Below are 137,248 nucleotides of genomic sequence, written 5' to 3'. Positions count from 1 at the left end.
ATACCGTTGACTCTGCTCTCCGGTCGCCTTCCGGACCTTCCCCATCACTTTAAATCAATGCTGAAGGGCGGCGTCTGCCCGGACCTTCACCCTCCAAGTGGAGGGAGCTGCGACCCACGTGATGCTGTCCCCGGGCTGGGTGTCCCTCTGGGCGGAAGGGGGGTGCTGAGCCGGCTCCTGCAAGGCCCTCAGAGGTCACAGGAGGGCAGCGCTGGAGGACAGGACTCCCCACAGCCTGGTGGCACCCACGTCCTACCCCAGGGGCCACGTGGCCAACTCTCCTGCACACCCCAGTGCTCTCTGGTTTGCTCCCAGACCCCTAGGCCCAGTGGGTCACCACGAAACCCATGTGCACGCTGCCAATGCTCCCAGCTCTGCAGGCTCAGCCCCGTCACACTACCTGCCAATTGGGGAACAGCACCGGGGCCCACGGGGCACCCACCACACGGGCCCGCAGTGCAAATAGGGCTGCTGAATGTACACATTGCAGGCTCCCAGATACCGTCTCCTTCCCAAGTGTCCACCCCAGGGAGCCGATGACCACTGACCACACCAACTTGTCCTCAAGCCTTCAGGCCAGTGATCCTTCCCACCCCCCCCACTTCGTCCTCTGTTTCCGGCATCTCCCACCCTCTGTGCACTGCTTCGTGCTGGGTTGGCATCTGCTAAACACGCTTCCTCTGGGTCCGCCCATGGACACCTCCCCACTCGAGAGCCACCAGTGCTGCCACCCTAGACCCTCAGCAGGACGGGCTCCCTGCCCGTGGTGCTCGCCCCACCCCACCTCACAACCTGTCTGACACAACCTTCCCCACCAAGACCTTCGCCGTAGGCTCACGGGGCCAGAAATGGGTCACATGGTTACAGTCCCCACAGGCCCTGCTCCGTGCCTGCGGCCAGGTGCCGTGTGTGCCGTGTGCCATGGGGCACAGCCCTGCACAGGGACATGTGGGACAGAGGACACGGAGCCTGTGGCCTTGCTCCACACGCAGGACTTTATTTGGACTGGGGCCGTCACAGGCCGAACCAGTCGGGGACGCCACCGCGCCGGGGATCGCGGGTCTGCCTCCGCCGCTGGTCCTCCAGGAGCTGGTCCCGGATGTCATCGTCACCAGGGCTGCCGTCAGGGCTCTTTTTCTCAGGAAACAGATCCGGGAACGTGAAGGTCTGTCCGTGCGCCTATGGAGCAAAGGCAAGCAGGGCAGCTCTGAGTCCAGGAGCCTTCTCACAGGGGGCGGGGGGGGAAGGGACCCTCCTGCCCAAGGCCCGGGACGGACACGCGGCCAGCATGTCCAGAGCGATGTCCCTGCCTGGAAAACAAACATGTCGTCCGGCCGCTGGCTTTTATCTCACAGCGGGAAACCATTACTCTGGACAATGCCCCTTTTCATCGACATTATCTCTTTATGGAGTGGCGTCTGCACCGGCGGGAGCCTCATTAAAAGCAGCCCAGCAAAGCGCCCATTCACGGGCGCGGGGGCAGCGCGGGCGGACCGGGGGGCAGGAGCGAGGCACGGGAAAACACGGCACAAATGATGTCTGGTGCCACACTGAAACTTTTTCCATCCAAAATACCTAAAGGCCTCTGCCCACATTAAAGGCTGCCCCTCCTCCCGGCTCGGAGCTTGGCAAATAAAACGCATAGAACGTACAAAGAAATGTACATATGCAGCAGTCTATAAATCAAGACCGGCTTTGCAAATTAACTGGTTTTACATCTTTCACTAAAAGTTCAGAATGTGCCAGTGTCGGCCAAGCCCCAACCCAGACCCCCGAGCACGTGTGTGGGGCACCGGGCTGGCCACCGCTGCAGCGGAGGAGGGGGCCCGGGCAGCTCTGAGGTGCCCTTTCAGTCTGCTGGGTCCCACGGAGCAGCCCCCCGAGATCAGGGCACGAGAGGGGCGCGCGCCAGAGCCGCGCTGTTTCCAGACGGGCAAAGGATGGAGGACGGCATCCGTATCTGGAAAATTTTAATAAGTAAAATCAGTAAAGTGCGCTGGTTCTTGGAGACCCTTGTTTTGTAAAGAAATTTGGCTTTGGGCAGGCAGCCAAGTATGATCTGAAACAGCCCGCACGCCCCACCCGAGAAGGGAAGGTTTATAAATTCTGATCACATGGCGCGGAGCGCGGGCCCGAGTGAAGAAAGCAGGGCTGTGTGCGCTCAGTAGCCAGCCTGCACCAGGATTAGCTTACACAGCTCAACACTGCTTTTTTTTTTCTTTTTTAAAATACCAAAGGGCAATAGTTTACATGCAAGGCTGATTGCCCAGAACGGGGATTTATGTTTAATATATCGAGGTGATTTTGCTAGTTTTCTGAGGTGGGGGAAACCCAAAATGACATTTTAAAATATAAATACAAAGATGCCAATTTGCAACAGCTCCGGAAAAACGGAGGGAGCCGGTGAGAGAAATTCTTCACTTCTCACCAGAGACAAGAGCCACTTGTGGGTGCCCCTCTCCAGGGAACTTCACCTTGTACTTTCAAAAGTAAACCCTCAGCCCCCACCCGCCACAGTGGAGAGCGTGCTGGTCAGCAGAAAAGCGCAGGAAAGGAGCAGTGTGGGAAGCGGCCCCGGGCCATGGCCTGGGCCCCAGAGGGCTCCCGCCTGCCTGGTGACGCTCCTCTGCCGCGTGGGATGCGGGGCCACAGAGATGTGTATCAGGTTGTCGGGGGAAGCGTGGGGCCCCCACCCGCCTGACGGGCTCTTCCGCAGCCGGCAACTCAAAATAGATTCGGAAACTTAATTTGTGTTCGTGATTGACCCTCTGTGTGCTTTACAATTAGCTCTGTTTTTAGAAGCCCCAGAGCGGGGCCCGCAGGGACGCGCTGGGAGAGGTTGGCCCCGGGAGACGGGGGCAGAGAAGAGACCCCTTCAGAGAGGCAAGGGCCCCGGCTTCCTGCCGGTTTCCAGGCCGGACAGAGGCGAGCGGGCCTGGGGGGCGGGGGGAACACTCCCGAATGTCAGTGGGGGCTCCCGGAACGTCAGTGGGGACCAGCGGGAGCGGGGCTGCCCAGCAGGGACGCTGCCCTAGGCTGTGCCGCCTGGTCTCACGGGGGAAGAAAGGCGCCCCCGCGGCAGCTGCACGCAGCAGATCTAAGCGGGAAGAATGCAAGGGTTCGGGTGACTCAGAAGCCACTTGTCACCGTCACTGGCCCACGGAAGGCCTGGTGGCGAATGCCGGCACAGGGGGTGTCAGCCCGCACGCCATGACAGAGACAGATGGCCCAATTTCACACATAGGACACAGACGCCTTTATATGGCCAACGGGCGCTCTCTCCACCTGGATTGGCTGATTATATGCACAGCAAATATTAGGCCAAATAATTAGGGGGGCCCCTGTTTAGAACAACAACTGTGACTGTTTTTCAGAAAAGCTGCCACGCTGACTGGGTCTCTTAACAAACTGCCTCCTCATGCTCAAAATAGGTCTGCAGGCCCCGGGAGGTTTTCACAATAGCGCTACTGCCATCTAGCGGCCACGGCCAGCCGCCTCCCGCCGCAGGCTCCACTCCGGCTGTCCACCCTGGGATGGAACAATCTGGAAGAACCCCCCCATCCCCCTCCAGGGGTTTCAAACAGCAAGGGCAGCTAAGGGACCCTGCAAGCAGGGCCGTCCCTGGCAGGTTTGCATGGAGATAGCGAGGGACCCGGCCGTCCCCTGGAGGGCTCATCTGCAGAAACACATCTGGGGTCCCCTCTGGCTGGAAGGGGAGAGCCTGAGCAGGGGCCCTGAAGTCATGCTCTGGGCTGGCAGAGGCTCAGATGGGGCACTGGACCCTCCCCCACACCCCAGGCCAGGCAGGAGACACGGTCATGAGAACCCGACAGACTGTGCCACAGCCTCACGGCCCCATCCAGAGGGGAGGGGGCTCCACCAGGACCCCAGGGCGTAGCAAACGGGTCCAGTGGAGACCCAGGCCCCTGCAGCAGCTTTAACTCAGGGCACCAATGGCCTCCCCGCTGGGGGCTGCCCGCCCTGCAGGGCTCTCCAGAGGCAAGAGCTCTGGCTTCCATCTGAGCCCCAAACCCCTGGGCCTGAGTGGGCCTGCCTGAGCCCACAGCACATTCAAAGTCCAAGGGCACGACACGGCTGGCCCCAGAGAAGTTCCAAGATGCCCCGCGCCGTCTCCTCCCATGAGCTCTGCCTGGGGCTGCCGGGGATTAGGACGAAGCACAGGCTCTGCCCTGCGCCCTGGGCCTGGAGATCCTGCCTCTCAGGGCCTCCCGGGGCCCCAGGCGGGGCCGCTGCACAAACACGTCCCCCGCACCAAGGTCACGGTCGTGATAAGTCACGCCCAGGACTTGGGCCTCTGCCCGAAGCCCACTCACCAGCTGCACATAGGCCACCTTGTAGTCTGGTTTCTTCACCCTCACGTTCCTGTAATCCCTCTTCCTGTTGGAACCTGTTGGGGGTGTGTGTGGGGGGGGAAACGACACATTGTATTCTGAGCACGAGATTTTTCAGCCCAACTCATCCAGGACCCACTTTCTAGAAAGAGGCAAACATGTAAGAATTGGTTGGTGTCCCACGGATGATAGCACGTCACACCCGAAGTGTGACCAGTTCACATTTACAGACCATGTTCCAGGAGCACATGCCACTACCGCGACCCTCTGCTCTGCTAAACACCCAAACGTATCTAAAATAAGTAAAAAAATTGACTTCTGTTCGTCGGCACTGCACCCCTCATGGGAAGGCTGCGTACTTACACCTCAGGGTGCGGGGGGGGGGGGGGGGGGGGGGGGGGGGGGGGGGCGGGACAGGGGGTTAAGAGGAACAAGGAAGCGCTCTGCCGCCCCAGCTTCCCAGCTGGACGGGGAAGGGCACCCTGTCTGTGGTGGTCGGGATGAGGCCTCGTGAGCTCCAGGGGTGTTTGGGGGGCTGTGGGGAGCCCCCCCACAGCAGGGCAGCAGGGCCAGCACGCACCATGCTGCACCCTCGTCCGCACGGCAGCCACGGGTACGTTGTAGATGCGCTCTAGGTAATTCCTCAGGTCCACCCTGGTCATCCTGGGGTAGAGAAGGAAGGTAAGCATGTCCCAGCCAGGCTGAGATGACAAGTGGCCACCTGTCCCCCACACAGGAAGGGGGGGCTGCAAGGGGCTCATGCTCACTTGGGGCTGGGCTCCTGAGCAGAGCTCTCCCCAGGGAAGGGTCAGTCTGGGGGGCGCCCCAGGCCTCTGAGAGCCCACTGGGGCCGGTCCTGTCTGCAGCCCACCACCAGGCCATTTCCTAGAAATGGGGGCCCAGGGGGTGGGGAGTTAGGCCCCCTGGCCTTTTCCCCTGAAGTGGCATCATCACCGCAGCCTGGCCGCTCCTCCCCGCCTCTAAAGGCTGCTGCTCAAGTCAACCCCGGGACCATGTGCTGGGGCCATCACATCCTGACACTTCAGAGTAGCGCCCTGCAGCCTGGGGGACAGGATGCTGTGTCCCTCTAGTTGCCGGAGCCTCTGTGAGGGAACCGCCTGGAAAACTAGGGTTTTGGAAGCTGTGGTAAGAACCTCCGAGAGCCTCGGCCCAGCTGCCTGGAAAGAGCACGGAGCTCAATGCAGTTAAAGAAGTGCTAGGCTCTCCACTGGGCTTCCCTGGTGGGGGAGGGGTGGGCGTGTGGGGGGGCAGCCCAGCCTCACCACCGGAGGCTCTGCAAACAGCAGGCCCTCGGTCAATATTTGCAGAGCAGCTCGGAGAGCCGCCTGTGGTGTTTTCACAGCGGGGAGAAGCCACACATAGGAGCCAGGTTCTGTGACACCACCAGGACTGCCCCAGTAGGGAGGGGGGTACTCCCCAGCCTGAATTCCTCAGGGGCTTACTCCATGGGGATCCGGAACTGCACGGTGTCCTCGGGCTGGGCCGTGCCGGGCCGCACCAGCTGAATGAAGAAGTTTGTTCGGAAGATGCGGAGCTGGGGGTTGCCCAGCTGGTACAGAGGGTACCTGAGAGCAGGGAGAGATTGGTCTGTATCAAACATTCAGAACCCCAAGGGCGCCCCCAGCAGACCTCCGTGTGTCTACCCACAGCAACAGCAGTGAGAAGCAAAGCGGGGGGCGCTTCCTACAGCCCAGTGCCCCCACAACCTCCCTCACTCACTGGTCAGATCTGCCCAAGGTGGGCACCAAGGTCCCTGGTGCCCACCAGCTCGACCAGTGGGGGCTGCTGGACCTGAGGGCTGGCCTCTGGAAAGGGTCAATGAGTGACTCAAGAAATAGGCCAGTAGAGAGCATGTGTACCATGGCCCCCCCAAAGATGCTGGCGACCAGGGTTGTTTAAAGTGATGGTCCCACAGACAGGCTGCTGGCTGCAGAGTCGCTCCTAACCCTGGCTTACCCCGCAGCACGGGCTGGGAGGCCACTTGCACACTCTCTGTGTGGGTGGGAGAGGCACCAGTCACCTTGACCACTTACCCCCCCCCCCCCCCCACGCACTGTGAAAGCCCCCAGAGCAAGCAGAGGCAAATGGGAAGCAGTGAGAGGCCATGCCCAGTGCAGAGCAGCCAGGTGAGGGTGCCCGCAGTCTGCAGGGTCTGCATGGAGGCAGAGGGCCGGGGCCGCGGGGAGGGTGGGCACGCAGGGACACAGTGTCATCAGGGGGCTCAGCCTGGTCACCCCGCTACCTCTCTGAGGCACTGCACGTGGCCCCTGATCTTGGGGCACAACCAGCATCATGATGGGTTCAAGGAGGCCAAGTGCTGTGCTGGGCGGGATGAGCAGAGCCAGGGGGTGAGAGGCCCAGGGTGAGCCTCAGGGGCGCTGCGGGGTGTGGGGGCTCTGGGAAGGCAAGACTGGGGCCCTGACCCCGCAGGACCCAGTGGCTGAGGGCCGTCTGCTCGCGGTCTGCCATGGACCGAGTGGGCTGGTACCGGCAGCAGCCCCTGGGTGGGGGTCTCCGGCGCAGGGTGGGCAAGGGCGGGAGGCGGCTTCTGATGGGCCAGGCCTCGCCCCCGGCCCCGGAACAGGCCTGCCTTGTTTCCTCCTCCAGTGCAGTCTGGGCCAATGGCCGGCACCCGACGGGGCTCGCTTATTCCCCCTGGTGCCCGACTGCGGCACTGCAGGGGGCGAGGGCGGGACCCGGGGGAGCCGCGCGGTCGGGGCCGGGCCCTGACCCTCCACGTCTCCGGGTCCCCGCGCCGCCGGTGGGCGGGGAAGGGCTACCCCCGGGCGCCCCTGCGCCGGAACACCTGCGCCCGCCCGCACGGCCTCGGCCCCGCCCCCGCCCGCCCGGCCCTCCCGCGGGTCCCACGAGCCCGACGCCCGCGAGGCTCAGGGCCGCCGCGCGCTTCTCCCGCGCCCGACCCAGCGACCTGGCCGGCTGCCATCGGTCTAGCTCCCCCGGCCCCGCCGGTGACTCACCCGCGACCCCCACCCTCCCCGCCAGCACGCCCCGCCCGCTCTCCTCCGGCCCCGCCCGCTCCCGGGCCCCGCGCACCTGCCGGGGCGCCCCCGCCCCGCCCCGCCCCCGCCCCCGCCCCCGCCGGGTCCGGCCGCGCGCCCCCCGCCGCCGCGCATGCGCGCACACGGCACTCGTCACGCTAGGGCCACGGGCGCAGCCCTCCTGGGGGGCGCTCGTGGTTCCCGCCGCGCGCCGCGCCCCCCGCCCCAGACCGCACGGCGCCCCGCCCCCGCGCCCCCGCCCCCCACGGCCCCCCACGGCCCCCACGGCCCCCGGGCCCGCGTCCCGGCCCCCGGCAACTCACAGCACATTCCGCGCCATCGCCGGCTTCCGGGCCGCGGGCGGAAGGAGGGGCACGCACAGCCCGCGTGGGCCCGTCACAGCGCCCCCTGGCTTCCGGGAGGGCCAGCGACGCCCCCCCCCCCCCCCCCCCCCGCCCCGCCCCTTGCACCTGCCGCCCCGCCCCCTTGCACCTGTCGCCCCGCCCCCGTCCACCTGCCCCGTCGCCCCGCCCCCTGGGTCTCCCTACCCACCGCGTCGGCCCCGCCCCGCCCCTCCGTGCTCACCTGACCCATGGCCCCGCCCACCGACCCCCCCACCCCGTTCACCTGACCCATGGCCTCGCCCAGCGCACCTGTCCACACCACCCTTCACCTGTACATCCACCCACCGCTCTGCCCACCGCACCTGCTGGACTGACTGCACCTGCCTCATTCTTCCCCACCTTCTGTCTTACTGTCCCTGATCCCAGTCCCTACCCCACTGCCTCTGCCCCACCCACTGCCCTTGACCCACCCACCTGGCCCCCACCTGGCCTGCACAGCTGAGTCGCACCCCTGACCTGCACACCCTGTAAGAGCCCAGAATCTGGCATGCTCCTGGGTCTCTCCATAGTCCTTCACATCCTCCAAGTGTCCAGAATCCATCTCTCCCAACCCCCTCACCCTGCCCAGGTGCCATCCACTCCCTGCCCCTCACACCCTGTCCATTCTCTGCAGCACCCCGTTAGTCCCACACACCCCTCTGCACCCCACACTACCCCACTACCCCACCTGGTGCCCACAGCAACTGTAGATCATGGCGGGCCACCCTTCCAGCTGCTGGTGGAGGTGGGAGATGACAAAGTGCGGAAGAAGCAGGTGGGTGGGCCTAGCCAGGGTGGCTCCATCCCCTCCCTGATCTGGGGCTCCAAGGCCTCTCACAGCCTACAGGCATCTACCCCATCCCCTGTGACCCCTTCCCCTTACAGCTTCTCACACAGCCCTCACTCAGGGGAGCCCTACTCCGTAGGGCACTTCTGGGACCCACTGCCTCTTCCCCACAACAGCATGAAGACCTGTGGGGAGGACCAGGCCCCTAGGCCCCACTCTTCCCCAGTTGCCTGTGCTCCATGGCTTCTGGCCATTCCTCAATCCCTTTAGCTGCGTCTCCCCCCAAAGACTGGCCTGTTCTCTGCACCAACTTCAACTTCAGTGCTCTTCAGAGCCAAGCCGGGAGGGTGTGAGGAGAGTGTCAGGAAATCTGAGGGGAGAGAAGGGACCCCCCAGGAATCGGGAAGGGTCTCACTTCTAGGGTGGGGATGGACCATAGGGAGGCCACAGGGGGGCTGGACCTGATGGCTGCCCAAGGCTGAGAAGAGGAGGAACTGAGTCATGGAGAGGGACTGGAGGGTCCTCCTTCTCCCTCTGTTTGACCTAAGTGGGTTCACCCAGGATGAAGGTACTAAAGATGAGGAGGGGGTACTAGGGTCAGGTTAGCTGAGACAGTGGGATTCCCCTGCTGGGAGAGGGAGGGCCCCATGTAGGAAGAAGTCAGTGGGGAGGGGCCATGCTGGCTGAGAGCAAGAAGGATGGAACTGGAGTATGGGCATACCCGGACCAGGAGACTTCTTTTTAGGAGCGCTGACTCTGGCCATATTTGAACTCCAAGGCATGATGTTGCGTGTGAAGGAGAGGGGCTCACATCTGAACAGGGTGCTGAGGTCCTCAAGGAGGGCGGGGACAGGGATGGGGTCTCCACAGTGCGGACCCCTCAACACTCAGTCCCCCCCATGACTGGCCAACGGGGTTGCTCCCCAGCAGGCCTGGGGTTTCTGAGCACAGAGGCTGGCCTCAGAGCCTGAGGTACCTTCGTGCATCTTCTCCCTTCCTCCTTCTTTTTTTTTTTTTTTTTAATTTTTATTTATTTATGATAGTCACAGAGAGAGAGAGAGAGAGAGAGAGAGAGAGGCAGAGACATAGGCAGAGGGAGAAGCAGGCTCCATGCACTGAGAGCCCGACATGGGATTCGATCCCAGGTCTCCAAGATCGCGCCCTGGGCCAAAGGCAGGCGCCAAACCGCTGCGCCACCCAGGGATCCCTCTTCCTCCTTCTTTGGTGTCATCAGACCCTCCCCATCGCTGACTGACAGCATGGCTTCCCTGGGCTAGAGTGGCCAGGTCAAATGAAGAATGCTCCATTAAATTCGAAGCTCTGATGACTTTTTTTGTTTGTTTTTAATTGTTCTTAATACACATTATTTTTTAGGGCAATTTCAGGTTTACAGAAAAATTGCACAAAAAGTACCAAGAAATTCTGGTGTATGCCCCTCCCCTCCCCGACCAGCTGCCCCTGTTGTTAGCATCCTGCTCTAGCTGGTGCCTCTGCTACAACTGCTGGATTAATACTGATGCCCTAATACTTCCCGAAGTCCACCCTTGATGATGTTCTACACTCTGTGGGTTTAGACGGACGTAGAAGGATGTATACCCACCATTACGGGGCCACACAGAGTAGTTTCGTGGCCCTGAGCCCCTGCGCTCCTCCTGCGCACGCCCCTCGCCCCTGGCAACCACCCATCTCTTTACTCCGTATTTCGCCTTTTCCAGAGTGTCTCCTGGTTGGAATCTCCCAGGGCCTTCCCACATTAGCTTCTTTTGCTCAGTACCATCCAGTTACAGTTCCTCCACATCGTTTTATGGCTGGATAGCTCATTTCTTTTTCATATTGATAATATTCCCCGTGTAAATGGATCACAGTTCAGCCATCCCCCTACCCCAGGGCGTCTTGGTTGCTTCCGAGTTTCACCAATTATGAGTAAAGCCGCTAAGAACATCCGTGTGCAGGTTTCTGCGTGGACATAAGCTCTCAGCTACTCTGGGTAGGTACCGAGGAGCATGACTGCTGGACGGTATGGTAAGAGGAGGGTTAGCTTTGTAAGGAAACACCAAACTGCCTTCCAGGGGGCCGCACCGTTCCGGTGAGAGAGGGCGGTCCTGCTGCTCCACATCCCAACCAGCGTTTCGTGTTGTCAGTGTCCTGGATTTTGGACATTCTCTCAGTTGTGCAGGAACGTACTTATTTTATTCTCACGTGCATTTTCCTTGGCTACCATCTGACATCTCCACTGGCAGCCCCACCGGGACCCCGTGCTGGGGACGCCCCAGGAGTGATGTGAGTTGAGCCAGGGGAGGAGGAGCCCCTGGTGGGCCCAGGCAGGAGCCATCGGGTGAGGGCGGCTTTCACGCTGAGCTTTCCAGGCCAGGCTGGGGAGCTGGGGCTTCTTTCAGAGAATAGCGGGAGGCCGGGGGCTGAAGGGGAAGGATGAGGGGAGCTTGGAGGTGACTTCAGGATGCAGATGAAGATGGTAGGTCGCAGGAGGGAGGCCATGTGTGCATCCACTCATTCATTTGACCCATATGTGCTGGGAACCTACTATGTGTCCAGCATCTTTCTAGGGGTTGAGGACACAGCACTAAATCGATAAATTCTTTGCCTCCATGGTTCATGTCCCCCGAGGGAGACAAATGACACCCAAGTGTCATAAACCAGTGAGATACCTCAGATGCTCTTGGAGATGCATGTAGGGAAGAGTAACAGGAGGTGGGGGGGACTGTAATCTGAAATGGGGTGGTCGGAGAGCCTCACCAAGAAGTCAGCGTTTCAAGCGTGAAGGGACAGCAGGTGCAAAGGCCTGGTGGTGGTGCGCAGATGCTGTTGGCCCTCAGGAGCCCCTTGCCAGCAGAGTGAAGGGCACTGAGTCCTCTGCCACCCCATGTTCATGGAAGGGCTTCCCCAGGACAGGAACAGTGGGCAGAGATGGGGATGAAAGGCTTCTGGAGGGAGGGGGGTACTGGCTGGCCAACTGGGGTGTCCTATGATTCAATGCAAACCCTACCCTGTCTTCCTGGAGTCAGCTCACTCCCAGGAGACCCTCCCCTTCAGATGCCATCACAAATCCAGGTTGTCACCTGTGCTTCTCAGCGTGGGGGGGGGCTATAAATTGGAGGTTCTCACGCCCCCTTTTCTGGGTGCTGTTACTAGATCAGCAGTTACTTATAAGAGGGATAGGATCAGGAACAGCCCGGTGGAAGAGGTGCTCAGGATGAGCTGTGGGGGCAGCCGTGGAGCTTCCGTGCTCTCTAGGGGTGCCACTGTCCCCAAATATCCACGTATTTGCCAGCTGGGGAGCTCACTGCAACCCTTCCCTGGGGGGTTCATGGAAGCTTCATTACATACTCTGGCTGGTGAGATCACTGGCCTTTGGTGATTCTACCTCCAGCCTCTTGTCCCTCCCTGATGGTCAGGGAACGAGACTAAAGATTCCAAACGCCCTTCCTGGCCCCCATCCCCCATCTCTAGGGCCTTCCCAAAGTCCCCTCATGAGCATACACCCAGCTGTAGTGGAGAGGGGCTGGGTATGCAGGACAGGACACCCACCTCACCTTCACGGCTCTGAGGGGATTTTGGGAACGGAGCCCGAGAGACCAACCATGGTCACAGAAGATGCTCCCATCATCCTTAGGAATTTCCAGTGATTTAGAGCTGAGCTGAGCCAGGAGCCATGGGCAAAGACCCAATATCTACGAGAACTACACTTGGGTCATCTGAACGACCAGATGTCTATTTGCTCTAAATCACAGGGTCACAGCCTGGGTTTGTACCGTGGGAGACACCAACTCGGTAACCAGGCAGGCCCCTCTCCCTGTCCCACTCCCGGCTGGGGCTGGGCTTCCCTGCTTCTCACGGAGAACTGCCTGTGACTCCCGCGGGGCCCTTAGGTCCGCTTGTCTCCACCCTGGTGCCCCCGACTCCCCACCCGGCCTTCCTGAAGCGGTCAAACCCCTGCACAACCCCAGCCTCTCCACCTGACTACACCTCCTGGCTATGTCCAGCAGCTCTGTACTTCTGGCTGTTTCTGTTGGGTATGCCCCTCCTTGTGGTGGGTCCCCTGGGTTTCCTGTTCCAGGGGGCTCATGCAGTAAGCCATCCAGCAGGCCCTGCATCCGCTAAGGGGGCCCCCCCTCCCTTTAAAGGCTCAATTAGCATGAAACGGCCCTGTTTGCTGATGGTCAGATTGGCCGGGCTGGCATGGACACAGGTAGGACAGCCCAGGCTAGGGCCACAGGCTGGGGGAGAGGTGTCTTCTTGCCCCTCCCCTGCACCTCACTGGGTCGCAGTCCTGGCTTGGGGCTCCCAGCAGGCCACACTCCCTATAGTCAAGGTCACCTGGCCAGGATAATGGGTCCCAGTGTGGGACGCACCTGCTTTTGTGGCCTGGCCCTGAGACTTTACCCTGTGAGCTCCTGGTTCCATCCCCAGGAGTTGGTGTACCTGCTCGGTACCTGTGTCCTGCCGGTGCATCTCTAGCCTATTATAACACAGGTTAGGAACCTTTGTCAACCCTGGGGGTGGGGGGTGTAAGCATGGAGTCTCATATGTTTGCATCTACACTTCTTTGGCAACGAGTGTTTGCACTCTTTCCTACATTTATTATTCATCGATCATTTGCATTTCTGATCCTGTGACTTGTCTGGTTATATCTTTTGCTCATGTTTTCCCTGCGAGGGTGTGCTATGGGCTGAACTGTGTCCCACCCAAGGTCCTATGCTGGAATCCTGATTCCCAGCACCCCAGGATGTGTCCGTATCTGGAAATGGGGACTTTACAGAGGTGATCGAGGTAATGAGGTAACATGAAGTCACCGGGGTGGCCCTGATCCAGTGTGACTGGGGTCCTTACAGGAAGAGGACATCAGGACACAGACACGTACGGAGGAACGACCCCATGAAGACCCAGGGAGAGCACGGCCATCCACACACACACGCAGAGAGGCCTCAGGAGGACCATCACCCCCCAAACCATCCTCAGACCCTTGCAATCCCTTCTTTCATCGCTCCCTAAGCCCCTCCCCCTTTCCAATCAAGCAACCAATGACCTGATTAGATTGCATTTTCTGGAGTTTTCTATAAATGGCAGCATATAGCTTGTCTTCTTTTCTGTCTGGTTTCTTTCTCCCAGAGTAACTATTTTGGGATTCATCCGTGCTACTGCGTGCCTCAATCCTACATTCTTTCTGATCGCAATGGTATGGATAGACCACAATTTGTTTACGCATTCATCCACTGATGGACATTTGGGTTGTTTCCAGTTTTGGGCGATTAAAAATAAAGCTGCTATTTACATTCATGTGAAAGTCTTTGTGAGGACAAACATTTCCTTTTCTCATGGGGAAATGCCTGGACGCGAAGACCACATCACATGGCAGGTGTATGTTTAGCTTTTTGAGAAAAAAAGATATTGCCAAACTGTATCATTTAACATTTCCACCAATGATCTGAGGCCCTCTACATCCTGCCCAGCCTTTGATATGTTTGAGCTTTTCAATTTTAGCCATTCTTACAGAGTGGTATCTGTGATTTTGTTTGCATTTCCTCAGTGACTATCAGAGTTGAGCATCAACTCACGAGCTTATTTGAAATTTGAAGAGCAAATTTTAAACATTTTTGGTGAATTTTCAACTTGCCAACTTTTTTGGGGGGGGAATCATGCTTTTGATATTATGTCTGGGAAATCTTTGCTGATCGATATTCATAAAAAATTTCCCCTATGTATTTATAGCTCTGGTTTTACATTTAGGTCTACAATCCAGTTTGAATTAATTTTTGTATCAGTTAATCCTCCTCCTCCTTCTCTTTCTTTTTTTCTCTTGCATGTGGATATGCACCTGTTTTGGTGTGATTTATTGGGAAAGCTATCATTTCTGCATTCGTGTGGGTCTATTTTATTCTCTTGTTCCATTTGAATACCTTTACACCAATACCATCTGTTTTGGTTACTCTAGACTGATCCTAATTCTCAGAATGTTAGCCTGATTTTCTTATTCTCTTTCAGGGTTCTTTTGGCTACTTTGGGTCCTTTGCATTTCCATTGAATTGTAGAATAGGCTTGTACATTTCAACATAAAAAAAAAAAAAAACCTGCTGGGATTTTGGTTGGGACTGCGATTAAATCCATTGGTTAAATTTAGGGAGATTTGGCATCTTGACAGTGTTGAATAAGTCTTCCAATCCATGAATACTCTTCACCCAAGTCTTTAACTTCTCAATCATGTTTCATATTTTCAACATACAGCTCTTCGACATCTATTCCGCATTTGTCTTTGTTTTTTTTTTTAATATTTTACTTATTTATTCATGAGAGACACACACAGAGAGGCAGAGACATAGGCAGATGGAGCAGCAGGCTCCTCATAGGAAGCCTGATGTGGGACTCAGTCCTAGAACTCCAGGATCACGCCCCGAACAAAAGGCGGGACGCTCAACCACTGAGCCACCCCGGTGTCCCTGTCTCTATGTTTTGATACTATTAGGAGGTGGTTGTTTTTAAATGTCAGTGTCTGATCATTCATTGTGATTTTACAGAAGTACAACTGACTTGGTATGGTGACCTTATATCCTGAAAACTTGGTAACCCCACTTGTTAGTTCTTGTAGCTTTTCCTGTAGATTTCATTGGATCAGATGATCCAGTTGTCTGTGAATAAAATAGTTTTTGTTTTTCCCCTACAATTTTGACTTTTTCTTGCCTAATTGCACCAGCAAGAGCCTTCAGTACAGTGTGAATGGAAGTGGTGAGCAGACATCCTTGCCCTCTTCCTGTCTTTATTGAGAAAACTTTGCCTTTCACCATTAGATAATGGTTATTAGGTTGAGGGAGTTCCCTCTATTCCAGGTTTGCTGAGAACTTTTCTTCTTTTTAAAATCAGGAATGGCTGTTGAATTTTGTCAAATGTTTCCTCTGCACCTATTGAGATGGTCCTATGGCTTTTCTTTTTTGGTTTGCTAAAATGGTAAATTACTCTGAGTTTTTAATGTTATACAAACCCTGCATTCCTAAGATAAACCACACTTGATATGTAATCCATTTTATACATTGTTGAAATCCACCTGCTAAAATTTTATTTTTGGGTAAATGTTTGAGAGGGATAGTGGTCTGTATTTCTTGTATTGTCTTTTTTTTTTTTTAAGATTTTATTTATTTATTCATGAGAGACACACAGAGAGAGGCAGATGGAGAAGCAGGCTCCCTGTGGGGAGCCCAATGCAGGACATCATCCCAGGATTCTGGGACCATGACCCGAGCCAAAGGCAGATGCTCAACCACTGAGCCACCCTGTCTTTGGTTTTGATATCAGGAGAATGCTGGCCTCATAGACTGAGCTGTAAAGTATTCTCTCCTCTTCAATTTTTTAATTTTTTATTTTATTTTATTATTTTTAAAGATTTTATTTATTTATTCATGAGAGACAGAGACATAGGCAGAAGGAGAAGCAAGCTCCCTGTTGGGAACCGAATGTGAGACTTGATCCCGGGACTTCAGGATCACACCCTGAGCCAAAGGCAGACACTCAACCACTGAGCCACCCAGTTGTCTCTCCTCTTCAATTTTTTAAAAGAGTATTTGTAATTGTTATTATTCCTTCCTTAAATGTTTGGTAGAATCCAATAATGAAGCATCTGGGCCTGGAGCTTTCTTTTATATAATACATATTATATATATATATTTTTTATTTTTTATTTATTTATTTTTTTGCCTGGAGATTTCTTTGTGGAAAAGTCTTTAACTGCACTATCAATTCTTTAATCAATGCAAGGTTCCTTGGGTTGTCTACCTTTTTTTTTTTTTTTTTTTTTTTGGGTTGTCTACTTTTTGAGTTACCTTCTATTTCAAGAAATATGTCCATTTCATCTAATATGTCAAATGGATGGGCATGAAGTTGTTAATAATGTGTCCTTAGTATTCTTTTATCTTTTAACATCTATATAATCTGTAGTGATGTCACCTGCCTCGTTCCTGATTTTGTTAATTTTTTTCTCTCTCTCTTTCCTGACTAAATTGAGTTTTATCAATTTTCATTGATGTTCTCAAAAAACAAATTTTGATTTGATCTTTAAAATTTTTTTCTATTATTTTTGTTTTCTATTTCATTGACTTTCATTTGATCTCTGTTATTTCCTTTCTTGTGCTTACTTTGGGTTTAATTTGCATTTATTTTTCGATTTTCCTTGAGGTGGAACCTGAGGTCATTGACTTGAGATCTTTCTTATTTTCTATGATAGGCATTTGATGGTATAAATGTCACCCTCAGGACTGCTTTAGTGACATTTCATGAGTCCCCTTTTGCTGCACTTTCATTTTCATTGAGTTGACAACACTTCGTAATGTCTTTTTGATTTTTCTTTGACTCATGAATTATTTAGGAGTGTATTACTTAGATTCCAAACATTTGAGAATTTCCAAGGATCTTTCTGTTATTAATTTCTAACTTAATTCCACTATGGTCAAAGAATATAATTTATGTGACTTGAATCCTTCTCAACTTATTAAGTTTTGTTTTATGGCCCAGAACATGGTCTGTATTGGTGAATGATGTGTATTTGAGAGGAGTGTTCTACAAATGTCACGCAAGTCAAGTTGGCTGGCAGTATTGTTAGAGTCTCCTATGTCCTTGCTGGTTTTGTGCCTGCTTGTCTGATTAATTGTTGAGAGAGGGTGTTGAAGTCCTTGACCAGGACAAAGAATTTGTCCATCTCCTTTCAGTTCTGTCAGTCATTGCTTTGTGTAACTCTGTCATTCTTTGTAATTAGTTGGCGTGTTTGTTTGTCAAAATGAGTTTCTTCAGGGGCACTTGGGTGGCTCAGAGGTTGATTGTCTGCCTTTGGCTCAGGTCATGATCCCAGGGTCCTGGGATCATCAGGCTTCCCCAGGGGAGCTTGCTTCTCCCTCCGCCTATGTCTCTGCCTCTCTTGTGAATAAATAAATAAAATCTTAAAAACAAAACAAAACAAAAAAAATGAGTTTCTTCAAACTGAGGAGTGCTGGCAGGGAGGGGGTGGGGGAAGGGATAATTGGGTGACAGGCATGAAGGAGGCATGTGATGGAATGAACACTGGGTATTATATGCAACTGATGAATCACTGAACTCTACCTCTGAAACTAATAATACACTATATGTTAACTAATTAAATTTTAAAAATACAATTTTAAAAATAAAATAAAGTTTCTTGTAGGCAGCACACAGTGAGGTCTTGCTTTTTAATCTGATCATCTCTACCTCTTAATTGGAGTGTTTAGACCATTTACATTTAATGTATCTATTGGTGTGGTTGGGTGTGAGTTAATCAAATAATCTTATTACTTGCTTTCTATTTGTCTTACCCATTCTTTCTATTCATTTCCTCTTCTTCTGCCTTCTTTTGAATTCATCAAGTCTTATTTAGTCCTGTTTGTCTCCTCTGTTGGCTTTTCAACAGTGACAGTTTATTTTATTTTAGTGGTTGCTTTAGGGATTTTAACTTATCACAGTTGGTTTTGATTGATTTTTCTCCTCCTTATGGGTCATATTCTATTTCTTTACCTGTTTGAACATTTTTGATCAGATGCCAGATATTATGATTTTTTCCTTGATGGGTGTGGGATGTTTTTATATTTCTATAAATATTCCAGAGTTTTGTTCTGAGGTGCAGTTAAGTTACCTGGACATGGTTTAGTCCTTTCCAGTCTTCTTTTTCTGATTTGTAAGGCAGGTCTGGAGCAAGTGCTCCATTACTTATCCAGGGTTAATTATTTCTGCTACTGAGACAAGACGTTTCTGAGTACCCAATGCCCCATGAATTATCCACTTTTCTCGTCTGGTTGCTGGGCACAGACCCTTTTTCCCCTGTATGAGCAGCCAACATTGGTCTTTCCAATCCTTTACAGTAGCTCTCTTCTTAGCCTTGGGCAGTTTCTGTTCAGGCCTGAGCCCTGCACCCTGCTGTATGCTAGAGGAGCCCCTAAGCACATCTCTGGGTTTCTCTCTCTGGGCACTCCACAAGTCCTCCTTCCTGCACTGGGGCCTGGGAATTCTGTCAAGAAAGCAAGCTGGGCAATTGTAGGACTCAAACTAACTGTTTCCTATCTCCCTGGGACCACTGGTTGTTCACTGCCTAATGTCCACAGTCCTGAAAAACATCGTTTTGTGTATTTTTGTCCTTTCCTTTTCCCCCCTCCTTTTTGGGTTGTTTCAAGGCAGGAGGATAAATCTGGCCCCTGTTACTCCATCTTGGCTAGAAGTGGATGTCTGCCTTTTGATAAACATTCTTTGATAGACAGAAACTTAAAATTTCCAAGTAATGAAATTTATTGAGCTTTTCCTTTATTTCCCTGATGCTTCCATTGCTTGTGAGCTTAGAAAATTTTTCTCAGCATGAAAGCAGACAAACATGCATCTACATTTCTCTCTAGTTTTAGTTTTAACCATTTTTTTTTCATACTGAACTCTCTAATTCTCCTGGCATGTATTTTGGTATTTGGCATGGAGTGAAAATCTCATTGCTTTTTCTTCTTCACATGCACATCTGATTTTCTCAACCTCCTTTATTAAATATCTCACCTCCCCCCTTTCATTGATTGAGATACTTTCAGATGCTTATGTATATATGGTATTGTGCCGATAAGTACTGTAGAATTGGAACAAATTTTACAACCACCAAGAGCAGAGGATGTGGAGTTGTAATTCATTGTCTACAGTTGAGTCCTCACTTAGTGGCTGTGTGACCTTGGGACTTGGCTTAACCCATTCTGAGCTTTAATCTGCTCTTCTGCAAAATACAAATGATGAGAATATTTGTTTCTTGGGTTTGCTGTGAACATTGCATAAGGCAAAGCAAAAGAAGCTTAGCCGGGCCACGGGTCTGCAGGGAACACTCAGCACATATCAGCTACAATACCTTCATTTTGGAAATCTGCTCTTAATTTTCAAAATTTTTTAGCTATTCCTGCCTATTTTCCCTCTTCTATGAATCTGAGATTCATCTTTCCAACCACCTCCCCACCCCTGGCTCACCCTTCTCTCCCAAATAAATCCTATTCGAATTTTGGTTGAAAATCTGGCAAACCTATACATTAATTTGGGAAGAACTGATTTTTATAAACTTCCTACTCAAGAACAAGTTGTATTTCTCTCTCTCTCTCTCATTTTTTTTCAAAGTTCATTTTTATGTTTCTCATTAAACTTTGTCCTTCTCTTCCTACAGACCCTGGACATTCCTAAGAGGGTTATTGCTAAGTATTTTACGTTCTTTGTTTTGTTTTGTTTGAGAATAATATTTTTATTTCACTTTATCTTCTTGCTGGTCACTGCTACAAAATAATAAAAAATGTCTATTTAAAATATGTATTTTGCATCTGGCTACTTTCCTGAGTTCTCTCATTTATTCTGAAAGCTCTTCCGTTGACTCTCTCGGGGCTCCTAGGAATGTGGTAGTTTGGTTTCCTCCTTTCCAGAACTTATACATCTTATTTCCGTTTAACATCTTTCTCATTGTCTTCAGTTTCCAGTGTAGGGCTGAAGAGTAATGGTAAAAGCAGGCATCCTCATTTGGTTCCTGTCTTGGACTGAAATGCCTTCGTTTTCCACCACCAAGCGTAGATAAAGGAAGTGCTTATTTATAGTTTTCTATAGTTTGTTGAGCTTTTGTTTTGTTCTGAGAAATAAGGATTGATTTTTGGCAAGGGCCCTCCCCACCCCCCGATGTTTAACAATTATGAACTATTTAAGATACACCAGAAGGTATAAATAAAAATAGGAAGAACCTGCATCTACCCACCCACAACTTGGCTGAAGAAATAAAACACGATGAACCCTATCTCAGTGCTCTGGGTCGCCCCTTCACAATAAAATCCCCTTTCCTTGCTGGAGAGGACTATCCATCTGCAATGTGTGTTCCTGACATTGAGGCATATATAATTTGTTTTCATAGTTTAAAAAATGTTATGTAAGCAATTTTCCTTCTGCAGCTTACTCATTACCCCCAATGTTAGATTTTTAAAACCTCGCCAGTGGTTGCACTGAGCTGTAGGTCCTTTTTTTTTTTTTTTTAAATTGTGCTCCATCCATTTGTGAATATACCACAATTTACGTAGCTGCTGTGCTCTGGATGAAGGCTTGGACTTTCTGTAATTGCCAACAGTGATTGATCTGTGCCAGGAGAGGAACTGGCATACCTCCTTGAGCTGACCAGGTGTAGCCAGCCATCTCTGGACACCTTCTCCCAAGTTTAGGTGTCCACCATCAGGCACACCGAGTTTTGCTCCACCTGCTTGCCACCTCCCTCCCTCCTTGAGCCCTGGGGGAGGCTTGCAGATAAGTCTCCTCAGAGCAAGGACCTCCTCCTCCTCCAACCACATTTCCACCGTAATACCACAGACACAGGGGTTGCAAAACGTTCTCTGTCGCTTTGGGCTTTGGATGTGGCGTGCAATCAAGGCCAATGTGTTGTATTTACTTGTCATGCCCCTTCCTTCTCCTTCAATTTTTTTGAGGGGTGGGGGGCAGGGAGTTTGTAGACCACCGACAGTTTTGAAGAGTCTAGGCTGTGGTCTTGAAGGAGGTCCCACAATCGGATTTGTTGGGTGGTTTCTCCATGATTAGAATCAGGTTGAACTTTTGGGCTAGAATATCCCTCAGGTGGTACGCCCTCAGTGCGATCCCTTGCTGGGCTGTCCATCTGCTTCTCCATTTCCAAGGTACTTTGTGCTTTATAAGTCATCGGCTGGGTGCCCTCTTCTCTGCAGGGAGACGGGATTTGGTGTCCCGCTCACTATCCACACTCGTTTCCCCCTAGCTGGTCGTGACCCTCGCCTTCCTCCACTGTGGCACCAGTGGCTGCAAAGGGGAGCCCTTCTGGCCCTGTCAGTCATCATCTGCTTGCAGCAGCTGGCTCACTTCTGGAAACATGAGCCCCTCCTTCCCCTGACCAGAATCTGTCCTCTGCCCCCTCATTTGTGTGGGCTGGCATCTCGCAGCGGTGTCACTGTGGCCTTTCACTCCCTACTTCCCCTACATTCGTTGACCATCGGGGCTCTTCTCTGTGAACTCCTTATCCCCTTTGCTCATTCTTTCCTTTCAACCGATTGCCTTTCTCCTGGTGGCACCCAGAAGTTCCTTATATTCGTGTCCAACACTGACCTTCAGCAGGGATGTGCCACGAATGCCCACGCCCAACATGGCACAGATATGAGAAGAGTTGGCAGGCCGCAGATGGAGGCCCTTGTCTGGAGCCCCCACCACCAAGCTGAGACTTAATAGTGACCCAGCTGGGGGCACTGCCTCCTGGAATTCCAGGTGGGTGGTGGTGAGGTGGCCACTGACAGAGCCCCGTGTCCCCCTGGGTAAGCTGAAGCCACCTGCCCTCCCCGTGGCCCCTCTGCCTTTGTGGCCTTGAGCTTCATGTGTTCATTTGCCGGGGGGCCCCTTCCTGCTACTCCACAGCCCCCATGAAGCCGACGAGACCTTTGAAGCTCAGTCACTGGGACCCTGGTTTCTAACCCAGAGAGATTCATGTTCTTAAAACTTTCTTTCCGCCTGTGGAATTTATCAAGGTCTTGTTTTATGGTTTGGAGGGTTTACACCTGGTTTAAGAAATTCCCCTGTTCTGACGGCTTTCCAGTGCTCTCCTGTAGCTGCTTCTTAGAGTTGGAATGTTCTCCTTCTCAGATTTAGGTCATCAGACATGGGGCAGAGGGCTGATTTTCTGTGGCCAGTTTGAGGAGGAGGTGCTCTGTTTTATTTATTCTAATCTGTCCCCATGATTCCCCTCCACTGTGCCACAGTAGGCGTGCCTGTGGCCCCGGGCATAGGCCGGTCCTCCGTGTCCATGTCTGTGTCTGTGTCCGTGTCCCTGTTTGTCTGTGTCCTTGTACCTGTCCATGTCCATGTCCCTGTCCATCTGGGAGCCAGTGCCTCCTCTCACCTGGTCTGGGTTTCTCCACCGCCCCCTTTCCTTCCCACACTTGTTCGAATCAGCGTGAATTTCCATGAGTCCCTGTGGGAATATAGTTGAGTTGCCCTGAATTCATATATTAATTTAGGGATAATGAACAGTGTTAAGATATTACTGCTTCCTCTTAGGGAACAGATAACCATCTCTAGGTATTTGTGCCTTTTAAATATTTTTTAAAGATTTTTATTTATTTATTAGAGACAGAGAGAGAGGCAGAAGCAGGCTCCATGCAACTTTTAGATATTCTCAATAAAGTGATTTTATTATCTCTGTAGTTGTCTTGCACATAGTTTGCTAGATTTATCCTTATTATCATAGTTTTTACATTTCTGTTGTACATGGTATTTTTTTTTTGCACATGGTATTTTTAAACACTGTCCTCCATTTCTCGATCCTTCTATCTCATGCTCTCATGCACCCGCAGTGACCTCTTAATTCTAATAATTCAGGATTGCAGGTTTTCTTATTTTTTTGCCTTTTTTTTTGTAGATAATTATTTGGTTGTGCATAGTGGCAATTTTTTAAGGCACAAGTAGGTAAAATAAGATTCTTTTTTCCTTGCCCTCCTGTCATCTTCTTTTTTTTCCTAAGATCTATATATTTATTTGAGAGAGAGAGAGCAGGAGGGAGAGGGAAAGGGAGAGGGAAAATCTCAGGCAGACTCCGTGCTGAGTGCAGAGCCTGATGTAGTGCTCCATCACAGGACCCCGAGATCATGAACGGAGCGGAAACCAAGAGTCAGATCCTTAACCAACTGAGCCCCCCCCCCCCCCCAGGAGGTGCCTCTCCTGTCATCTTTTTTGCGTTTTTTTTTTTTGGAAGTATCTCTTTTTTTCTTGACCCAAAGTTCTGGCTAGGGCACCTGGCCAGCGAGAAGGAAGCTGAGAAGCTGACTCTTGCAGCATTTCCCCGGGGACAGTGATGCTTGCTGTAAGTGTTTGGAAGATGCCTTCCTTGGGTGCAGGAAACTGACTTCTTTTCCCAGTTGGCTGAGGATTTTCTGCACCAGCTGTGTTCTGTTTCCTCTGAGCTCCCCCCAAGCCCCTGCTCCGTCAACGCCTCAGGAATCACCACATTGGGGGACTTGCTAATGCAGAACTACGTTCGTGTTAGGGAGGATGATGTCCTTTAAAGAAATTCTTAGCACTTTTGGTGGCTTGGTAGCTCCATCTCTCTCTTTTTTTTTTTTAAGATTTTATTTATTTATTCATGAGAGACACAGAAAGAGAGAGAGAGGCAGAGACATAGGGAGAAAGAGAAGCAAGCTCCCTGCAGGGAGCCCGATGTGGGACTTGATCCCAGGACCCCGGGATCACGACCTGAGCCAATGGCAGACACTCAACCATGGAGCCACCCAGGTGTCCCAGCAAAACTAGTCTTTGACTCCTGAGCTTGTGCATTCACTTGGAACTCCCATTATCTTCTCTTTCCCTCATTGACTCCAAAGCTTCTCTTTTTTTCTGGATTTCGGTTTCTGGCTCATTTTTTATTTATTTTTTTAAAAGATTTATTTATTTATTCATTCATTCATGAGAGACACAGAGAGAGAGAGAGAGAGAGAGAGAGAGAGAGAAAGAAGCAGAGACACAGGCAGAGGGAGAAGCAGGCTCCATGCAGGGAGCCCGATGTGGGACCTGATCCAGGGACTCCAGGATCACGTCCTGGGCTGAAGGCAGGTGCTCAACCGCTGAGCCACCCAGGTGTCCCTCTAGCTCGTTTTTTAATTTCTTGAATTAGATGCTTAACATTAGTGCTTGGGGTCCATCCCCAGAGCTTTCTCCAGGGACCAGTTCAGGCCCAGGCTGCCTACTGGTGGCCATTCAGCGGAGCCTGGCCTCCCAGGTTTCTGCCTCCAGGCTGGCCTCAGGTGTGCTCACATTTCTAAATATATGCTAATAAGTCACCTGCCACAGTTAGGTCCACTGGGCTGCAGGGCCTGGTCGATGGATCCCCGTGCTAAGCGCTGGTCGAAGCAATGCCTCTAAAGCTTCACACGTGCTCCCCGTTTGCAGGAACGGCCTATCACCAACTCCTGTCTCTCCCGCCTGACTGGTTCAAATCTGCTCCCAATCATTCTGATCCTCCTGACCTGTCAGCAGCTGAGATGTGCTTCAAAAGCTCCCACTCAGATCCCAGACCTCTTCATGTTGCCTGCGGTTGTGGGTTACTAGTTAGTTCACAGGCTCTGCCTCTGCATGACTCCTGGGAGCTGGTCCTCCTGCCCCTGCACTGCTGGGCGCCCCGGGGGCAGCTGTTGCCTCTCAGAACAAGGCGCTGTGTGTGGGGGTATGGGACTGGTGGCGGGGGTCCGTGGATCCCACATCTGCTGTTATGTTAAGGTGTTCGTCCTTGAGTTATTGCAATAAAGCTCGTTGGCCATTAGTGCATTTCTGTATAGGTGCACCGTGTGGGGCATGGGGGTGCACATGTGTGTGGGAGGTGTGTGCTTGTGAATTTGTGAGTGTATGTGGGGGGTGTGCCCCCACATGGGATGTGCATTCACATGAATGTTGGGGTGGGCAGGCGAGTGCACATGCACTCTGGAGAATCACATGGGGCGTGGATAGGTGTGCTGGGGTGGGCAGGCATGTGCACGTGCATTCTGGGGAGTCACATGGGGCGTGGAGAGGTGTGTTGGGGTGCAAGCACATGCACATGCATTCTGGGGGTTCGACTTTGCTTTCGGGGTCCTGCCACCCCATGCAGACTGCAAGGGCGTCCTCCCTCTCTCCCTCCACCCTGCAGAGGCTTCTCGGAGGGGGTGGGTCCGGCCTCCGAAAGCTTCCTCCATGAATACTTCGCTGTGCAAGGCTCTACGTCTTCATCCAATTTTTGTGATTTATATTTTCCATAATTCTGTTTGGTCAGGATTTTCAAATTTATTACACAGTTGTGCACTGTGTTCTCTTATAATATAGAAAGAACAGTCTGTGTTTGCTGAGTCTGCTCTCACTGAAATGTGCTTTCCTGCTCCTTTCCTCTGGGGGCGAGAGGCCCTCAGGCTGTGTGCACCCCCTTGTTCTGAACCTGCTCCTGCCCCCACATTTCCGGGGGACGCCTGTAAGGTCTCTCAGTGTGTTCCCGCTCCCCTTCCCCCAACCCCTCCAAAGACAGAGCTCTTCTACCCCAAACTGGCTTCGAAGCAGAGTTGGGCAGTGGGGGAGCGCTCACGGGTGGGGGGCGCTGAGGTGGAGATCTGGGTCATATGAGCTTGCAGGGGTGGGGGACCGATGTGGAAGCTGCTGGCAGAGCCGGGGCCCAGGGCTGGGTTATCTCCCCGGCTGACCCCTAAAGGGAGCACCCAGTGTCTCTTGGCGCTCCCACCCACAGGGCGGCCACCCTCACAGTTCTGTTCTCCCTCACCCGGCGCTCAACCCCCAACCCTGGGCCCCAGTCAAAGAGCCAGCACACGCTCTGTGGAGGGGAATCTGCCAGCTTTATTCACAGACCCCCGGAGATGGGGGCAGCCAGGACAGAGACATGTGGGGTGCCTGGGGGCAGGCTCTCCGCCCTCAGGCCGGGGGGCCAGACGCTGCCATGGGGGCAGCTCAGGCCGAGGGTCTCTGCCTCTGGGAGCTTCTGCGGCTGCTTCACTTCCAACGCCCACCAACTTTGCCCTTGGCCGGGGCCCCGGCCTTCTTGCTACTGCAAATGGAAGCGAGTTGACCTTCAGTGACTGGGTATTTGGGACCCCCGCCCAGCCCCTCCTTGGCCCGCGGCAGACCCCAGCCCCAACAGCTCTGCCCACCCAGGCTGCTATCAGGGTGAAGTGCCCTGTCTGGCCTCAAAGCCACGGGCACACATTCCAAGCAGCAGCGACTCACCTGTACCTGGACCGGTTGGGCCTGGGCGCATTGTTCCAGGATTGTTAGTGTGGTTAGGGGAGAGACCAGTGAGCCCAGGACACCCCCAACCCCTGCCAGGAGCTCGGGCTCCAGAGGCCACACCTCGGGTAGACCCTGAACCTGCCAGGGAGTCCTTCCCTGCAGATGGCTCTCATTGTCCCAGTTACTTATGCCTGGAAAGAACCTCCCAGGTCACAGCCACAGGGGCAGGAGAGGCTACAGTCATCTACCTTGGTCCCTGACTCTAGACCAGTGGGCCGGGCCTGGTCGACTCAGGGCCTGGGAGGCCTCTGTCCCAGTTCCTTAGTCACCAGTTAGAGCTGGATTAGAGAGCAGGAGGTCAGCACCCTGCAAGGTGGCCTCCTTAGCAGCCTGCCATGTCTGTCTGAGGCCCTTTGCACACCAGGGAGCCAGGAGAGAGCTGGGTGCTGGGTCAGGGAGCCATGGGTAGGGGGACAGGGTGTGTGGCTGCAGAAGCTGAACATTTGGGGCAACTTCTGGCAGTCTGGAGAAGGCCACCCAATTCCTGAGGATGGCTTCAGGAGAAGCCCTGGTACCGGTGACCATGCCCACGACCTGTGTCCTGCAGGGGTCAGCTGAGAACCTTTACACGAACACACATGCACATGCACACCCGCAGAAGGGCTCTCACGAGGCCTGCATCAGCCACACACAACAGAGCCCGGGATGAAATGGGGGTCACCTTCGCCTCTCCCCCTGGGTTGGGGAGCCTAGCCCTGGGAGCAGCGAGGGGGCAGGGGCCAGTGGAGGAGGGAGAGATCTCCAGGTCCATGCAGTCCTGGGAATACTGCACTGTGTGAGTGTGGACTGGCTGAGCGACCAGGCTGGGAGGCAAAATCCCAGAGCAGGTAGCTGGGAAGCACAGGCCCTTGTGGGTGAGCACGGTGCAGGCTTCTTGAGGTCTTTCCCAGATGCTGTGTTCATAGGTCCCCCAGACCCCGGGGTGACCTCGTGGACAGAGCATTCACTATCCTGAGGAACCAGTGGCTCCACCAGGATTGCAGGGAGACTGATGACAAAGCCCAGGCTCCTGACGGCCTGTGCCGCTCACCTCTGCGGCAGAACAGCATGGGGGTGTCCAGGAGATCCTTCTGGAGGGAGCCCAGAACCACCCATATCCCTGAGGCCTATGGCCGGCCCTCCCCACGGTCTGCCTCCTCCTGGGCTCTGGGGTGAGGACAGAGCAAGAGGAGACTGCGGGTCCCAGGGTGCACGGCCCAGACACGCAGGCTCCAGTGGCCGGCTGGTTAGTTTTGTTACTGCTCTGCGAGGGTCGGCTGCCATCGGGATGGGCTGAAATCACCAGCCCCGTGGCGCCATGTGCCCGGCACAGAGCAACAGGTAGGAAGGCTACTTACTGCTTCTGGGCCTGATCGATGCGGCTTCTGAGATTGGTGATCTGTAAACAACACAGGTGACTTACCTGACAGGTCCTAGTAGGGCCAGGCCGGTTGTGGCCAGCACGGCCTTCTTCATCGGAGCCTTGCTGCCACACCAGGGCCACTTGCTCCCTTACTGTGTCCTGGCTCCTCTGCTTGGAAGACACCAGCTCTTGGCCCTTGGGACTCTTGCCTCTGACTTACTTTTGGTGGCCCGCACTGGAGACCCCGGGGCTGAGACACACAGCAGCCGTGGAGCTGGCCACTTACCTGCAGCCTGCGGCAGGATGTGGGGCAGGGGCGTGGGGAGGGAGGCCAGGCTCACAGAGCCCCTGATTCCAGTGGCTGCTGAGCAACCAGTCCGGTGGCCCACTTGCTCCTTTGCCCAACTGCTCCCTCCTCCTGACAGCCCAGAGGAGAGGCTCAGGGGGAGGCAGGGTGCTTCCCCACCTGCCTGCAAAGACGGCAGGTCAGCCTCAGAAGCCACGGGCTGCAGGGGGTGGGGAGGAGGTGGGGGCAGGAGGCTGACCTCCATCATCTCCACGCCCACCGCCACCGCCATCCTCAACGAACCAGGTTTGCCATGCGAGAGGCTCACCGTGCATCGCACACCACGAGCCTGGTCCAGGGTGGACTCTGGCTACTTACAACTTGGCCAGCATCTCCACTCTGGCCCGCATGTTCATGATCTAGAAAGACCAAGATGGTTAACAGGCTGGGCGGGTGGCTGAGGCTTGGGGGCCTTGCTGTGTGCTGGGCCAGGTTAGGCTGGGGCCCTCATGGCTCTTCCAGCCCCCCGAGGACCCACTGTAGGTCATGCACAGGTATGTCAGGAGGCAGTGGGTCCCTGACCTGACCCCAGAACCCAGAGTGGGGTGGTGCACAGGTGATGCCCACTTCTGCAAGTCAGCCCTCCCAGGGGACCCTTGAGAAAGGGCTGTGCTGCCCCCGAGCCTGAACACTGCTGGGCCACGGGGATGCATAAGCCAGGATTCACTAGTCCCTGGACGCCCTCTGTCTTGGTGGCCTGTAAGATCAGCCATGAGAGATGACCCTTGCGTGTGAACTGTCTTCCACCAGGGACCCTGGAGGACATTGAGGAGTTGGGGGGACCATGCCTCTGATGGCGAAGCTGGTGGTGTCTGTGTTTGCACGGAGCAAGTCAGTTACTGGAGGGCCTCCGAGGGGACTGTGTCTGCCTCGGACCGCTGTTCTGAGCTCTGAGCCCCTCCCAGGCAACTCTATACAACCATCCCCCTGATGACTCGGTCCCAGACCTCTTTCCCTGCTGTTGGGTGGGGGTGCGTGCCACCCTTCAGCTCGCACTGACCAAGGAGGTGACAGCACAGAGACCCGAGCCTGGGCACCCACCACCACCAGGAGCTCTGAGGGGGCCGAGGTCTCTGGCCAGCATGGCTGGGACCTGGCTTTGCAGAGAAGGCTGTGAGGGACACCACCCCGGTGCTGGAGAAACCTGGTGCAATCCTGGGGTGGACTCTCCAGAAGCCCCAGGTGATTCAGAACCTGGACCCCGAGGCCACTCGGCCCTCTGCAGCCTCCTGCTGCCCTCCAAATAGGGCTGATTGCCCTCAGAGGGAGCCCCCAGTCCCGGTCCCCGGCAGGAGAGTGGCCTTAGCCAGGCTCCATGGGGATGGCCATCGTGGGCTTCTCTCAGGCCAATGTCCCCTGTGGGTGGCTGAGCCCATGGGGCCTGAGGTTCAAGGTGTCTGCACTCACATCATATTTCTGGCGCTTCAGCTTCTCCCCAAACTCAAACTTGTCTGTTTCCAGTTGGTAGAGGGTGTCCCAGAGCTCCTTGGCCTTGTCCCTGTAGGGATGGCAGGGGTGAGCCTCGGGGAAGCCCTGGAAGGCAGGACCCAGGCCAGCCACTGTCCTCCTCCAGCCACCACAGGGAGGCTGGCAGGCTTGGAGGACACTCTGGCCATGCCCTGGGGCCACCCCCCACTGCCCACAGGCTGTGACACCCGCCCTACCTCAGCTTGTCCTCACTGAGGTGGTCAATGTTGAGTGGCTTGCGTCTCTCTGCCAGAACCTTCTTCTTCATCTCCCGGGCAGTCTGCTTCTTGCCTCTCTTCTGGTCAGCCTGAGGGGACAAGGCAGAGGGGCCTGGGCTCAGGTGGGGAGTATTGCACTGCTCAGTGGCGGTGGCTGGGGGCACGGACAGAGGCCGGGGCTCCAGGGCCCATGCTCACCTTGGCCAGGTAGCTGCTGTAGTTGGCGCCCATGGAGGACAGGGCTTTCTTCTTCTTCAGGTCATCCTCGGCTCTCCTCTTGGCATCCTCCTCCTCCCTCCGGGCTTTTTCTTCCTGTGGAGACCCCGGTCCCCAGGCCCTCAGTGCTGGGCTGGAATGTCCCCCCACCCCAGCAAGCTTTAAGGACCCACCCTGGGCTTAGCACTTTCTGGAAGCTATGCAGGACATGGGGAACTTAGCCCACTGTGTCTCCGCTCATTGGCTGGTGTCGGGATGCTTAGGAGGAGGACAAAGGAGGACAAGGAACCTTTCTTGGGTCATTGTTCTGGGGTCTGGGGTGGGAGTGGGGGGGGTGGTGGGAGCTCACCGCCAGTCTGTTCTGGCGCTCTCTCTCCTTTTCGGCGCGGATTCTCTGCTGCTCGGCTCTCTCTGCGCGGCGCTTCTCCTGTGGCCAGAGGAACAGGTTGGTGAGCCCAACCTTGCCAACACCATCACCCCTCCTCAGAGAACCCAGCACCCCCACCTCTGCCTGGAACTGCCCGCCGCACTCACAATCCTCTCCTTAAGAGCAATCAGCTCCTCTTCCTCCTTCTTGCGTGCTTCAAAGTGGCTGTCAATGAGAGCCTGCAGCTCCATGAGATCCTTGTTCTGGCGCTTCTTCTGGATGTCCTGTGGTGGGGACAGAACCCTTCTCTCAAATCTTATCCTGCCAGGCTCATCTTCCCTTTGTTCCAGCAGAGACACCCTGCCTCCTCTGGCCAACATGAAAGCTGAGGGCAGCAAGGGACCTTTTGTCCTCTCCCTGTCCTCATGGCTGCTGCCCTCCTCGGGGGCAGGAGGCTGCTTGACCCCTTAGCTCCAGGGTAGGAATGGTGCCCTCCCTGTGGGTGAGTCCAGGCCCTGCACAGCCCTGAGGTCATCAGCACCCCTGGGATGGACTGGCTCTGACTTGGCTCTGTTGTCATCCTCAGAGAAGTTCTGCATGAGCCAGACAGAGAGGAAACTGGTGAGTGAGGTATTTTATTAAGTAGACGGATGGATGGATGGATGGATGGATGGATGGATGATGGATGAAGAAAAGGATGGGTGGATGGATGATGGGTGGGTGAGTGGGTGGATGATAACTAGATGATGGATGGATGAGTTGGTGGATGATGGATAGATGGATGGAGGGATGATGATAGGTGGATGGATGGATGAAGGATAGGTGGATGGATGGATGGATGATGAAAGACAGGTATATGGACAATGGATGGGTAGCTGGATTGATGGATGGATGGATGATGGATGGGTAGATGGATAAGTGGATGGATGGATGGATGGATGGATGGGTGGATAGATGGATGATGGATGGGAAGACAGATGTCTGACACTGCAGAGGTTTCCTCTGGTCCAGAAATAAATTAAGGCAGAATTGCCGGCAAGCAGGAAGTGCTAGCTCTGGCTGCTTGAGAGCAGATGACCTTCACAGGCTCCTAGTGTGGAGCCTGTAGGGAGGTCGGGGGGGGGTGGAGGCTGTGTTGATCTGGGTCCCACAAACTTACATCGAAGTCCACTTTCTCCCCTTCTGGGATCTTAGGAGCAGTGAGTCTGAAGAAGAGAGAGAGGCTCGTGAGTAGGGGCAGGTGGAGACCCTATCAGAGGGTTGGCCCTCCTGCCCTCTTGCCCGGGCACCCAGCTGAGGGCACACTGCCTGACCTTTGTTCTGGTCAGGTGTACACCCCACTGTCCCCAAAATGGCCCGACCTCTTTGAGAACGTTCCAGTCTCTTTTCATGTCCTTCTGTTTTTGATAACATCTGGACACGGAAAGGGCCGTTTCTCCCACATCTGTCTAGGAAGGGCACTCTCACTTTCTCTCTCACACAGATAAAGAAATGCAGCTAGGCCGGACCAGAGGCAGGCTGGTCACTGCAGGCCCCCAAGTGCTGTTGGCCTCTGCAGTCAGGAACAGCTATCTGGACGCTTTGCATGTCTCCGACCCATCCTGAATCTTTCTTTCTGGGGACCCAAAGGAAGGGGGCTGGGTCAAAAGCAGTTTGGGGAAGAAATGAGCCCCCCAGATCGGGCTGGCTGTAACCGCCGTCAGCCCCGGGCCCTGCCCCCGTACATTCCAGATGGAGCAAAGAGTTAAAACAACAACACGGTTTTTCAAAACAAGCCACAGAAGAAAGTGGAACTGAATATGGACCCAAATGCTGGAACGGGAGAGGCTTTCCTAAGCTCAGAAGCATCAGAAGGTCCCGCTAGGGGAAAGATGGCCAGACGACTCCACGCAAATGAAAAACTTATGTATGTGAAAAAAAAAAAAAAAAAAAAAAAAAAAAGCAAAAATTGAAAGGGGAAAAAAAAACCCCAACCCAGACTAGAAAAATATTTTCAGCAAGCACAGAGAAGACTTATATCCTTGTGCAAACCGATGGCTGAGAACACGTGGAGACGTCTCTGCCGTTAGATAAATGGGCAGGAGGCGCGCGCTGCCAAGTCTTGGGAAGAAAGGCGGCCAGTTAGCAAGCGCGCGGGAAGGGCTCCTGGCCATCGGAGGCGTGCGAACACAAGCGGCCCTGAGAGGCCCCCCTCATCCATCAGTGTCCCCGGGCGCGGCAGCGCGGGGCACAGACCCGCTCACGTCCACGGCGGAGCCCGCGCTGGCACGGCCCCCGTGGAAAGCAATTTGGCAGCGATCGTCAAAAGCCTGAAGAACGTTCATACTCTTTGACCCAGTAATTCCAGTTCTGGGAATGTGGCCTAGGGAAATAACCCGAAAGACGGAAAATGCTTTCCATCCAGCATTATTTATGATAGTAAAATATTGGGGAAAGCCTTAATGTCCTGCAGAAGAGGAACGGTTAGAAAAATTATGGTTTGTCCAATTGATGGAATATTATGTGGCCATTCAAAATATTTAAGAAGACTATGTAAAAACACGGAAAAATACTTATGAATAGTGCTAAATTTTAAAAAAGCAGAATTGAAGGTTGTATAGACAGTACGATGTTTGAAAAACAGCTCAGAGTTTAAATCTTTTTTTCCGAGCCCGACGCACGGAAAGAGTAGGAAGAAATAAGGCTTTTATTCCTCCCTGCTCCTTCCCGCAGTCTGGCTGGCGGGCCGGGAGAGTTATAGACGACTTTTTTTTCTTCATTGGACTTTTACGTATTTTCCAAATTTTCTTTAATGAGGTGTTTTATTTTCATAATGAAAACACAAACATTTTTTTAAAACTAGAAAATATCTGGGACCCAGCAGCTTTATTTAAAATTGCTGAAAAATAAAGTGCAATGGATGGAAATGTGCCGGCTGTGCCCTCGACACGCTGCCGTGTCCGTGGACCCCCGAGGGTACCCCATGTGGGAGCAGACCCCGGGCGTCCTGGTGGGCAGCGCAGGGCGCAGGCGGGATGCTCGGAGGGACAAGGGGGATGAATCACGCCCTGTGCACTTGCAAGTGCTCATCCAACACATTAGATTCAGAATCGTGAGGTTAAAAAAAAAAATCTCTGAAATGCTCACAAGTGGGTAAAGCAAGGGAAAGACCCTCCAGACAAGGAGACGGCTCCCCAGAGCCCCAGGGCAGTGAAAAATGGCAGATCCACCAGTGGTTTTGTTCTGAAGGGGCCACTGGGACCCTCCCTCCACCTACCTCTCACAGCTGTCTCTCAGCTAGGACCTGGGGGGGACCCTACAGCAGGCAGGCAGCGGTGGGGGTCCAGGAGCCCAGGAGGGAGCTCTGCGGCACCCCTCTCTCTGGCTTGTCTCACTCAACCCCCTGTTCCCCATCCCTCCTTGGCCTCCTCCTGCAGGAAGTCCTCCTTGCCCACCCTGGACGACCAGCCCACAGCCACACCTCACTGGGCCCCCAGAATTCATTTCTACTTCTCACTGGGGATGCGGCACCCAGGTGAACTCTGCTCCCCACCTGTGGGAGAAGGCATAAGCTGCCCCCAATGATCCCATTATCACCACGCGCCTTTGTCGGACCTCTAGAGCTTTAAACATCAAATCAAGGAGCAGAGACGAGGCTGCTCTCTCTCAGGGGTTTGGGGTGTCCTCCCCACAGAACCCAAATGTGTCATCTTCCCAGATGATCTCCTCCAGTCTCCCTCTGTCCTCCCTGGTGTCTGGACCTGCCCGGGCCCTGCACTCACCTGGGTCTTGGCTTCTCCTCTGGTCACCACAGCGCCGACGTGGGGAGAGGGGAGAGAAATCAGGTGAGCCGGGGGGCCTGCTTCTGCCCACGGGCTCCTGGGGACCTCCGGCTAGGGGCTGGGGGCTGGGGGCTCCTGCCTGGAGTCCTGCCTGCTTCCCCCTCTCCAGCTGAACCTACCACCCATGCTCCTGTCCTGCCAGCAACAAGAGAAGGTCCCTGTGGGGTCCCAGAGGAGCTCAGGGTGCACAGACTAGGATGTGGCGCAGGAGGGGGGATACGGGAGGAAGGAGGTGCTGGAAGCCAGAGGCACAGAGCCCTTGGGGGCCAGGCAGCGGGGGCTGCAGGGGTGGGGCCATGGGGGCCAACACCAGCTGGGGTAGCACCCTTCTTCCCTTGGTGCCCTGGCCGGGACCCCATCAGGGTCCTGCCCGTCTGGGGACTGGGCGGAGGAGCTGGCCGCTGGCTTCTTTGAGTCTCCATGGGGGGTTGGTGGAGCCCACCCTGGGAAGCCGAGACCCTCCCTAACACTGGAGCCTTGGGGCTGGGGGTGTGTGGTCCCTGGGCCTGATTCCTGGGCTTATTGGGTGACCCAGTGGATCTGGAACAACCAGCGTGCCCGGGGCCGTTGAGGCCTTGCTCATCTCAGCCCCAGGCAGAGGGCCCGGGGTGAACCCTCAGGTGGAGCCCCCCACGGTGGCCCACGGGGCCGCAGCTGAAGGGGCTCCCAACCTCCCAAGGGAACCTTAAGAGGCTTTTCCTCCTGAAGCTCCTGGGGGGCCACAGGGCATCCAGACCGAGGACCAGCCGCCCACCTGCCTGCATGGGCCTGGCTGCCTCTGAGCACCCCCACGCCCAGGCCTGGGGAGGCCCCGCTGGCCAGCTCTCGGCCTGGGCTCTGCACAGCTGAGCAGGGTCTTGCCCTCGCCCTCAGTCTCTGCTCTCCACAAGGCCCTCTGCCCATCTGAGAACATGGCTTCGACTTCCTGCATGGCCTCCTCTGCCCTCGGCAGCCCAGGCGTGGGGCCGGGGTCTGGCTGCATATGCACTTGGTGTATCCCCCTCGGCCGGGCTTCCCCTGGATGCACAGGGGCCCACTGCAGGCCCACAGACGGCGCCTTGGCCATTTTGTAAGTGGGCTTGATGTCACCCTCTCCCTACACCTTGGGGGGAGGGGGCTGTGACCTGGGGAAACTGAGGAAGAGAAGGGGTGTGGTGGGAGCAGGAACCCCAGAGCAGAGGGGCAGAAGGAAGGGGCTGAGGTGTGTTTGCCCTCTCTGGGGGCCTAGCTGGAGCGGGCCCCAGGGGCAGGGGGTAAGGGGGGCGGTGCCACGCTGCAGAGCGGTGGCCAGCGGGGGGCAGCCTGGCATCCCCGCCTCCTGCAGGCCTCAGGGTGGGTCCCGGGGTGCCCGGTGACATTGTAGCCCCTACCAGCCAGATCCCTGGACACCTCTGCCTGCACGGCCGGGCGTCCACCCCACAGCACTGGGCCAGCATCCCCTGCATCTTCCAGGTGGCCTCTCTGGGGCCAGGAGAGGGAAAATGTCAGGGTGGTGTGCAGGGGTCGGGCCCAGCCCAGAGGCCCCCATGGCCCCACTGAGCGGAGGGGCCCTGACTGGAACCTGCGTCTGCCCCACTCCACTGAGGCTCGGCCCACCCAGGGGCCTCCTCACACCCGGGTGTGTCTGGCCCTGGCCTAGGTGGTGGGGAGAATGCCTCCTCTGCACTCAAGGCCCCTGGCTGTTCCAGGTCACTGCTGTCCTGCCCGAGGTCTCTGCCGACTCTCCGCTTCACCCCGCTTGGCCCTCATGCTCCCCTCAGCCTTACCCCTCCTGACCCCCCTTCTCTGAGGTGCTGTATGGGGCAGGGCAGAGGCGCCCACTCTGTCTCTCCTCCTCTGCTCTTCTCCACCCGACCCTGTTGGTCCCGAGGGTCCTGGTGGACCTCAGCACCGTTTCTGGCCCTGGGCTCTGTGCTCCAACTCGGGACTAGCCGCCCCCGCCTTCCTGCTGGTGGCCCAGGAGGGGCCTCACCCCCACAACCCCTGCATGGTGCATGTGGCTGGGGGCCTAACCTCTCTCACTGTGCTCTCAGCCCATGGGAAGGTGGGGGGTCAGGTAGGGAGCAGGAGGGGGGCGGCAGGGGGCGTACCTTCCTGGACCTCTTCTGCAGGAACAGCACCAAGGGATGGCGGGAGGAGAGAGAGAGAGAGAATCACCTGTGAGCCTTGGCAGGGGCCGTGGGAGGGGCAGATGCAGGCGTCTGAGTGCAGCCACACTGTGAGTAGGTTACACCGCCCCTCTTGCTCCTGCGTGGCCCGAATGCCCGCTCACACCCACACGTGGTCACACGTGTGCACAGGCGCCCACACGGGACTGAAGTCATGGCACATACCTGGTTCATGAACTTCATGGGGAAGGGAGGGCACAGAACAAGAGGCAATACCACGCGTGGGTCAGAGGTCAAAGGAGGAAGGATCCGAGGTTAATGGAAACACCAGTCATCATTCAGGAGTGTCAGTGGCCGAGGACAAGGGGCAGGGAGTGTGCGGGAAGCCAGTGAGACATGGTCAGTGTTGGCAGGCAACCCCCCCAATTCCATCCCTGCTTCGCTGACCTGACGGGGAACCAAGGTTCAAGGGTAGATCTGAGGGTCGTCAGGGTCCCTGCCTCTCCTCAACCCCCGGGAGGGCCTAGCAGGGCCTGACAGCCTCTGGCTGGGGCCTGGTCAGGTGGAGGGCAGGACCTACAACCCAGGGAAGCAGACCCAGAGGGTGCCTCGCTTCCTGCCACCCCGAGAGCAGGGCCCACCTGCCCTTCCTGTCCTGCCTCCCAGGGCACACAGACGTGGGTGCCCCCCTCAGCTGCTCTGCTGGTGACCCCTCTGGTTGTCCACCTGGATCCCAGGAGCGGCTCACAGAGCGGGTCGAGGAAGATGGCCAGGGAATGACATGGTCCCTGTTGGGGGCCGATGGGCTGGTCCCTCCATCAGCCTGTGTTCACCCACCATCTGGCCTGGGGCCCTGACCCAGTTAAGGGGTCAGATTTGGCTGTGGGCTCTCAGTTACCCACCCTGGGCTGGAGGCAGAGGTTCAGGGACAGTGAGGCCAGGCCCGCCCACCACCAACCAGGGTCCCTGTGCTGGGGCATGAGCTCCGTCTGCAGCCCAGCCTGAGTCCGGGCCATGCATGGCCCTCGGGGACCCTCCGCCCCACCCCCGCTCTGGTCAAGCATTGGCCACGGTTAGTGGGTGCTGTTAGGGCCACATGTGGGAGTTCTCTGCTGGCTGGCACCCCGCTCCTCCCTGCCCTCTCCCCCACCCTGCGTGGGTTCCAGCCAGGCCCTGAGCCCCACATGGGGACCAGAAGTCCTGTGTCCTCATACCTTCTTTGTGGACTTCTGTAGCTAGAGGGGCGCCGGGTGTACAGGCAGCAGGAGGAGAGAGGAGAGGTTAGGCCAAGGGCACACTGCATGTCCTTAGGGGGTAGGGGCACAAGGGCCAAGGGTGCGGGGGTGGGGGCTGGGGTCCTGGACCCACTTACCTTCCTCCTGGGCCTCCTCTGGGATGGGGGCAGTGGGCATGGGAGGGGGAGAAGAAACAAAGACAGTCATTAGTGGTGCACCCGTGGTGGCAGGGAAGGAGGCCAGCCCCCGGGAGAGGGGACAGCTGGTGTGGGGGGGCCAAAGGTGATGAGCCCAGGAGACCTGGGCCTGGCCCCCGCTTCAGTCCCGTGACTACTCCTGGACCCCAGGATTCCCACCCCTCGCTCCCTCCTTGGGCCTCAGGACCCTGCCTGCCCACCCCAACGGGGGGTGCCTTCTTGGGAGGATCTAGCCAAGTTCTGCTCTGCAGGTGATGGATGTGAGGATGGACGGGACGAAATCCACTGTCGTAGGGAAAGCCCAGGGACCTCTGGGCAAGCCACAGCCTCTGAGCGAGCCTGGGGTGACGTGGATGCTGAGGGTCTTGGAGGAAACGGGGGCAGGGGGCCCTTCCTGCCCATCACATGGACCTCCCCGGGGAAGGGGCGGCCCCCCAGGACCACATGTTCTGCTCAGAAATGAGTCTTTCCACCTTTTCAGCACAAAAAGAAATGTTTTGCTCACGTTGTTAGGGTAGCCAAGTGTTTTCAAAATATTTTCAAAACATAGCACCCAGAACGCCTCACGGCCGAGCCCTGCCTGATGAAGTTGCGTGAAAGCCTCCCCAGGGTTGAGCGGGTGCCAGGGATTCGGGGGGAGCTCCCACCCGCCTTGAGAACCACCTCTCTGTGCAGTTCCCAGGTGCGGCGGCTCTCCTGCACCCCACACCTGCCCGGGCACGACCAGGAGGCTCCCACAGATGCCGGGCCACACGAGGGAGGGGTCTCCAGATGAGCCCGGAGGTTAGGGCCCCAAGGCAGGGATGCTGAGAGACAGGGGGACACAGAGGCAGCGGGACACAGGGAAGGAGAGACACACAGGGTCTGCACAATCCGGCCCTTGGTATTAACGAGGGTGAGTTGGAAACCACGTGTCAGCTCTGTCCACACGGCACTACCAGGATGGGGATTAGTGAACAATTAATTAATGAGTTTGTCTAGTAGTGGATGAGGAGATGGGAGATTAGCAAGTGGCATTAATGATGGGGAGGACAGGCAGGTAACCCAAGTACGGGCTCCGAGAAGCCTCATGGGGGTGAGGCCGTGACCCGAGCAGAGTGGGGCAGCCGGGGTTGGGGTGGGGGACATGCAGAACTGCCAGGATTACCTTCTTCCTCGTACTGCTCTGCAAGGGGATAGAACACAGGAGCTGTGTCAGGGGGCGCCCCCGGGATCCCGCTGCCCTGCCCCCAGGCCTCTGAGGATGGAGCCTGGGGGGCCTCGGGCTCTGGAGGAGGTAAAGCCTCCGGCGAGGCCAGCGGCCCGGTGGGGTGGAGATGGGGTGCGGGGCCCAGTGCCTGGATGGCCAGGTCCCCAGGGAAAGGTCGTGGGGCCAGAGACCCCTGGCCTGCTCCCAGACAACTGTGGAGGGCAGGTGGGGTGTACGGGGTGGGGTTTAGACGTGACCACATCTGGGGATGTGTCCTTAGAGGAAGAGGGGTCCTCTTGCTCAGAGGAGGTTGGTCTAGCACAGCAAAGCTCAGACTTCCTTCCAGGGTTCCCAGGGAGGACCGTGCTGACCACCGTCAGGCGGGCCTGTCTCGAGTGTGACTTTTCCTTGGGGGTTGGGGGCGGACGCAGAGGGAATATTATTTGACACTTACCCTCGACTTGTTCACTGTTGTGGGGGTCAGGGGTGGGGGGAGAGAGAGAGAGAGAGAATGGGTGAGTGCAGCTTTCACTCAGGGCCTCTGCACACAGCCCAGGTCCAGGGGCGCACGCAGGGCGCGCAGGGCACGCAGGGTGGGTGGTTCCTCGGGCGGGTACTCACACTTCCTCGTCAGACATGGTGGCGGGACTGTTTCTGGGGGGGAAGGAATGGGACCAGAGTCAGAATGGCCTTGGTCTGCAAGTGTTGGAAGGGGTGAGCACTGGGCGCCGAGGGCTGGGGGTGTGAGGATATCCAAGGACAGGGTGGAGGCCAGCTCTCCGGCCTTGGGCGGGCCTCCTCCTCAGGCCCCCCCAGGCCTCCTCGCCGCACTCAGATCCCACCCCGCCCCCCTTCCTGCCCTGGCTCCGGCCTGGAGTTTGGAATCCCGGGGCTGGACGGGATATTGGAAGGTCGTGGTGTCCACCCCCACCCAGGGCCGACATCCTCTCTATAGCATTCCCCGAGGAGGGTCATCCAGAATGCATGGTGCTTGTCCAGCCTGTTTTGGACTGCAGAAGAGTCCTGCTGATGTGGCTCGAAACCTGCTGCTCGATGGTCTCTGCCTTTGGGCTGAGGTGTCCGGGGTGGGGGTGGGGTCCCTGGCGGCCCCTAGATCACAGTGTGCCGGGCCTTGCCGAGTCTTCACACCCTGCCATCCCTGTGACAGCCCTTCCTGCTGTGAGCCCGCAGCTCCCTTCCCCACCTGAGGGTCTCCTACGGGGACCCCACATCCTCCTACGTGGGTTCCCTGGGGTCCTCCACAGCCCTGGGCCGTGCCCTCTCCCCAACTCTCCAGAGTGCACCACCCCGCCACAGAGCAGACTGGACCCTGGGCTCACGGGGCCGGGGTCTGAGCTGTTTCTGCACGTGTCCCCCAGCCCAGGGCCCTGAGCAGGAGCGGAGTGGACAGCCCCCTCTGGCCGGCCCTCCTCAGCCTGCGTTCCCAGGCCCCGTGGATGCTCTTGAATTTGTCAATGTCTGCAGGGAAGCTCTGTGCCCGGGCCCTGCGCACGTGTGCAGGTGCGGCCGGCGCCAGGCCCGTGCGCTCGGGGACCCTGGTTCCGTGAACTGGCCACCGCGCACGCCTGAGGCGGTCCGGGGCCTGGGAACGCTCTGAGCAGCTGCATCAGAATGTTGGCCCGGGGCTGAAAACACAAAGTTCATGACAACATATTGCAGCTCAGTTGAAGACAATAGCTGTGCCCCCCCCAGGGAGCTTCGTATAAGAAAAACACAAGCTCATCATCTAAAGATGCATTTACATCACATCCATCGCTAAGGTGGGAACAGTTTTCCGAAGCCTCTGTCAAGAATGTTAATTTTCCCAGTGCAGTTTAAGCTCTAGGCAAAATTAACCCCCGGATCTCTGCTCCCCGAGTCCCAGCCCAGAAACGGCCGGGCTCCTTCCCGAAACAGGACTCTGCTGCCCCCTCCAGTTCCAGCCTCCTGCCTTGTGTGCCGCTGGGGGTCTCAGCCTCCTGGGGGGCACTGCCACAGCCCCTCGTCCCCCACCTTGTCCCTGACCCAGCCCGGGGCCTCACCCTGCTGGCCCCCCTCAGCCCTGGCAGGGCCCTACACCTGTCGGCAGCCTCAAGTGGGGGCGGTGGTGGCCCGAGCCCAGGGGCCGGTTATTTTTAAGGAGCCAGTGGCAGCTGAGATGTCCAGAAATAGGCACCCAAATTAGCCAAGACACCTCTGTCCAGAAACCCAAGACGCAGGGAGGGGGGCTGTGCGGGTGGCCGGCACTCAGGGCTCCGCAGGGCCAACTCACCCCGCGCCCCTGCAGGTGTCCCAGGCCCACCTAAGCTCCCGCATCTCACCCTCCTGCCTTCTGGGGTGCAGGCCAAGGGGCCACCCAGAGGACCCCGTAACCCCAGGCAGGGTGCCTGGAAGCCCCACAGTGTGGGCAGCAAAGCCTCACTCGCACAGGGAAGCTGAGGCTTGTCCAAGGTCCTGTCCCCATAGCCGGAGGGAGCCCTGAAGGCCACACCACGGAGCAGCTCTGTCACCTCAGCTCGCTGTCTGTCAGGGAGGGGTCAGGGTGGGGTGTGCTTGCTGGAGGGCAGGGGACAGCATTTCGACAGCTGGGAAGGAAGTCAGTTGTCCTTTTCGTGCTCTGCCCTCGGTGAGCGGTGGGGTGTGAAAATAGCCCCTGAGGTCAGAGCTCCTCGGAGACACGCACCCTCCTGCCGTCCTCCCCTCTTTCCCAGGTGACACAACGGTGCGGGGGACGGGGGGCCTTGCCCTCACTGGCTGTGGGCCCCAGGCCGTGTCGCATCGGCCCTCGTCCTACCCTGAGCTGGCTCCTTGCCCTGATGCCCCCCACGATGGCCGAGGGCGCAGGGAGGGCGGGAAGTCCAAGGAGCAGGGGCGGGGCCTCTGGGCACACGTGCTCCCCCTCCTTGGGCAGCTGGACGGATCCCAGGTGCCCATTGCGTGCCCCCCCCGGCCCCGTTCACTCCTGTCCTTGACCTGTGGGAGCCGTCCCCCAGGTCCCCCTCACCCTCTCCTCATGGAACCGCTTCTGGGGCGAATGACGCAAGACCCCTCGTGTTTGTCTCCACACATGGTGGGGTTGGAGGCAACGACCACATAAGGCCCAGAGCTCCCGGCTTCTGCGAGGAGCTGGCCCGGCCCCCCAGCTTGCCGAGCCCCAAGGGAAGGCCCAGGTGGCCCCGGGGGTCGAGCCAGGGCATAGCAGTAGGCGGCCCTCGGAGCTGTGGGCAGTGCCCAACCCGGGCTCCTCATCTCCCTCCAGCCTGCTGCCCCTGCTCCCTCCAGGGAGCCCCCACCTGCCTCCTCGGGCCTCCCTCGCTGCTGGGCTGGATTCGGAGCTGCGTCCCCCATGTTCAGAGAATGTTACCCTCCATGCCAGCACCCTTGGGACCCTGGGGTGGCTTTGTGGGTTCTCTAAGCTGTCACGCTCAGAGCTAAGACACATGCAGACATGGCACCCTGAACCCTCAGCACCCCGGGACCCCAGATGCGTGTCTAGTGTTGGGCCAGCCCTGCCCAGCCCTGGGCCATACCAACCTGTGGCTGAGTCTGGAGAGAAGAGCTCCCTGTGGACAGGACCGGCTCAGGCACTGCCCGCTCGGCTCACGCCCTCATGTTATAGTGACATTTGATCTTGCCCAGCAGCCCATTGGCCAGGGGCTGGGTGGCTGGGCTCGTGGAGCAGGCGGGAAGGGGCTGTGCCCATGTAGGCCCCTTACCAAGTATAGGAACAGCAGAGGAGGAGGCCTGAGGAGGCGAGGGTGGGGGGGGACATGTCTGGAGAAGGAGACAAGGTCCACCCTCCTCCCCCGGGAAGTGTCAGCTTCTATTTTTACCCCCCCACCCCCACCCCGACAGAGGGCACATTCCTGATGGGCTGAGGAGGGGTGGCAGGAGGGACTAGGTGGCCCCAGGGACACAGCCCAAGGCTCTTCTGGGTCCTCAGACTGGGGCTCTTACTCCCCAGCCCAGCTGCCCTCCCCCGGAGATGTCCCTACATGCCCACCTGCCTCCTCCATCAGAGCACGTGGCCCGAGGTCTCAGGGACCCCCATGGAGTAGAGGGCCCTGTGAGCCCCCAGCCAGGCCTCCAGCTGTGCCTTGCTTAGTGACCAGACCTGGGACATGCAGGACAAATGGGCGAGATGGTAACAGCCCAAGTAGGATCTCCAGCACTGAGGGTCCTCCCGAGCCCTAACCCAAGGCCAGAGCTGCACTTCCGCCATCAGTCTGGCAGCTCCTCGTGTCAGGGTCCAGACCCCGGGCCTCTCTCCCCACGGCCAGGTTCAGTGTGCCGCTCACAGGCGCTCCACCATGTCCCCGTGGAGCCTGGCCGTTCTGTCCTTGGGACTCCAGGTGGCACCATCCACCCGGCAGACATGGTGCCCGGGCCTCGGATGGTCCCTCGCTTGCTGGCAAGGCCACCAGCTTCAGTGGCTCTGCCTCTCGGATTGGGGAAACTGAGACACAGAGATGGGCCAGAGCCATTGGGCACCTCAATCCAGACCCAAGGGCTCTGGGCGAGGGGCTGCCAAGTATGGACAGTGGGGTCTGTGGGATGGCTTGACCCAGGGCAATAGCTGATGGGCCAGCCTGGGCCTGGGGTGAGCCCTGGGCAGATGCAGGTGAGGCCTCTGCCCTCTGGAGGCTTGGAGTCAGAGACGTCAGTGTGACCGGCAGGAGACTCACCGGCCCCGGTCCCACCTGGCTCTGTGCCCCCTCTGGGTCTCCAGAGGCTTCTGGAAGATTTGCGTGGCACCTCATTCAATCCCTACAAATTGGAGATAAGGCCACAGGGACCCAAAACAGGAGAGGCATGCCCAGAGTCACACAGCGAGGGGGGCAGAGACCCTCTCCTGCCCACCTCCCTGAGGTCTGGGCTGCTGGGGACACCCCTGCCCTCCTCGTCTGAACGTGTTCCTCACATCTGATACTCTTCCCTCTGTTCTCTCTCCCTGCCCAGGTGCTCAGATGGACAAGGGCTTGGAGGGCTTCTGGGCCAATTCCACCCAGTGGGACCTCTCAAGGGTCACTTCTGGGGAGGGCTCCCCAAGTGGCTCCCGGGGGACCGCTGTGACCACCTCCTCCGCGTGGTGGGGCTTCCCTTCTCAGGTTTACCAGCTTTGCTAGCTTCTCTCACTCTGCTAGCTGAGAGCTGAGGACACCCCGGCACACACAGACACACACACACACACACACACACACACACACACACACAGATGTGGGCACACACAGGTGGGGACGGTGTGTTTGGGGGCCTTGGGGCCCATCTGCAGGCCGTGCTGGGGCTTGGCCTGAGAAGCCCCGGGCACAGCCAGCCCCACTCACACTGCCGGTGCCCTGCTCCCGGGGGCTGCCGGCCGCCCCTCATGCAGGCCCGGCTGGGCATGCCACGGGCCCTGCAGTGGCCCTGCTCGGCCAGCAGAGGAGGGTGGCTGCCCGTTCAGTGGCCTCGGCCTCTGGCAGGTGCTCTTCCGTGATCAGGCTGAGCCAGAGAGCGGGCGCTGAGGTCAGAGGAATAGCACAGGTTTTATTTTGGTATCCGTGACCTCCTCCTCGGGGCACCAGGCCCGTGGTGCCACGGGACAGTATAGAGCAGGCACTGCTGGACAGGCCGCAGGCCTCCGAGAGCCTTCGACAGGTAATCCACACCCCGGTCCACCTGGCCCGGCCAGGCTGGGGTGAGGGGAGAGAAGCAGGGCAGGGGCCTGCCCAGGGGGCTGGAGGGGGCCTGGGGACCTGGGCTGGAGGCAGGGGATGGGGGTGGCCCAGCTCTGGTTGGGGCAGATGACCGAGCTCAACCCCAGAAGGGGGTTGTCTAGGCGGGCCTCAGGGACAGCACAGCCCGGGGACAGTGGGGGTGGGCTTCTGGAGCCGGCAAAGCTGATGAGGCCGCAGAGCAGGGAGGAAGCCAGGAGAGAGCGAGGTGCCCCCCGACCCCCCGGCTCCAGCTGTCTTTGGGGGTGACCCCAGGGTGGGAGAGCAGGAACCCTCGGTCAGGGTCCTGGCCCCAGTTTGTGTGGATGGACTGGCGGGTCCCAAGGGCTCATGAACCGGTCCTGGGCTCCCATGCTGGTGCCAGCCCCACGGGCTTACGCTCTCCCAGGCCCCAGATAGAAGCTGCTGACGCAGCCCTTGGGGGACGATCCTCCCACAGCCCTGTGCCTCTGCCACCCCACACGCCTCGGTGCTTCTGCACCATCTGTAGACCACTGGTTTGCTCTGCCTTCCGTGCATGGGGCTGGCACTCGGTGGCTGGCACTCGGTGCCTGACACAAGGAGGCTGGGGCGATTGTGTGGGGTTCTCAGGCAGGCAGGACCGATGGCACAGGGGCAGTCCCTGAGCATTCCAAGCCGGGTACCCTTCGGGCAGTGGCCCTTCTGATCCTCTGGACCCTTTGGGTGGGCGGACCCTGACTCGAAGGCTCTGAGAGATGGGGGCCTGACATCGTGGCAGCAGTAATGTCAGTGGTACTCGGAGGAGACAAACTGTGGGTGCTCCTCCCCGAGGCTGGACCAGGGTACTGGCTGGCTTGCTGCCTGGCACCATCCACCCCACCTGCCTTTCATCCCGTGGTGCCATCCATTATTCTGGTCCTGTCTCAGTGCCCAGGAGTGGACCTTGCATGGCCACCTCTGCTGCTGCCCTTGGTGGATGTCCCATCCAGCAGAGTGGGAAGGGAGAGAGGCATGTCGACTGGGAGATGCTCTCCAGTGGCAGAGCGTGGCCCGGGATGCAGTCTCTAAAGGGGGCCGTGGGTGAGAAGAGATGGTTGTGGTGGCTTCGTGGAGTTTTAACACTCCTGACTTGTCCGTATTTACAGCATCCTCGGGGAGACAGGCAGATTGTGATCCCAAAGACTTCAAAAACAAGACATATGAACAGAGCCAGGCCTAGAACACCTGCTCTTCGAAGGAGGTCCCCAGATGATGAGGGCAGCAGGGCCCAGGGCTCATGAGCATGGCCCCCAACCTGTCTCCTCCTTCACTTCTGACCCACTCCACCCCCTATTTGTTCCCATATATCCATTCTCACATTCACTAGCTTCCTTCCTCCCTTCCACTGTCCATCCAACCGGTGTCCAGCTATCCCTCAGCGCACCCACCTAGCCAATTGCCCACCCACTGTCCATGCGGCGAGCACTGATCCAACTGCTTCTCCGCCTCTTCTCCCACCTGCTGTCCTCACAATGATTCTTTGTCCATTCACCTTCTGTATATCCACCCATCTGCCCATCCATCTAGTCTTTATCTACCTAACCATTCCTTGCCCAAGATTCATCCACTCGCCTTTCTCTTTTTTTTTTTTAAGATTTTATTTATTTATTCATGAGAGACAGACAGAGAGAGAGAGAGAGAGAGAGAGGGAGGGAGAGGGAGGCACAGACACAGGCAGAGGGAGAAGCAGGCTCCATGCAGGGAGCCCGATGTGGGACTCGATCCCAGGTCTCCAGGATCAGGCCCTGGGCGGAAGGCAGGTGCTAAACCGCTGAGCCACCCTGGCTGCCCTCCACCAGGCTTTCTATTTATACATCAGTCCATCTACTCATCCATTCCTCCACCCCTTCACCCATCCATCAACCTACACTTTCATCTATTATCCACCCATCCATCCATCCATCCATCCATTCATCTACCCATCCATCCATCCACTCACCCATCCATCCATCCAATCATCCATCCATCCATCCCTCCACCCATCCATCTCTCCACACACTCATCATCCACCATCTACATCTGTCCATCCACCAAATCTTCATGGAGCATCTCCTGGGTCTTAGGATGGGGGAGAACCCCAAGGGGGGTGGGTTTATTTGGAGGGAGCACAGGCTAGGGTCAAAGACCAGAAATGCTCACTGGTGTAGTAAAGTTTAATCAGGGCAGTCAAGGGGAAAGCATCGCAGGTATTCTGGAAGAGGAGGACTAGACCCCAACCATCACGTGGGTCTCAACATAAGCCACCACACACCTCAGATCTCAGAGTCTAACATTGCAGAGGGTCATGGGATGGGACAGAGTGTCTGAATCTGGAGGCCAGAGGTCTGGGGGGTAGCATTGTCCAGGGTGGGTAGGGAGGGCTTTCCAACCGGGCTGGCCCTTCTCCCTTGTCAGTCTTCAGTTAGTGAACACAGAACCACCATTTGGAACACACAAACTTTATTGCACTAGAAGGAGGAGGCTGCAAGCAGGAGGCGGGGGGTGCAGGGCCTGAGAATGTGGTACGGGTGTCTCTGTCTCTTGACCTGGAGGTCCCCCAGCAGGTGTTCTCTCTCTGCTCAGCCTGGGCCTTCCTTGGGAACCCTTGGCCTCTGCGGGATGGCTCCTTGGGTCAATCACCAGTGATAGTGCCTTTCCTGCTCCTGCCATGCCAGGCAGAGTGGGAGGCAGGGTGGTTAGAGAGTGGGAGGGGAGAGAAGTCAGGTGGTTGATGAGCAGAGGGGCGATGATTGTGGTGGGTGATGGAGGGGCGCGGGCAGGCCAAGCGGGCCATGACGGTGGCTCTCATGGCAGGGCCGGGGTGGGCGTCTGGTGGACTCTCCCCTGCAGACGTGGACGCTGCTGCCAGAGGCACCTGTAGTCTCAGGAGAGCTGAAACACAGGTGTGGGTGGGAGCGTGAGGCTGCGGTCTGGGGAGGGGATACCCGTCATGCCCTCCATGCCCCCAGCCCATTTCCGTAGGCCACCTTGCCTACGCTCCCCCCCGCCACCCCCAGGGGCAGCCTCCCTGCTCCAGACACAGAAGCCCTGTGTCTGCTTCCACCGTGGAAGCTTGTTTCCCGATGCTGGGCCCCGGGGCCCCGGGCCTTTGCAGAACTCAACGTGGAGGGAGCTCTGCCCATCGCCTGCTCGCCTGCTAGCCTGGCAGCCCCAGAGCTAGACCTGGCGTGCCCCTGGTTCCTGGGGTCCTGGGCCCCCAGAAGCAGGCACAGCCAAGAGGGAGCCCCAGGCAGACCCCTCAGGCCCCTCCCCAGGCAGATCTGCTCCTGCCTGACAGAGCCAGCCCCCACAGGGCGGCAGCTCCGGGCCTCCTTCCTCCCACAAACCGGCTGGCCTCTGGCTTGGCCCAGACGCCATTTGTCAACGTCCTTGCAAGCACGTGGCGCCCAGAAACCAGGGCGGGAGGCTTGGCCAGGACCACCCCAGCCAGGATGTCTGCGGGAATATCCCATTTAGCGTAGCTCAGCGAAAATTGCTCCCACCTCCCGGCCAATCTACCTCTGATGATGCAGCCTCAGCTTTCCTGAGCCTCTGGCCGCCACCCTCACCGCTGGCTCACAGTGGACGAGCCTGTGGTCAGACTGGCGACGGCGCGGCGCCCCTCACGCGTCTGCGGGCAGGCGCTCTTCCTGCCCTGGTGGGCCGCCGGCCCAGCACGTGCCTCCCCCTTGCAGCTTGCCCGTGGGTCTCACGGCCTAGGCTGTGCACCCAGGTGGCACCCTCGTCCATCACCCACTGAGTGACTTGGGCCTCTGTGACCTCCTTTCTAAGCAAGCCAGAGGTGGAGCCACCCCACAGACTTGCTGACACAGACAGACTTGCTAGGGACACACCTGGCAGGTGCCAAGGGCTCAGGAAGCAGAGCTTCTGGTGGTCAGGTGATGACCCTGTGGCCTCAGGTCCTCCCATATAATGGGGGAACCACATGTCCCTCACGGGAGGGGTGCAGGCAGTGAGGGGGACTAGCCTGATGGCTGTCCCTCTCCTCTCCAGGGAGTGACGATGCTCATCGTGGCTGGCATGTGTCCCCAGGGGCCCTCTGGACCCCCACCACCCCTGCTGCCCAAGCCAGGGAAGGACAACCTGCGTCTGCAGAAACTTCTGAGGAAAGCCGCCCGGAAGAAGATGACTGGGGGCGGGCCCCCCACACCGCTGGGGGCTTTCCGCACTTCCCTGTCCCCTGTGAGTGAGGCCAACCATGACCAGGAGCCCACGGCCCCGCGCCCTGCAGAGGCCCCACGGCCTGTGGCCACCCTGCCCCGCTCCCCACGCAGCTCCATCATCCACCACGTGGCGTCACCTCTGCAGAAGTCCGTGTTCCCCTTTAGTTTCACCCAGTGCAGGAGCCTGGCCGCTCACTTCAAGGCCACGGGGCCCCAGCTGGTGACCCCGACCCTAGATCCCACCCAGGCCCCCAGTGGCTTCACACAGGTTTCAGCCCCTGCAGCAGGTGTCACCCACGTCAGCCACGTGCACATCCGGCTAGTGCCATCTCCACAGGCTGGGACCCCTGAGCCCTGCCAGACGGCCCCAGACCAGGGACCCGGTGGGCAGGACCCAGGCATGACCCCGTGCCCTCCTGGGGCCCAGCCCCCGGGCCCCACGGCCCACACCCACTCACTGCCTCCTGAGGCCCAGGCTGTCTGTCGCCGGCCTGAGGCACCCCCAGGCTCTGAGACCTCCGTGTCCAGAGAGGCCGGCACCCAGCCTGTGGTGCCTGTAGCCCCTGCCTACCGCTCCCCAGAACCCTCACCTCACAGGCCAGCCTCTGAGGCTCCCAAAGCTGAGCACTGGGAGGAGCCCCCCATGGCTGGCCCCACCACAGAGGCTGAGCTAGTCTCCAGACCCCATGGGGCCTCGTCCCCTGCCCCACTGTCAGGCCCACACCCGTGCCCTGTCCCAAAAGTTGCACCCAAGCCCCGGCTCAGTGGCTGGACACGCCTCAAGAAGCAGCTGATGGAGGAGGCAGAGGTGTCCTCGTTTCCAGGCCCGGAGCAGAGCCCAGAGCATGGGGAGCAAGAGGTGACAGCCCCCATGGGCCTGGTGTCCCGGCCCCCCGCCTCCAGGGCTTCCAGGATGTGGGACGCGGTGCTGTATCGCATGTCGGTGGCCAAGTCCCAGAGCAGCCCGGCTGGGCCTGGGGAGGGGGCTGGAACCCTGACTCGCCTGGGCCGCCTGCCCTTCCTGTGCAGGCCACGATTCAACGCCCGGAAGCTGCAAGAGGCCAGCCGGCCCTCCCCTATGGTCCACTCCATCCCAGATCTGACCTCCAGGCCCAAGAACTTCAACCGGACGGCGGCTGGCTGGAGGCTCCAATGAGCGACCCGGGCAGCACCAGGGCCCAGGACCACGGTGTGGACGGAAGAGAGAGGGGGTCCAGCTGGGAAGCCATGGCCACCAAAGAGGACACCAGGGCCCCACAGATGCTGGGTAGCCAGGGGGGCAGGTGAAGGGATAGCAGGAGGAAGGACCGCAGTGCAGGGGGGCTGGGGCTGGGACAGGTGGGGTGAGGGTGGAGGCCCATTTCCAGAGGCAGGGTCTGCCCTGGGGTGGAACCGGGGGTGGGCTGATGGGGTACAGGCTCACATGAGAGGGAAAGCACGTGCCATGGTGAGGAGGGGTGAGGATAATTTGACTCACATGGGTGGCCCTCAGCCTAGGACTTGGGCAAAGAGGTACAGGGTGGGTGCCCAGGACTCCTGAGGGCTGTAGGCAGGTGGGGAGGGCCTCTAAGCATGACATGGACTCTGAGGCCTGATAGGGCGAGGAGCATTCTGGGGCTCAGCTCTGCGGTGCCCCCACCACCATGAAGGACTGGGAAGGGATTTATGTTCACTGTGCAGAGTTCTGGGACCAGTCAGGGTCGGAGCTGCAGCTACATCAGTGGCTTGACTGATGTTTTAGGGAGCCAGACCCAGACTCTTGCCAACAAGGGGGCAAGGTGTGAGGGGGCTCACCGTGGGGCCGAAGCGAGGATGTCTCGCTGTGTGTTGGGGCCCAGCTCCGATGGCCAGGTGGGGAGGGTGTCCTCAGTCCCAGGGCAGGAGAGCCCAGCAGAGTGGGTGAAGCAGTGAAGGGGACCCCAGGCTTCATGCAGCTTTGGGGCTCCCTGTCTACTGTCAGCTGGGGTCTGCCTCAGGGCAAGGGCCAGGGGCTCTGATGGGTCAGGAGCAATGGAAGAGGGACATGGAGGTGCCTGGGAGTGGGACGCAGGAGGGAAGAAGCAGCCAGTAGGCAGCCAGCTGTGTCACCCAGGGCGTAATGGGTGCTATAATGGATCCTGGGACCCAGGCCACTAATAAAGTGTGTCTAACCACAACAGCTGACCATGTTTCTTCACCAGGTGATGGGCAGGGCGGTGGAAACTGGAGTAGACTCCCACTGGGAGAGTGAGACTAAGGTTCTGGCCCCTCGAAGACCCAGACCGAAGCTCCCAGGACCCCTTTCCACCCACCTCCTCTGACACTAGTCCTAAAGTGGCCGGGATGAGCTCATCTGCCTCCCAGGAGGAAGTTGGAGTGTCCCTACACAGTAGAGCTGTGTATGGCTGAAGCCAGCCACCCAAGAAAAGCATTCAGTTTGGTGTAAGACCGGGCTTGGGCAGGGGAGTCTATTGGGCAGGGAGACCAAGCCAGGCTGGGGTTCCCGCCAGCTTCGAGGCCAGGCATTCGGCCCCCACAGGCCGCCCTGGCAGCCTGTAACAAGCAGGCCCTGTCCATACTGCCACGGTCTCAGAAGGGCACATGTCACACACACAACGCCTCATGCTTGGGCCACTGCCCTGGACTCACCAGGAAGGACTGCCTAGGGCACTGAGCCCTCATCCACGAGCACCTTCTCATACTTCCCATGTCCAGTGGCCACGAACTTGTATCTCTTTCCAGATGGGGTGCTCTGCTGGGGAAGGAGAACAAAGGTGAGAACAGAAGGGACATGCTGCTGCCTCTGGGAAGCCCTCCCAAATGCACTGAGCAGAGACCCTCTTTACTCTCAGCTTTTGGGCCTGCCCTCCCTACATCAACCACATTTAGACCCTACCTTAATTGTCGATGATGTCTTGGAGCCTCCTTTCTGCTCCCAGAGGCTTTTCTTGCTCATGTCTCCAGCTACAATATCCTGGGGGCAGAGGAAGGACATGTCACAGATGCAGGCCTTTGACTGTGGGGCACTCGAAGCCCTGATCCTCTTTCCTGCCTAGCCTTGTCCGACTGGGGCCTGGGCCTGCCCACCTGCCTCCTTATGGGAGAGCCCAGGGGAGGAGGTAGGAAAGGAAAGGTGGCACCATCTACTTGCCCTGGGCCAACCAGTTTCCCCACATGACCTTCCACTCTGGGGGCCACTGGGGGCAGCCTGGTGAACCCGCCCCCCAAAAGTCCTAGTGCTCTGTCTACCCACATGTCAGCCTAGACAGTCTCAAACTTGCCTTACCAAGGAGACCCTGCCTGGCCCTGGGATGGTTCCTACCTTGCAGGAGGCAGCCTTGGCAGTGGACTGAGCCTGCACCTCTCCTGTCTCCCATCGGCTCTTGGTGCTTGCCACAGCCATGCTGGGCAGCTCAATGGAGGGCTGGCGGACTAGCTTGGGGGTCCGGCCAGCAGTCTGCAGAAGAGAAAGAGCCCAGGACCACTTTAGCGAATAGCCACATGGGACATGTCAGAGAGGCCAGTGTGAGACCCTCCAACACACAGACAACTTCCTCTATATCTTTGTATTTCCATAGAAGTGCTTTCCCAGTGAAGGGCTAGAGCAGGGCATGCTGAAAAAAAAAAAAAAAAAGAAAGAAAGAAAGAAAAAAAGCATATTCCTCCATTTGGTGTACTCATGAAACACCCTCTTGATCTGAAAAGCACAGGTAATATGGTGGTTTAGGAGACAGATATGCCACTGTCATGCTGCTCATGGCAAAGGGCTGGAAGAGCATGGATTAAAAGGAGAGGTGTTGGTTGGAGAGAGGGATATCGGTAGGATGGACAGGTGTTGGTTGAATGGAGGGGTGTAAGTTTGAATGAGTGGTGGTTGGATGGAAAGGTGTTGGTTGGATGAAGGGGTCTTGGTTGGATGGAGGGGTCTTGATTGAATGGAGGGGTCTTGGTTGGATGGAAGGGTCTTGCCTGGATGAAGGGGTATTAGTTGGATAGAGGGGTCTTGGTGGATGGAGAGTGTAGGTTGGATGGAGGGGCCTTGATTGGATGGAGTGGACTTGGTTGGATGGAAAGATCTTGGGGGATCCCTGGGTGGCGCAGCGGTTTGGCGCCTGCCTTTGGCCCAGGGCGCGATCCCAGAGACCCGGGATCGAATCCCACGTCGGGCTCCCGGTGCATGGAGCCTGCTTCTCCCTCTGCCTGTGTCTCTGCCTCTCTCTCTCTCTCTCTGTGACTATCATAAATAAATGAAAAAAAAAAAAAAGATCTTGGTTGGTTGGAGGGATCTTGATTTGATGGAGGGTGCGGGTTGGATGGAGGGGTCTTGCCTGGATGAAGAGATACTGGTTGGTTAGAGGGGTCTTGGTGGTTGGAGAGTATAGGTTGGATGAAAAGGTCTTGGTTGGGTGGAGGGGTCTTCATTGGAGGAAGTGGTCTTGGTTGGATGGAGGGGTCTTGCCTAAATGAAGGGAGTAGGTTGGAGGAAGGGGTATTGATTGGATGGAGGGGTCTTGATTAGATGGAAGGTGTAGGTTGGATGGAGGGCTGTTGGTTGGATGGTGGGATATTGGTTGGATAGAGGGGTCTTGGTTGGATGGGGGCAGGATATTGGTTGGATGGAGGGTGTAGGTTGGATGGGACATGGGTGCATGAATGGAGGAGGGACCCAGCAGAAGAAGAAAGGCCTAAACATACCTCGATGGCCTGGGTGTATTGCTCCAGCCGCTCATCAATCTTGGAGATGGGCAGGGCTGGCTGGGACTTCTTCACACTGTTACTGGAGGGTAGGAGAAGGGTTACACCCATGCTCCCTCACTTGGCTTGTACACTCCACCCCAAGCGCCTACCAGAGCTCCCTCAGGGCCCTGGATCTCTGGCCCCTGGACCTCTCCAACCCTCTCTTGGGGAACCCCAAGTCCTAGTCTGGAAAGCAGCAGGCACACCTCTTCCTGATGGAGCGGTTCAGGGACTCGGTTCTGTCGACGAGCTGCAGAGGGCAAGCAGAGATGTGAGCCTTCAGCCAGAGCCCACCACCTCCCTCCCATTGCCCCAGTGGCTCCCATCTACCAATCCAGCCCTCCACTGATTCATTTCTCAGGGTTGTGCTGAGTGCCTGGCTTGAGGGGATAGCAGAGAAAGAGCAAGATGTGCCTATTCCTGGAGGTGATGTGTGGCTGCCTCTCTGGGGCTGTCATTTGGTTGTGATTCTGGGAAAGAGGAAAAGGCAGCAGGCTCTGGGGCTTGACGTACTTTGGTGCTGGGGCTCAGGGGAGGCGAGCCCTGTTCAGTAGAGCCCTCCAAGACCAGGGGGCTGGGTGTCCTGGGCTGCTGGCATTTCTGGTGCTAGGAACAGAATATCTGAGGTTATATGATGAACACCCCCTTTGCACCCCTCCTGCCCCCCCACCCCAGGACCTGTTGGAGCAAACATTTTCCCTCCCTGGGCCGCAGGCCCTTTCCAGCCCTGACATGCTCTGGCTCTCGAGTTATCTGCAGTAGGGACTGGTGAGTCTGGAGGAGAGTCACTTGATCCCAGGGCCAGCAAGCCCCTCTACCCTCTGAGAATGGGGGTGCTACAGAGTCCGGGGCTGGGGGTGGGCCCCTTTTCTAGGCCAGCCCTACAAGGCCCACAGAACACATAGTCATGAGAGACACAGACCCAGCCCACCCCAAGGGGAGGTCCCACCACCTGCTCATCTGCCTCCTCAGCTTCTGCTGGCCCCAGGCTGCCCTGGATGGTCCCCTCTGGGCTCTTGGGATCTGTCTCCTCTGCTCCCAGCCCCTCCTGGAGCTCCGAGCTAGGGCTCAGGTGCAACTCCTCCAGGGGCACTCTGGCTGGGCTCTGCTCATCACCATCCTGGTTCCCGCAGGCGTGCTGGTGGGGCCTGGGGAGGAAGAAGGAGGCAATCCCATAGAAACTCATTCAGTTGCTTGCCTCAAGTCCCTTCCTGTTTCTAAACCTCAGTTTCTCCATCTGAAAGAGGCTGGTCAGACCAGCTGAATGCCAAGGAATCCTGAGACCCCAGCCTCACTGGGGAAATGGGTCCAAGGATATTCAGAGGCAGCCCTCCATCCCTGGGGCCCTTTGGTGAACAGCGCCCACGGCCCCAGCTCAGCCGCGCAAGACTTTCTGTCCACTGTGGGCCACCCGACGTGCAGGATCTCTGGACAGGCCCCAGCCCCCGGCCGTGCTTGTCCGTGTCCACCTGCTGGCCTCGGCCCCCACTTGGCCTCGGCCCCTGCCCTGCTCCGTGAGGGAGGCAAGTAGCTTGAGGAGGATGGGTTTTACACAGGAGTGGGGCGGGGTCTGTGGGAGGTTTCAGGGCTGGTCAGCTGGATGGCAAGGCAAGGGCAGCAGTCACAGTTAGAATCACACCCCTGAATAGAGGGGCTGCCTGCACTGGCCATGCCTGCCTGTGGCCAGCGTGGCTCTGCCTTTGCGCAGAACTGAACCTGGGTAAGAGGGGAAATTCTCGCATTTTCCATGATTTCACGCCCCTTGGGGTTGGTGCCAGCCAAGACCCAGACCCACCGCCCAAGGTGGGTCAGTCCGAGCCAGCAGCAGGCACACAGAGGGCCCATTCAGCTGCGGCGGGCACCAGGACCGGGCAGGTGTGGGGCGGGGAGGAGGCCTGCTTGAGAACCCAAGGGTTTGACAGAAGAGCCAAAGTGCCCCCTGCTGTTGGGAACGGCTGTGGCCTGTGGAGGGAGAGGAGGGAGCCGGGCTATAGCCAGGGACACCAGTGTACAGCCCGTCCTTGCTGACCCCAGACCCATCTTAGAAATGCAGAGTGTGCACTGATTCCCAAAGGCAGATGGGGGAAACTGAGGCACAAATGGGGACCGGTGGGCAGGGGGTCGGCCAGGACCAGGGCCCCAGCGAGGTAGCTGATTCCTGGGGTGTGGGAGCTTGCTTGTAGGGTGGAGGAAGGGTGGTGTGATGATTGGAGGGGTCTGAGCTAGAGCTCGAGGCTCCTGAGGGGCCTTGAGAGGTGGGAGGTGGCCCAGAGACGGGAGAGACATGGGTCTGGTGACACTCAAGGCAATGGGGACCCTGCCCCTCAAGCTTGAAGCTCCTGAGCAGAGCTTGGACCCTGCCCACAGTCAGGGGCCCTAAGCACGCCTGCAGGGTGTGGGGAGCACTCGACCCCTGAATCGGGGTGGGGGTGAGGCTCAGGGAGCAGTCCCCCATCCCTGGGCCCCAGGGGCGCTTTGGCCCCCACCCCCGCCTGCCCCGTTCAGACCAGCAAACACGTCTGCACATCTGGAAAGCTTGTCCCTCCAGGCCGGCTCACAGGCCCGCACATCTGGAAATACCTGCTCCCCTCCGTGGGAATGGAGATCAGCCAGCCCCGAGGGAGGAAGGGGCGGGCGGGCGGCAGGGGCGCAGAGCCTCCATTACGTAAGTGGGCTGCAGATGTGTGCTGATGTGGCAACACCCGGCCCGGGCCGCAGCTGGTCTGGACGGGGCCCAGGGGCCCTGGGGAGCCCAGGAATGAGATTTCCTCCCCAGCCCTCCCCGCAGCCCCTCGGCCCGCCGCCCCGCCGTCTAGCTCTCTTCCTCCCTTCCCCCTGTTCCCAGCTCCAGGGCATTTTGCGGGGCTGGTGGCTTTCTCAGGCACAGGTTGGGGGCTTGGGGGAAGCCCCTGCCTGGCAGCCCTGTCTCCAGACTTTGGCCCCCACTTGCCTGTCCTCCTCCTGCTGCCCCTCCTGACTTTCGCCCCAAGGGGGCTCCCCACAGTTGGAGGTCTCCCCGGCCCCCCAGTCCTGTGGCCGCTGCTCTGGCTTCTGGGACCAGTCGCTGAAACCCTCGTCCTCATCTGGTTCAGGTGCCTCCGAAGGCTTCAGGCTGAGGCTGAAAAAGTAGTACAGGGTGCTCAGAGCTGGGCCAGGCCCCGAGGGGCAGCGCTATTCCCATCACCCACACCTGCTCCCTTCCTTGGACCCTGGGCTCCAGGGCTGGGGGACTCTATCTGCTGGAGGCAGCACCCCATGGCTGGGCTGAGCCTCCCCATTGTCAGAGAGTCCCTGAGGGCAGGGCTGTGTCTCCCCCACAGTCTGGAGCTCTCTGAGGCCAAGGTTGTGTCTTACCCTCTTACCCAGGACCCCCCAGAACAGGGCTCTATCTCCCTTATGAGTTAAAAGTTCCCAAAGAGCTAGGCGCTGCTTCTCCCACCAGTCTAGGGCCTGTTAGGACCTGGGCTATGCCTCTCCCATCAGTCTAGGGTCCCCTGAAAGCTGGAATATGCCTCCCACACCAGTCTAGGGCCTCTCAAGAGCTAGGCTAAGTTTCCTCCATCAGTTGAGGGCCCCCCCAGAGCTGGGCTGTCTCTTCCATCAGTCTAGGGCCTCTGAGGATTGGGCCATGCCTCCCCCATCAGTCTAGAGTCCCCTGAGAACTATTCTATGCCTCCCCCATCAGTTTAGGGTCTCTTGAGACCTGGGCTATGCTTCTTCCATCACCTCAGGGCTCCCCAGGAGCTGAGCTATGCCTCTTCCATCAGTCTAGGGTCTTCTGAGAGCTGGACCATGCCTTCTCCATCAGTCTAGGGTTCTTGAGAGTTGAGCTGTGTCTCTCCCATCAGTCTGGGTCCCCTTAAGAGCTGAGCCATGCCTCTCCCATCAGTCTAGGGCCTTCTGAGAACAAGGCCATGCCTCCCCCATCAGTCTAGGGTCCCCTGAGAACTATTCCACGCCTCTCCCATCAGTCTAGGGCCCCCTGAGGGATGAGCTATGCCTTCCCCAGTAGTCTAGGGCCTTCTGAGAACTAGGCTATGCCTCCTCCATCAGTCTAGGGCCTTCTGACAGCTGGCCATGCCTCCCCCATCAGTCTAGGGCCCCCTAAGGGATGGGCTATGCCTCCTGCATTAGCCTAGGGTCCCCTGAGAGCTATTCCATCCCTCCTCCATCAGTCTAGGGTCTCTTGTGAGTCAGGCTATGTCTCTCATCAATCTGGGGACTCTCAATAGCTGGGTTATACTTCCCTCATCAGTCTAGGACCTTCTGAGAACTGGGTCATGCCTCCCTCATCAGTCTAGGGCCTTCTAAGGGATGGACTATGCCTCCCCCATTAGTCTAGGGCCTTCTGAGAACTGGGCCATGCCTCCCCTATCAGTCTTGGGTCCCCTGAAAGCTATTCCACGCCTCCCCCATCAGTCTAGGGCCCCCTGAGGGATAGACTATGCCTTCCCCATTAGTCTAGGGTCTTCTGAGAACTGGGCCATGCCTCCCCCATCAGTCTAGGGTCCCCTGAGAGCTATTCCATTCCTCCCCCATCAGTCTAGGGCCTCTTAAGAGCTGGATTATATCTCTTTCATCAGTCTAGGGTCTCTTGCGAGTCAGGCTGTGTCTCCCCTATCAGTCTAGGGCCTCTCAATAGCTGGGTTATACTTCCCTCATCAGTCTACGGCATCCTGAGAGCTGGGCCTGCTTCCCCCATCAGTCCAGGGTCCCCTGAGAACTGGGCCATGCTTCCTCCATCAACCTAGGGTCTCCTGAGAGCTGGACCATGCCTCCCCCATCAGCCTAGGGTCTCTTGTGAGTCAGGCTGTGTCTCCCCCATCAGTCTAGGGCCTCTCAACAGCTGGGTTATACCTCCCTCATCAGTCTAGGGCCTTCTGAGAGCTGGGCCATGCCTCCCCCATCAATCTAGGGTCCCCTGAGAGCTGGGATATGCCTTCCTCATCAGTCTAGGGTCCCTCAAGAGCTGAGTTACACCTACTCCATCAGTCTAGGGTCCCTTGAGAGCTGGGCTATGCTGCCTCCATTACTCTAGGGCCTTCTGAGAACTGGGCCATGCCTCCCCATCAGTCTAGGGTCCCTGAGAATTAGGCCATGCCTCTCCCATCAGTCTAGGATCTCTTGAGAGCTGAGTTATGCCTCCCTCGCTTAGTCTAGGGTTCTTGAGAGCTGAGCTGTGCCTTCCTCATCAGTCTAAGGCTCCCCAAGAGCTGAGCTGTGCTTCCCCCCCTCAGTCTAGGGTCCCCTGCCTACTGGGCTGTGCCTCCTCTATCCCCCTGGGGTCCCCGGTCTTGCTCTACCCCCTTAGCTGAGCCCCCAGGGCTGCGGTGACATGCTCCTTCCCCAGGAAGCCCCTGCACCCAGTCCCCGCATGGCAGGCCTGAGATCTGGCTCTGGTGGGCCCCCCTCTGCCCCCAGTCCCTGCCATCTAGACGGAGGACCCGGCCGGAGGGGCCATGACCGCTGCAGCACCCCACCCCGCCCGGAGCTGCTGACTCGGAGAAAATGGAACAAAACAGCGGCGGGAGGAAGGGGGGCATTATTGTAAAAACAGCCCAGCCCGGCCGCGGGGGCCTCCTGGGCCCAGGGAGGAAACGAGCCGGCCTGCGGCCCCGCCAACTTGGACGCAGCCTCCATGAGTCACCGGCAGCAGGGAGCTTGGGCGGGGGGCTCCGGGGCCAGGGCCACGCAGCTGGGGTCAGTGTCGGTCCAAGCAGGGGCCGGGGCCACGGGGGGCGGCCAGAGCCTGAGTCAGCGCTCTGGGAGGCGGGCTGGGAGGGGTGGCCGCACGTGAGTCCATCCGGCCGGCCGGCCAGCAGGCTCGCTGGCGCCGGGGGTTTTGGGGACCCTCACCCTGAGACCTCTCCCCACTCCTGCTCCTGGGCTGAGCCCCTCCATGGGCTCACCTGCTCGGGGACCCCTGACCCGGGGCCCAACCACCAGCACACTGCTCTGCCCACGGGTGCAGGGCCAGGCGAGCTGGTTGGGTGGGGGTGGGGGGGACAGCTTACAGGGTCTCCTGCTCAGGCAGCTCGGGGGACTGGCCGCCTCTGTCCTCGTCCTGGGCCCGGAGCTGCCGGTCCCTCTCCCGGCGGCGCCGCTCCCGGGCGGCCTCCTCCTCATCTTCCACGCTCCACTGAGTGGTGAGCCTGGGGAGTAGCAAGACACAGTCACACCACTGCCCGCACCCTGCCAGTCCGGTCCAAGCAGGACTCTCCTGTCCGGGTCGTGTCCTTAAGGCAGATGTCATGTCATGAAGGTGCCCTCGGACCCAGGGGGCAGCTCCCAGGGCTCTGGAGGCCTGGGGACGGAGGGGCTCCTGTGTCCAGGCAAGCCCAGAGCCACCCAGTGCTGAATGAGACCCCCGTGTCCCCTCCACCGGCCAGGTTCCTTCAGCCTCATCAGAGCCAGGACCCAGACAGGCACAGTCCTAGGGCTGCAGAGGGCATGGGACAGGGCTGTTGGAGGGGCCTGAAGGCTGGTGCCCCACGTCCTACCTGAATCAAGGGACTGTGGCCTCGGCCAGTCAGGTGGTGCCAGGCCGGGCTGGGGTCTGGCCAGGGGCAGACCCAGCGAGGCAGCCACCTTGTCACCCAACCACCCCAGCTGGGATGCTCCCTCCTGCTCCCCAAGGGCCTGGCCTGTTGGAAGAAGGTGGCCCCTCAAAAGGGCCCAAAACCCACAGAAAAGGCTGCCTCCAGCCTGAGCCTGACCTCTCTCTGGGCTGTATCACAGATGAGGAAACTGAGGCCTGCATGAGAGAGCTTCCTCTCCCAGTGTCTGCTGACCTCATGGATTCTCAGGGTCCCTCACTCAGGACTGCACGAGGTGGGCCTGGGACCCTGGCCCTGGCCCAGCAGCTCTCATACCCTTGGTGTCCCGGGAGGGAGCTCCCCAGGCCTTGGCCACCGACATGGCCCTGTCCCCCCAGTCTCCCTGGACCCCAAGAGGGGAGTCCTGGTCTCTGCTTTTGCAGGGGTCTCAGTCCTCTCCTGCCGGTGTCCGCTGCCTGACCCTGCAGCCTGCTCCTCCTGCCTTGGCCAGGATGGCCGGCTCCATGGTCTCAGCAGCCCTGCCAGCCATGATCTAATCTCTCCTCAGTCCTCCCAGACAAAAGCCAGGCCTCTTCACGCCTCCCGCTTTGGGCCCACTCTCCCCACCACGGCCCCCCGGGGATCCCAGCCGTGCTCAGACCTCAGCACCCCGAGTCTGCCCACCCTCACTCCTCAGCACTGCCTCTGGCTCCCACCCCTGGGGCCCCGGGGAGCCTTTCCTGCCCCACACCTGGCTCCCATCCTGCTCCAGGGCCTCGGCTCAAAGCCATGGGGCCATGTTTTCTGGAGAGGTAGCACCCAGGGTGCTCTTGACTGTTGGGGACCTGGGGTCCGGGGCCTTGCCCACCATTCACACCGGCAGGCCCTCTGAATGGAGGGTGGGAGCAGGTGGGTACAGGGGGAGCTCGTGCTAGGTCTCTGGCTGCAGGATGGAGAGAGTGGGCCCAGTGGCCTTCTTGGGGGGCAGCCCCGGGGGCACCCTGGGAAGGATTCCTGGTCCTTCCTGACAAGATTGGGCATCTTGCTCCCTTTGCTCCCATGTCTCGGCTGCAAGTGCCTATGGGCATGTCTGTGTCGGCCAGTGGGCGGTGCGTGGGTGCTTGTGCATGACCAGGCGTGGTGTGGGTGGCCCCATCCGTGTACTTATGTCCACGGCCTCAGGCCCGCCCCATGCCCACTCTTAGGAACTCCCATGGGCGGTTTCTCCTGCTCCCCAGACCCTTCCACCAAAATCTGAGCACAGGCACCACACTGCGTCCCGTCACCCCTGACACAGATATGCACAGCACCTCTGGGGGCCACTGTATGGCAATGTGTCCAGGCCACAGAAGCCCCATGCAGGCTGGTGCTCTGCAGAGACTCCCCCACGGACACGCACCGCGTCGCCGGGCCTCCCTCACACACACAGACGCACACGTCCTCACGTGTCCATGCTCCCAAACGCCCCACAGCACGTACATGCTTGCACACCCTCAGATGTCCACCTGCACACACAGACTAAGAAAACAAGGCGCGGGGCAGAATGGCGGAATGGCGGCACCCTGGTTCCTGGTGCTCCTGCCATCGCCCCAACAGTGGCCCGGGAGGGAGACTGAGGCATGTTTTCTGAGAGCAGCATCCCTAAGGAGCCGGCCCTCCGAGGGCCACCCTTTGCCACCTGCCGTCTGCCTGTGCTTCCCTGAACCTCCCCAGGGCAGGGTAGGGGTGCAGGGTAGGGGTCTCTGGGTGTCTCCCCCAGCCCCACGCGGGGAGACCCAGCGGCCTGAGGACAAGGAGTCCTCCCCCTCGCCTGCTCCCTCCGCCAGCCCCAGGATGTGAGTAATGCAGCCCCTCCTGGCCCCTCCCGTGACCTCACCCTCACTGTTCCACAGCTGGGCTCCGTTCTGGGAACTGAGAGGGGGCGGCTCTCCTGGGGTGGGGTGGGGGCCTCTGGCCTGGGAAAGGCGCCCCCCTTCCCCGGCCAGCAGCCCAGACCCCTTGGCAGGCTGAGCGGAGCTGTCAGGACACCGGCGATGCCCCCCCTCCGCCCCCGCCCCATGGCCCCTGGCTCAGCCCGAGTGCAGCTGTAAGGGATTTGCTGTTCCTTAGCAAATGCAATTAGGCTGTTTCCTGTGTCTGTTCTGGCTCCGAGCAGCCAAGGGTCCAGCCCCAGGGGCTGCGAGTGGGGCTCCGCACCCCCAGCAGCAGGCTCTGCCACGGGGCCTCGCCCCACTCACCAGTGTGCGCAGACCCCGGCTTCCCCATTCTGGGTGGGGGTCCCCAAGTTCAGGGGCTGCCCCTGCTGGCCACCGCTCGAGGCACCAGCCCCCTCTCTCCTCCCGCTGCAGCCCCTCCTGTCTCTCTACCAGGGTCCAAGGATGAGATGGTCCTGAGCCCGCCTGGCCCTCCCTGCCGTCTCACCTCCTTCCTCCTCCTTCCTGCCCCCCTGCCCCCCCTCCGGCCCTGCGCCTAGGGTTGGTCCCAGCTTGACTCTGCCCCCTGCAGGCGGATTGTGGGTCACCCCACCTGTCCTGGTGCCTAAAGGTCAGCCCAGAGTCATGGGGAGAGCTTGGCAGTGGGGGGGGCTCCCCGCCAGAGGAGTTCTTCCTTTAGGCCTACAGGGGACCCTCCTGGCCGCAGGTGTCCCCCACCACAGCGGGTAGAAGCTAGGAAGTGGGACCGGCACCCCACGGGGAGCAGGGAGCACAGGTCTCCAGGTGGCCCGCCTCCCCAGGGTCTCCTACACTTCCACCGGGGTGGACACTTGCAGTGCGACTGGTCCCTTGAGTGGCCAGAGAGCCCATGAGCAAGGGACAGAGTGAGGGGCATGAGCTCACGGAGAGGCCTTCTTGTGTTGGCTTCCAGGGGTCCCCAACAACCAGAGAGCAGGCCCCCAAGGGCAGAGGTCGGGAGCCCTGTCAGGGAGCTTGGGGGAGGGCAGCTGTGGCTGGGCCACTTGGAGGGTGCCCCTTGCTGGTCAGGCAAGGCAGGGTCCTCCCTGTAGTGCAGGGAGGATCTGGGATCTGCAGGTGTGGCACTGCCAGGGTGCTGGCTGTCACTCATCCTCACAGAGAGGCAGAGGGTGCACCTGTAGGGGGGAGAGCCTGGAGTGGGTGGGGCAGTGGGAGGGGCACGCTGCTGCCCCGGGCCAGGGGTGCGGGTATGGGTGCTGCAGCTGCCGGGAACCTGGCTTCTCCACACCCCACCCGCCGCCCCTGGCTGGGGCCCAGCCCACCCTCCCGGCCATCCCCCTCCAGCAGCACCTTTCTGGGTGTGTCTCTGCCCCGCTGGGCATGGGGAGAGACAACCTCTTTCCTCGAAGGCACAGCCTGGGGGGAGGGGGCCGGTAGACACTACCCCCCCTCGCCCCCGGCAAGCCCAAACCCTGCCCAGAGGGAGCCCAGGAGGCCACCTCGAACTGAGGTCTGAAAGATGAGCCAGGGAGAGGGTCTGCAGAGGAGAGCCGAGAAGGCCAGGGACCCAAGAGCTCAGTGTGGCCACAGCCAGGGAGGGGCAGCTGTGGGCAGCTGGACAGGAGAGTCTCTGAGTCCCCAGGGGACAGCCCTGAGAGGTCCTGATCAGGCCTTCTGATTAGCATAGGGGGGCAGGAGGGGGGACGCAGGCTTCCTGGGGAGGTGGCGTGGGCAGACAGCAGCCTGTAGAGCTGCCACGTGTCTCCATCTGCCCCGCACCCCAGTGAGGGCTTGGGCAAGCAGAGTGTGGGGTACATGGGGACTCTCAGGGACATGGTCAGGAGGGCCTGCCAGTGAGCAGGGACCCAGGCCAAACTGGGGAGAGCCCGGGGGATCAGAAACCCCTAAGGGAGCTGGGGAGGCACCATCAGGGAGCAGGCCTGGGGGGCAGAGAAAGGCCTGGAGGGCCCCCTTCGTGTCTCCCTCCTCCCCCATGCTGGGTGCTCCTAGGGGTTAGAGCTGCAGGGATGGGGATAGCCTGGGCCTTCACCCCACCCTGGGGCATGGGGGGAGCTTGGTGTCCCTGCTGAGTGCCCCATTCCACCCTGCTGCGCAGTCAGCCCTTCCTGACTCTCCCCTTCCTGACTCTCCCCTTTATGGTCCCTCCCAGGAGAGGCGGGGCAGGGTGGGGGCAGATTAGGTCTCTGGGAGACCTCCTGAGGAGGTCACCTCAGGAGGAGGGGCGGGGCCAGGGCATGGCTGTGGCTTTGGTCTTTCTGACATCCTTCCCAGGGTGATACTCCAGGTCCGGCCTCAGCTCCCCAGCTATAATAAGGGGTGCTGACATTGCCCAGCCAGGTGTGGACTGAGACCCCTCTCTGGGCCACCCTAACTCCTGCTTCCTCTTGGGGGTGCTGTTGGCAGACCTGGGCCCCCCAAAAGGGAAGCTGGCCCACACCCCACCCCACATCCCTCCTGGCCCTGCTGGCAGGTCACAGCTGCAAAGCCTTCCCAGAGGAGGGGACATCTGCCTGCAAAGCTGGCTTCCCCACCATCCCAGGGGGTTGGTACCCCAAAAGGCACAGGCCAGGGGCACAGGCTGATCCAGGAGACATAGGGCTCAGCAGCAGCCTCTGGGAGCCCACAGCTGGCCAGACAGAGGCCAACCCTGTGATGACATCCACGTACCACACGTGCCAGCCCAGGGCATCATACAGCAGCCCCGAGAGCAGGGCTCTAGCTCCTTCCCAGCCCCTGGGGAGATTCTGGGCTCTCCGAACCCTGCCTCAGGGGAGAGGGAGCAAAGGTCCAAGCAGCCTGTCTGCTGGCATCTTTCCATCCACATGAGCCTTGAGCCCCCAGGCAGAAGGGGTGTCCCCTTCCCACCACGAGGCCGGCCCCTCCTTCATTAGTGTCCTCTCCATAGGGCCCTGGCCGAGCCTCTTTGTCCAGCAGCCCCTCCTCTTCCCCCGGTAGGGCAGCACTTGGGGGCCTCTTATTTGGGGGAACCCCGAGCTCCCCCACATAGCCCCCAAAGCCAAGGAATCCCCCTTCTGCCCGTCTTTCCTGGCCGACCACAGGGGCAGACTATTGAGGGTAGTGCTCTGTGGTCACCAGGGACCCCTCAGGAGCACTGGTGCCAGGCCCTGCTCCACCTGAGATCCCCATCCCTGGCCTCAGAATGCCACCTGGCTCTCACCCCACTTGGGGGGCACCATCACCCCTGCGGATGGCCAAAGACTGGGGCTGGAAGGTCTCCTCCCAGGAAGGGGAGGCAGCACCCACAGCCACCACAGCCACCATCTCCAGCCTCCCTCCCTGAGCTAGCTGGGCTCCTGGTCCCCCTTGATGACACCCTGATGTCTACAGCCGGCTCAGGTCTGCAGTCCAGCCCTCTGCGCATAGGCCTGGGCTGGCCTGTCCCCCCATGCGTCCCTCCCCTCAGCCTCTGGCTCCTCCCCTCCCTCCCTGAGCCAGCCCTCTGTCCTGCCAGGTACTGAGGGCCCACACACAGCCAGGTCCCTGCCCTCTGGGACCCTAGGGGCCGACCCCAAGCAAGGCTCAGGGACCACAGAGGAGGGCCCCATTCTGAACCAGGGGGAGTAGCCTGCAGGAAGTGCCCCCAGGGCAGGGGCGCCCATGCCTGTGCCCGGCCTGGCAGGACGGGGGACGCGGTGGGCAGACAGACGCCCATCAGAGAGGGTGGCGCAGCAAATTGGCACGCGGGCGTCCCTACCCCTTCCTTCTGCTCTGTCGCCCCCCACCACCCCCTAGGTCCAGATGTAAACCCCACACCCCTCCCAGGGCAGCATGGTCCCAGCACACCCCACGTGGGTGCCCCTTGGGAGTCATCTGTCCCTGTGGCCACATCCTGCTCCAGCCCCGCCAGGCCCCAGCCCTGCCCCAGGCCCCTGACTGCTGCCTGGTCACTGGCTACCCCCCCCCCGCCCCCCCGCCATCCTCACGTGTGTGAGCTGCCCCTGCTATAGTGTCCTGGCCAGACCGGTCCCTCCCGTGAGTGCCCTGGGCAACGCCCAGACCCCAGCCTCCGGCCACAACCGTCACCCCAGACCAGCCATGTGCAACTGCCGGGACCCTTGAAGGCTCTGGGGGGCCAGCCTCCCAAGGCCAGTCAGGGCAGCCGCAGCCCAGACCCACCCATCACATCACCGGCCCCCAAGGCATCCAGGCTGGGAGGGCGGACCCTCATCGTCCGCTCCAGTGGCCCAAAGGGAAGTGGGGACTCACTGCTGCTCGGGGGCCCACACCCTGGCAGACGGCTCCAACCTGAGGGAGATGGAGTCTATGTCCCCAAAGCCTTCCCAGGGGGGCTTTGCCCGCTCAGGAGTGGCTACAGCCTGGCTCCACAGAGCACCGACCTGGGGGCCCCGAGGACCTCTGGACCCCAGGCCGCTCTCTCCCAGGCCTCCCCTTGGTGCACAGAGGCTGGTCGGGGACCGTCCACTTCCACCCCACAGTAGGGGATCCAGAACCAAGCTTGAGGTCCTGCTGGCTGGTCCATTACCTCCCTGTTGCTGGGCGTCCTACCTCCTATGATGTGCTCCGTGCTCAGCCTCTTGCCCTGGACCCTGTGGGCCTGGGGTCAGAGGTCCAGGCCCCGCTCTCTCCAGGTGAGGCTGCTTGTGGGACTCCGGCGTGGCTGTGAGCGGCACCAGCCCTGTGCCCCTCTTCCCTCTGCCCTACGCACTGCGCTCGCCACGCAGTCCTCCTGCGAGTCCCTGACCACAGCGCCGCAGGGGTCTGGGCCAAGTGTCGCGGCTGCCCAGGAGGCTGCCCGGCCCCGGCCCCGGCCCCTCCCCAAGCCGCATCCTTCGCGGCAGCGACTCGCCCCTGCCCCCTGCCCCCTGCCCCGCCTGTGCGGTGCTCGGGCCCACCTCGGGGCCACACGGCAGACTGACCGCGGGGTGCTCCCCGCCTCACCTCCGGGTCTGACCCAGGCTCCTCTCGGCGCCGGCCGGCCCTCCGGGGGAGCCCGTCACTCCCGAGCCAGGCTGGGCGGCCTGGCACGGCTCTAGCACTGCTCATGGGCCAGGCTTTGGCACGTTCCGGGACACGCGACCGGTGGCTGGCACCAGCTAGAGCCTCTGCCGCCCTCCCCCTCGTCCTGCCCGCTCGTACCCGGGTGGTTCTTCCTCAGCCCCAGGGTCCAGCACACGGCGCTCCTCCTCAGTCCCACCCCGGGGTCTCAGAACCTGGATGCCCCCACGGCGGGAGTCACAGCCTGGCCTCCAACAGTCGGCTGCGGGCTCCCAGCTCTGCACACCCCCCAGCTCTGCCCCCCGGCTCTCCCCCCCAGCCTGCCCCCCAGCTCTCCCCACCCGGCTCTGCATCCCCAGCTCTGCCGCCCCCACCCCGGGCTCTGCACATCCCCCACCCGGCTCTGCCCCTCCAACTCCCCCCCCCCTCGGCTATGCACCCCCAGCTCTGCCTTCTGGCTCTGCACATCCCCCCAGCTCTGTCCCCCCAGCTCTGCACCCCTGGCTCTGCCCCCTCCCCGGCTCTGCCCCCCCAACTCTCCCCCAGCTCTGCCCCTCAGCTCTCATATCCCCCCAGCTCTGCCCCTGGCTCTGCACCCCTGGCTCTGCACCCCCAGCTCTGCTCCACCTGGCTCTGCCTTCCCCAGCTCTGCAGCCCCTGGCTCTGCACCCCTCGGCTCTGTCCCCCGACTCTGCCCCCCTGGCTCTGCACCCCCAGGCCCCGAGTGTGCGGAGCAGCCCAACCCTCCGCCTGATGCTGCTGGAGCCCTGGGTGCCCTGCCTGCCCCCCACCCCGGCCCCTCCTCTGAGGTGCTCCTCACTGCCGCCCGCCCCCATGGAGCATCTGGGGAGTGCTGGGGGTGGGCCTGAGGAGCCGGGGCGGTGCCACAGGACTAGCCTTGATCAGTGTCCTCGTGCCCCCCCCCTGCCTTGTGTCCTGTGATTCCCCAGAACCCTCTCCCACCTGCCCCCCAGGCCTCAAACCTCCCTGAGCCTCAGCTCCCTAGGCACAATAATGGGTACACGGGCTGGCCTTGGGATGGTGTACTGGCCGAGGTCGGGTAGGACTTGCCCAGGTCACTGTCCCTGAGGACCCTGCCCAGAGCTGGGGGCTATGTGACCCCTCACGACTGGCCTGTGGCTCCTGCGGTTGCCCCATTACAGGAGAGGATGCAGAATGGAGTGGGGTGGCATCCGACCTGGGGCTCCCCCAGCCGCCAGGGAAGGCACATTGGGGTTTTAGCTCCATGGCTCCCAAAGGCTGGCGCAGGGTGGCAGGAGGGTCGGGTGGGGAGAGCGTGCACCCCGCTGTGCGGCCCCAACCCCGGTACACGAGTCCCCCTCTGCACTCTCTGTCCTTCCTCCCCGTGGGGGTTCTCTCTCGGCCCTTGCTTGGCCTCTTGGCCTTCCCTCCCTCCTTTCTGGCTGGTGCCTCCTCCCATCTCCGCGGTGGGCCAGGAGTGGGCAGTAGACGGGGCCGCCCCACCTCCCACACTCAGCACCCACACCACCTGGCCGTCGGGGCCTCCTCCCCTCTGCTGCTGGGGACAGTGGGACAGATGGTGCAGAGTGAACAGCCCGGGAAGGACAGGGTGGGAGGGGACATGTGGGAGGAGACACATAGGATGGACACTGTGGGAGGGGACACATGGGAGGAGACACATGGGATAGACAGCATGGGAGGGGACACTGTGGGAGGGGACACTGTGGGAGGGGACACATGGGAGGAGACACATGGGAGGAGACACATGGGATAGACACCGTGGGAGGGGACACTGTGGGAGGGGACAGTGTGGAACAGACAGTGTGGGATGGACAGTATAGGACGGACAGTGTGGGAGTGGACACGTGGGAGGGGCTGCCGAGCCTCCACAGCACCCACGCCCCTGGAGCACCCCATGTCTGCCCTGTCCATCCCTTCTCTTTGTTGTTTTCCCTCCACTTCTCCTTCCTATTGGCCATCATCCCATTCCCTTGTCCCATCGAGTCCTGTCTCTTCTGTCCCCCTCCTATCCCTGTCTGTCCCATTGTTTCCCACCCCATCCCCATCCTACTCTTGTCCCTGTCTCCCTCCTATCTTGTCCTGTCATTCTATTCCCATCACTGTCCCTGTCCTGTCCACATTCCATCCTGTCCCCATCCTACCCCCGTCCTGTCCCTATCTGATCCCCATCCCATCCTGTCCTGTTCCCATTCCATCTTGTCCCTGTCCTTGTATTTACCTCTCCCTGTCCCTGTCCGCATCCTATTCGCATCCCATCCTATCCTGTCCCCATCCCTGTCCCCATCCTGCCCTATCTAATCCCCAATCCATCTTGTCCTGTCCCCATCCCATCTGTCCCTGTCCTCATCCTGTCCCTCTTCCTGTCCCCATCCTATCCCCATCCCATCCTGCCCTGTCCCTGACCTTTTTCTGTCCTTTCCCTATTCCCGTCCTGTCCCTCTCCCCATCCCTGTCCCCATCCTGCTCTATCTGATCCCCATCCCGTCTCTGTCCCCATCCTATTCCCATCCCATCCTGCCCTGTGCCCATCCTATCCCTGTTCCCATCTCTTCCCTGTCCCTTCCCTGTCCCTGCACACCCTCTTTCTGCCCTCATGGGGACCCCTCGTCCCTCACCCCCTCTTCTTTGTCCTGCTTCACTCTCTCACTTTTTTTCTCTCTCTTTATCTCTTCCTCCCCCCACACCTGCTAGGAGGTATTTTGGGAGCGTCTCACAGCCTGCTGGGCACACGGCCCCCTGGCTCCCAGCCTCACCTCAAGCCCACCTCAGGACCTCTCCCTTCCTAGGTGGGCAGCACCCTCCCCACCTCGTTCTCACCTTCCAGGGCCCGCGAACCGATCCCACGCTCTCCCTGTCCCCGGGGGCTGCCCAGGGCTTCCCCCAGCCCCAGCTCACACTTGCCCCAGGACACCTGTGTAGGTTGGACCCCAGCCACCAACCTGTGCTGAGCCACTCTGAGATAGACGAGGTGCTCCTGGGAGCCATGCCCTCTCCGGCCACCCTTCAGGGCCCAGGAGCCACGGGGTGCCCTCTCGAAGCTCCGGCAGGGGCTTGGCGGGGGCAAGTCCTCAGGTGCCTGGTGCACCCAGGCTGCTGCTCGCTCACCGCCCTGTCCTGCTCCGGTTCGCAGGATGGGACTGCAGCCTGAACCTCAGTGCTCTGGGCTCCGGCCCTGACGCCCTGCCCAGGGGGCTGGGCCACTCAGTCCCCGCACCCCCGCGATGCCAGCTCGCCGGGGTTCCTGGCGCAGCTCTGGCCGACAGACTGCCTGGTCCCAGGGCAGCACCACCCACCAGACACCCAGGCTCTGCCAGGGCGAGGGCCAGCCCCCCTCCCATCTGGGGCCCTGGGTGGGCCCGAGGCAGCCACGCCCCTTTGGACACTGGTTTGGAGGCCTGGCTCCCCCCCTCCGCCGCCACCCGCCCTGCCGCCACCGCCTCTTTGGGCTGGCCCATCCTTTGCCCTGCTGGCCACACCAGGGTCCCCAGAGGCCTCCCAGACCTGGCTGCCCAGGGTGGGAGGCCAGGCACGGAGACTGCCGTCATGCCTGCGGTGGATGTGTGCCCAGAGCGGCGGGCAGAGGGGCTTCACCAGGGCTCCCCCGGCCCACCGAGCCTCTCCAGGGGGACTGGGGTCCCGAATACCAAGAGACACTGCAGGGTGACCCCTGCAGCCCCTTCGGTCTGTGCCAGCCAAGCCCCCGCTCCACAAAGCCAGGCCCCCAAAGACCATTCAACCAGGTGGGCGGCCCAGAATCCGGGAGGTGAGGGGCTCAGGGTCCCCTTGCTGCCCCCAGCTCACTCCTAACATCAGCCTGGCCCAAGCTGTCGATCACCCAGGGGCATAGGAGGGAACCGCGTGGGGAGGGACGGAGCCGGCCTGGGGGCACTGCAGAGGAGGGTCCCTGGCCGTTCCTGCCACCTGAAGCGTCTTCCTAGGCTCTGACAGCTGGTGAGGACCCACATGGGCAGCCACAGAGATGGTGCCAAGGTTAGAGGGTGCTACGGGTGGGTCCCCCCTCCTGGGCCCGTTTTTAATGGACTTAAACTGGATTCAATTTACACCCGGCCCTGCTGGCTTCCACATGAGCTTGTCACTAAGAGACGCCGCACCCTGCCCCTGGCGTCCCCCTTCCCACCCCACACCCAGGCGGCCCCCCAGCGAAGTGGGGAGATGGTGGGCGCGGGTGCCCCAGGGCAAGTCACCAGCCTCACTGAGCCTGGCTTTCTGTCCGTCAAATAGGCACACAGGGCCGTTTGCCCGGGCTTCAGGAAGCGCGGCCTGTGAAATGCAGGATAGGTGCTGATGTCAGGGAGGGTGGCAGGGATGCCAGTGGCCACCTGGCCACCTGTGGGTGGCTCACACCTGTGAGCGTCACCATGTGAGTTGTGTGGTTCGCTCACCACAGCTGGACCGGACCCCCTGGTGTTATTCTCTGGGAGACTCTCTCTCGCCTGCCCCCCACCTGGCCCCCCAGCCGCAGGACTTCGTGGGGAGCTCAAAGGGATGCTTCCTTCTCTCTCTGGCCCACTGGCCTCTGCAGGGCCTCTGGGTGCCCAGCACTTGCTCCCCCCGTGGACTCTATGACTGTCCTCCTGGGCCTCAGTTTCCCCATTTGTTAAGCAGCACTGATGAGCCTCTGGGATTGACCCGGGCACCACTGAGTCCTTTCTGGAGGGGGACCACAGCAGTGACTGCTGGGAGGACACATCCCAACTGGGCAGGAGGAGGAGCCCTGCCCGAGGGTCCCCTGGTTAGCAAGGCCAGGACTCAACAGGTGTGAAGCTCAGGAACTGACTCGCAGGCTCACCTCATGAATGGACAGGGTGGGGCTGCAAGGGAGCATGGCCCGCGGGGGCCCCATACCCAGCTGCTGGTCCCAACACCGAGGGGTGGCCCTTGGGCCGTGCCTGGGTGGGGCCAGGGGCGAGCTGTCACTCAGGGTCTGAGGGCCCCAACCAGACAGAGCTGAGGGGCCCAGGGCTGCTCTCAGCCCACCTGAACACCTTGTCTCTCCTCCCTCCCAGAATCAGGACGTGGGTACAGCTGGGGATGCTGACATGCCTGTCCCTCCCTCCAGGAGCATGCAGTCTGCAGCATGCTCCGGGCCGTCGAAGGAGAAGCCAAAGCAGGCTGCATGGAGGAGGCAGTATTTCAGCTGGGCCTTCGATGCCTGGAAGGGTAGAGGAGGAGGAAGGACATTGCAGGTGGCTCAGAGTGATGTGATGAGCAGCCTGTGTCATGGCTCTGAGCCCGCCTCTGGCCTTTTGCTTCTGCTCTCTCTCTCCTCCTCTTCCAGGTATAGGTACCACCATGCCACTGCTTTACAAAGGAGGAAACTGAGGCCCAGAGATGCTAGGGTCCTGGCCCAAAAGCCTGAGATGCTGGAGCCAGGGGTCCAGCCCAGTGACGACCTGACTCTGAGGCCCAAGCACTCACCATGGCCCCGCAGCACCTCCCATGCAGGGCTGGTGCTCTAAGGGGGCTGGTGAATGTGGCCGCAAAGTCCTGCGTCATCATCTGTAAAGCAAGGGGTGACAGGGTGGTCGCCAGGGGCCAGCGGGAGCTCAGGCGAGGCCCAGGGAGCAGGGCTGAGGACCCACTTCCCGCAGCGGGCCTGGGCAGAGGCCCCCGGACCAGGGGAAGGTGCCCGGGGAGAGCAGCCCTGCCCAGGCCGGCGGGCGGGTGCGCAGGAGGGAAGCAGAGCGCACAGGGCCGCTGGGCGGGAGGACGACACGGCCTCCTGCACACCCGCGCACCTGTGCCACAGCCCCCCGCCTGCCCGGGGTGCCCGGCCCTGCCCGCCCTGCCCCCGCCTGGGCCAGGGCACCTACCTCACCAGCTTCTCCAGGCCCCGTTGGCTGGAACTCCTCCTCAGGAGGGCCGAGCCGCTCATGCTGCTGGCGGCCCCGCCGGCCGGCGACCTGGCCTGACCCCAGCCCTGGGGACGCTGCTGCTCCTTCTTCAAAGGCCGCCGGCCTCTGTCTGCTGGCCTCCCCCTGCTCCTCCTCCTGCCACCAGGACCCCTCTCCCCCTCCTCTCTCCTTTCTCTCCCGGCCCCCGCCTTCGCGCCCTTGTCTGTGTCCCTGGATCTGCGCTGTCTCCCCGTCTGTCGTCTGTCGTCTGTCTGGCCGTCTGGGCTCTCTGGCTGACGCCCCCTCCCCGTTGGCTCGCCCCGTCTCCCTGTCTGTGGCCTGCTCTGTCCACCCTGGGCCCTCTGGCCCCGGTAGGGGCGGGGGGGGGCCTCCTGGGCCGGCTCCCCGCTAGTTGCCCCCCGGGCGTCTGGGTGCCCGTCTGTCCCCGTCTGGACGGCCTCACGGACTCTGTGGGTCTCTCCTTCAGGACGTTTAGCAGCTGCTTCCCTTTTGTTCCCCCCAGCCCCCCTCTCCCCCCTCGGCCTCCTCCCCCTCCCCCTCCCCCTCCTTCCGAGACTAGTAAAAATGTCAGAGAGAAAACCCTCCAGCCCCGCAGCCCTGGGGCTTAGCAGGACCTCAGCGGCCTGGGACGGGCACAGTCTCCCCTCGGCGGCCAGCGCCCCCGGCCTCACTCCACTCTCCCCCTGCAGCTCATCCCCACCACTTGCGGGGCATCCAGCCCCCCCCATCTGCCTCTCCATCCCTTTGTGCCTCTCCCCTCACCCTGGGCCTGCCCTGGCCAGCCCTCTGGCCCTCCTCTTGTCCTCGCCTTTCTGGATCTCTTGGGTCAAGCCCCCCCTGCCCTGCCCTGCCCCCCCCAGCCTAGCCCTCTGCTCCCTCCCTGCAGGCCCCCAGACCCTCCCTGCTCCCACACTCAGACCCTGTCTCCTCTCCTCTCCCTCTGTGTCTCTCTCTGCCCCTATCTCTGTGCCCCTCCCTCCCCCTCCCGCCCTCCCCCTCCTTTCCTCTCCCCTCCCTTCCTCTTCTCCCTCTCTCCCCTCCCTCCCTCCCCCTCCTTCCCTCCCCTCCCTCCTGGTTCTCCAGTTTTCCCCTGTTTATGCCCAGCTCTCTGCTCCACTTATCACCTCGAGGGGGAATCCTCTCTGCTCCCCCAGTGGGGAGGCTGCTGCCCCCCCGAGCACATGCCTGGCCACACTGGAAGGTCAGAGCAGAGAGACCCCCAAGGCACAGACTAACACGGCCTGCCCTGTTGGGTAGCAGAGAGCACGCTCCCAGGGTGGCTGGTGGGCACAAGGTCAGTATGGTGCCCTGGCCGGCGGGCCCCCTGCCCCCTGTGCTCTGGCCAAGGCCTGGGAGGTGCAGCCCAGCCCACTGTTCCTCCGGTTGGGCTTAGTCGCCATGACTCACTGGAGAACGCTCGCGGGCGAGTGACCGGACAAGGCGGGTACTGGACTCATGTCTGCAGGGCGTCACCGAGCCCAGCTCAGTGCCCAGCAGTTATGTCCAGCAGCTTGCCCGGCTCACAACCCTCACAGCCACCGCACCTAGGTCCTGTGTGGGGAAACCGAGGCTCAGACAGGTATCCAAGTTTGCAGAGCTGGGGCTGACGGAGCCGGAACCATGAGCCCGTGTGCTGACTGCCTGCCCAGACCGCCCTCCATCCCCCATAGCACAGAGGAACGGCCCCTCTCACTTCCCCAGCTAGCATGGCCTCAGGCTAGGCCAGGGGACCAGGGCTGAGAGCACCTGGGGGATGCAAGGCTGGACCAGGGGAGGCTAAGGTCAGGTAGGCAAGCGTTGCACCCATAGTCACTGTGCAGGCCGTGCGTGGCGCAGTGGCAGCCACATGGGCCCATAGCTCAGATCCGCAGTGACTCAGGTGGTGGCTGGCTGGCACAGCCTTGTGGGGGTCACGAAGTCTGGCTCTGATTCCTCCCTCACCCTCCACATACCAGGTGGGGTCCTGTGGCCAGTCCTGGAGGGGAGCTCACAGCTATCCCCTCCCACAACCCTGGGGGCAGCCAGAGAATGTGGGGTTGTGCCACAGAAGCAAAGGTGCCCACCAACCATCCCCAGCATCCATCCAGAGCTGCAGATGCCTCAAGATTCTAGTGGAACACAGAGGAGGGAAAGGGGAGCAGGACCACCAGGTTGGCCCTCAGGTTGAGCCAGATCACCCAGAGGAGGTGAGCCTGTGCCTCATTTCCATCTTAATCTGTGCATCTCCCCCTTGCCTCTTGTTCTTGGATCTGGAATCCCAGTCAGAGAGAGCCAGAAGGAAACGTGCCAAAGCATAGTTTTGTTCAAAAGAAGGAAAAATTTCACCCATCACCCATCTATCATCCATCCATCAACTCATTACCCATCCACCCATCATCCATTTATTATCCACCCATTCATCCACCCACCTATCTGTCCACTCCCCATCCATCCATTCTCCCATTCATCATCTACCCATCCACCCATCTACCCATTAACCAACCATCCATCCCATCCATTCATTTGCTCACCCATCCATCATCCGTCAACCCTTTATCCACCCACCCATCCATTCATCTATTCACCTTCCATCTATTCATTCACCCATTCATCATATATCCATCCATCCATCCATCCATTCATCCATCCATCCATCCATCCACTCATTAACCACCCACCCATCCATCATCCATCATCTATTCATTTACCCACCCATCCATCCATTCACCCATTCATCATCTATCCATCCATCCACCCACCTACCCACCCATCCGTCCATCATCCAACTATCATCTACCTATCCATCCATCCATTTTCCATTCATCATCCCATCCATCTAACTATCTATCCACCCATCCACCCACCCATCCATCCATCTGTCCACCCTCCATCCATCCATTCATCATCTATCCACCCATCTATCTATCCATGCATTTATCCATCTATCCATTAACCACCCATTTATCCATCAACCATCTATCATCCATCCATTCGTCCATCCATTCATCCATTCACCAATTCACATATCCATCCATCATCCATTTATCATCCATCCATCCATCCATCACCCATTCACCCATCCCTCCATTCATCATCTATCATCTATCCATTCATCCACCCATTTTCCATCCATTATCCTCCCATCCATCCATCCACCCACCCACCCATTCATCCATCATCCATCTATCCATCCATCCACCCATTCATCCAATCATCCATCCATCTACCCATTCTTCCATCCATCTGGCTATTGATCCAGTCATCTGTCCACCCCCATCCATCCATTCACTCATTTATCATTTATCCATCCATCCATCTACCCATTAACCAACCATTCAGTCATCATCCATCCATCCATTCATCCATCCATCTACTCACCCATCCATCCATCATTCATCTATCATCTATCTATTCATCCATCCACCCATCCAAACATCTGTCCACCCCATCCATTCATTCACCCATTCATCATCTATCCATCCATCCATCTACCCATTAACCAATCATCCATCCATCACCCATATATCACTCATCCATCCATCCATTCATCCATTCACATATCCATCATCCATCCATCCATTCATTCACCCACCCATCCATCATCCATCTATCCATCCTCCATTTATCCACTCATTCATCCATCCTCCCTATATAGTTATCTGTCTTTCCATGCATCATTATTAATCCATCAACTTCTCAGGATATGTATCCATTCAATCATCCATATAAACACAATATATCCTTCCATCAATCCATTCAAGCATTTATCAATACATATATACCCATGTCTATTCATCTCTCTTTACATTTCTTCATTGAGCAAGTATCCACCCATCTATTCATCCACATACTCATCCATCCCTCCATGCATCCATTCACTTCCGACACCCACTCATCCATCTGTTTATCTAAATGTCATAATACATATAAAACACTTAGAAGAACCACTCAGCTAGCCATTCCACCCACTGGAAACATAATTATCACTAAATATATAATAATTACTCTTATGTATATATTCAACCACCAATTTGTATATCTATTTGCCTAGCTATCCAACCAGTGAGCTGTTTATTCTTTAAAACATTCTTCTATCTCTCAAAATATTTTTTGTCCTTACTTTCATTCATCTCTCCAAATATTTTACTACTGATCAATCATATTCACACACACATTCAAATATCTGTCCATCCATCCATATGTCCATCCATCTTCCCTTCTAGCAAGCCATGTATATGTGCATAAATTCATACGTGTTTATCTTTCCATATATATATTTGCCCATTACTTTGCCCATTAAGCCATTCAAATGAGTTAAAACTTAAAATAGTTGCTGCAACCTAGTAAGCCTTCCATAAAGATCACTATTATTTTTATCTATACTTTCACTCATCCGTATCTCATCCAACTATCAATTTATTATATTTATCTTATTATAACTCCATTTATAACAATTTATAACATCATAAATAACAATTTATTATAACTCCATTTATATTCATATATTTATTCATCTATCCATATATTTTTCAACAAACTTATTGAACACTTACTGTACCCACTTTTTAGGTACTGCAGATTTAGCATTAACAAAACCATGCTCTCACAAGGCTGACAGTTTAGCTGGAGCAACAACAAAAATAAACAAATAAGTACATACTGTAATATATCAAATGGTGATAAAACTATAGTTTTATATAGATAAAACTATAGATAATGGTGATAAAACTATAATTCAGGGCGGGAGGATATGGAGTCTTGGCAGAGATTGATATTTTATATATGATAGTCAAAGAAAGCCTCATAGAAAGGAATAATCTTTTCCTTATTTGAAAAGAAACTTGAGAAATATTTAAGATAGCTATATACACTGGTAGGAGGAAGTGTTCTAGAAAGAGAGAAGAGTGAGTGTAAAATTCCTGGCGTAGGTGCTTCTCTATTCATCAATCTGCCTCTTCAATAGTTTATCCAGCACCAATCATATGTCTGTTTACTATCATATTTCTATTTATCTATCACTTCCTGTATTTCTCAGTCTGTCCATCTAAAAATCAACCCATTAACCATATCCATCCACATGTCTTGATAAACTTCTATTAGTCTATCCAATCATTTATTTGTCAGCATTCCATCAATTTACCCATCAGCGTACCCATACTTCCATTCCATATGTCCATTCACCAGTTAATCCATCCATCCACCCACCCATCTATCCATCCCTCTGTCCACCCATCTACCCATTCACTCAACCAATTATCCAACCATCCATCCACATATCTATCCATCTGTCCATCATCCAGCTATTCATTCATTCACCCATCTACTCATCCACTACCCATCACCCTTCCACCCACTCATCCATCTCTCCATCCATCACCCACCTATTCATCCATCCATCCATCTATCCATCATCCAACCACACATCCATTTACCCATCCATCCTCCCATCCATTCACTCATCTATCCATCTACACATCCATCCATCTCCATTCATCCATCCACCCATTCATCCCATCTACTCATCCACCCGTCTATCCATCTCTCTACCTATATCCACTCATCCATCCATCTGTCCATCAATCATCCAGCTAGCCAGCTGTTCCTTCCTTTAGGCACTTTTCTTTCATTCATACTTTTCTCCATCATTAAGTCTTTTAGCTTTTTCTTTCTTCATGTGTGATAACCTTGTAGCTCAAGAAGATAAAAGAGAAGACAAGCTCTTCATGTCCCAGTAGGCTGAGCATTACAGCAGAACCTAAATAGAGGCTGAAGAAGTAGGAATCTGTCTTCTTGCTCAAACATTCTCAACACACACACTCTCACAAAGCAGTATCCCAATGAAACATGCAACAGGCAGTGGAGCCCAGGTGTGGGTGGGAAGAGAGGGTAAGGAGGTGGCCTCCATGGCTCCTGAGGTGACCCTGGATAGAGAAATGTCCCTGACTTACAGAGAAGGCAGCCTCCAAATGCCCTGAGCCCTTATCTGTCTTATGTGGCTCTCAGCCCAGCAAAGGGAGAGGGGCCAGGGTAGTGGGGTGGTGGGTGTTGTGAGGAAGGTGAGATTGGGTTGGGGATGAGACTGAAAGACTGAAGTTTCTTTCTAGGTTCCTCCAAAATCAACTGGCTAGATTCATCTGTCCTATTTCTCTTTTGAGGGCAGGTAGCTGGGGGAGGAAGAGAAGACACCCTTTGGTTACCTCAGAAGCAACGCCACAAAAATAGCCAGTTACATCCAGGAAGAGGCATAGACATCTGTGAGAAGTGGGAAGGAGCAGCCTCTGAGATCCCGCCTGACAGGCACAGAGCAGGGCAGTGACCCTCCCCTCTTCCTCCCACACAGCTTGTGCACAGCTGAGGAAGCTGAGGCTTGAGGTGGGCGGAGAACCTGCTACTTCCCCCCACTCCTGTCATACCCCGTACTCCTGCTGTCTTTTGTGTGTCCACACAGCTGCCTGTACTGCAGGCTCCAAGGCCCAAGTCTCTCCCACTCCTGCCAGGGGATGTGGGTGCCTCAGAGGGCACCGTAGGCAGGCTCTGAGTTCCCAGATAGCCCCTCCTTCCCAGCCAGTAGGACGAGACAGTGGTCCCTACCCCACCCCACCCACTCCCAGTTTCCCAGCTTGGAGGCAGTTAGCAGATGGAGTTTGGAGACAGTTGGCCTGGCCTCAGGAAAGGATGAGGGGCTTTCCTCCCCACCTCCCACCTCTACCTCTTATCTGCCTGTGTCTGGCACCACACAGCTATACTGGCCAGCAGGCTTAGGAGGCCTGATTTCCTCAATTTCCTAATCTCCTGGCCACCCTATACCCCACATAGGCCCTCAGCCCCTCTCTCCAGCTTCATGGGAGTGAGGTAGGGGCAGGGGCTGAGGGCCAGTGGCTGTGTACTCCCACCTACCAAAGGTTTGAGAACTCCCTTTGCTGGTTGCCCTCGATCCCCAACCTCCAAGAAGGTGTTAGAAGCCCCTGGAAAGAGGATTTCTTGGGAGAGAAGCTTCTAGAATGAATCAGGTTATTCTGACATTGCCATGTCCCATTCCTATCTTTGGGGAGGTCCCTGGAGCTGTCTTCTTAGCTATGCCCTATTCTGGATAGTTTCCAGGAGGCACCTCCTTCGCCCTGGTGGGAACCCGCAGGTGCAGAGCCATCCACAGGGCTATGTGGTGTTACTGAGCGACTCCAAGGGGGCAGCCCAGGCACCCTGGGTCCCCTGAGGCCTTGTCAGGTCCCCAGGAACCCTGATTGTGAGCCTGCAGGGGACACAGGTCCCCCAGAGAGGGTCCCTACAGGCCAGCATTGTTAGGAGACACACCGAGCTAGGGCCAGCCAGCATCCCTCCAGGCTGGGGACAGTGCCTCTCAACAGCACACTCAGCCCTTCTAAGCCTTGGTTTTTCCCTATGAAGTACCTCACTGGCTATGAAAAGAGCTGATGAAGTCTGGCACACGGGGAAACTGAGGCTCACTTGTCCCAGAAAGAGGTGCTGAACGTGGTCCTGGGACCCCGTGCCTCTCCCCCAGGCCCTGGGAACTCAGACCCCAGGAGATCACAGCCCAAGTTCTCAGCCAAGCTGCTGGAACCCTCATCTTCCTGACCCAGGGCTCTCCATAACTCTGGCACCCTCTGAGGGAAACTGAGCCAGGGGCAGGCTAGTGGGGTCGTGCATTGGTCCACATTGCCACCCCGCCTGGTGCCTGCCCCTTTCTGGTCCCGAGACATTCCTGGCACTGCCCCCGTGTGGCTCCTGTGTTTTGTTTTTATGAGAAGGCAGATGGGGACCAGGGAGGGAGGGGCCAGGATGCAGGGGAGGATTTCCGGCTTCCTGAATCAGCAGGGCTGGGGGCTGCAATGTCCCGGAGTGTGGTGTGGTGTCCTCTCCCTGTCCCCCACCTAGGGAAGGAATGTGACAGGACCCAGATGGAAAGCAGGAGGAAGCCAGTGACCTCCGTGAGCCCCTGCCCAGGAGGAGGCATCCATCATCTGGGTTGAGCTCAGCCTCCCCCTCTCTGAGAAACTTCCGGGCGCCTGAGCCCCCTGACCTGGAGGAAGGAGGAGAGGAGGCCCATCTGGGCGTCCCAAGGCCTGAGCCTGCTCTGACTGCTGCTGTCAGGTCTGGCCCCTGGGCAGGGTGGGGGGAAGGAGCCCCAGGGTGCCACCCCTAACCCACCGCCTTCCAGCCTGCCACCAGGGCCCGGTCCTGGTCCCACCCTCCCTCCTCAGGGGGTGCTCCAGAGCCCTGCATCCTGGCTCTACCAAGTATCATCCAGCCTCCCTGGGAGGGCCAGTGGGTGGACGGGCCACCAGGACATCTGGCTTCTTGGGGGTTTCTGAGCCGTGGGGTCTTGCCGCTCCAATGCCACAGGCCCTCCCCCTCTGCCTCACTCTGTGGTGCAGGAATATGAAATCCAGGGCATTCCTAGCCTCTTGGCCAACTCAGCCTCTCCCTTCCAGCCCTGCCACCACCTATAACCCTGAGGGGACCTGTGTCCTCCTCTCTCCTAAAAACCCTGGAGCCCAGAGGGCAAGCCCAGAGAGTCTGCAGGGGCAGACAGCCCAGCAAGGGATTCTGACTAGAGTGGCCCCGAAGGTGGTCCCTGCCCTCTCCTGCCACGTAGCTTTGCACATGGAGAGTTGATGAAGGTGGCATCCCTGAGTCACCTGGGACCAGGAGCCATGTCCTACCCAAAAGGCAGTGGGGGTTAGGAGCCTAGGTGGTAGAGAGACAACTGTTCACCCAATTGCTGTCCCTGTCAGGGTCATCCAGAGCTGGAGCAGCCCAGCAAGCCTAGGTGGGAGAGGGCAGGACAGGGCTCCCAGGACAGAACTAGGGTTCTCAGGACTGAACCAGGGTTCCCAGGACAGGCCCAGGCCTCCCAGGACAGGACCAGGGCACCAGGACAGGACCAGAGCACCCAGGACAGGACCAGGGCTCCCAGGACAGAACCATGGTTCTCAGGACAGGACCAGGATTCTCAGGACAGGACCAGGGCTCCCAGGACAGGAACAGGATTCCCAGGATAGAACCAGGGCTCCCAGGACAGAACCATGGTTCTCAGGACAGGACCAGGGCTCCCAGGACAGGACCAGGCTTCCCAGGACAGAACCAGGTTTTCCAGGACAGGACCAGGGTTCCCAGGACAGAACCATGGTTCTCAGGACAGGACCAGGGTGCCCAGGACAGGATCAGGGCTCCCAGGACAGAACCATGGCTCTCAGGACAGGACTATGATGGTTCTCAGGACAAGACCAGAATTCCCATGACAGGACCAGGGCACCCAGGACAGGACCAGGGCTCCCAGGACAGAACCAGGACTCCCAGGACAGGACCGGGTTCCCAGGACAGGACCAGGGCTCCCAGGACAGGACCAGGGCACCAAGGACAGGACCAGGGCACCAAGGACAGGCCCAGGGCTCCAAGGACAGGACCAGATTCCCAGGACAGGACCGGGATTCTCAGGACAGGACCAGGGCTCCCAGGACAGAAGTAGGGTTCTCAGGACTGAACGAAGGCTCCCAGAAGAGGCCCAGGGCTTCCAGGACAGAACTAGGGTTATCAGGACTGAACGAGCATTTCCAGGACAGAACCGGGACTCCCAGGACAGGACCGGGTTCCCAGGACAGGACCAGGGCTCCCAGGACAGGACCAGGTTCCCAGGACAGGACCAGAGTACCCAGGACAGGACCGGGTTCCCAGGGCAGGACCAGGTTCCCAGGACAGAACCAGGGCTCACAGGACAGGACCAGGGCACCAAGGACAGGACCAGGACTCCCCGGATAGGACCAGGGCTCCCAGGACAGGACCGGGTTCCCAGGACAGAACCAGGATTCCCAGGACAGGACCAGGGCTCCGAGGACAAGACCAAGTTCCCAGGACAGGACCAGGGCACCCTGGACAGGATCAGGGCACCCAGGACAGAACCAGGGCTCCCAGGACAGAACTAGAGTTATCAGGACTGAACCAGCGTTTCCAGGACAGGACAGGGTTCCCAGGACAGAACCAGGGCTCCCAAGACAGAACCAGGGCACCCAGGACAGGATCAGGGCACCCAGGACAGAACCAGGGCACCCAGGACAGGACCAGGGCTCCCAGGACAGGATCAGGGCACCCAGGACAGGACCAGGGCTCCCAGGACAGGACCAGGTTCCCAGGACAGAACCAGGGCTCCCAAGACAGAACCAGGCACCCTGGACAGGATCAGGGCACCCAGGACAGGCCCAGGGCTCCCAGGACAGAACTAGGGTTATCAGGACTGAACCAGCGTTTCCAGGACAGGACAGGGTTCCCAGGACAGAACCAGGGCTCCCAAGACAGAACCAGGGCACCCAGGACAGGATCAGGGCACCCAGGACAGAACTAGGGTTATCAGGACTGAACCAGCGTTTCAGACTGAACCTCCCAGGACAGGATCGGGTTCCCAGGACAGGACCAGGGCTCCCAGGACAGGACCCAGGACCCATGACAGAGGCAGGTCTCACAGGCCAGTGTGGACCATGGGAAGTGACAGATGCTCAGGGAACCTAGGGTATGGTCACCAAAGTTGAGCTGGAGGAGGCTTTGGAAACCTGGGGAAGGGACAGGACAGCCAGGTAGTGCTGGGAAGGTCGGTCTGACACCTGGTGGGACTGGGAGTTGCTGGGAGTGCCGACCTTGGAGGGGAGTGAGGCCAGCATGACCGGAGCAGGCCTCCAGTGGCCCCCAGGGGGCATGGATTTTGCTGCCCCGTGGTAAGTGGTTCCACGGGGGGGTCTGATGGCTTCATGGAGAAAGAGCACGGTGGGCCATGGCCTGGAGACCCCCAGGAGAGGGCATCGTGCCAAGCTGGGGAGTGGGCCGGGCTGTGGCCAGGGTGAGGCCTGTCTGTGGGTGCAGGGCAGGGAGGACCCAGCACAGCATGTCTGGCCCTGGGGGGGTTGGGGTGCACACGGGGCCTCAAGGGGGTTGGGGTTCCAGGATTTGGACACATCAAAGCCAGGATCCCTAGGAACAGGAACCCCCCCGCCCTGGCACCATGTGGACTTTGGCCTCTGCGCACGGTGTGGGGTCAGGACCCTTCTCAGCTCCACCTGGGAGGCCCCACGGAACCACCCTGAAGCCCAGTGGCCCTGCTCTGCTCTGGGGTACTCCACGGCCCGGCAGCCAGAGCGAGGAGAGAGCACTGGGACCCAGACCACAGGTGGATGGAGTAGGGGCCCACACCCCACCCAGGGCGGGTTTTGGGGGGGTGCCCCATCCTGGGACAGTCCTAGAGGGAGATTCCATCCTGGGTCATCTGAGGGAGGTGGCCCCATCCTGGGACAGCCTGAGGGAAGTGGCCCCATCCTGGGTCATCTGGAGGAGGTGGCCCCATCCTGGGAGAGTCTGAGGGGGGTGGCCCCCCACTGGGTCATCTGAGGGGGCAGCTTGCTGCCCAGTTGTAGGGATGTGGCCTGACCTGGCCAGGTGGGAGGGGCGATGTCCTGGTGCAGGCAGTGTGGGGTGCTCTGGGGGCAGATCTCGTCTGAGTGCTCCAGCCCCATAGACCCTGCCCAGCCTTGGCCTTCCCAGGGGCTGCTGGGTGGGGGCTTTCCAGGCCACGAGTCCCCCCCGGGCACTGGGACTTCTCACCACCATGGACAGGAAAATCCCCGGTTCCTTAGTCACCTTGTGAAATGAGAACCTGCCTCACCCTGGGTCTCGGTTTCATTCTGACACCACACTGCGGGGATGACGTTTGCGGGGTCCCAGGTTCTAGGGCCTGGGGGCAGCCGGCCCTTGTCCAGCAGGGCTCCTGACCGAGCCAGCACAGGTGCAGCCCCGCCTCCCGCCTGCCCAGGCCTCGGCCAGGTCCGCGCTGTCCTGCTTCTCCTCTGCCTGCAGGACAGCTGGGAGCGGGGGGGCCAAGGATGGGGCCAAGGAGGGAGGCGGGGTGCCGGAGCCAGACTGCCCAAGCCGTGCCCTTCTATGGGCATGCGGTGGCTGGAAGAGCACGGGGACGGGGCTGACGTGAGGAGCCATTTCTGAGTGGGGCACAGCTGTTTGTCGGTCGCCCCTGGGCAGGACACAGTGAGCTCCACGGCCCCACCCACCCCAACGACGGGTCCCCCGCGAGGGGCCCCCACAGCCCCAGCCTGGCACTTGCACCCTGACCCCCGCTGCTCTTTCCAGAAGCTGCTCGGCCTCCCGCCTCCCCCTAGCGCTTGGTCCCCGAAGCCCCCGAGCCAGGGCGCCGTGGGGGTCAGCGCAAGGAGAAGGTGACCATCCGCCCCCCGATGCACGCGCACACACACACACGCGCACGCGCGCGCACACACACACACACACACACACATCTTTTCCCTCATTATGAATAAAGACATTGTCACAGGATCAAGTACCTGGCCACCAGCCTCCAACAGAGGAGCCAGGGTTAGAATCCACTTAGCAAGTCAGCCCTGAGGCTGTGGGGAGCCCCCCACCGCACCCGGCTGCAGAGGCCTGGTCCTGGTGGCCCCCCCAGGCCTGCCCAGCAGCTGCTCTGGGGCAGGTGACAGCGGTCCCCGCAGGGCCCTCATCTCCATGCTTGTGGCTCTGGCCCGGGGCGCCTACTCCTTCCCTTCTGCTTGCCTGGGCAGCATCCCCAACTACGGTCCTCCAGGCCTGGGGGCCTCCACCCCCACCTGCCCCCCCCATCTGAACATGGCTCTGCCCCATCGGAGCCCCACCTGTCCCCAAGACGCTGCCTCTCATCTCTGCTGGCATCTGCGCCCTGGAGCCGTCAGACCCCCACGCCTGGCTCAGCGGGGATGCCGCCCGCCCGCCCGCCAGCAGCCCTCCTCGGTGCCTGCACAGGCTGGCACCCAGCGGCGGCTCCGCGGGCCCTCTGCCCGGCTCTGGCTGCGGCGGCCCAGGTGGGCCTTCCTGCCAGGGCACAGCCTCAGCCCATGGCCCCCTCGCGTCCCATCTCCAACCTCCGAACAGGCACCAGCCAGCATCCTCAGCCTCCTCCATCACCGAGGTAGGGGTGGGGAGGAGGCAGCTTGGGGGAGGGAGCCCGCCTGTCCTCAAGCACAAACTTTGAAGGTCTTGGGGAGAAGCATCCCCCGTTGGGCAGTCCTCCTGGCCCCGGGCCCCTCCCTACCATCCCCCCCCACCTCCTGCCCTCAAAGCTCTGGCCTGCTTGTCCAAGGCCCCATCCCAGTCCCTGCGTCAGGTGTCCAGGTGTCCCAGGGACTGGTGGGCGAAGCTGGCCTGTCCCACCCAAGCGCAGCTGCAGAGGCATCCACTCCCCGCACGGTGAGATGGGGGCCCAGGAAGGCCCCTGCGGCCCCTGTGCCACCCGGAGTCCCCCCATGGCTCCATCCACCGCCAGGTTAAGCGCTCCTGACCCCTGCCCCCCGGCCCCCATGTAAATGCAGCAACTTCTGTGCACCCGAACAGACCCTTACCCGGCATCGTTCTCTGCCAACAGCTTTTCCTGCTCCTCGGAGCTGGGGTGGCTCGGAGCCTCGGCCATTGGGCTGGCGTCGGGCCGATTCGCACCGTGCGTGCGCCCTGTGGCTCTGGGTGCTTCCTCAGGCGGCTGGCCCCAGAGCCCCCACCCCCAGCCGGGTTTCACTTCCCCCTTCCGGCTGCAGGTTGAGGTTTGAAGCACACTGGGGCTGAGGTTGGGTGTTGTTTTTTAATTTGTTGATGCAAGAGCAGAGAAAAAACCAACCATCAGGAAGTGTTAAGCAAGTTGCAGGGGCAGGGGTGACAGAGAGGGGCCCTGAGAAGGCAGCGATGGGTGCAGGGGCTGGGACAGTGTCCGATGCCTGTCGGGGAGCGCCCAGGCCTTCATGGATCCCCCCATAGTCCTGGCCTGGTAGCTTCTTTGTGTAAGGCTGGCTCCCCATGAGCACTGGCCAGTTCTGGTCCCAAGCCTCTGCCTTAAGCATCTTGGCCTCCCTGTATGGACTGTCCTGGGTGCTTGCAGAGCAGAGTGTAGATGCACTGACCGCAGGCCCCCCTGGCTGGTCTGAGCTCTTCAGGGACAGACAGCTGGGGACCTGCGGGAAATGGACCCGCCCCCCGCCACGCTGCACACCCCACACCTTCTCTTTGCATTTCCTTTACTTTCCTGAGCTGCTGGGCTCCTCGCACTCTGCTGCCCTTCCCCTGACCCCTTCACCCCCAGATTCGGGGAGCTTGTGGCCCACCACACCGGGCAGTGTCACCAGGCACTGGAGGCAGGGGAATCAGGAGCTCCCCAGGGAGGCCGTTTCCACCTGCCACTGTCCTCAGCTGTTGGGGGTCCCAGACCAGGGGCTCAGAAGTCAGTGAGGGGTGGTGGGCGGTGGTGAGGGCCAGAACCCAGAACCAGCCGTGGAGGCATTGCACACTTCTCTGGCAAGCCGAGCTGACCTGGGGCCCCCAGAAAGGAAGGGGGGAGCACCGGGCCATCCAGCCACACCCTGGTCAGCCAAGGGCCTGAAAAATTCAGCTGGAAGGGACTTGCAGAGTTCTGCGGGCAAAGGGAGGCAGAACCAGGACAGGGCCCCAGAGGGTGCATCCATCAGGTGGGGCCTGCCTGGGGGGCAAGCTGATGGGTGGCTGCGAGCCCCCTCACACCCCACTCCAGGAGGCCTTCCTACTCACCCCAGGGACTACAGGGCAGGGCTTGAGACCCAGACCAGGCCCAGGGCCGCACAGGTAAACCCACAGGGCCCCCAGGGACCTCTCAGCCTGAGGCCTCTCCTGTCCCCTCTGGTGTTTCCAGGGGTCACTCGCTTTCCAACCTGGATGAAGATGTGGTAGCTGGATGTCCATCTGCATGGGGGCTGGGCCTCAACATCCTGGCCAACATCCCCAGGGACACAGGCTGTGCCAGGAGTCCCCCACTATCGAGGTCCCTTCCTGTGGCCTGCAGTGAGGTTGGCCCCACACCCCAGCTGGGGAATGTAGGGGCCTTGCTAGGTGGGTGAGGGCAGGTGGAGGCGGGCACCCCAACATGTGGCTTCCCGACCCTGCCATTTGCTGCCTGAAAGCTGGACCAGCGCCTAGACTCATGGAGCCTGGGATGAAAGGAAGATGTGGGGCCTCTGGGCCAAAACTTATGAAGAATCTCACAAGGGAAACAGGTGCTTGAAAGCAGGTGCAGGCTCTTCCAGGTCCACGAGTCCGGCTCTGCCTTGATTGGCCTCTGAGGCCTGGCCTCACCTGCCCACCCGCCTGTTTAATCTCCTCTCAGACCCTTGGCACGTGTGACCACCCCCCAGCCCTGGGAGCGTGCCGCCCTCCTCCCTGCCTACCCCCACCCCACAGACCCAGGGAAGCCCAACCCCCCCTGCTGGGGCCAAATGCCTAGGGGGACCCCCTGGCCCCCAGGACCTCAGAATAGGCCCCGACTTGGGAAGGAGGTCCTTGCAGGTGAAGTCATGAGGGGGGCCTCACCCGATGTGGCGGTGTCCTTATGGAGATTTGAGTCAGACTCCCTCACAGGGAGAGGCAAGGTGAGCAGGTAAGCACGGAGGTGAAGGCAGGGGTGCGGCTACAAGCCAGGGAGCCCCTCCAAGAAACCAGGAAGTCACCAGTAGTGGGGGATGGACCGGAACAGACTCTACCTCAGTGCTTCAGAAGGGACCCACCTGCCTGCACCTGGAGCTGGGGCTTCCAGCCTTGGGGACTGGGGTCGGGGACAATCCATTTCTGCTCTGGCCTTGGGACTCCAGATAGCCACCCAGCCCCTGCCTCCCCACCACCTGCTGGGGGCAAAGGGCAGGAGGCAGCTCCCTTCTCCAGGAGTGCCAGGTGGGGCCTGGGGGTGCACAGGGTGCCGCAGCGGCTCAGACACTGCCGCTTCCTCCCCAGGGTCACCCAGCCTTCCCCCTGCACCCCACAAATGGCAGAGGGCATAGAAGTCAGCACAGGTGGACAGTCATCTGGCCCACAGTCTGAGCTCCAGCTCTGGCCCTGAGACCTGCTCTGCAGCTCCCCCAGAATCCTGGGTCACCCTGCTGCCCTTGGCCCTCTTCCTGGTATCACCCACTGGGCCTCCCATGCCTCCCTTTACAGGCAGCACCTCACCTGGCCCTCATCTCCACTTGGCCCGGACCAGTGGGCACAAACAAGGGCCAGGGCATCCCGGGGACCCAGCGTCCATCCAGACTGGCAGGACTGCCCGTGCCCTCCGAGGAGATGGTCTGCCCAAGACACAGATGCTCCATCGTTTGTCTCCTTGGCATTGTTCAGAACCACAAGAGGGTGGTGTAGAGAGGATGGAGATCTTGTCCCATCCGTCCTCATGCCTCCCAATCTGGTGCAGTGTCCAGTGACACAAGTGACCCAGGGCATGATCAAGTGAAGCCACAAACCGATCCAAGGCTGGAGCAAGCTCTGTGGGCGGCAGGGTGGGTGCCAGGCGGGCATCTCGCACCACAGGTGCTGAGCCAGGGAGCACGGGGCCCTGAGAGCCAGGCCAGGAGGGGGGTCTGTGCAGGGCGGGCAGCACAGAAGGACCTGGGGGCTTCAGCGACTCCATGCTGTTGGTGAGATGCCAAGGCCACTGTCTAGGGGCAGCTGGGTCCATGGGCAAGGTGGCCTGGAAGGCCCAGGGGCAATGGGTCCCTGAGGGAAGGAGGGTCAGGACCACACGCTCCAGTGACACTGGGTGACAAGACACGAGGGAGGGCATAGGAGGGTGGACAGAGGAGCGAGGAGAGGTCAAGAATGGGGAAGGGGTCAACACGCAGAACAGGTCAGGCCAGAAATGGACAACTGATCGGTCGGAATCGGCATCCCAGCAGAGCACAGGGGTGAGACAAGGCCCTTGAGGCCTGAGCTCAAGCCACTGTGGGTGAAGGAGTGTCACCACGTGCCAACGTCCAGGGCCAGATGGCAGGTGGCAGAGGTCAAACCATGGGCCTTTGGAAAGGCTGGGCAGCGGGATTGGGGATGATTGGGGCAACTGGCACTGCAGGTGGGCACGCGGGGCAGTGGGAAGGGTGCTTTGAGGGTTCAGGAAAGAACACTGAGCGGGTAAATAAATATGACCATGTGGAGAGGAGAGTGTCGTGGGCTCTTCTACATGTTCAGGCCTGGGGGCACAGCCAGCCGCACAGGAGCTGAGGGCTTCGCAGGTGATTGAGGTCACACGGGCTCACCAGGGTGGCCCTGATCCAGGGTGCCCGGGATCCCTACAGAAGAGTGATCAGGATACAGACACGCATAGAGCCGACCCTGTGAGGACCCAAGGACAGCACAACAGTCCATACACACACAGAGAGGCCCCAGGAGGACCCCATCTGCCTGCACCTGGACCTCGGGCCTTGGCCTCCAGGACAGGGACAGTGAGCATCTGTGGCCACGGGCATCTGTTACTTGGGGAAGGGGGACCTCAGGGGCTCCACCTTCACTTTAGTCCAACCCTGGGGCCATTGTGGGTGGGGAGGAGGCCCTGCAGCTGTTCCAGGACCCCACAGTCCCTGCTGGCAGGGGAGGGGCGGGGAGGGCCGGGGAGACTGGGAGAGATCCTGCGAGGTCCAGGGGCCAGGCTGGGCACACACGCCAACAGGAGCTCAGGGGCAGAGCCTCACTGGCCCCCGAGACTTGTGTCCAGGAGGGAAAGGGCAGCATGTTGTAGGCTCCTGCCTGCCATCTCCAGGATACGGGGCAAGGGATACAGGGCAAGGCAGCGAGAAGTCAGGGTGCCCAGGATACCCTGGGGGTCCGGGTGGTTGGTCAACCAGCTCAGGCATGAAGCAGGGAAAGTCTGGGTGGGACACGATTCGGGACATGGATGCCCCGGGCTGGAGGCACTGCAGGAAGGCCAAGCGAAGGTGTCCAGGGCCAGCGGTGTGAACGCGCTGGGCTCGCACAGGCAGGGGTCGTGGGGGGACGGGATGTCTTTCCCCTACTCCAGCATCCTGAAGACGAATCACCAGGGGCTTCCACAGACATGAGGCAGGTTTGTTGTGGGGCTGCCTGGGGTGGCTCTGTCCCCTTCCCTCCATCACAGCGAGCTGGGTCCTGGAGTCCTGGTGTGAGGAGCACGAAGAGGCTACAGGTGCAGCCTGGGGATGGATGGAGACGGGGACTCTGAAAGGGAGCTGGGGGCAGACAGGTTGGGGATTGGGGACGCCAAGCCATGTCCCTCCTCACCCAGCCTCGGTGAGGCGGGTGTCTCCTTCTCCCATCTGACAGCTGGGGACCAGGTCAGGGAAGGTGAGATCCCAGAGCTGGGGCCCCTGGGGCCAGGTGAGGGCGGGAGCGTCACCACTCAGCATACGTGCCCCTGGGCTGTGGCCACTGTGGGAAGGGGTGACAGGCACTGAGTTCTGACTTGGCAAAGGCAGGCCCAGGTCACTGGGGTGAGAGGATCCTGGAGGGACCTGGCAGGTGGGGTTAGGGGTCAGCAGGGAGGGTGGGCTGGCATGTGTCTGCACCTGCAGTTGCCTGAAATCCCCTCCCAAGTGAGGGGCGGGTGCAGGGCCGGGGGCTCCTCCCCAAGGCTGGCCTTGAGGGATTCAGAGGTGGAGGGTCCCAGGTGACCGCAGGTGGGCACGGTGGGCAAAGCTGTCTGGAGGGTCTTCCTGTGGGCAAGGCCCCTTCTCGGGACAAAGGCTCTGCATCCAGGAAGGACGTTGGCGAGGAGATGGGGAGAGGCTGGCGGCCAGTGTGGCTGAGGGGGGCCCCACCACTCTTGGCAGCAGGAAGCCAGGGGAGCAGAGGTACATGGCTTGGGCAGTGGACACCCAGACTCTTGTCCCGTCCCCTCTGGTAATGGATGCCCAGGCCCAGACGTGCCAGGCCCTGGGGGCCAAGGGCTCACAGAAGCCTTCTTGGAGGAGGTGACATCAAGGAGACCTGAGGGTGGGGTGGGGGCAGCCGAGGGACAGCCCAGGGATGCTTCCAGGCCGGGTGCTGAGGCAGCTGGTGTCTGTGAGCCTGGAGACGAGCCACGGGTCCCTCCCCACCTGGCCGCTGTGGGGCGGATGCTCCCTTCTCCAGTTGTATAGTGGGGGAAACTGAGCCCAGCAGCCTGTCAGGAGGAGTCGGGGGGGCGGGGAGTCCCCACTGGGGGCAAAGGCAGATCTGGGCCCAGACAGAGCGTGGGCTCAGGGACCACAGAGAGGAGGTCGCAGGGGCGCGGCGGGCTGGGGAGAGGGTTGGGCTGCGGAGGCGAGGCGGACGCTCACTCACTCACAGAGGAACTCTGGCCCCAGGGCCCCACTCGGGCTTCCCCTTGGCCTGCGGGGCTGGAGATGAAGGGGGCCGGGAAGCCCCACTGAGTCGTGTCCCCTCCTGGGAAGCCCCTGAGCCGGGCCAGTCCCAGTCCTTCCAGCTCCACGGGGGCACCGCCGCTGTCCATCCCCGTGTCCCGGGGTAGCCCCCTCACCCCCGCTGCCATACCCCTGTCCCTGCGGGCCGGCCCTGTGGTCCCTGCCTCCGCGCATGGGCCACGCCCACGTCTCCACATCCCATGTCATCTGTTCTCATGGTTGCTCAAGAATTTCATTGTGTGGAAGGTCAAAGAGAAGTTTCACATTGTAGAAAGGGTTTCAAACTTACAGAAAAGTTTTGAGAATAAGAACAGTACAAAGGAGACCCACACCCTCACCTACCGACTCACCCGCCTGGCTCCTGGGCACCCGAGGACCGCGTGCCTGGCCGGCTTCCTGGAGGCGGTGCGGGGTGTCCTGCCCGCCGGCGGCGCAATCTGTTTGGCACAAAACTCCGCTTCTGTCACACCTTCCGCTCTGCATCCTTCTCACCTGCTCCTCAGATATCATTGCTGAGCTCAGGCCCTCCCCCACAAAGCCCTCTGTGCGGGACGGTGTCAGAGACCAAGGCCTGGGCGCTCCTCAGGGCCAGCAGACGCAGAAGGGGCTGTGGGCCCGAACCACCCCACACAGGTGCGCACACACCCACCTGGCCCACCCATGCCCTTCAGCACTATGATTCCAGGGCCACCTGTAGTGGTCCCCCCCCCGCCCACCTCACTGGTCACAGTCCAGCCAAGGTCCCCCCAGGGTTTCCTGGGGCTGCGTCTCCACCCTGCATCACCCACAGGGTGAGCCAGGTCTCCTGACCTTTGCCGCCCTCCTCCTCCCTTTGGGGGGTCCTTCCTGGGCAGCCCACCTCCAGCAACAGCGTGGTCCTCCCACCCACCTGCCCATCGTCCTGGTCCTCATCATCAGGGCATCAGTACCTGCACCCAGAACCCCATCTGCAACCCGGACCCTGGCACCCCACAAACCCACAGCCGAGAGCCAACCCCACTACCAGGCCCCGGCTCTGAGCCCCCCTCTCTGGAGAACAGCCTGGGCCTGGGCCTGGGCATCCCATCTGCCCCATCCATCCACCAAGTGAGGGAACTCGGCCTCTTAGATGTCTCCCCATCCACCACTACCCTCCCTCCCTCCCAGGAGGTGGCCCTGGTTCCTACGCCCCCGCCCACCTCCAGCCTCACTTCGCACTGCCTGTTCCCCACCCCACAGGGATCTTTCTAGAACGCAGAGCCCTCACTGAGAGCCAGGTGCTGGGCCACGTGCTCGCTCGGCAGAAATCCCCGCCACTCATGGCAGCAGGAAGCCCCGTTGCCCGAGGCTGTGCATCTGCAGGCCCTTCTGCCTGGGGCACCAGGGCGGCCGTGCTGATGCTCGGTGGTCTGGTCCCCCATCGCCTCACTAGCTCAATCCCGTCTTCATTAGAGAGTAACAGACACCCACAGATCCCCTTCCCACCCAAACCCACATGGACCACCTGGCCCTGCTCAGGCACCCACCCTGGCGGGGGGGGTCTCTACCTGGAATTTTAGGTTTGACGTTTCCTTGACTTTAAAAAAAATCATTTCTCCATGCAATGAGTCTTCCCAAACACAGTGAGCTGAGTCTCGTGGGATCCAGGGCCCCAGGGTCCCTGCCTCCCTCTCCCGGTGAGCGCGGCCCCTGGACGGCTGCCCGGGTCACTTTGTCAGGTCCCTGATGGGGCACCGCCTCTATCACTCTATCCAGCCACAAAAACCTGTTCCTTAAATTCCCACCGTTGGCCCCGCACCAGATGCACCCCAGCCCGGAACATCCCTGGGTTCTCTCCACCCCACCTCTGGGAGCGGGGGCCCAGGGATGGACTAGGCTGGACCCCAAGCTTCAGGGTCTCCGAGGAGACCCTTCCTCCTCCTGAAAGGATGGACCTAGGTCCCAGAGCTGCAGGGGGCCTGGGAGCAGAGGGGCAAGGTCGCAGGGCAGGCTGATGTGGTCCTCGAGGCGACTGACGGCCTGGAGCAACTACCCTTCCCATGTCCGGCCACTGGCATGTCCCTGGGCGAGGGTTAGGGCAGGCAGCCTGGCCTCCCCGAGCGCCCCTCCAAAGATGGGAGTGGAGGAACCCTGGCAGGTCACCGTGTCATTCCCGTGGCCTTGCTGCAGCAATCCTCATCAGGGCCTGTCAGGGACATCGTCCCTTGACGTGTGAGGCAGACCAAGGCCTTGGGGAGGAGTGGAAGCCAATGCAAGCCCCCCACCCATGGGCCTGCTGGGGGGGTCATGTTGGCCTGTCACCTATTGACAGGAGGGAGTGTGGACCCCACCTATTGCCAGGAGGGAACGTGGACCCCAGTTCAGAGCATGTCATTGCTCCGTGGTCACAAGCCACCCTGGGAGAGCTGCCTGACCTGGGACTGCACCCCCCGTGGGAGGAATGGGAGCTGCCCACAGTGCATGGCGGGGTCATGCCTGCCCTGGCCCCTGGCCTGGAATCATGTCGGATGGACAGGGTCTCTGGGCCTGGAAGACCCCCTTAGGATGACCGTGCAATGGACAGATGATCTCCTCTCGAGAACTCTCACTTCGATGGGATGCAGGCCATCTGCCTCCAGGCCCGCTAGGTTGGGTGTGGTCAGGGCAAGCATTGGGGGACACCCGGGGAGCTGACCACTCGGCTCAGACCATACTGCATGGCCCCAGGTGCAGGCTGGTGGATTCCAGTCCTGCGAGTGCCCCGCCCCCAGCATGGCCTGCAGGCCCGGCGGCCTCCCCGCTGCCCTTACCCCGGGCTGTCCCCAGCACGCTGCTGTTTGCTGGGTGCCTGGAGGCCATCTGTGGGCTGTGAGGCTGGGCAGGACCAGACCAGACCAGTCACGGGGATTGGAATCCTTTATTAACCACTGAGACGAGCCCTGTCCTCCCACCCTCTGCGGGGGGAGGGCCGCACCGGGCAAGAGGGTGGCAAGTGGCCTAGGACTCAGTCTCAAACATCTTCTTCCTGCCCTCCATGCCAGACTTCTCCTCGATGTTCTTCCGCCAGTCACCCACGTCACGCAGGTCCCGCTCCTGGGGACAGGTGCAATGGGGCTTAGGAAGGCACTGCAGGCCGCCCTTGGCCTCAGTTTCCCCCTCCCGGGGCCCAGAGCCCAGCCGTGGTGGGGGTCTGCTCAGTGGGCTGGGGAGGTGCCGCGTACCTTCTCGGTGTCCTCCTTCTTGACCTGCTTCAGGTTGGCCCTCAGGTCCATGCACACCTTGTGCTTGGAGCCCAGCAGCGCCTTGAGCATCGCGTCGGCAGACATGCGCACCCTCCTCAACGGGGGCCTCTTGAACTTGCCTCTCAGGTCGAACAGCTTCTGGTTCATGTCCTCCAGCTGCGGGGCAGAGGTTAGGGCTGGGTGGGTGGCAGTGGCTGCAGGGCCCCCTGCTGGTCCGGGGAGCCCCTCACCCGTCCACGCCCACCCCATGCCTGCTTACCTCCTTGGTGCTCTTCTGAACCCTCACTTCCATGTCATACTTCTCCTCCTCGGCTGCGTCGATCTTGGCGTGCAGCTGTTTGCAGAGCTCCTGGGGTGGGGGCAGCAGGTGGGGTGGGGCAGCTGTCCACCTGACCTCCACCTACCCTACCGGCCCTCTTGACCAAAGGGGAAACTGAGGCAACAGGCCAGAGCACCGCTCGGGGAGGGTACCTGCACTTCGGACATGGAGCCGGGCAGGTGCAGAGGCGGGCAGTGCTCAGACAGGTAGTTCTGCTTCTCAGACTCACGGCGACTCTCTTCTTTCTCCAGCTCCTGGGCGGCAATCTGGAGCATGACACTCTAGAGGGGCAGGGAGCGGGGGGCAGGCGGTGAGGGACTGTGGTGGCCCAGTCCCACTGGCACCCTGGGATGGCCCTCTCCAGGGAGCACCTACCTTCAGGTGCTGTCTCCGGGCCGTGATGGCCCTGTTGCGTTTCTGCAGGGGAGGGGGCAGGAAGCAGAGTCAGGGCTAGTTGGGGTCCCTGGCACCCCCACATCCCTCCACGCTTGCTCCACCAGGCCTGTGGACCCTGCCTGGATGCAACTGAACCGGGGTGGGGGGGTCCCAAGGCCCTGCTGGGGGACCGGGCCCAGGACACCTGTGACCAGGTGGCGGGTGAGGCTTAAAGGCTCAGGGAGGTAAAAGGAAAAGGGGCGGTACCTCAGGGGCAGGGGGAGGGGCAGGGGATCCCTGCAGGGCCCAGGAGGTGGGGGGCAGCCTCAGAAAGAAGAAGCGATTCTGGTGACCAGGCCCCAGCCCCACATCCCCTGCCCTGTGAGACGTGGGTAGCCACTTCCTGTTTCATTGAGTCTGGGTGGCTGGGTGGGGCACTCTCACGGGGGAGGGCTGGGCAGCTGCCCCTGTGCTCTAACCTATGACCTATCCCAAGTCAGGCAGGTCCCATCCCCTCTGTGTTTCATGCCTCCCCCCCCCCCAGCAGGTACTCACCTCCTCACTGTCCCGGGGAGGCAGGGGGGTTAAGGGGAGAAAAGAGACAGGTTAGGGACATAGATGGGACAGTATGATGGGGGAGTGGAGGGTGGTCAGAGCCAGCCGGGGAACTGTAGAGACCCCCGCCTGGTGGGGAGGGTGGGGACAGCAGGGGGCCCCCAGCTTTGGGCTGCACTTACTCCCCCATCCTGAAGTCCTGGGCTTAGAGCCTGTGGGAGAGAAAAGGCATGGGTGTGAGGGCCATGGCCCATCCTGCCCTGGACGCTGGTTATCCAGGTGGGGGCCACCCTGACCCCAGCCCTCTGCCTGTTGCCCTGCCCCCAGCTCTGACCTCCTTGGAGGCACCATCTTGGGATTCCCAGGGTAAGAAGAGGAGAAAGTGTTCCTAAAATGTCCCAGGCGGGGCCCGGGTTGTTGCAGCTGTCCCGGGGGGGCGGGACGGGCCAGCACAGGTGGCCACGAGAGCCTTCCCACTATTTTTAGCTCTGCTCCTTCGGCTTTGGGCCCAAGTGCATGCAAGAAAGTGCTCCCCGCTTTGGCCTGGGGTCCCTCGACCCATCAGATCTCCTCCCTGTGTCCCACCCAGAAGGGAGGGCTGGTGATCTGGAGGCTGTCCACGACCCCTGGCCACCCCCCACCCCAGCCACCTCCCAATGCATCGCCATCTGGCTCCAGGCTCCATGGAAGCCACCCCCCCTGAGAGGGCTGCTAGAGGCGGCCCCCAACCCCCAGGACCCCACCCTGGGTCGTCCTGGGAGCTAGCTCAAGGAGTGCCTGTCCTCGGCCTGGGCTGGCCGGGCTGGCCTCACCTAGTGTCTGGGCAGCAGGGCCGGGAGCGAGGTCAGGCCGGCAGCGGCAAGTTGGGCTGGTGGGCCCAGGGGGAGGGGTATAAATGGCCTCCCCAGGCTGGGCCCCTGCTCAGAAAGGGCATGGAGCCCTCCTCAGACCAATGGGGGCACAGGGGCCTCCCCACCTGCCCAGGCCGCCCGGCCCGGCCCAGCCGCGTGCTGTCGTCCCGTCCAAGAAGTCTTGGTGGGGGGGGGTGCTGAGGCTGGGCTGCTCTATTTAGAGCTCAGTGACATGTTCGAGAAGCCTCCCTTGTTCTTGCAAGGAGCCCAGGGTCAGCTGTACATGGCCTTGCTGGGCCACTGCAGGGCAAAAGCTCGAGGTCGACTGAGAGGTCACTCAGGTCCTGAGCCCGGGGCCACTCCTCAGTTTTCCCTCTGCTTCCCCGGGGGGGGGGGGGGGGGGGGGGGGGGGGGGGGGGCGGGGTGTGTGTGTGTGTGTGTGTGTGTGTGTGTGTGTGTGTGCGCGCGCGCGCGCGCTGGGAGCAGCCCCCGCAGCTCACTGCTGCCTCTTAGCCAGGCCAGGTGCCCCAGGCATGAGCCTGCCACGTCCTGTCCTTTCTCCAAGCCGGCCCCAGCTCCGGGGCAAGGCCTGAACCCCCCAAACATGGCCCGTGGCGGTGGCCAGGGCCTCCGAGTGGGGGCTGCCCTCCCCCGGCTGAGATCCGGTCCTCCTGGGAGCGGGAGGGAGGGTGCCTGGACGTGCAACCGGCCGGAACACCCTGCCCTGGGGTGGTTCCTGGCTCACTCGGAACCCGTCCTTCAACCCGGGGATGGTGGCACCACCCGCCTGGGAACCTCTCCCTGACCCGAGGGGCCTGGGGCCTGCCTGGCTGCCCGGGCAGGCCCGGCGCTGCTGCCCTTCTCACCCTGGCCCGGGCCTGCGCCCCCCGCCCGGGGCCCCCACCCAGCAGAGACATCCGGACAACCATGACTTGGCATCCTCTGAGCTGGGGGTGCGTGGCCCCAGCCCTGCCGGCCTCACGGGCCGTGGGGAGGGTCAGGGGGAGCTAAAGCCGTCCAGATGTGTGGGGATTAGAGCTGCATTCCTGGCCAGGGCTGAGCCCCCAAGGCCCGAGGTGACTTCTGAAGACATCTACTGCCCCCTGCCGTCCGCAAGAGGAGGCCTCACAGCAGCCGGCAGCCGCTGGAAGGTTTGGGGCCCTGTGGGGGCTGCAGCGGCCCCTTGGGTTGGGGTCCTTTCCCTGTACTGTCACCACCCCCAGGATACCTCCTGATTTCCCCCTGGGTCCCCGCGGGGCCGGCTGCAGCCTGCCACCCAGCACGCCGTCCCTGACCCTGCAGCCCCACTGACAAAGAGGGCTCACCACCTCTTCACACCCTCCGGTTGGTGGGGCTTGAGGGGACTCCTTCACTCCACCAAGGGGTCAGAGGATCTGTGGCTGAGGCTGGAGAGAGTCCTCCCCCCCGCAGCAATGATGACCCTCCTGCGTGTCCCTAAGGGCTCCGGAAACACAGGCAGCCACAGCAAGAGCAGGCATTTATTACAGCGGAGTGGTCCCCCGGGGCAGCCTGGACAGTACCCACACTTCAGCCCAGGGGTGCGTTCAGGAGCCGGGCAGGGGCAGGCGTAGGCGGGGTTTCAGGGCCAGGGCTCGGTCCACCTCCCCAGGGAGCTGCAGGTGGTGCCACTGGGCAACAGGCCGCCGGGCATGGGCCAGCATGTCTGCCCAGTGCTGCAGGGGCTGCCCGGAGGCCCGGGCGCCGAGCAGGACCTTGCCCACACACTCAGCCCGAAACTGTGGGCCCCGGGCCCAGACAGCCAGCACCAGATCCACGCTCTAGGCGGGGGCAGGACAGGGGGCATGCAGGAAGAGAGAGATAGCTGTCAGTTTGGCCCCAAGGGGGGGGGGGTGTCCTACACACCCCTTCCTCCAGGCAGCCCACCTGGATCTGGCTAAAGGGCACCAGGAAGGAGAAAGCTTCGTTGAAGTAAGGGGAGGCTGTGCCCTTCCTAGACGATGTCCTTCTCTTCTTCCACTTTCTCTGGTTCAGCATGAGCTGGACCTTCACGTAGGGGTCTGGGCAGGTGAAAGGGATCAGAGGTGTCCCCGGTGTGAGGGCCGAGCTCAGGGCCCCCTCTTCATGCGGGTGTGGGGGCAGGTATGGCTCTCACCTGCCAGGCCTGGGCTCAGGCCTCGGGCCTCCAGCACGACCACGGTCAGCCGGCCTGAGCTGGGCATGTACTGGAGCAAGAAGCACAGCTCCCCCCACGCCTCAGGCTGCAGGCGGTAGGAGGTTCTCAGGGCGAGGGGGGACAGTGCTCAGAGTGCCGGCGGTGAAAAGGGGTGCAGGCAGTGATAGGGATGCTCAGGGTGCAGGTGATGAGGAGGGGCTCAGGCTGTGGGAGGTGAGGGGGGCCAGGGTACAGGAGGGGAGGGGACTTGGGGTACAGACAGTAGTGGGGGGCTCTGGGTGCAGGAGGTGAGGGGCACTTGCAGTGCAGGAGGTAAGGGGGGCTCAGTCTCCCCTGAGACACACAGGCCAGGGCCAGGCCAGAGCCGGGCAGTCAGTGGCCTCACCTCCACAGTGCCCGGTGGGCCCAGCTGGTACCAGTGCTCCAGAACGTGGTGCAGGTCCACGGTGCCCAGTGGCAGGCTGAGCTCGCCCAGCGGCTCGTGGGCAGAAAACCGCTTAAAGCTCAGCACCTGCACCTGCAGGGTGGTCTGGGACAGCTCTTCCTGTGGCACCTGCGGGCAGGCTGTGAGCTGGACACCCTGTCCCCTCCACGGACCCTGGCCCAGGCTTCCCCACCGGCCCTCCCAGCCCCAGACGCACGTGGAAGCAGCAGGTCTCCTGGAACATGGGGCAGAGCGTGTCACGGTGCACCTTCGTCTCGTGCCTGTGTCCTGCCTGGGTGGAGAGGCTGACGCGAGCGTACGGATCCGCCGTGCTGCCAGGGCCCCAGGCCCTCAGGTCTGTGGCCTGCTTGAGGCCCACTCTGACCTGGGAGCCAGAAGTGGCTCAGCCCGGGGCCCTCCCCGGTCAGCCCCGCATCCAGTGCCTGCCCGGCACCCAACACCCCTCCGGACACCAGCAGACCCTCTGGGCCAGTCAAGGGGGCCCCACACCTCCTGGCTTCCGAAGTCATACTCCAGGGAGAGCTGCAGGCGCCCCCAGTGCTGGGGGCCCCCCTCCAAACTGTCCACATCCGGCTGCACCTGGAGTGTCGGTAGGGAAACATGCCCCATGCTGATGGGAGGCGCGGGCAGCAGTGCCACGTCCCCAGCTGGGCCACACAGAGACTCACATTCCCAGCTCAGGGCCTCCAGGATCTCCCCAGATCCATCTCTTGCACCACTGCCTTTCTCAAGAGCCTCCTGCAGCTTCCCATGGCCCGTGGACTGACCCCTGGGGCTGGCACTCAGGGCCTCCGAGCCTTGGTCCCACTTGCCTCCCTCTTACCTTTGCCCACCACTTCCCGACCAGAAGGTCCCTCCCTGCCTCTGCTCCTGGGCAGACCAGACCATGGCTGGGGGCTGAGCTCGCCCCCCCGACCGTCCTGGGCCAACCTGAGCCCCCGAGGCCGGTTCCTGAGCCGCCCTCTGGGACTGCCGAGCCCGGAGCTTGGCACTGGGGAGCGCCGGTGCCCAACTCCTCACCAGGTGGGCGCTGGTGGTTGTGCCTTGGGGACTGCTCAGGCCCACGGCCTCTCTGTCCCTGGGCTTCTTCCTGTGACCATGGTGACGCCGGCGGCAGCAGCAACAAATGACACAAAGGAGGCAGGAAACCGTGAGGACACCAGCAGCCACAGCGACAGCAATGAGTGCCCAGCGGGGCCCTGGCGGTGGGCGTAGAGATGGAGCTGAGATGCCTCTGTGGGCAGCAGTTGCCCCCACTGGGCCCGCCATCCCCACACCCCTCCCAGGGGGTCCCACAACTCACAGGGGAGCCCAGAGATGAGGTCCGGAATGAGCCCAGGTACAGCCGAGGTGCCCTCCGGGGCCGGGGTGCTGTGGGCACCTGGGGAGCGCCCCATCTCGCCTCCCTGCTGGCTGGGAACAGACAGACAAGGTGGCCAGCTCCCCTCTGGGGATGGCCCCTCGGTCCCCGGCCCACTGCCCCATCTGCCCAGCGACAGCGGGCCCGGGGTCTGCCCGGGCAGGGAGGCAGTGCGGGGTGGCCAGGGGCAAAGGCTCTGAGCGGAGCCAAGGGGAGGGAGGCGCTGGGCTCTGGCCAAAGTCCCGGCTTGGCTGCCACAGGCCCAGCCTCCTGGCCACCTCCCCAGCCCCCAGCCCCCAGCCCCAGCCAAGCAGGCCAGGCCTTCTCATTAGGGAGCCTCCTCTTCCAGGAAGCCCCCTCCTTCCGGGCCTCTCTCCCCCAGGCCCTGGGCCCTGCCTGGGGGCTGTCACCAGGGTCCCGACTCGTCCCGGGCCCTGACCTCAGGCCCGCCATGGTTTGTCGGTCACACGGGTGGAGTCACACAGGTGGAGCCTGTTCACACACGGCAGCCCCTGGCCCGGGAATGACAGGGGAGCGTGGAGATGGGGGTTCTAAGGGGCCAGGGGCTCTGCTGGGGTCATAGGGGCACGTAGGGGGAAGAGTGGGGGTGGGCTGCTGGGGAGAGCTTGTCCAAGCAAGCCTGGGCTGAAGATGCTTCCCCGGCACGGGCGCCGCGCCAGCAGCGCCTGGGGAGCAGGGTGAGGTGGGGGCAGGTGGGGACAGGGTGAAGCTGGGAGAGGCCAGAACATTCCTTGCAAACTGACTCAGCAGCCTGCTGCCCAGACCTGCCCACCTGCCGACCTGCCACCCTTCTTGCTGGTGGGAAGGAAGGCGGGCCTGGTGCAGCCTACCTGCCTGGGGCCCGGGGCGGGAGCACACCTGGCCAGGCTGGCTGCTCCCACCCACAGCAGGGACTTGGGATTCTGAGCAGGGGGCTGGATGCCACAGTGGGGGTGTGCTGGGACCCCAGAACCACGGGAACAGGACCCCCCCATCCCCAAGGCTCAGCTCCTCCTGGCCTCCCCTCCTCTGGGGAGCACGGAGAGCCAAGGTCACAGTTCCTCCTACTGGGGGCTCCTCCTCTTCATCCACAAGAGCCTGCTACCCCTCAACTCCCTCCAGGAATAATGGGGTATTGGGTCTGCACCCCACATGGGGAGAGAAAGGCTGGGCCAACGGCAGTTCGTTGGAGGAGCTTTAGCTCAGAGAATGCCCAGGAGTCCTGCTCCCAGGCCCGGCTCTATCACCCCTCGGAGGGCTGTGTGCACATCCTCCCCGTGGGGTCTTTGGCCCAAAGGTGACAGCCAGGAGAGGAGCAGGAGGCCAGGGAGCCACAGCCCCAGGAAGAGATGTCAAGGCCCCGCATGCAGGAGGAAAGCGCCCTCAGAGACAAGGCCCAGGCCTGGTGTAATGCCCACCGTCGCTGTCTTGAAATTCGAACCATTTTAAACAAAAGACTGCACGTCTTCTGTGCGGGCTCTGCAAACGATGGAGCCCATGCCGCTTGGGTTTCCTTTGGGTGAGCCCCTGCCCGGTGCAGGTGTTCAGGGACACCCACAGGCCGCCGCCTCTATGCCCCCGTCCTCAGAAGGACACTCAGGTCTGCTCAGCATCCTGTGGCGGCAGGTGGAGGGCCCCGGGGGGCAGCGGGTGGCCGGGGGGCGGTGGGGGGGAGGCTCGTGGGAGTCCTGCAGGGTCCCTGCAGCAGGACGCTGGAGGCCAGATTCAGAGCCCCCAGCTCCCACGTGGAAGTTACAAGCAACCTTGACTTTCTGAAACGTCAGAGCCCGTGTGTATTCTGGAATTAAAATAGCTTCACTGGAGACTTTTACAGTTGAGAATTCCAGGTACGACGTCAGCACAGAATCTGTGTGTGTGCGTGCATGCGTGTGCATACCTGTCCATACTGTGGATGGGCACGCGTATGTGCACAGGCGAGGGTGCCTGTGCCTGTGTGTGCCTCTCCCCTGCCCCTGGGTGGCAGCCTGGGCAGGCACTGACTCACGGAGATTTGGTGCTGCAGGCCTGCCGGGATTCCTGGGCCATCCCAGTGAAGGGGGACCCAGGACATGCCTGAGAGCAGGCCCCGAGGGCCCCAGGATGCTGAGAGTGCTGCCCACAAGCGCCGCGGGAACCCAAAGCCTGGGGACGAGGCACAGGGTCCCTCAGGACCGCCAGGTCCCCATGGTGGTGAAGGTTCAGGCAGACACGCTGCCACCAGGTGGCGCCCATGGCTCCGCTGGGCCCAGGCCGCAGGTGGCTCCCCGGATCGCTCCAGGAATGGGGAACCAGCAGGCAGATAGCCCCGGGGCGGCTCTCGGGGGCCCTGTGCCCACTGCCCGGTCTCCTGCAGCAGTGGCTGAGCGGCTCTCCCGGTCTGCGGCTGCCTGGGGTGGCGGGGTGTGGGGGTGGGGGCAGGAACCATCCTGCCCACAGCTTCCCGGGGCCACCTCAGCTCCAATTTCTGTGGCCCCGCGGGGACATCCCTCTAGCACCAAGGATCTTTGTCCCAGGAAAGAGAGCCGGCGTCCCTCATCAGGGGACTCCCTGCCCCAGACACCTGCCGCAGGGCGCTCCCTCCTGCCACTGTGCAGATGCAGCCATGTGGCTCCTGCGGGGCAGCGCGGCCTCCCGGCCACCTCCCTGCACCGACCCCACTGATCTTGCTGTAACGGTCCCTCCCTCCCATCCCCATCCTACTCACCCTTCAAGGCCTCCGTGAGCCCACCTCCTCCAGGAAGCCCTCCAGGTCACTCCTTGCCCTCCAACGCAACCTACCGGGTGGTTTGTGCTAGACTCCCCCCACCCCGGCCTCTCCCACTCAGGAACCCCGGTTCTCCCAGGCTGAGGGGCTCCATGTCAGCTAGGGGCCTGGCACCCTTGAAAGCCAAGCCAACCGCTCCCTTTCATCTTCTGTCTAACTAGACTCGATTGTACTATGGGAGTGAGTTTCTGTGGGTCCTTCTCCCGGAGAAGAGCAGAGCTCCCCCAGGGGTTGGGGTGGGAGCCCCCCAGGTGTAGCACACTCTCACCTGCCACCTGCACTTCCTGCAGCCAGCCGGGCCTCCAGGCCTTTCTGTCTACCCCGGGCATGCGAGGGCTGCACTCAGGAGCGGCGGCCAGGCCTCCAGTGAATGAGAGAGTCTTGAATGGGGGGCGGGGGTGAGAGGCAGGGCTTCGGGGAGCCCCACCTCAGCGCCAGAGCTGCTGGCCCTCAGAAACCAGGGAAGTCCCGTGGGAGGAGGGTCCCTTCTGAGACCCGGACACAGGCGTCCAGGCTCCGGGACCTCCAGGGGCACCTCCAGGGACCCTGGGGTCCCTTGGGTCATCCCAGAGGCCTCACAGAGGGCGTTATGGCCTATTTGGGCTGGACACTGGGAGGGGTGGCGGGAGGAAGTTCAGGCTGGACTTGGGTTGAAAAGGTTCTACACCCCAAGGGGCGTGCACTGAGTCACCAGGACTGGGTTTGGAGGAGCATAGCTTTCCAGTGCTGCTGGAACCAAGCACACGGACGGGACGTGGCCGGACGGGACGTGGGCTGTGTGTGCTGGGCAGGGCTGGCCGGGCGGTGCGTCACCAGGCGACTATCTGAGCCTGCCTGGCTCCGCCAGTGCCCAGGCTTCTGGAGGTCACTCCATCCCTGCCTCTGCCTCTGGCCGGCTGGCCCCATCCCCAGAGGTCTCGGTTCCTGTTGGGCCAGCAGGCCTGGAGACCTTGCCCACCTCCCCCTGCGCCTCTTGCTTTGGAGGACCCAGCCGGGCCTGTGATCTCAGCCTCTGCTCCACTCTGGCCGGTTCGTCGGGTCTGGTCACTCCAGCTCAGCTCCCTCCCTGGGCCCAGCCCAGGGTGGCCCTCCCTGGCCAGGGTGTCTCTCTGAACCCATTCCTGCTGCGGCCAGACACGGAGCTGGTTAATGCTTAACAGGACAGCGGGTGACACCGGGCCGCCAGCCGGGCTAGTTGAGCAGGACTTCCGGGAGGGGACACAGCAGGTGGGAAGCAGGCGTGCCTGGCCCCGTGTGGCTCTGGGGACACGTCCCCTTGTATGGGGCTCGGCTCTTTCTCCGAGTCCTACCCAGGGACAAGGATTTGGGAGAAGCGGCCAACATCTTGGGGACCAGGAGCCGGACGTTGGGGGGCAGGCGGGCACCCGTGCTTTGGGGGGCAGAGGCAGCGCGGGCCACACGTGCTGTGGGGCCGTGGTGTGCACTGAGCCCATGTGCCCCGCGCGGCTCTCCCCAGCCCCACTGTACCGTCTTTGTGCCTTTCCCAGGATACGGGCGCCTCCATGGCGAGACGGGCGTCTGAGGTTCCAGGGCAGGAAGGGGAAAACCAAACAGAACTGGCAGCCCCCGGCCAGCCCCGCGGCCCCCGAGACGGCGGCTTGGCAGCCAGCAGCCACACGGAGGCCCTGGCGGGGCTCCTGGACGGGGGTGCTTCCTTTGAGGTTGCCTGGGGAATGTTTGAGGTTGGAACTCATGGCAAACGCTGGCTCGGGGTAGCCGGGAGCTGCTGGCACAGAACCGTGAGACGTGCCAGGACAGCACGTGTGCACCCTGCCCGCGCTGACCCCGGCGGCTGTACCCCCACTCTGCCCAGCCCTGGGGTGCTCCACTTGCCACGGCCCTGTGCGGCGTGGGGTCCCCCGCGGCTCTCAGCCTGCGTGTGCCCTGGTGCTCTGGGTCAGGCTCTCCATGCCCTCTTCCTCCGGGGAGCCGGGACCCCATCATCTGAGTCTCCGGGAGCCTGTGCCCCACTCGGCCCCAAGTCCCTGAACACCCGCTCTGAGGTGCGAGTTCCTAGAGCTTCCTCACTCCCTCTGGGGGTCCCTGTGCCTTCTGTAAGCCTGGGTTCCTGGGGGACACGAACCCTGCTCTGCAGAGTATCTGGGAGTTGACTCCCTGCTCGCCAGGAAATTGACGGGACGCCTCCCTCGTCGTCCGACCACATGGGCAGAGCATGGAATCCATCTACCAAAGCCCCGTGTCGAACACTGGGATCCTCTGCGACCCAGGCATCAGTGCCCTCCGGGGACCACTGGCACCCCTCCCCACAGACTGCCTCTCCCACGGGTTCCAGGACTGTGGTGGCCAGGGCCGGCTCCCCCACGGCTTCAGCTAGGCCCCCTTCACTGGCTCACTGGGGGGCACCCTTCATGAGAGCAAATCCCTGGGGACACAACCGACCACCTTGGCTTCTGGCTGCCTCCTCCCCTCCTACCCAAGGTCTGGGCACGGGGACTCTCCGTTCTGCGGTCACCCGTACCCACCCGTGCGCCCCTTGGGTGCCTGAATCCCCTGCTGACGCATCTCCCGTAGGCCCGAGTGCCGGGCAGGCCTGGTGGCCTCGTTGCTGTGGTTTGGACGCCTTCTGCTCCTTCCACCCCTGCCTCTGCATATCACCCTTGTCTCTGGCTATGTGCGCTATTCATCCGTGTGCTGGGCCGTCTGCCTGCCCTGCTGCCCGAGTGTCTGGGACGCCCCCTCCTAGGCCTCCCAGGAGCTGCACCTCCACTCAACACGCCTGGGGTCCTGAACCCCCTTAGCCTACCTATGGAGTCCCCTACCCCATTGCACAGTGTGTATGGGTTCTGAAGCCCACCAGTCTGAAAGCCTGGGTCCCATACCCCATTAGCTACAGTATAGGGGTCCTGTACCCCATTAGCCTGAGTGGGTCCTGAAGCCCTTCAGTTGGAGCCTCTGGGTTCCCATGTCCTCCCCCCGACCTCCGCAGGCTGAAGAGCTGAGCTGCCCACACCCCAAGCTTTAGTGTCCATGGTCTGGTTGCCTGTCATCTCGTGGACTCTGTTTTGAGGCTCTGGGGTCTGTACCCTGTTCCCTGGACATCGGGGTGACTTCTGTGCCATCCAGCCCTCTCAGCCTGTCCGAGCTGGATGGTGTACCCCATCAGTCTGGGAAAATATGGGCCGGGAACCCCACTAGTCCTGCATCTGGGTGCCTCTGGACCCCAGCCACATAACACCCGGCTTGTGAGCGTGGGGTTCTGGGAGGTGGTGGTCTCCTGCTCTCCTGTCTGAGGGCCTGGCTGCCCAGGCTGGGTCACCTTGGCAGCTGGGTAGGCTGGCATCCCACCACCTGAGCTCCGTGTGGCTCTGGGTAACCGCACATCTCAGCAGCCTGCTCTCCCGAATGGACAGGAACTGGGTACCTACTGCTCTAAATTTTGAGATTCCACTACCTGCCTCTGAATAGGGGTCTGGGCCTCCATTCCCAGGTCCTCCCAATCTGGCTGCATCGCTTGCCTGAAGGCTCGGGCCCTGGGACCCATTGTTCTGAGGCTCTGAGTGTCCGGGCAGCCCTACCCTGCTCCTCCCAGCTCCTCAGTGACAGGACTTCAACCGTCACCCAGACAGAGCTCTGACCCCCATTTCCAGGGCCTCCGGGCCGGCCTCCCCCAGTCGCTGAGCATTCCCAGGGTGCCAGCTCCTAAGCTCTCTTCTCCAGCTGCCTGAACCCCAAAGTCACCAGAGTCCCAGGCTGCCTAGCGCCCACCCACCCACCTGCCTCTCACATAGGCCCACTCTCAGGGTCCCAGGCCCTGTGTGTGGACACCTGCTGCCCATGCATGGGTGTCTGGCACATGGGAGCCCATTCAGGCTCGTGCTGGCATCTCGGTGTCGAGCTCCTGTGCAGCTCTAGGCAGGCGACTCTGCTGTCAGAACATTTGGGAGGCTCTGTCCGAAGCCTTCACACGTCCTGGGACATCTGAGGGACACGACCTCCCACCCCGTGGAAGGGTCTGGGTCCTGGCACCCCTGATCATGCACAGTGGATGCCCAGCACCCTGTGTATGTGAGAACTGGAGACTTGCCCTTTGACTGTGGTGTGTGAGCTCTGCAGCTTGCACCCCCTCCTGAGTCACACTCATGACTCTGGATTTTGGGGTGCCCTGTTCCCCTCTCACCAAGGCTTTCAGCAGCATGTACCCTCCGCGGCCTACACCCCATACCTCACGTAGGCCCGTGTTCCCGGGTCCTGGGCCCCACCAGCCAGTTCCAAGTTCTACTGCGTCTTTGGACGCCCGGGGCCCATTCATGGGTGTCCGGCCTGTGTGAGCCCATTCATCTTGTCCCAGCGCCTCTGTGCCCTATTCATGCGTGGCTCTGGGCAGGCTGCACCCCGTCCGCCCACGTCTCAAAGACAGTCTGTGCTTTGTCGCCCCAGTTCCAGGAACAGCTGCCGCGCAGCCAGCAGGCACATTCCGGGGTTTGGCCGAGGGCCAATGCAAACCCTGGTAATGCTGGCACCGGCAGCAAGCGGGGGCAGGGGCGAGGAATGACCGTAGGGAGGGGAGAGCGGGGACCCTCGGTTTGGGAGCCCTCGATCAAAGCCTTCCGTACATGGTGCATGTCCTGGACAGGCTGCCAGCAGGAGTGGCCGTGCGCACGTTCCAGACCCCTCTGCCGAGCCCGCCGTTTCCTGCCGGGAAGGGTGGGGGCGACCTGGCTGCAAGACATGTCCACCTCAGCTCGGGGCAGGGTTGGGGGTCCCGGGCCAGGGGTGGGGGCCGAGGCTGCTTGCAGGGGTTGCCATCTCTGGAGGCAGCAGACCCCGACCCCGGTCGGCTGCCTCCCTATTTGGGAGCTGTGGGGCCCATGGGGAGACGGGCCCTTTTCTCCGGTGCCCCCCCCTTCCACCGTCGGGCTCCCTGCAGCTGACCTAGCACTATCTCCGTTGTCTCCCTGCTTGTGTCAGGAGTAGGAAAGGAGTGTGCCCGTGATCTCTTCTTGCCGAGGGGGTTCCTGGGTGTCAGACAGTTGTCCCAGCTTCCCAGGGGTCCCTGTGCGAGCCAGGACCCAGAGACGCCCCCTGGTTGGGTCTGCGAGGGGAGCACAGATCTATGTTTTCTGGGTGTGAGAAGAGTCGGTCCAGGCTTTCTGATTCGGGTTCCCTGGGTCGGGGTAGGACTGGTTTGTATCCTCTGGGCATCTCTGGGTGTGCTCCTCCTGGGGATGCCTCTCTTAGCACTTAACACCGGGTTGGAGTGTCCTGGCTCTTCCACACTGTCCTCCCCTCCGTCCCTCACTCCCTGTGGGCCCTGGTCCTGCCCCTACCCACTCCAGCCCAGCTCAGGCATGGCCGCTGGCCCGGTCCCCACCACCACTGCCACCCCCCAGCCTTCCCCGGAGATGTGGCAGGCCCACCTGGGTTTCCGGCAGATGCACAGGACCCTGCTCTCAAGCAGATGTGGGGAGGTGGCAGGGGGACCCCAGGATGTGGGGACCCAAGCCCAGGGGGCAGTGCGGGCCATGGGCTGAGGCTGATGGGGCCCTGGGAGGGCTTATAGACAGGTCTGCAGCAGGTGTACCCCCTTCCTATTCACCTCTCAGGTTCCTGAGCTGCAGGTGGGACAGTGAGCGGGGCACACCGAGCCTGCGGTGGCTACATACCTCACCACTCACAGAAACCCCACGGTCCATGCACAGACCATGGACAAGGGCAGTGACGCCTCATAACAGAGACCCGGGAGCCAGTGGTCCCTACACAGCCGTGTTCTGGGCCTGCAGGGCCTTCGGGGTGTCCGCAAGGTGTGTTGGGTGCTCCCCAGCCTCCCTCCCAGCACACGGCTGGCGCTCCACGGGTGATTGTAGGGAGGCCTGGTTGGCCCAGGACCCTCCCCACAGGTCCCCAGGGCTGCCATCGCCGGTGGCCTGAGGCCCCTGGAGCGCGCAGGCCCTCGGAGCCCCTTCCCCGGGTGGCAGGGTGGCGGGGTGGCCGGCCGGGCCGGATCAGTAAGGTTCCAAGCTCCCCCTGCTGTCCGCAGGCCGCTCCTGGAGGCCTGACCTCCCGCTTCCCGCCCGACCCCGTGCTCCCTCCCTGCCGCCCGGCCTGGCTCCGCCCGCTGCCCAGCCCCGCGGCCGCCCTGGCAGGCGTGTGGGCGCCCCCTTCCGTACGCACGTCTCTGCGGGCCCCTTCTGCCGGCAGCGGCCAGACCCTCCTCCCAGAGGCCGCCCCGGACCCCGAGCGGCCAGAAGTCTCATCCTGGGCCCCCTCCCCACAGAGTTCCCATTTGGGGACCCTCTTCCTGGATATCAGCCCTCCCGGGGGGCCCTGCTCTAAGCAGAAGCCTCTGACCGGAGGCCTGCCCAAGCAGCCCTCCACCCTGGGACCCCTCCTGCCCCCAAACAAGCTCAGGGCCCTGCTGGCGGGGACCCTGGAGAGTCGGGTCATCGCCAAAAGAGGTTTGACTTCCAGATCTCAGGCCTCCCTTCCAGCCCCCCAGCCAGAGGGCCACCTGATGTCCGAGACGTGGAGGCATCAAAGGCGAGGGATGGAGGCACCATGTGGCTGGGAGGGAGGGAGAGAGGAACCAGAAGGGCACAGGGTCGCTACCCAGCACCCAGGCCCTGGGACCAGCTGAGACGATGGGGTGGAGGAGTGGCTCCTCGGGGGCAGGTGAGGTCACGAAATGGGGAGTGGCCTGCGGCAGAGGAGCAGCTGGGACGAGGGGAAGAATCTCCAGCCCCCGGCCCACAGGCCCACTGGCCCACGGGATGGTACAGAGGGGCCTCCCCTCCCTTGGTTGTGAGGTGCCACCCTGCACCCAGCCGGGGCCTCAGAACCTGCAGGCTGCTCTCAGGAAGCACAGATGACTCCCCTGGCCTCTGCACCAGGAGATCTGATGCTCAGAAGGCCACGCCGGGTGCCCCCCAGGCTACCCCATAGACAACTCGTCCTGCCCTCACATGGACTCAGACACATGAGCCTGCTCTGGGGGCAGGAGTCCTGGTCCCACAAAGACCCCAGGCTCATGCACACCCCACTGCCTAGCCGGATGGTCACACACAGACTCCTGCAGGCACTGCCCTGGCCCTTGGGCAGATGGCCCTCCAGCCAGGGCATGATTGGGCACTGGCTTGGTGGCCCCGTGTTCTCTGGCTGCCTCTACCACTGCTTCTAACCGCTGGACCACAGGCCTGGCCCCCAGGGAGGCACACAGGGTCTCAAGGGGGAGGCACCCGGCCCAGAACCAGCCTTGTCCAGTGGGATGGGGGAGAGGCCTCTGCTGCCCAGCCAGTCCCCAGCCCTGCCTTCTTCTCTCTGACCCACGAGCACCATGGCTCGTGGCTACATCTACAGGTGGAGAGCCCACCCTGGCCCCAGTCTGTGCTTCCAGCTCTTTTGCCAGCCTCCCAGTCCAACCTCCAGCCTCCAGCAACCCCCTGGGCCTCCCCGTCCTTGTGGCCCTCCTCGGCACTGGACCTGGCCAGGGGCAAGAGACCTCTCCACTGACCCTGACCTTGGAAAAAGGAGCTCCCAGGGTCCAAGCAGGCCCACCCCACAGAGCAGCCCCTCGACTCCTGCAACTGGGAGTCGGGGCACGGAGCCCAGGCCCACACTGCGGCAGATCAGGGGTGCAGACAGCTCCTGGGCAGGGGTCCTTGTTCTCAGGATACTCTGAGACCTAAAGGACTGCGGGGGAAGGAGACGGGGATGGGAAGGGTGGGGGCTGCAGGCTGAAGGAGTAGCAGGTGTTCAGCACAGAGGCAGCAGCACAGGCCCATAGACCTGCCTCTGGCCGTGGGAGCCCCAGGGATCCAGCGGCACGGCCCCTTCTGCACCAGGAGCCCCTGACAGGTGCCCAGCTGCCCTCCCGTTTACCCCTCTGCTCAGCCCTGAGCTGGCTTTGCACCAAGATGGCACAGGATTTGCTCCACCCAAGTGAGCAAAGGGCTAGTTCCTGCTGTGGAAGCACCAGCCTGCTGTGGCTACAGGTTGGGGATACTGTGTGTCCCAGGACAGGGACCCTGGAGGGCTGGGGCCTGCCCTGGAAGGGATGTCCTCAGACCCCAATGACCATGCCTTCCTGTCCTCCCTTCACCCATCCATCCCCTCTTGCCCTTCCCCCCACATCCTACTCCCTGCAGTCTTGACCCAGGCTCACAAGAACCCAGCTCCTGAAGCCAAAGAAGTTCTGGAAACACAAATCTAGAGGATGAGCCAGGGTGGACATGCCTGAGGTCAGCTCGGGAGTGAAGCATAAGTGGTGGTGCCCAAGGACTCTGCTGGTCTCAAGGTCCCCAAGAAAGGGACATGCAGTTCTCCCAGGAGCTTTGGGCCATGTGGATTGGGGGCTCCTGAAGCCATTCCCCAAGACCTTACTGGGGGAAGATGCAAGGGGCCTCATGTGCTGGAGGGACCAGACACTGGGGGCACACTCAGGCCACCCCAGTGGCAGGACTCATCAAGATGCTGCAGAGCTCCGAGGCCCCTGGACGTCTCTCCACGCTGGTGAGTGGGGTCAGGCCTGAGGGCCAACCAGAGGATGTGGGAGCTCCACTGACCAGCCCGAGGCCCTGGCCTGCTCAGCAAGAGAGAAGGCAGGGGTGGCCACGGGATGGGGGCCCATGGGCCACAGCAGCTCCACCCACTGCTCAGGCTCTAACCTGAGCGGGGCCAGGGTCCTGTACCTAAGGGGACCCAGGTGGGACATAACAGGGTCCCACAGTGTCCAGGCCAGGCTCTGGAATAGCAGAGGATGCCAGAGGCCAGGACCCTGGTGCCTGAGCCTGCCTCTGACCCCAGTACCGGGCAGAGCAGCACCCACCGCAGGGGCCTGCAGGCCAATGAGGGAAATAGAGGCGAACTGCACAGCCTCTGTGATGGTCACTGACTCGTCCTCATCTGCAGGGTCTGCTGCTGGAGTTGTGGGGCCCACTCTCACCCCCTCTCTGGGGCTCCTGGGTCCCAGGGTGTCTGTGGTGGGCTTCAGGACCCCGTGGACATCCCTGGGAATGGGAACCATGTCCCTTGGGGCCACATGGGGAAAAGGGGTCCCTGAGACACATGCTGGCCCCCCCTCACAAACACTTAGTGGTCCAGGAGAGCTCCCGGCCACCCTGCCTGGGCCCGGCCCCCACGCAGATCCTTGCTCCCCTTGAATCCTTCTAATGGGATGGGCCCAACTCCCCCAAAACTGCCAGGCCCTCTTCCCCTCGTCCTGCCCGTTCAGACAGTGCATTGCAGCTGGAGAATCCTGCACACAGACCAGAGTGCTGACAACATTAGGATCCCAACCCAGATTCGGTCACTGTCAACCAGCAGCCCCTCGATTCACTGTCCAGATGAATTTCAAGCAAGACCCAGACACACATCATTCGGCCACAGGCCCTCCGCTCTCCATGGCAGTGCCTCCCCTCCCACCATCACATCTGGAAGGTACTCTGGTCATCCTTGTAGGTCCTCACATTTTCCCATGTGCCTCACAAATGGGTTTGGGGTGACTTCTTCACATCTAGATCCCACAGAACTCATGTCCTACCATGTCTCTGGGGCCCCCTGTTATTAGTAAGTCCCCCGTACAGTTCTCATCATTGAGTTTTTGAAGGAAGAAGTTTATGTGTCTTACGGGGTTTCCACCATCCCAGATATTATGGATGTTGTTTCCACACTCTGCATTTCTCATTAGACCTGATTGATTTGAGGTCAAGTTTTTCAGCAAGACTGCCTCAGAGGTGGAAGGCACATGAGGGCTGGTGTGTCCCTCTCCACTGTCAGTGGGCGGGGTGTGGCCAGCTGGAGCCACCTGCCATCAGGTTCCCCATCTACAGTTGTCAAGGTTTTAGCAGCTTCTAGTGAAACTTTGGGACACTTGCTGACACTTGGCCAGCAAGCCACAGCAGCCATAGACCAAATCCTGCTCACCACTGTTTTGTAAATAAAGTTTTATTGGAACATGGCCTCACACATTTGTTCACATACCATCTATGGCTTCCTTCGTGGTACAATGGCAGCAGTGGGCTGGGTCCTAAGATCCCCCCTCACCCCACAGCTCCACTGTCCAGATTTCTGGCCCTAATTCCCAGAAGTTGAATACAAAAAAAAAAATCACTCTTGTGCTTCTGTTATTTGGCGAAAAGGGTTTTGCAACTATAATTAGGCCGATCAGTGTGACTTAAAAATAGAGATTCTTCAGGTGGGCTCAATCTAATCACACAAGGCCTTTAAAAGCAGAGTTGTTCTTTAGCTGGTGTCAGAAAAGGGCATCAGAGCAGTTCTCAGGGAGACTTGACATGGGGTAGGAGGCTTCCCCAAGACTGAGTGATGCCCCTGCTCACAGCCAGCCGGCACACGGCACTCGGCACCCTGCGTCCTGCACCTACAAAGGGCCAAATGCTGCCGACAGCCCGACTGGGCTCAGAATAGGTTCTGACCTTGCTTCCCACCTATGAGGCCCTAAAACAGAAAGTCCATCAGAACCACCTGGACATGTGTCCTTCAGGATGAGGCCGTGTCAGCTGTAGGGCCACTTGCTTTGCGGGCATGGGGAGTGAATGCAGAGCTGGCTCTGAGCAGCCAGGGCCTGCAGAGCCCAAGACATTGACTCTCCAGCTCATTATAGAGCAAACGTGTCCCAGATGGCAGCTTCTCTGCCTTGGCTTTCCTGGTATTTCCTATGTGGTGTAAGGAATTACCACAGACATAGTGGCTCCACTGAGACAGCACCCTGATGCTGTCCTCCCATAGCCTTCATGGGTCGGCAGGCCCAGCATGCCTTGCTGGGCTCTCTGCAGGCAGGCGGCTGGCTAGGGCTGTGTTCTCATCCGAAGGCCCCACTGGACAAGGACCCACTGCAGTTGTCGGCTGAGCTCATGGCCACAAGGCAGAATGCTAGGCAGACCATGTCCTCCCAGTGAGCCCGTGGCACAGAGAGGATCTCCCGCAGAGAAGCTTCTGGGCTCTGACCACAGAGAAGGCCTAGAGTCCTTCTCGAAAGGCTCGCCTGAGTGGCTCGAGTCCAACAGGAAGACCTCCCTGATTAACCCAAAAGCAACTGCTTAAGGGCCTTAGCTAACTCTGAAGAATCTCTTTGCCTTTGCCCTAGTCCTGGCGGGCAGCGAGTCACCGGCCCGGCGTGCATCCAGGGCGTGGTGCATGCCTTCATGACTCATGGGGTCACCACGAGGTGTGTCCCAGTTTGCTGTCCCCGTTCTCTTCACTGGTGCCCAAACTGCCTGTCTTTGGCCAAAGGGAACCCCTCCCCATTGACCAGTGAGTCGTCCTGAAGTGACACAGTGGACTGGACAATAACCGTGCATCTTGTGCAAGTGTTGTCTGGTCCTGGAACCAGCCATTTCTCCAAGGATCCTGAGAGCTCTCCACAGGGATTCTTGTGCGTGTTCAGAGGCCCCACTTTGGACAGCAGAGTCCTCAAGGCTGCTGATTTGGCCACTGTTTCTAGGTCTTTTGGGAAATAGAATTGGGAAATTCATGTTTTTTTCCAACTTTTTTTTGTTGTGGTGGTGGTAAAATAACACATAGCATAAAACGTACTGTCTTCATCTAAGCCACAGCTCAGTGGCTCTATGCACATTCACACTGTTGTGCGGCAGTCCCTGCTGTCCATCTCTAGGACTGTCCATCATCCCAAATGGAGACTCTGTCCCCAGGAGACACTGCCCCCATCCCTCCCCCAGCCATGTGACCACTGTCCACTCTTTGCCCCCAGAAGACACTAACCCTGTCCCTCCCCCACTGTGACCACTGTTCACCCTCTGTTCCCAGGAGATAATGACCCCTATTCCTCCCCTGGCCCAAGTGACCACTGTCCACTCTCTATCTCTGTGAATCTAGGGACTCCAGGGACCTAATGAGGGTGGAATCTTGCAATGTTTTTGTGACTGGCTTAGGAAAAACATATTTTTAAAAATAAAATACATTCTGGAATCACACTGTATTTCTAATTCGAGTGTGGGATTTCAAGATTTTTCTTGACTCCTTAAACTGTATATTTCAGTCTGTCTTATGTTGGAAATCTTGTTTCCTAATGGCACTTAAAACGATTACACACATACAACCCACTGTGACAGATGTCCTCAAATGACTGTGTTTTAAAGTGTCTTGAAATAAACTTTCTGGATGGTTAAATCACCAACTGGATGGCCAGCCCAATTCACTTTTTCTCACTGTCTCTCACTTGGGGACTTGCTTTTGCCACTTGGGCTTTCTTGTGGTTTATTTTTTTTTTCTTGTGGTTTATACTACCTCACACATTTCTGTGATTTGAGATCACAGTGGACACAGGGCAAGGCCACCCCCACTCCCTGGCTCCTTTGGGCTGTTTCCTCTCTTGCCTGTAGGAACTTCTAGCTGCCTCCTGTTTAAAATGTTGTGTTTTCACACCCCAGACCTTTGGTAACACAACGACTGCTGGTGCCCCTGTACTTCCCACCGCAGTCCTGGAGGTCAGCTGGCCACACCATGTGGACCGCTCCCTCCTTCATCTACCACACAGGACTCAGTGAGTGTGGGACCTGTGGCTTATTCATGTGGGGCATGTGGGGCACTTCCAATTTTGTGCTTTTACCCCGTGTGGCCATGCCTGGGCTGACATAAGTGCTTCATGCACATTTTGAAGCTGTTGGGATTGTCCTCATTCAGAGTGGACCTGGTCCCAGATAACACCTGTGTCCTTGGGCCACAGTCTGGATGTTGCCTTGTCCCAGGAGTACCCTGTGGCTCTCAATCACTGTCTTCTCATGCATTTACCCAGAGCACAGCACTTACTCCACATCCTTGGGCCCAACACCAATGGGTACGTGCTTTCCGGTGAGCATTACACATGACACATAGATCTTCCACTTTGCACCTTCTCTGTGTCCATCCGTGTGCCTCTACCTGACCTCCTTGTTTCTGACCTGCCAGTCCCTCCCTCCCTCCACTGCTCCTGCCCAGGAATCTGTCCATATCCGCAGCCTGTCCCACTTCTCCTTCCACACAATGTGGGCATTCAGATGCATTGCTGTCGGCTCCACCCATTGGAGAGACTTTCGTCCTCCAATATCTTTCATGGCCACCTGTGACTGGACATCAGGCAGCTGCCATGTGTTTCGCCTTGCACCTGCACCTGAGCCAACCCTTCCAGAAGGCATGCTCAGGCTTCCTCCTTCTCTTTTTCTTGGTCATAGGGGACTGCCCTGTGGCCACAGGCATGAGCTGGGTTGGGAGGCACTATGGTGGGCGACATGGTGGTCTAGACTAGTTGGTCATGTAGCTTACATGTGCACTCTGGTTCTGCTTGGGGTGGATCTTGGAATACCATTTCCACCATGGATTGCTGGTGGTCCTATGACGGATGTGCACAGACAGCAGAACCCGTCCATCCAGCTCACATGGGCAGTTCTGTCTCTGGCAGCAGCCGCAGCATGCAGAGGCTGCTTCTCAAAACATACATGATTCTGGGCTGTATCCCCATTGCATCTGATTCCTTGGTTGACACTTCGATACCATAAGATCTGGGATGCCTGGGTGGCTCAGCGGTTGAGTGTCTGCCTTTGGCTCAGGGCGTGATCCCAGAATCCTGAGATCGAGTTCTGCATCGGGCTCCTTGTGAGAAGGCTGTTTCTCCCTCTGCCTATGTATCTGCCTCTCTCTGTGTGTCTCTCGTGAAGAAGTAAATAAAGTATTTTTTAAAATACCATAGGATTTGTGGGACTGTATGCTTCAACAGGCGAGGCTTCTCGCTCTGTAGCCTGGGCCTTCCCCAGGGCCTGTCTAGGCTGGCAGCCTTCTGTGCCTCCCAGGTTATGGGCCAGAGCAGAATTCCCAAGTGTGGAATATGTTTCCTCCAGAGCCCAACAGAGAGGATAGGGCACTGTTCACATTCACTCAGATCAAAATGAAAATAGAGAATTTTACTTTTAATAGCTCTAGAGTCACCTGGTCTGAGTGCTGACCCATCACCAAGATGGACCCATACACCCCAAGACCATCCTTCTCTGTGATTGCACATAAAGAAGTTTCTACATTCTGCTGGGAGGCAATTAAGGAAATGAGCAGGGACTTGTAATTTATAGCAAAATGGAGAATACAGGGCTTAAATATCTCCACACACAAAATAGCCACATGGGAAACTGATCCTTTTAAACACTACAGCTAGGCTTTCCAGAGAACAAAGGCAATCCCCAGAGAGTGGGGAGGAACTCAGTGTCTGAATGGCCAAGAACATTGTTTTGACCAACTCTGCTGCTGAGAACAACTAGAAAAGCTGGGGGTGAGGGGTGGGGAATGCCCTCAAAGACCTTTTCAAGACATTAGAGAGCTTATCATGGTTATTATCTGTCCAAGCCAGAACAAAAGAGGGAAGGAGAGGGGGGTAAGGTCAGCCTCTGGGACCACTTTTTCTCTTTGGGAGATAACACTTTCCTGCAGCAATTTCTGTCACTGAAATTTTGAGGAGTTGAGGAGAGCTACGAGTCGTCTTCCACAGCGAGAAGGACAGTGTCTTAGAGACACTGACAGGACCCTGTGCCACCCTCAAGGAGGAAGAATGAGCTGAAGTGGATTCACCCTTTCAAGAACTGAAATCCCACTTGGAATCAACTCAATGCTTGCCTGAACTTAAATGATTCTCCTTTGTATGGTCACCCAAGAAAACCCTCTCTGGAGGTGATAATATCCTGCAGAGCTTCTAATTATCTCTTGGATTTTTTAAGCAGCAGACCTGGTGCTCTATCAGAAGTGAGCACACATGGCAAAACATGGGGACTGACTGTGAACAGAAGTAAAATAAACAATAGGAAAAGACCCACGAAAGATTTGGAGCTAGAAGTGTCTCTAACATCACTACTAATAATCCTCAGATTGTGATGTGCAAGAACTTAAGGAACCAGGTGGAGAAATTTGGCAGAAAACTAGAAATTATGAAAAAGAATCTAATGGGATTTCCACAAAAGAAATCCCCTCAGTGGTGTTTTGATGGATCTAACAGCAAATTAGATGCAGCTCAAATGAGAATTCTTAAACTGGAAGAAAGACAAAATGACTTTTAAAAAACACAGAAAGGAACAGAAGAGCTATACAGGACATAATGGAAATATCTCACATGTAATTGGACTTTGGAAGGAAAGAGTGGCTAGAACCCAAACACTATGTCAAAGACATCATGGCTGAGACTTTGCAAAATGGACCCAAGCACCAAGTCACAGATTAAAGAAGCCCTATAAGCTCCGAAACAAAAACAAAAACCCCACAGCTAGACATATTACAGGTACTAAGGACAGAGAAAATCTTAAAGAGGGCCAAGTAAGAAAGATAAATTACCTGAATGGAAGCAACAAGTAAACTGTCAGCCACCTTCTCAGCAGAAATACTAACAAAACCCACAAAAGATGGAGTGATTCCATCGAAGACTGAAAACAAAATCTACGGACCTAGAATTCTATACTCATTGAAAATATAAAATATCCTTTAAAAATAAAGCAAAAAACTCAATGACAAGAAAACACATAACCTGATTTAAAAATGAGCAAGAGACCTGAATAAACATTTCTCAAAAGGAAACATACAGATGGCCAACAGATAATGAAAAGCTCCTGGGCATCACTCATCACCAGGGAAATGCACATCAAAGCCACATTGAGCTATCACATTGCACCTGTCAGAATGACTAAGAATATAAAAGACAAGAAACAACAGGTATTCATCAGAAAGGATGTGGAGGAAAGGAACCTTCACGCACTGTTGGTGGGAATGCAAACTGGTGCAACCACTATGGAAAATAGTATGGAGGGTCCTCAAAAAAATGTAAAAATAGCAATACCATGTGATCCCCAATTCTACTTCTGAGAATTTACCCAAGGGAAATAAAAACAGGATTTCAGGGAGATCAACACCCATGTTCATTGCAGCATTATTCACAACAGCCAAGAGATGGAAACAACCTAACTCTCCAATGGCAGATGAATGCATGAAGAACATGTGGCACATGCATACAGTGGAATATTATTTGGGTTTTAAAAAAAGAAAGCAGTCCTTCTACTTGTGACAAGATGGATGAACCTGGAGGATATTATGCTCAGTGAAATGAGTCAGACCCAGAACAACAAACACTATCTAATCCCACTGAGATGTGGTATCTAACAAAGTCAGTGTTATAGAAACAGAGTTGAATCCTACAGTGTCGACTACAGTAGGCAAATATACAATCAAAATGATGATATGTAAGAAACTTTAAAAATATGACCCCTGGTCAATAAAAATAACAGTTAATTGAAATAGATTCCCAAATGACTCCAAGTTTGGATTTAGCATTCTTTAAGCAGCTATTATAAATATGTTCAAGATTTAAAGTATAGTCTTAATACATGAACATAAAGGAAAATGTTGAAGAGGAATTAAGATTGTATAGAACCAAACAGAAATTCTAGAACTCCAAAGAACAATGCAGAAATGAAAAATTTACTGAATGGCCTTACTGGCAGTATGACTACAGAAGACAGTATCCGTGTAGTCAAAGACAGACCAGCAACAATCATCGAGAGAGAGAGAGATCCAGTGACCTATCAGAACATATCAAATAGTTTAGTGTAAGTGTAATTGGACTCCCCAAGAGCAAATAGAGTGAGAAAGTCACAGAAATAAATATTTAAAGAAAACTGGATGAAAATTTCACCAATTTGACAAAAAACATTGACTTTTAAGTTGAAGATCAGTCAGGATATTTAAAAAGAAAATCATATCTAATGATACATTACCTACCAGGGCTAACAGTACAGATTATGTCTGATTGCTCACCTAGAACAATGCAGGCCAGGAGACAATGGAACGATATTTAAAAAAAAAAAGATTTTTATTTATTTATTCATGAGAGACACACAGAGACAGAGACATAGGCAGAGAGAGGAGCAGGCTCCTCGCAAGGAGCCTGATGTGGGACTCAATCCCAGGACCCCGGGGTCATGATCTGAGCTGAAGGCAGACACTCAACCACTGAGCTACCCAGGTGCCCCTGGAATGACATATTTGAAGTGCTTTGATATACACACACCTGTCAACCAGAATTCTGTATCTGGGGAAAGAAGCCTCAAAAATGGGAGTGAAATAAGAGCTTTTAGATAAAAGGTGAGAGGATTTATTGCCAGCAGACCTGCATGAGGAGAAATACTAGATGATCCTCAAGGATAAAGAAAAATGACACTAGAGAGAATCTCAGCGATCCACCTGATGAAGACTAGTTGTTGCTTAGGGATGGATTGGGAGGGAGAAACAGACACTAAAAGGATGTGAAGACATTTGAGGGTCTAATGTATATCAAAAGTTAGCAAATTGTACACTTTAAATATTCACAGTGTAATGTACAGTAATAAAGCTCTCTTTTAAAAGCTCAGGAAGTTTTATAATGGTAAGCTCAGGAGATCTGTAAAAGTGTTTTCTGACTCTGAAAATGTTGTACAGGACTTGACTGGTGAAAACCAGTGAGTAAATAATTAATTACAAGGTACAACCAGATATTCAGGGCAGCTTAGTCATGGTAGCCCCAAGCTGGAAACAACTCAAATGTCCATCAACTGTTGACGGAACAAATAAATCTGCCATAATCGAGTCCAATAATGACAACAGATCTACCACTGAAACACACACCAACACGGGTGAATCCTGCAGACATTATTTTGAGTGAAGGAAGCCAGATGAAAATTAATACCTATGAAATTAGAGCAAACAAAACTCATTTATTGTTGACAGAAGTCAGATCAGTGGTTGCCTGGAACAGACACACGGGAACTCGAGGGTAGGCAGTACAATGTGGATTAACTGCAAAGGGACATAAGCCGATTTCTTGGAGAAATGGAAATGTTGTATATCCTAGTAGAGTCAGAGTTCAGTGAGTGTGCCTATTTTAAACCAAATCATGCTCCACAGACTTAAAGTCTGTGTATGCGATTGTATTTAACTATATCTCAACAAAGTTGGCGAAGTGCATCCCCACAAACAGTGAAAACATTATGTATGAAGCTGGAGAGCATCTGTTATTCAGATCTAAATGGCTCCTGAAACTCAGTAAGGAAAGAGCAGGTAATCCTACTGAAAATTCAGTAAGTGACCTGAACTGGCACATCACAAAATAACATTTCCAAATTTCATAATTATATTAAAAATGTGCTATTGACAGTCGGGGAAATGTGAATTGCAAGTATAATAATATGACACTCCCTACGTGGGTGATAATATAAAACTGAAAATGCCACATGCTAGGAAGGATGTGGGGCCTAGGCCCTCCTACGCTGCTGCAGTATATCCATTTGTGCAAAAACAGAGGGTGATATTGTTGAAACTGCCACTTGAGTACATCAAAACTTATCAAATATTGATAAGTTCATATATACATGTGCCTATGTGCATATGTACATATATATACACTTATATATGCATGCATACATATACACAGATGCTAAACCGCTGAGCCACCGGGGCTGCCTATACACAGATGCAATGCATGCACATACATATACAACACATGCATACAAGTGCATACATATGTACTGTGTGTACATATATGCACGTGTGCATGCATATATGCATGTGCATGCAGATTCATATATACACGTGCCTATATAAATGTACATGCATATACATATACATGCAGGCACACATATTCTGCATGTACAGCACACGTACACATGCATTAGCACATATGTATGCAAATGTGTGTATGCATCCATCCATACCCACACATTCCCACACACATGTACATATATGCCTCTGTGTGTGCACACATACTATATGCACACATGTACACAATGGATATGCAACCATATACATGTGCACGCACATGCTTATGCACACACATACATGTACACACGTGCATGCATATATACATGCACACACACATGCATACACACATCACGTATCAGAGATATATGCTGGCTCATTTGCATCCTTCATAATGTATGCCTCTGTAACTCACTCACTTTCATTGCCTTGGAGTACTCATTGTGTAACTATCCACATTTATTTATCCACTCTACTATTGATGGATATTGGACGATTACCAAGATTTTGGCAAAGATGGTACTGGGATGGTATCAGAATAATATGCATCGGGACAGCCTGGGTAGCTCAGCGGTTTAGCACTGCTTTCGTCCCAGGGTATGATCCTAGAGACCGGGGATTGAGTCCCACGTCAGGCTCCCTGCATGGAGCCTGTTTCTTTCTCTGCCTCTCTCTCTCCTTGTGTCTCTCATGAATAAATAAATAAAATCTTAAAAAAAGAATAATATGTATCAATGGCTAGCAGTTACTAGGTAAGCAAGAAGAGGTTATGGTTGCACGGGGATTCTGAGACATTTCTGGAGTGCCAACCATGTCCCATGACTTGACCTGAGTGAGGATTGCATGACAGTTTCCTCTACAACCCTTTGTTGAACTGCATACATGTGGATTATGCATTCTTCTTCATGCTTCACCATATGAATGGATGAGTGCATGATGGATGAAGGTACATCTATTGTTTGCATCCTCAATATTCTAAAGATGCCTGTTATCCCCAAAAGGACCTAGAGATTAAATGCAGTTTGGATCAAAATTCTCACTGACGTTTTGTGGGAATTGATAAACTAATATCTATGAAGAAATGTAAAGGGCTAGGAGGACCAAAACTCTGGAAGAATGAAAAGTCAGGAGAATGTCCCCAAGCAGACATCAGAGCACACAACTAAGATAGTATGGTATTGGCATGCACATTGAATGAATACCAATCAGAAGGGGGTAGAATGGAACTCCAGAGGCCAGGCCATGCGTATTTGAACAGTAGACATAGGGTGATGCTGGCGCTACAGGACAATCACTCTAGCACGTGGTGCTGGGACAAGAGGGTATGCATGTGGATGAAAAATATGCAAACCATTTATGTAGGTCAATGTCCCCAACATTTAAGAAAGACTATGGGAGAATATTTTCACGACCTAAGGCAAGAAAAGCTTTACTTAAACTAAATTTGAAAGGAGAATATAATCGGTTTATTTTACTACATTTAAATCTAGTTAACTCTCTAAGTTCCACTCTAAGTATCCAGACATCATAAAAAGGGGTTTAAGGAAAAGCCACAAATTGGACAATGTGTTTGGAACACACTTAAAAGCAAAAAAGTAGTGCCCAGAATAAATGGTCAACTCTCGCAAATCGGTAAGGAAACAGAAGAAATAACGCAATAGAGAATGGGCAAACTATTTAAACAGCCATTCTGCAAGCACGGAAATTCAAATGGCCGTTAAATGCCTAAAAAAGATATTCCCCTCATGTGTAATCAGGGAATGCAGATTAAACTTGCTCTCATCAGTAGACATCTCTCCAAAGAAGACACACACGTGGCCAACAAGCACGTGGAAAGATGCTCAGCCTGGTCAGCCATCAGGAATGCGCAAATCAGAGCCTCCATGAAGAGCACATTGCACCTGCCAGGATGGTTATAATCAAGAAGGAAAACAGCACAAGTGCTGATGAGGGTGGGGAGGAATGGGAGCCCTCAAACACGGCTGCTGGAGACACAAAGCAGTGCAGCCGCCGTGGGAAACAGTCTCATGGACCTTCAGAGGTTAAACATGGTGCTACTGTATGACTCAGAAGTTTCCGTCCTAGGGGTCTACCCAAGGCAAATGAAAGTGTACCTCCACACAAAGACATGCACACAAATGTTCACAGCTGTGTTGCTCACCAAAACCACTGAGTGCAAACACCCGAATGTCCATCAACTGATGAAAGGAAAACAGAATGTTTTGCATGTGCATGATGGTGCATTATTTGGCCACTGAAGGAAATAAAGCCCTGACACACACTACGGCTTAGGTGAATCTTGAAACCCTGTGCTCAGTGAATGAAGCCAGTCACCAAAGACTGGCATTGTTTGATTCCCCCTCCCTCTTGTACAGAAAGTCCAGAATAGCCAGTATGTAAACACGAAAGTAGGTGAGTGGTTGCCGGGGGCTGCAGCGATGTTGGGGGTAGCAGCCAAGGGGTACGGGATCTCTTGTGGGGTACCGAAATGTTCATGGTTGCACAAGCCTGTGAATATATGAAACTCCCTGAATTGTGCATTGTATGGCATCTGGATTAAACCTCAGTAAAGCTGCATGAAAAAAATCATGCCAATCTACCATTACTCCATTCCAGATAGGTAAAGATGTAAATGCCTGGTGGAACCAAGCTCCATGTGGGGTGCAGAGGGTCAAGAGCTCTTGCCCTCTGCCACCACAATGGGAACTGGCGCAGTGGTTTGAAAAACAGCTGGGCATCACCCAGAAATGTGAAGACGCACCACCCAGATCAGGATACAGAACAATGCTGTCACCAGCCTCCTGAGGGTGATCAACCCTCCCACCCTTAATGCCTGTTGGCCCTGACCTAATCCTGATCCCCGTCGCTGGTGCCTTACAGAACATCCTGACACATCAGAGACGCACCCACGTGGCTGCGGGGTCGGTGGCCTGCTCCCTGCTGCCGCCGGTGTGCGTACATCTCCAGGTGTGTATCCGTTCCCACATTGAAGTTCATTGGGATTGTTTACAGCATTTCGTGATTATGTCGAATGCTGCTTTCAGCGTAGGCTCTGGGGCTGTTTGGGTGAGCATCCTCTGAAAGCTAGGAGCTCTTTCATGGCTTCAGCTGTCGTTTCCAGCCAGGCTCCTGGATTTCCTCCTGCACACGTGTGGTTTAGGGGTCAGGGACCCTGGATCTGGAGTGAGTAAATGCAGATTGTTCCCCTCTCTGCGGCTCTCTCCTACCTGGTGTTTCCTCTCTCACCCCAAACTCTGTCCTCGGACACTTGAGTCCACCAAGATAGAGACCCTCAGGACCAGAGGCCCCCAGGCCTTGCCCTTCTGTTGAATCCCATCAGGCTTCTGCCTGCTTATGGTTCTCCCAAGTTCCTTTAGGAAGTCAGAAGATACACAGTCTGTCTATGGAGAGCTAGTCTGGTTGAAGCTACTTGCAATTTCTGGGGCCAGGTTGCATGGAGGCCTTAACGATACAGTTGACAAGCCCGATCTAACACACCCATGTAGTACTCTGTATCCGATGGTTAGAGAATCACCATACTCCACAGGCATACATTTGTGACAGGTGATGACAGGTGAGCCCACTGAGTCAGTCTCATGTATCTCACTAAATCTGCATCACAGTGACCCCAGTCTCTGATCATATTACAAGCCAGTTAGAAAAACAAAACCAGAGCATCTAAAAGGCATTTTTGAGCCTGGAAAAAAAAAAGAGATTCTAAAATAGCTGGAGAGCAAAGAATAACTTATAATGGAAATTAGATAGAGCTCAGCACAAAGCAATTATAACAACAGAAAACGCTATGAAAGAGCCTCAGTCATGTGGCCGGCGCTGTGCTGTGCTCAGAAAACTGGGCACTCTCCACTGGAAAGGACTGAGATCACCGGGCTGGTAACTGTGCGTATGAAGGAGAAGACAGCAAATAACCACCCTCCCAGAATTTGAGGGAAACATTTTTAAAAACATAGTAGGAACCAATGACATTGAAAACAAAGATGTATCAGAAGTGCTCACAAGACCCGAGGGGGATGGGGGAGAGATGGAGAGAGGATAAACCTACAACATCCCCAGAGACAAATACAGGTGCATCCAAAATTTTACAAAATCACAAAAGAATGCTATCAACAACTGCATACACACTAATTTGAAATTGCATTTGGGATGAACAACCTTCCAGAAAAAGAACATTAAACCGATTCAAAAACAATAAGACCCAAATGTACCTACAGCTTGGAAGATGTGACATCAGAGGTAGAACACACCATAAAGAGGAAAGAAAATCAAAGAACAGAGGTCCCAACCTCACAACAGGGCCTCTGGTGAGGACAAAAACGAGTAGGTTTTACCATCCCTTTTATGAGTCTAGTGTAACTTCAATACCAAAACCAGATGAGAACTGTCAAGAAAGAACTACAAGCCAATCTTATTTTAAATGCAAAAATCCTAAGTGAAATGTCAGCAAATCATGTTCCGGAAACGTGTAACAAACTCCCCGACCAATGTGGGTTTATTCCAGGAGTGTGGGAATGATGACGTTAAAGACAGCAGTAATGGAAGGTCGTGTCCAAAAGGGGATTCAGAATATTAATTCTTCCAGTCCATGAGCATGGAATATTTTTCCATCTCTTTGTGTCTTCCTCAATTTCTTTCAGAAGTGTTCTGTAGTTTTTAGGGTATAGATCCTTTACCTCTTTGGTTAGGTTTATTCCTAGGTATCTTATGCTTTTGGGTGCAATTGTAAAGGGGATTGACTCCTTAATTTCTCTTTCTTCAGTCTCATTGTTAGTGTATAGAAATGCCACTGACTTCTGGGCATTGATTTTGTATCCTGCCACGCTGCCAAATTGCTGTATGAGTTCTAGCAATCTTGGGGTGGAGGCTTTTGGGTTTTCTATGTAGAATATCATGTCATCGGTGAAGAGGGAGAGTTTGACTTCTTCTTTGCCAATTTGAATGCCTTTTATTTCTTTTTGTTGTCTGCTAAGGCTAGAACTTCTAGTACTATGTTGAATAGCAGTGTCAATGTTACCCAGGGCAATTTACATGTTTAAAGCAATCCCTATCAAAATACCATGGACTTTCTTCAGAGAGTTGGAACAAATTATTTTAAGATTTGTGTGGAATCAGAAAACACCCCGAATAGCCAGAGGAATTTTAAAAAAGAAAACCATATCTGGGGGCATCACAATGCCAGATTTCAGGTTGTACTACAGAGCTGTGGTCATCAAGACATGTGGTACTGGCACAAAAACAGACACATAAATCAGTGGAACAGAATAGAGGATCCAGAAGTGGACCCTCAACTTTATGGTCAACTAATATTCGACAAAGGAGGAAAGACTATCCACTGGAAAAAAAAGACAGTCTCTTCAATAAATGGTGCTGGGGAAATTGGACATCCACATGCAGAAGAATGAAACTAGACCACTCTCTTGCACCATACACAAAGATAAACTCAAAATGGATGAAAGACCTAATTGTGAGACAAGATTCCATCAAAATCCTAGAGGAGAACACAGGCAACACCCTTTTTGAACTCGGCCACAGTAATTTTTGCAAGATTCATCCATGAAGGCAAGAGAAATAAAAGCAAAAATGAACTATTGGGACTTCATCAAGATAAGAAGCTTTTGCACTGCAAAAGGGACAGTCAACAAAACTCAAAGACAACCTACAGAATGGGAGAAGATATTTGCAAATGATGTATCAGATAAAGGGCTAGTTTCCAAGATCTATAAAGAAGTTATTAAACTCAACAGCAAAGAAACAAACAATCCAGTCATGAAATGGGCAAAAGACATGAACAGAAATCTCACAGGGGAAGACATAGACATGGCCAACATGCACATGAGGAACATGAGGAAATGCTCCACATCACTTGTCATCAGGGAAATACAAATCAAAACCACAATGAGATCCCACTTCACACCAGTGAGAATGGGGAAAATTAACAAGGCAGGAAACCACAAATGTTGGAGAGGATGCGGAGAAAGGGGAACCCTCCTGCACTGTTGGTGGGAATGTGAACTGGTGCAGCCACTCTGGAAAACTGTGTGGAGGTTCCTCAAAGAGTTAAAAATAGACCTGCCCTACGACCCAGCAATTGCACTGCTGGGCATTTACCCCAAAGATACAGATGCAGTGAAATGCCAGGACACCTGCACCCCAATGTTTATAGCAGCAATGTCCCCAGTAGCCAAACTGTGGAAAGAGCCTCGGTGCCATCGAAAGATGAATGGATGAAGAAGCTGTGGTCTATGTATACGATGGGACATTGCTCAGCCATTAGAAACGACAAATACCCACCATTTGCTTCGACGTGGATGGAACTGGAGGGTATTATGCTGAGTGAAGTAAGTCAGTCGGAGAAGGACAAACATTATATGTTCTCATTCATTTGGGGAATATAAATAATAGGGAAAGGGAATATAAGGGAAGGGAGAATAAACGTGTGGGAAATATCAGAAAGGGAGACAGAACATGAGAGACTCCTAACTCTGGGAAACGAACTAGGGGTAGTGGAAGGGGAGGAGGGCGGGGGGATGGGGTGACTGGGTGACGGGCACTGAGGTGGGCACTTGACAGGATGAGCACTGGGTGTTATGCTATATGTTGGCAAATTGAACACCAATAAAAAATAAATTTATAAAAATTTTTAAAAAGACAAAAAAACAAAAAAGGGGATTCAGAATGATGCCTGATGTCTCGTTTGGGGGGGGTAGGAGTCTGCTCGCCGAGCTGTCAGAGGGACCGGGTTTCGGCAGTGAGCTTCCATTCCTGGGAGAAAGACAACACAAAGCAAACCAGCAGATGGGGATACCTGCCCTGAATACAAGTACAACACCCCTACGCTGTCACACAGCGTCCACCTCTGCCAGGGGCCCTGGCTCTTAGCAGCTACTGGTTCAGAGCAACACCTGCTATGGGGGGTTGGGGGTTGGGCAAGGTCTGTTTTCTCTGTCTCTACGTGCCTCTCTCTCTCTCTCTCTCTCTCTCTCCAGTTACAAATACAAGGTAATTCCTGACAACACTGCTCTTTCATACACATTTTAGGACCAGCTTGTCTGGTCTCGTAGGGAAACTCTTAAAATTGAGCAGAATTAGGCAGGTTGCAGATGAGTCTGCAGACAGTTAACCCCTCCTAGTGCGAAGTCTTCATCATTGGGAATGTGGGTTCCGTCCCTCTGCTAATTAATTTCCTTTCAATCTCCTGACACGTTGTTTATAATCATCTCCACAAATGCCATAAACATGCCCGTTAGGTACCCTTTTTGTTACTATTGTAAATGATGTATGTAATTTTTAAGTGTATTTTCAGATGCCCTTAGGTGGTAGAAAGGCATTTCATTTTTGTGGTTGTTGTATATTGGTCTTTTATCTAGGAACCTTGCTAAATTCTCTCATTTTGTTTTTTTCCCCCTGTACATTCTCTGGGTGTCAGTAGTAATATCCTCTGAAAATGCTAACAAATTTCTTCTATCCTTTCACATCCTAATCCTTTTTCTCCCTTCCTTATTGATCTGGTTCGTCTGTAGACTGGCAAGGCTTTCTGCCAATGCTGAGGAACAGACGGTGACAGTAGGTATTCTTGTTATATCCTTATTTTGAAAGGGATATTTTTAATATTTGTCATATAGTATTTGCCATAGATTTCTGGTGACTGTTACCAAGTTAAAGAAATTCCTCTTGGTATCTTTTTTTTTTAAGATTTTATTTGTTTATTCATGAGAGACACAGAGAGAGAGGCAGAGACACAGGCAGAGGGAGAAGCAGGCTCCCTGCGGGGAGCCCGATGTAGGACTCGATCCCAGGACCCTAGGATCACAACCTAAGCCAAAGGCAGACACTAATCACTGAGCCACCCGGGTGCCCCAATTCCCTTCAGTTTCTGATTGGTTATGATATTCATTAAAAAAAAATAATGATTAGATGTTGAATTTTATAAGGAAAATTTCCACAGCCTGTAAGATGATTATACAGTTTTCCTTCTTTTTCTGTTAATGGATTTTCTTGAAACACGTTTAGAATTCAATGTATTGCTTTTGACTAAGTAATATGTTCACATGACTCTAAACTTAAAGGAGTATACGGTCAAAACTCCCAATGGCCCGTTTTCCCTGGCCACCTCCGCATACCCCCTTCCTCCTAGAAGACTCCTATGTCCCCAAGTTCATTTGTGTCCAACCTGAGAAACTCTGTACAGTAAAGGAACATTTTAAAAACATTATTCAGATTCCTCTTTTCTATGCATACTGTACTAATTATTCTGTGCCATATTTTTTGGTTTTGCTTAACAAGTGTCTCAGAGATCATTGCCCAGAGTATATATAGGGATGCTTATTCTTATTTCTAGTGTAGCCACATGGTGCTCCAATGCACAGGTGGTCCATACATACCTAACCAGCCCTTCAGGGATGGACGTCCAGGCCTGGTGGACCCCCACTAGGGTGCGTGGTGTGCACTGATGCCTCTGTACATGCTCTGTCTGCATGTGTGCAAGGACATCTGTGTGACAAACCCTGGATGAGAACTGCTGTGTAAAGGTTATGTATGTCTGAAATTCACCACATTTTATCAAATTCTCTTCGCAGAGGTTGTTTTGATTTATATTCCCTCCAGCCAAGCACCTTGGACCTCTTACCCCATTCTCTTGTTGAACAAACCTGTGTGCATGTTAAAGGCTTTGTTTTGTTCTCATCTGATAAGAGATTGATGGTATCTCTGTGTTCTCATCCACATTTCTTTTTTTGTCTTTATACATTTCAGCCAACTATATTTCCTTTCCTCTGAATTTATGCTTATCTTGGTTATCAATGTTTCCATTGGAATCTTTTTAAGAAAATTATTTATAGGAGCTCCTCATACATTAGGGAAATGAAACTTTTGTGATCGTAACTCATTCTGGGTTTGTCAGTGCCCTTTTGACTTTGCCTATTTAGGGTTTTACCTACTGAAACACTTAACAATTCTTTAACTTAATCAGACATAAAAGAAAAAAATGTAGGGAGCCAAGTTCATGAGTCTTTCAGGGTTTTGGCTTCTGGGTTTAGTGTCACCCTTGGAAAGCCTGTCCCCACTCTGAGATGCTAAAGTGACAAACATAAAAAATAATAATGAGGACGATGATGGCTAACTCACATCTAGTGACTCATCTGGGCCAGACCATTTATTCCGGGAGGTAATTCTGCCATTATTCATCGAGCAGATGAGGAATGGGAGGCACCGAGTCGTGACTTTCACAGGCTCACAGAGGTCATGCCTGGCCCAGCCAGGGTTGGGACCCGGACCCTCCACCTCCAGAGACTTCTCATCCACTCAGCGACACTGCCACCCACTGTCTGCTGTGCTCCTTGTAGAGTTCCACTACTATTAAACCATCCATCTATCTGGGATCTGTGCTTGTGGACGTGAGGCACACATTCCTCCCCTGGCTGTGAAATAATGGTCACATTGCCACTTCTTTCAACACTCCATCTTCCTCTAATATGAAATGCCTCATGACCTCAGCCTCCACCTTGTCTCTCCTTTGGTTGTGCTCTGTCCGCAGGGAGCTCAGTGATTCCCGTGGCCTTAAATTCCATGGATCCACAGACCTCATCCCAGACCTCTTGCCTGAATTCCTGAAGCCAACTCTCAGCTTCATGGTGTGGGTGCCCCTCCCTCAAGCCCCACGTGCTCCCACCCCAGCCTTCTCCTTCCTCTGATGTCCGCAGCTCCCTTGGGGGACTTGCCAAGTCATACACCTTAACCGCTCCTTGCCTCATACCCCACTCAGCATCCATCAGCAAAACCTGTTCTCACTCAAAACATACAAAATATATCGAAACAGTTATCAGCAGCTGTGCCTTATTTCCCTCCAAAGCTCCAAGCAGGGTCTGGTAGAAACTCCCACCACCAGCTCCCGGCAGGCCATGTCTCTGTATTGAATGACATTCCAGAGACAGGAAGGTCCCAGTGACCAGGTCACAGTGCCACTTGGGTTGAAAGCAGGAGCCCCTGAAGTCCTGCTCTGGTTCTAGAGATTTCAAACTAATTCAGATCTAGTGCTCAAAGGCAGAGATGTGACCCCGCACACACTCATCTTCCAGTAGGCTCAAGGGTGTCTTGGGTCTATGTTGAGGGGATGAATTAGGAGGTGAACTTGAGGCCCAGGAAGGCAACACTTGCATCAGGGCTGGCTACTGGCAGGTTAAAACGCCTCTGAGCACAAAGGGAATGCATGGATGCCCCCTCCCCTTCCTGCTTATCAGAAACACACTATCATCTGCTGGCACAATTTGCCTTCTATTTAGTCCATAAAAATTCATCTCTGTAGTCTTTTGCAACAAATCTCAATTAGATCCCAACACAGAACCAAGCAAAAATTGGCTTCACCACTCTAGAAATAGTTGTGGCCTACATGTCAAAACCTCCTAAGGAAATAAAAAGGAGAAGAGAAACAGAGTGGCTGAGATAAAGCAGCAGGAACCAGGTTCACCCTCCATCATGAAACAAAGAAGCAAAAGTCCTAAAATATGGGAGAGGGGGATGTTTCTCAAGTATGGGATGCCTGGCAATTGCAGGCAATTGCCTCTTGAGTGAGGCAAGCAGCATGTGAGATCAGGAGTTGCACCAGCCACCTACCTGGAGAGAACTTTCAGACCATGATGGTGGTGTGAGTGGAGCCTGACAGCAGGAGTCAAGGGAGGTCAAGACCCCTAGAGTTTACAGGAAAAGACCAGGAGGAGGGAGAGAAAACCCAGAGACCAAGTTTTCAGCTATGATGGGGGCATGTACTTGGGGAAACCACCCAAAGTGAGGAAAGGACCATCCAAAAGAAGATGAAAGTACAATCGTCAGAGCTCACACAGTGCCAGGAATAGCCAGTGCCCTCCCCAGCCAGAGCAGATACACCTCAGAGCTGACAGGGACCTGGGTGGAGTGCCTAGAAAGATTTTGCCTCAGCAGCAGGACAGGATGAGCACTAGACTAACGCTGTTCTGGTTCTGTCCAACAAGGCTTTTGATTAGGACCCAAGAGGACCAAATACAACTGCATCTTAGAAGAAAGCTCAGGAATGTTTGTAAGAGAACAAAAATATGTAGCACCCAACAACACAAAACCCACAAGACCTGGCATCCAATCAAAAATTACCAGAATGCAAACAAGCGGGAAAATATCAGGAAAAAAAATCAATCTCTAGAAACAGATTCAAATGACAAAGTGAAGAAATTTATACATAGAATATTAAAACATTTATTGTAATTATGTCCTATATGTTTGGGAAGGTAAAGGAACATATAAACATATTAAAGAGATAGGAAAGTTAAGAAAAGAAGACCCCTCTTTGGAGGTGGAAGAAGGCAAAGTACAGTCTAAGACAAAAACGAGAGCAAATGAGAAAATGTTGGATTAGTAAACTATCCACATGAAACTTAGAGAGAAAATAGACTAAAAAAATGAGTAGAGCATCAGTGATCTTTGAGACACCTCTAAGCAGGATAATGAATTGCATGTTATATTGCATAAAATTGAAACCCAAAAGGACAGGAAACAAAAAAAATATTTGAAGAAATATTAACTGGAAGTTCTCTAAATAAATCCACAGATTCAAAAATTTAAATGAATCCAGGCACAATAAACATGGGTAAATGACACCAAGGCACATAAATTAAAATTGCTTAAAACCAACAAAAGGAAAAATTTAAAGACATCTGTAGAAAAATGACAAGTTACATATCAAGGAATAGAATAAGAATGACAGTAGGCAGTGTCAGAGACAATGCAATTTAGAATATAGTAGTACAGCCATCTTTAAAGCTCTTAAAGGAGAAAATGAAAATCTGAATTTCTAGTTTCAGCAAGAATTCCTTCAAAAATGAAGACAAAGAAGATACTTTTTTTCAGACATAGAAGAACTGAAAGGGAGGGTCCTGGGTGGCTCAGTGGTTAAGCATCTGCCTCCGGCTCAAGGCATGATCCTGGGGTCCTGGGATCAAGTCCTGTATCAGGCTCTCTGCAGGGAGTCGGCTTCTCCCTCTGTGTCTCTGCCTCTCTCTGTGTCTCTTATGAATAAATAAATAAAATCTTAAAAAGAAAAGGACTGAAAGGACGAATAACCAGCTGATGTGCATAAAAGAAAATTCTTGAAAGAAGTCCTTTGGGCAGAAGGAAAATGACCCCTGATGGAAACCTGGACCTACACAAAGCAGTGAAGAGTACCAGAAATTATATATATGGAGGTAAAGAATTATTCTATTGAAAAATGTCTTTACAAGAAAATTGGCCTTTCAAAGTAAAAATTGCAACAATGTGTTGTGAGGTTTATAATGCAATCTAAGTAAAATGTATGACAACACTAGCACTGAGGCCAGGAAGGGCAGACAAATAGAAGTAGCTACTGTGAAGCTTCTACACTGTGCAGGAAGTAGCATAGTATTGCCTGAAGGTGTAGAGTAGTAAGTTAAAGAGACACATTGTAAGTCTTGAATTGACCAGCAAAATAACAAAACAAGGAGTTACAGCTAAGAAGCTGTCAAAGGAAATAAAATGGAATCATTAAAATACTCAACTGGAAAAAGAAGAGGGAAAAAAAGAACAAAAACCTATGGGATAAAGAGAAAACCAATAGCAGGATGATGGATTTAAATCCAACCTTATCAATGATCACATTAAATATAAATGGTCTAAAATCCCAATTAAAAAGGCAGAAGTTGTCAGATTGGATTTAAAAAATAAAAGCAAGACTCAGCTGTATGCTACATTTAAGAAAGTTGCGTAGGGGATCCCTGGGTGGCGCAGCGGTTTGGCGCCTGCCTTTGGCCCAGGGCGCAATCCTGGAGACCCGGGATCGAATCCCACATCAGGCTCCCGGTGCATGGAGCCTGCTTCTCCCTCTGCCTATGTCTCTGCCTCTCTCTCTCTCTGTCTCTCTGTGACTATCATAAATAAATAAAAATTTAAAAAAAATTAAAAAAAAAAAAAAAAGAAAGTTGCGTAAAATGTTAAGACACAAATAGATTAAAAGTAAATAGATAGGAATATATATACCATGCTAATATTCATCAAAAGAAAAGAGAGCTGTTTATATTAACTTCAGGCAGGGACACCTGAGTGGTTCAGTTGGTTAAGTGTCCAACTCTTGATTTTAGGTCCCATAATGAGCTCAAGGTCATGAGATCAAGCCCCACATCAGGCTCCACACTCAGTGCAGAGTCTGCTTGAGATTCTCTCTCTCCCCCTACTCCTCCCGCTGCTTGTGCTCGCTCTCTCTCTTTCTCTCTCTCTCTCAAAAAAATAAATAAAATCTTTTAAAAATATTTTTTAAAGCTTCAGACAAAGTACATATTGAGCAAAGCATACTCCCAGGCATTAAAAGGTTATTTCATAATGACAAGTGGGTCTATTCATCAAGAGAATATAATATTCTTAAATGTTAATGTACCTAATAACAGTGCTTTAAAATACATAAAAGAAAAACTATTGGCACCAAAAGAAGAAATAGACAAATCAACAACTATGTGAGGAGGTATGACAGAGGAACTAAGCAGAAAGTCAGGAAGGCAGTGAAGAGGCGATCACCACTGCCAATCCAACCGACATAACTGACATCTATAAAATATCCCACCCTGAAAACAGCAGAACTCACATTCTTTTCAAGTACACATGAAACATTTACCAAGATAAACCATATTTGGGATCATAAAACTATTCTTAATAAACTTAAAAGGATTCAAATCATACAGAGTGAGGCCACAATAGAATTGAATTCTAAATGCCAAAGAGAACAGTATGTGGAAAATCCCTAAATCCGTGTGTGATGGGTGGAATTCTAAGATGAACTCATGACCTGTGTCCTCCAGTGTGACTCCTGTGATGAATTTTATGTTAAATGGACAAAGGGAGGGGCACCTGTGTGGCTCAGTGGTTGAGCATCTGCCTTTGGCTCAGGGCGTGATCCGGGGTCCTGGGATGGAATCCCACATTGGGCTCCCCACAGGGAGCCTGCTTCTCCCTCTGCCTGTGTCTCTGCCTCTCTCTCTGTGTCTCTAATGAATAAATAAAATCTTTTTTAAAAAATGGGCAAAGGGATTTTTGCATATGTGATTAAGTTTACTGCTCAGTTGACTTTAAGATAAGAAGATTATTAGGGTGGGCCCCACCTCATCAGAGTTCCAAGCAGGAGATCTGAAGCACAAAAGAGAAGAGATTGGTCATTATGGAGCAAAGGAGCAAGAACCTGACAGGAGCTGTGGGGAGCTGAGAATAGTGCCAAGCCTGTGGCCAGTCGGGAGGCACAGTCTTCAGTTCTCCAACGGCAAGGGCCTGAGTCTGGCCAGCGACAGGCATGAGTGGAGAGGACCCTTGGCTCCAGGTGGGGGCACAGGCCACCAGTACCCTAATTTCAAGGGTGCCCTGCCCAATCCTGGGCCACAGGACTGGATAAAGATAAGGGGTGTGGTTTGAAGCCACCATATGTGTAATAGGTCGTGTTGCAACAGAAAAGGCAAGCAGTACAGAAATTAAGTAACATGCATCAGAGAACTCAAAAGGAAAATTAGAAAGTGTTTCAAATGGATTGAAAATGGAAACACAACATAAAAGTTCATTGGCTTTGGGAGGCCTGGGTGGCTCAGCATTGAGCATCTAGGTCGTGATCTGGGGGTCTAGGGATCAAATCCCACATCAGGCTCCCAGTGAGGAGCCTGATTCTCCTTCTGCCTCTGTCTCTGCCTCCTCT

General features: G+C 57.4%; 6 protein-coding genes across 24 annotated transcripts; 1 reads left to right on the top strand and 5 right to left on the bottom strand.

Moving 5' to 3' along the window:
- Window positions 1–975: 975 nt before the first annotated feature.
- Window positions 976–7,799, bottom strand: MRPL23 (mitochondrial ribosomal protein L23). 4 transcript variants are annotated; one of them, XM_038563579.1, is made up of 6 exons: window positions 6,616–6,823; window positions 6,233–6,365; window positions 5,816–5,938; window positions 4,933–5,015; window positions 4,335–4,408; window positions 976–1,179 (listed from the first exon to the last, which is right to left on the bottom strand). In XM_038563579.1, exons 1-6 carry the CDS (start codon window positions 6,665–6,667, stop codon window positions 1,015–1,017), a joined length of 630 nt encoding a protein of 209 aa, XP_038419507.1. In that variant the 5' UTR covers window positions 6,668–6,823; the 3' UTR covers window positions 976–1,014. The 4 variants fall into 4 exon arrangements, with proteins under 4 accessions (XP_038419507.1, XP_038419509.1, XP_038419510.1 ...); XM_038563580.1 differs by lacking the exon at window positions 976–1,179 and adding an exon at window positions 1,662–1,960 and having other exon boundaries at window positions 6,616–6,837; XM_038563581.1 differs by lacking the exons at window positions 6,233–6,365; window positions 6,616–6,823 and adding an exon at window positions 7,696–7,799.
- An 18,091-nt stretch (window positions 7,800–25,890) lies between these two features.
- On the bottom strand, window positions 25,891–42,576 carry TNNT3 (troponin T3, fast skeletal type). 4 transcript variants are annotated; one of them, XM_038563576.1, is made up of 17 exons: window positions 42,403–42,573; window positions 39,490–39,522; window positions 39,323–39,336; window positions 38,827–38,844; window positions 37,620–37,637; window positions 37,462–37,482; window positions 36,473–36,484; window positions 36,230–36,244; window positions 34,080–34,098; window positions 31,478–31,523; window positions 30,486–30,602; window positions 30,301–30,378; window positions 29,934–30,047; window positions 29,715–29,824; window positions 29,458–29,548; window positions 28,369–28,409; window positions 25,891–26,120 (listed from the first exon to the last, which is right to left on the bottom strand). In XM_038563576.1, the coding sequence occupies exons 2-17, from the start codon at window positions 39,504–39,506 to the stop codon at window positions 26,066–26,068; spliced, it is 786 nt and encodes a 261-aa protein (XP_038419504.1). In that variant the 5' UTR covers window positions 39,507–39,522; window positions 42,403–42,573; the 3' UTR covers window positions 25,891–26,065. The 4 variants fall into 4 exon arrangements, with proteins under 4 accessions (XP_038419504.1, XP_038419503.1, XP_038419506.1 ...); XM_038563575.1 differs by lacking the exon at window positions 28,369–28,409 and adding an exon at window positions 27,700–27,740 and having other exon boundaries at window positions 42,403–42,570; XM_038563578.1 differs by lacking the exons at window positions 36,473–36,484; window positions 37,462–37,482 and having other exon boundaries at window positions 42,403–42,576.
- A 1,859-nt stretch (window positions 42,577–44,435) lies between these two features.
- LOC102153419 (proline-rich protein 33-like) lies at window positions 44,436–50,901 on the top strand. The gene is made up of 2 exons (XM_038563574.1): window positions 44,436–44,505; window positions 48,576–50,901. The coding sequence occupies exon 2, from the start codon at window positions 48,585–48,587 to the stop codon at window positions 49,899–49,901; it is 1,317 nt and encodes a 438-aa protein (XP_038419502.1). The 5' UTR covers window positions 44,436–44,505; window positions 48,576–48,584; the 3' UTR covers window positions 49,902–50,901.
- Window positions 47,005–86,317, bottom strand: LSP1 (lymphocyte specific protein 1). Of its 5 annotated transcripts, none has more exons than XM_038563573.1 (11): window positions 86,170–86,317; window positions 59,476–59,613; window positions 56,412–56,579; window positions 54,414–54,609; window positions 53,975–54,067; window positions 53,668–53,711; window positions 53,420–53,501; window positions 52,047–52,181; window positions 51,621–51,698; window positions 51,374–51,479; window positions 47,005–47,453 (listed from the first exon to the last, which is right to left on the bottom strand). In XM_038563573.1, exons 1-10 carry the CDS (start codon window positions 86,235–86,237, stop codon window positions 51,387–51,389), a joined length of 1,095 nt encoding a protein of 364 aa, XP_038419501.1. In that variant the 5' UTR covers window positions 86,238–86,317; the 3' UTR covers window positions 47,005–47,453; window positions 51,374–51,386. The 5 variants fall into 5 exon arrangements, with proteins under 5 accessions (XP_038419501.1, XP_038419499.1, XP_038419497.1 ...); XM_038563571.1 differs by lacking the exon at window positions 86,170–86,317 and adding an exon at window positions 72,746–73,624 and having other exon boundaries at window positions 53,420–53,495; XM_038563569.1 differs by lacking the exon at window positions 86,170–86,317 and adding an exon at window positions 72,746–73,622.
- Window positions 86,318–94,836: 8,519 nt separating this feature from the next.
- On the bottom strand, window positions 94,837–97,353 carry TNNI2 (troponin I2, fast skeletal type). 2 transcript variants are annotated; one of them, XM_038562489.1, is made up of 8 exons: window positions 97,242–97,353; window positions 96,612–96,641; window positions 96,430–96,436; window positions 95,875–95,916; window positions 95,652–95,780; window positions 95,440–95,529; window positions 95,160–95,336; window positions 94,837–95,031 (listed from the first exon to the last, which is right to left on the bottom strand). In XM_038562489.1, the coding sequence occupies exons 2-8, from the start codon at window positions 96,617–96,619 to the stop codon at window positions 94,936–94,938; spliced, it is 549 nt and encodes a 182-aa protein (XP_038418417.1). In that variant the 5' UTR covers window positions 96,620–96,641; window positions 97,242–97,353; the 3' UTR covers window positions 94,837–94,935. The 2 variants fall into 2 exon arrangements, with proteins under 2 accessions (XP_038418417.1, XP_038418418.1); XM_038562490.1 differs by lacking the exon at window positions 97,242–97,353 and adding an exon at window positions 96,764–96,797 and having other exon boundaries at window positions 94,843–95,031.
- A 1,406-nt stretch (window positions 97,354–98,759) lies between these two features.
- Window positions 98,760–108,379, bottom strand: SYT8 (synaptotagmin 8). 8 transcript variants are annotated; one of them, XM_038563562.1, is made up of 10 exons: window positions 104,273–104,645; window positions 103,945–104,014; window positions 101,184–101,293; window positions 100,901–101,079; window positions 100,370–100,459; window positions 100,077–100,151; window positions 99,821–99,988; window positions 99,415–99,520; window positions 99,186–99,319; window positions 98,760–99,079 (listed from the first exon to the last, which is right to left on the bottom strand). In XM_038563562.1, the coding sequence occupies exons 1-10, from the start codon at window positions 104,331–104,333 to the stop codon at window positions 98,846–98,848; spliced, it is 1,227 nt and encodes a 408-aa protein (XP_038419490.1). In that variant the 5' UTR covers window positions 104,334–104,645; the 3' UTR covers window positions 98,760–98,845. The 8 variants fall into 8 exon arrangements, with proteins under 8 accessions (XP_038419490.1, XP_038419488.1, XP_038419489.1 ...); XM_038563560.1 differs by having other exon boundaries at window positions 100,077–100,244; window positions 104,273–104,641; XM_038563561.1 differs by lacking the exons at window positions 103,945–104,014; window positions 104,273–104,645 and adding an exon at window positions 108,209–108,379 and having other exon boundaries at window positions 100,077–100,244; window positions 101,184–101,289.
- Window positions 108,380–137,248: the final 28,869 nt, after the last annotated feature.

Source organism: Canis lupus, chromosome 18 (assembly GCF_011100685.1).
Source record: "Canis lupus familiaris isolate Mischka breed German Shepherd chromosome 18, alternate assembly UU_Cfam_GSD_1.0, whole genome shotgun sequence".
NCBI lineage: Eukaryota > Metazoa > Chordata > Mammalia > Carnivora > Canidae > Canis > Canis lupus.
This window is presented reverse-complemented; position numbering and strand designations above follow the sequence as displayed.

Bases quoted from the DNA above. Each gene is read 5' to 3' on its own strand.
- MRPL23 (XM_038563579.1), bottom strand. From the start codon at position 6,667: ATGATGCTGGTTGTGCCCCAAGATCAGGGGCCACGTGCAGTGCCTCAG. The intron at 6,366-6,615 runs GTAGCGGGGTGA...CCACCCACACAG, and splicing joins ACGTGCAGTGCCTCAGAGAG to AGAGTGTGCAAGTGGCCTCC. The intron at 1,180-4,334 runs GTGAGTGGGCTT...TTTGCTCCATAG, and splicing joins AGGTGGCCTATGTGCAGCTG to GCGCACGGACAGACCTTCAC.
- TNNT3 (XM_038563576.1), bottom strand. The intron at 30,048-30,300 runs GTGAGCTCCCAC...GGGTCTCCACAG, and splicing joins AGCGCCAGAACAGACTGGCG to GAAGAAAAAGCCCGGAGGGA. The intron at 29,825-29,933 runs GTGAGCATGGGC...TTGTCCCCTCAG, and splicing joins ACAGCAGCTACCTGGCCAAG to GCTGACCAGAAGAGAGGCAA.
- LOC102153419 (XM_038563574.1), top strand. From the start codon at position 48,585: ATGCTCATCGTGGCTGGCATGTGTCCCCAGGGGCCCTCTGGACCCCCA.
- LSP1 (XM_038563569.1), bottom strand. From the start codon at position 73,527: ATGGAGAGGCAGATGGGGGGGGCTGGATGCCCCGCAAGTGGTGGGGAT. The intron at 59,614-72,745 runs GTAGGTGCCCTG...GCTACTCCCCAG, and splicing joins GGCCTGGAGAAGCTGGTGAG to GCTCACCACTCAGTGGAGCG. The intron at 54,610-56,411 runs GCAAGTGGGGGC...CTTCCTCCCCAG, and splicing joins GGGCAGCAGGAGGAGGACAG to GCCCCACCAGCACGCCTGCG.
- TNNI2 (XM_038562489.1), bottom strand. The intron at 95,530-95,651 runs GTACCCTCCCCG...CCCCCACCCCAG, and splicing joins GCTCCATGTCCGAAGTGCAG to GAGCTCTGCAAACAGCTGCA. The intron at 95,032-95,159 runs GTACGCGGCACC...ACCTGTCCCCAG, and splicing joins AGAAGGAGGACACCGAGAAG to GAGCGGGACCTGCGTGACGT.
- SYT8 (XM_038563560.1), bottom strand. From the start codon at position 104,333: ATGCCCGGGGTAGACAGAAAGGCCTGGAGGCCCGGCTGGCTGCAGGAA. The intron at 99,521-99,820 runs GTGAGGCCACTG...TACCGCCTGCAG, and splicing joins GCCCACCGGGCACTGTGGAG to CCTGAGGCGTGGGGGGAGCT. The intron at 99,080-99,185 runs GTGGGCTGCCTG...GCCCCCGCCTAG, and splicing joins TGCCCTTTAGCCAGATCCAG to AGCGTGGATCTGGTGCTGGC.